Source organism: Sarcophilus harrisii, chromosome 3, assembly GCF_902635505.1.
Source record: "Sarcophilus harrisii chromosome 3, mSarHar1.11, whole genome shotgun sequence".
In the NCBI taxonomy this organism is placed as follows: Eukaryota; Metazoa; Chordata; class Mammalia; order Dasyuromorphia; family Dasyuridae; genus Sarcophilus; species Sarcophilus harrisii.
In genome coordinates, this window is record NC_045428.1 from 374,853,010 (window position 1) to 374,997,188 (window position 144,179).

The 144,179-nt window shown below is 32.0% G+C and overlaps 2 pseudogenes; both read right to left on the bottom strand.

Annotated features, from left to right (window-relative positions):
- Positions 1–39,446: 39,446 nt before the first annotated feature.
- On the bottom strand, positions 39,447–40,498 carry LOC100915161 (annotated as a pseudogene).
- A 220-nt stretch (positions 40,499–40,718) lies between these two features.
- LOC111720170 lies at positions 40,719–116,007 on the bottom strand (annotated as a pseudogene).
- Positions 116,008–144,179: the final 28,172 nt, after the last annotated feature.

Here is a 144,179-nt window from a genome sequence, read left to right on the forward strand (position 1 = left end):
TCACTCTCCCAAAAGGAAATAGAAACTTGTACTATCTATTCCTAGTCCCAATATAGGAAGAAGTCTGTGAGACAGATCATTATAAAAAAATTCATTAATGTTTCTACGGATTAAAAAACTTTTAGGAGACATACAGAAGCTAACATTCCTATTGAAACACAAGAATGAGATTCTGGCTACATCCAAACCCAGTTAACAGATTACAAAAGGTTTGACATTATTTAATATAGTTTTCCAAATTAAACATCATATTCACTCAGTTTTTTGGTCTTGCTTCTATTCACCATTTAGAATCTGGAAAGAGTTAACACAATAATTTGCAATATATAGAGCTATATTTCTCTCATACCTTTTACCAACATTATTTTTTTTAAATTAGATTTTACACTATTAATATACATTTAAAAGAAATCGCTGAAAGCCTGAAGTGTTTGCATTTAAGGCTATAATATAAAAGCCCTGATCAAAGTCTCCTAAAAGATAAAAAAAGCCTTATTTTTACAGTTTTAAATGCATTGTCCTGATGTCAGTCAGTTATATGGAGAATGCCCCCTGCAGGGAAATAAAAGATAGTTCTTTAAGTTTAATTTAAATATTCCAAAGTGTCTTTAAATAGCTCAGTCTAAACCTTATTTAGGAAGATAGACTTGCCCCTAAGAATCAGTCCATAAGCCCCTTGGTAAAAACTGCATTTTTTACTTCAAGTAAGCTTTCTGAGGGAAACCCTCTCCCTAATTACACAGTAATTCTAAGTACACAGACTCTATTACACAGTATACCCAATGTTAGGATTCTTACAAAGTGATGTCAGTTGTTTTAGAATCATGCTTAGCAGTTCACACACCTTTCACACTTTTAAGAGTTCACACATTAGCGTTCGAGATTCACAAGTCACGATGAGGAGATTCACAAGTCACAGCTCCCACAATCCCACTCTTGGAGGAGGAGTCAACCTTTGAATTCACACCTTTAAGAGATCATATATAAGAAGCTCTTGGAGCCTCAGCCAGGAGTCAGTTGAGGAAACTGAAAAGCCAGAGACTGCGGTTGGGCAGAATTGGGGACTCAGAAGAAGAGAGGCTGAAGCTGGAAGAGGCAAAGGACTAGCAACAAGAGCTCTTGGAACCAAGGAGAGAGATAGGACTCAAAGAAAGCTAACCAGGCTATTTTGAAGGAGACAATAAAGGATTGAACTTTTAACAGCTGGCTGCATTTGAGGTGATTATTGATTTTAACTGAAACTAAGCCTACCTCCAGAAGCTCCCCAAGAAACCTGCTCCCAGAGAATAATTAGAGAACATCGCAATCCAGGCCCTGCCTCTCTCTCCTCCCACCCCCCATCATAGTTCTCCAAAACCTCTGTGCAAGAAATGGTAATATGTCTCCATTCCTCTGCCAAAAAGATGACCCCTTACTCCCTTACTATTGAGAATAAAATATTCAGAAAATCTCTTAGACTCTTAGAACACACACACACACACACACACACACACACACATTTATCCAGAGAAGATCAAAGGTTAGAACTTTTAAATAGAAAAAGAGTCAAAATCTCAATTTAAGACTTTCTCAGGAAAGGCCATAAGTGAAGAAATCTTATCTTGAGGACTAAAACAAGAATGCCTTTCAAGCCACACTGATTTCTTCTCCTCTAAAATCTCTTCATCTGGTCACCAAAAATGTAATGATTAGGTTGTCCAGAGTTTCTGGTTAATTTAATCATTTTATTAATAAGGTCTGCTAGTTATTTATAAACATCTGGTTATTTGACCTTTGCTATTAGACCACAGACAATTATGACAACAGAGATCACAGTTATAGATCATTGTCAATAATGAGCTGAGGTCCCTCACTTATCCTCATGGCACCATGGGATTGAGAAAATAGATCTATGATACTCCACTCTCAATTTTGGCTTATCTGACAAAAAGATCTGTCTCAACCCAAGCTTTAGTAGAACGCAATGTGTATCCCTACGTTAGATAACTTTTCTTTTAGGCTTGTGTGAGGATAGTGAGATCATCTCGCACTATCAAAAATGTTTTTCAAGAAAACTGACTTTTTTCAAAATTTATATCAATTCATGTAAATCTTTCCAGGCTGTTCTAAAAATCAGCTTATTCATCATTTTTTATAGAACAATAATATTCCATTACTTTCATATACCACAACTTATTCAGCCATTCCCCAATTGATGGGCATTTACTCATTTTCCAATTCTTTGCTACCCCCAAAAGAGTTAGTACAAACATTTTTGCAAATGTCGGTCCTTTTCTTTCCTTTCTGATTTCCTTAGTATACAGATCCATTAGTGGCACATCTGGGTCAAAGGGTATGCACAGTTTTGTAGCCCTTTGGGCATAATTCCAAATTGCTCTCTTGAATGGTTGGATCATTTCACTACTTCACCAACAATGCATTAGTATCCCACTTTTCTGACATCCCCTCCAAAATCTATCATCAACTTGTCCTGTCATCTTAGCCAATCTGAAAGCTGTAAGGTGGTTGTTTTAATTTGCATTGCTATAATAAATAGTAATTTAGAGGACTTTTTCAAGTGACTATAGATTGCTTTAATTTCATCATCTGGAAATTGTTTATTTCCTTTGACCATTTATTAATTGGCCAATGACTTGTATTCTTACACATTTGAAACAGTATTTTTTAATCTATATTTTAGAAGTAAGATCTTTATCAGAAATATGGATTTAAAAAAAAAAATTTTTCCCCCAGATTTCTACTTCCCTTTTATTCTTGCCTTCCTTTTCCAAGCTATTGAATCTCTTCCATATCTCTCATTTCTTTTCTTATTTTTCCTTCTATTTTTCTTACTTGCTTTGTAAAGTCACTTATGAGCACTTCCAAGAAGCCTCTTTGGGCTTGAGATCAATTCATATCACTCTTAAGATTTCTTTTGTGGACATTTTGTCCTTGTCTTAGTTGGGTGTTTTGTTCTTCCCTGTCACCATAGTAACTTTCTGTAGTTAAAATTCTGTTTTGTTTCTTGTTCATTTTCTTTCTTTCTTTCTTTCTTTTTTTTTTTTTTTAAACTTTTATGGTCAAGATTTGTTCCTGAGGTAAAGAGGGTGCTGTTCCAACACTGCTGCGATGCTCTGAGCTTAATTTTGAGCACAGGAGTCCCTTGCGTTTGCAGGGTGTAGTTGTGTAGTTGTATTTACTCTTTCCCATAAATAATCTAGTTTACAAGAATTTGCCTTCTGAGTTGAAATTGGAGACTGCTCCAGTAGTCTACTCCTGTATTGAGCGAGGACTGAGGGTCTCAGTCGCTCTTCTGCTGTGATTAATGTGATTAAGATTCTCTCCCTGGCTTTCCTGAACTCTGAGCTGGACTGAACACCATTTTTGCCCCAGTGAGACTGGCCTTTCTTGAAGTTTTTTCCAGTCTATCTTGAGCTGGAGAGTGGTTTCATTCTTTCAGACTCTGTTCAGAGGCTGGGTTTGATATGGTTATTAAAGGAAATTGGGAGAGCTCAAGTAGTTTCCTGGTTTCACTCCATCATCTTTGCTCCACTCTAGGAAGTTTCCTTGAAAAATTGACTTTTAAAAAGAGAAATTTAGTAAAAATGGAGACCTTTGAACATGCCCAAGATATCTATTATCAAAAACTATTTCTCTCAATACCTTGGCCTCTCAGCACAATGAAGAAATTTTGGTTTTCTTCACATACAAAAGAAAACAACCAACTTAGAGCAGTGCTTGGAACATGACCAATACCTAATAAATCCTTTTTATTAATTCTTCATGAAGAAATATGTTAAAAATCATAGGTCAGTGTTCTTCATGTATCTCTTTTGTACCTATTTGTGTTCATTTGGTCTTTCCCATTAAAATGTGAGCACCTCTAGAATATAAGAATATTTTCCCCTTTCCTTTGTATCTGTAGCAGTTAACATGTGCCTGGCTCATAGCTGACATTTGTATGTTTCTTGACTGAATAAATGAAAATTTATCAATCAATATTCAATATGATAGATATTATGGCATGTAGCATTTAAATCTAGTCTCTATACAACATTATTCTACATTTTGAGTGGTGATTTTTATTCATCAATTTCATTCATTGACTACACACATATATGTGTGTGCTGTTTGTGTATTAATGGATATATAGCATATTTGAGTGTCTATATCTGTATCAACTTAATGAAAATATTAGACAAACCAATACCAGGAATCTCATTTTCCCTTTCCATTTATTTTCAAAATAAAGGAATACCTTTATTTTTACTTTATAACTAAAGTGAAATTTGAATAAACATATATATTATCTAATATTGAAGTCAGGGTGAGAATTTCTTTTGCACGTACTTTATTTTTGATTTCAGCTTTTCTAGGAAAGTTGACATGCAATTTTCCAAGCATATGTTGAATGAGGAACTATTTCCCCATTTTCCTAATTTTAAAAAGAAAAAAAAATTAACAATTTGTCAAGCATTGGTCTTTTGTATATATTGTGTTGCACCCTTAAGAGTATTTCATTTCTATGTCACCAATCTTTCTCTCTATATTTATTTGCTGTTTCCAGATATTTTTATTAGAACTACTTTGTAATATTCTTAAAGACTAGGAATTTAATAGTGTCTTAACAAATTTTATTTTAATTATAATCATTAATATTATTTTTGCCAATTAATTTTATTAAAATCATATGGTTATTTTACTTTTTTGTTTGCTATTGCTTAAAAACATAAATTATCATTCCAATGTATATATTATGCTGAATGTTTTTCCAGTTATTTAGAATCCCTCTTTTCTTCAGAAATTAAAATTTACATAATTCTTCTTTATAAACTTAAGTATTCCCATAAAAATCACTCCCAAAATATTTGATGATTTTATTATTATAAGTGATATTTATTCTTTTATTTAACTGTATTAGTTATAGAAAATATAAAACATTTTTAAATTAATCTTTTATTCTGAAAATTATGATTAATTAGCTTTTCTAGTTATCCCATTTTATCATTTGAAAAAGTGATCTTGTTTTCTTTTAAATTTATCCCAATGTTAATAACATTGATATTATATTTCATATTTTATTGTAATTTTTTTAGAATTTCCAATACCATGTAAAATAGGAATCAGCCATTTTGGTTTTTATCTGTTTTAAAAGGGATATTTCTGATCCTTCTTTATTGCATATTATGTGGGGTCTTGATGTATTTTTTTTTTTAATGATCAGCATGTTCCCTCTGTACTTGTTTTTAGCATTATTATTTAGAATAAATCTTTTACCAGAAACTTTTTGTACATCTATCGATATTTTTCAATTGTTTCTTTGCCTTAAATGGTTTATAATGATAGTGATTCTATTGACCTAGATTAAATCATTTCTACAAATTACTAATGTAAAAACTTCATGATTATAATCATTTTTTAAAAGATTTTAGGGCTAATAGTTTGTAATGCTGGAGAAACTGAGCAAGATAGAGATTAGAGAGTATTTAATAATTTATTAAATGGGAGAGATTTATTGGGACCAATGGATCCATGGTTTGGTCCTAGGGCTGAATAAGATCTTCTCCAAGAATCCAGCAGTGAATGTCGGATACAAGATTCTTTTATAGGGTTACAAGAATGATGACATAATGGGGGAGGTACCTAGATGGGGATGACCTAATGGGGGGAGAAACTTAGAATGAGGATGACATAATGGAGATAGGTACCTAGGATGGCATAATGGAGGGAGGTACTGTGCTCCTGATATTCTAATGATGTCTAAAATGGATAAAGACCTTTATCCCATCAAACATTAAGAGGGAATGATTATAGCCTAAAGTCTTAAGATATAAGAACTTTATCCTAACATTAAGAGGGAATGGTTATAACTTGAGGCAGGGTAACTGAATAGGACAATTAGGGAAACTGGGTCAGGACATTAAAAGGGAACTGTGACACAACAATTTTAAGATTAACGCATCTATATATTGCAACAAATTTGTATGAAAATTTTATTTTTCCGTGTTATCTTTATATGACTTAAAAATCAACATATTGCCTCAAAACATTTTGTAGATAACATCTATTCTTTATATTTTGTGATTTTTCTTTTCCATGTACATTTTTGCATTTTATCTCTTCTTGTTTAATTAAAATTTTCAATGCTTGTCAAAATATTCATCTTAAAAGCAGTAATAACAACATGCAAACAATGTCATGCTGAAAGTTTTCTGGGCTGAAGGTGATGAAAAGAATTTCAAAAATATAATCTGAGTTACAACTAATGTTACAATCCATAGCCTTCCTGGAGGAGTAGTTAAGGATGAGAGGCAATCAAGTGTTTTGTATAATCTGATGGGACAGGAATTAATATGTCTTTCTTTGTCTCTGCTTGCTTTTTCATCAGTGGGAAAAACAGGTATTTTTTTGCAACTTGGAGGAAGTTCAGAATAAGTGATGAGTTACAGTGTATCCTTAAGATTTGAAGTTTCAGCCCAGAACAACCTGAATCACAGTGAGAGCAGCCTTTGGAATAGATGGGTTTTACTCTTTTTTTTTTTTTTTTTGTTTGTTTGTTTGTTTGTTTGTTTCTCCTTTCTGGGTCAGCTGTGATTCAGTAGGAGTGAATTTGGAGTCAGCTCTAACCTGCTCAATAGAGCTGATAGTTTGATTTTCTGTGTGAACATTGGGGTCCTCAAACTATGGCCCGCGTGACTGATGCAGCAGCTGAGGACAATTATCCCCCAGACCCAGGGCTATGAAGTTTCTTTATTTAAAGGCCCACAAAACAAAGTTTTTGTTTTTACTATAGTCTGGCCCTCCAACAGTCTGAGGGACAGTGAACTGGCCCCCTATTTAAAAAGTCTGAGGACTCCTGAAATTAAAACACCTCAAATAACAGCTTGAACCATTGTTTTGTTGTTGTCTAGACTGAAGAAACAGATTTTTAAAATGTTAATTACAGGAATAAAACTTAAAAGTGTCTTCTGCTTGCATGTTCTCGATTATCTTTAAATACTGACAAGCATATTCTTGCTTGAAGGTTATGATCCTGAACTACCTTAAGATTCCCTGAGATCAAGATAAGAGACAGAGGCAAGTCTGTCTGGGAAAAAAATAGGAGACTTGATTTTCAGCCATTTTTTAGAAAGCTGCTTTAAAATATGGCAGGGTTTCTATAGTTTGGTCAGGGCTGATAGATCTCAGTTTTGAAGGGAGTAGGCTGTGTGCAAGAGGTAAAGCAAATGAGGAATTCTCCTGGATTTTCATTAATTAGGGGTGAAGGACATGAAATGTCCTTCTGTTTTAATGAATTAATCAATGGCATCCACAAAGAGGTAGGGATCACAGAAAAATAGGAAATAATGGGGTACGAGGGTGCTGCAACCTAAAAATAAATATTGGGGTTTCAGGATTCTTTTTCTAAAGAGCCACCAAATGTTGAGAAAAGTAAGTTGGAGTTTTAGGCAGTGTCACAAGGTATCTCAAAAAGATTTGTAGGTTTAGACTATTTCCAAATCAAGAAGTAAATATTTTATTATTAGACTGATTACTGGTAAGCTATGTTCCAAAAGGGAGTTTAGTGATTAACAAAGAAAAAGTGGTGGGATAATTTCCTAGCAAAGCTCTCCATTAACAAAGAGGAAAGATGCCATAAATTAGGAGTGAAGATCCTAATGAGCTAGCTCCTAAAAGGAGTTAGCCTCAGTGTTGAAGGCTAACCCTAAAAAGCGTTAATGTTCTAAAAAGAATAAGTGAGGAATTGGAGTAGCTGTAGATTCTTTTATAAAAGAAAAAATAATCTCAGAGGTTGCTATCATATAACTTGACTATCAGATTGTATATAGTAACTTTAGGGTTATGATAAGTTTGTCAAAGTAAGTAATTGGAATTGGACAAGGATTTCAACAAGGGCCTACTGTAATAAAGGTCCACTTAATGATAACAAAAGGCCTCCTTACTGACAAGATATAATTCTTAAGAGTGTTAATCCAATCAATGCTCCTCCCTGCTTGCCTCAAGAAATAGCTTAGACAGTAATTCATGCTCTCTCAAGTTAATGATCCTTTCTATGAGCTGTGCAGCTACCAAGGATCAAGTCCCCTATCAGAAACAGACATTCCAGGTCAGCAGAACTGAAAAAGTTATGGGTTATCAGCAACCTGGACAGGGGGGTTGAACAACATGTCTAAATTAATAACTAGTTTGGGGCAAAGCTGGCTTCCTTATCTTCTTCTGCTCATATCTTATAAGAGGCAGTGATATTTTAGTAGTGAATTAACTTTATAAAATATTAAAATCAGCTCTGCAGAAAATCTATAAGCTCAGGAATACTAAACCTTGTTGTCAGAAAAGGAAGTACAGATTGCTGTCTGAGAATTTTCTAGTGAATTTCAGCTCTCTATTTATTCTGCATTTGCCAATCTCCCAGTGGGAAATCAAAGCCTTACTTTAAACCAACTGCGAATATCTGACAACAGAATGTGAAGTCTCATATCCTATTATACTCTACTTTTTAGTATACTATATATTTGCCTTTATGGGAAAGTGTAAGTCATTCATGTTGAGATGCATCCCACTGGCAGAACTCTCATAAATTCAGGAAATATCAATCTATGCCTTCAATAAATTATTGTACAAAGGAAGGATTTTTTATTTAATCAAAAAAGAGTTAACTTTTAAACATTTTCAGCTGTGTAGTTTATTGCTATATAATCTGACTTCCAAGAACTGTAGGTTTTTACATTTAGGAAATCAAAGCTTTAGAGAGGAAAGAGATTTAAAAAAAAAAAAAAAAAAGAAAGAAAAAGAAGAAGCCTACCTATTTAGCAAATTCTTATTTTAAGCTTTGATATGTAGAGAACCCTCAGTTTAAAGTGGTTCCAAACACTTAAAGGAATATAGCTTATTTTTTGGGAAAGATTTATCACAATCATTTGAAAAATCTAAAGGACCTTTATATATATGTTCATGTCAATAATCAAGATCCATAAAGACATATAGATAAAAAAAAAAATTCCTTTCATTTTTAAAAAACTTTTTCCCACACTGAAAAAGAAAATTCAGACTTTGCAAGGGACTGCCTGGAAACAAGAAGAAATATTCAAAGTAAGTTTGAAATTGCTACAAGGGAAGGAAAAGTAATGAAACCCAACGACTTGGGAATCAGTTTTCCAATAAAAATATATATTCAAATGTTTTAAAATTCTGAAACTTTGGGACAATTATAGTTTGATGATCTTTGTTCTTCTATCATTTGTTATTTTGATGAATGTATATAGTTTTTAATTACTTTCTAATTACTTTCTAAATATACCTATTAGAATAGGAATAAGAATCAATTTCCATTATCAGATCAATTTTCTAATACCTTTTTTCCTAATACCCTCAGAAAAAAGTTTGTTTTTTTTTAATGCTATAACTAAAGATTTCTAATAGAGATCTTCCGTAAACATTTCTAGCAAGCTGAAACAAGGAAAAAAAGGATTGAAAGAATACATATTAGCAAGCAAATACTATATTTAACTCACCATAATAAATAATAGCAAATTGAAATTGGAATATAGGATAGTCAGTTGTTTGCAGACTGAAATTATAGTCAGCTGTAAACTTGAACAGATTGAATTTCTTATGTGAAAATCAAATTTTTGTGGGAAAACATGAAAATAACCTTTCCAGTGTATTACTTTTTATGATAAACTAGAATCCAGATATTCCATCCTCTATAGTTCATAGAACTACCTCAAAGAAATCATTCTTTTTGAAGCTTTTATTGATTGGCCATAGCATGTGTTTATGGTCCATAGAAAGCATAAGTTAATGCTATTAGATAGAAGAGATGGACCAAATGACAAGTAAATGAGTGATGGCAGAAACATTAATTCCCTGCCACATTAATTAGTTGATTTTTAAAATAGGTAAATACCATTATGAGAATTTGCATTTTTCTCTCTTAATTCTTTAAAGATATTTTAATTGCATGAAGACACATTGGCCATGTGTGCCTTAACTTCCACTTAGGAATTTGATATAGTGTTAAGAGAGTTGGAGATGGCATTATAAAGATATGTATTAAACTCTTACCTCTCAATACCTTGCTATTCTCAATTCTTAGAATTCTTTTCATTGTTTGCAGAGTCCTTTTCCTATTTGAAGAGACTCCACCAAGTAGATTTTAGGACATGGTCACTATGAGATGCTACTATATAATACTGGGCATGTGACTAAAGTAAAGTCACTTAAACTCCCTGGACTCTTTTCTTCATCTGTAAAGTAGAGATAATAATAACTGAACTTCATAGATCTACTATAAGGCTTATGTAGAAAAAGTCATAGAAATTATATTTTAGTCTAAATTACCACATAACTACTGGCTATTTGTTTTTCTCTTCATTAAATTTTTTAATACTTTTTTTTTTTTTTTCATGAATCATGTTGGGAGAGAACAATCAGAACAAAAGTGAAAAACCAAGGAAGAAAAAAAAAGGTAGCAAAAAGAAGTAAACAAGGCATGTGCTGAATTTCATTCAATCTCCATTTTTGTTTGTTTGTTTTTCTAGATGGCGATGGCATTTTCTATCTGAAGTTTATTGGGTTTGCCTTAGATCACTGATCAGAGAAGAAATAAGTCTTTCATAGCTAATCATCACACATTCTTGTTGTTACTGTGTACAATATATTCCTGGTTCTTGTTTCACTCAACATTAGCTCATGTAAATTTTCCCAGGCCTTTTTAAAATGATCTTGTTCATCATTTTTTTATAGAACAATAATATTCCATTCCTTTCATATACCACAGCTTATTCAGACATTCCTGATTGATGGGCATCTACTCATTTTCCAATTCTTTGCTACCACAAAAAGAGCTGCTGCAAACATTTTGGCACATGTGGGTCCTTTTCCCTCCTTTATCATTTCCTTGGGATACAGACCCAGTAAGTGGTACTGAGGAGTCAAAGGGTATCCACATTTCATAACCTTTTAGGCACAGTTCCAAATTGTTCTCCAGAATGGTTGGATCATTTCACAACTCAATCAGTAACACATTAGTGTCCCAGTTTCCCCACATCACCTCCAACATTTATCATTATCTTTTCCTGTCATTTTAGCTATTCTAAGAGGTGGCACTTATAGTCTTGATGTTAGAAAAAACAAAAAATTCTAACATAAAATTGTTGAAAATTGTATAGATTCCCTCACATTCCACTTTTTATTTATTTATTTTTTAAATAGCCTTTTATTTACAGATTATATGTATGGGTAACTTTACAGCATTGACAATTGCCAAACCTCTTGTTCCAATTTTTCCCGTCCTTTCCCTTACCCCCTCCCCCAGATGGTAGGATGACCAATAGATGTTAAATATACTAAAATATAAATTAAATACACAATAAGTATACATGACCAAACCATTATTTTGCTGTACAAAAAGAATCGGGCTCTGATTGGTCATCATATAGTATTGTTGTTGAAGTATATAATGATCTCTTGGCTCTGCTCATTTCACTCAGCATCAGTTCGTGTAAGTCTCTCCTGGCCTTTCTGAAATCATCCTGTTGGTCATTTCTTACAGAACAATAATATTCCATAATATTCATATACCACAATTTATTCAGCCATTCTCCAATTGATGGGCCTCCACTCAGTTTCCAGTTTCTGGCCACTACAAAGAGGGCTGCCACAAACATTTGTGCACATACAGGTCCCTTTCCCTTTTTTATGATCTCTTTGGGATATAAGCCCAGTAGTAACACTGCTGGATCAAAGGGTATGCACAGTTTGATAACTTTTTGAGCATAGTTCCAAATTGCTCTCCAGAATGATTGGATGTATTCACAGTTCCACCAACAATGTATCAGTGTCCCTGTTTTTGCACATCCCTTCCAACATTCCTCATTATCTTTCCCTGTCATTCTAGAAATTCCACTTTTTAAAGAAAACATCAGGTAGAGATCAGATGTTTACATTTCAAACGTGATTATAAGGAATACTTTCATGTATGACGATCTAGATGGTTGTAATGTTTTCTAATTTTCAAATTCTGTCAATCATTTCATTGTTAGTGAGAGAAAAGAAAAATTTTAAAAAGTAATATGAGTCACTCAAGGTCACTCCAGTAATAATTATCATATCTGAGGTTTAAAACTCTCTTGATTTTTTTTAACTGCCAAAATCCTTTTTAAGGTAATTCTTAAGAGGGAGGATAATAATTTTAATACTTTATCAAGATACAATATTACAGAAGTATCCAAATGTCTCTCACTTTTAATGAATAATAAAATCTTATTTTAAAATGTAAAATAAATAAATAAATAACCCCACAACATGTCTTTATGCTATCATACAAAAACGGACAGCAAATTGAATTTTACCCATGGGTTGTAATTTGTCAGTCTCTGTCATAGATTATAAGTCTCACACTCTTTCAACTATATCAAAGATAGTCTACTGAATTGGAAACTCCTAGAGAAAAAGAAATATGCCTTATTAATGATTTTATGTCTTTGGTGCCTAATACAGTGCCTTGAACATAACAAATGCTAAATAAAAAACTTGTTGACTGGATAATTCTAATATCAAGATATTTTAATGATTTAGTATCTTCAATTATCATTATGCTCAGGTAACATGAAATTGCTAACCAAAAGAGATTTCCAAAGGGTAGAATGAGGTAACACTTCCCCACATTGAATACATCAACTTGAAAAAAAATTTAAAAATAGCCAGTACTTTACAAATATCAATATATCATACCTGCAAGGTAAATGTAGAAGGCAGATACTATTATTATTCCCATTTTATACGTGAGGGAACTGAATTAGGCTGACTTCCTGTGACTTTCCTAAAGTCATGCAGCTAATAAGTTCCTGCATCTGAATTGGAACATTAGTCTTCCTGACTACAGGTTATCTGTCTCAAAAGCATCTTCTAGGGAAAGGGACTCAGATGTGCAAAAATGTTTGTGGCAGCCCTTTTCATGGTGGCTAGAAACTGGAAATTGAATGGATGCCCTTCAATTGGAGAATGGTTGAACAAATTATGGTATATGAATGTTACAGAATATTATTGTTCTATAAAAAATGACCAGAAGGATGATTTCAGAGAGGCCTGAAGAGACTTACATGAATTGATGCTAAGTGAAATGAGAAGAATCAGGATGTCATTATACACTTCAACAATAATACTATATGATGATCAATACTTACAGTCATGGCTCTCTTCAACAATGAGATGAACCAAAGCAGTTCCAATTGTTCAGTAATGAAGAGAACCATCTACACCCAGTGAAAAAACTATGGGTAATGAGTGTGGATCATACATAACATTTCCACTCCTGTTATTGTTCGCTTGCATTTTTGTTTTCCTTCTAAGGTTATTTTTACTTTATTTCTATATCCATTTTTTCTTGTTCAGCAAGATAACTACATAAAGATATGTACATATATTGCATTTAACATATACTTTAACATATTTAACATGCAATGGACTACCTAACATCTAGGGGAGGAGATGGGGAGAAGGAGGGGAAAAGTTGGAACAGAAGGTTTTGCAAGAGTCAATGCTGCAAAATTACCTATGCATATAACTTGTAAATAAAAAACTATAATAAAAAAAATAAAAAAAGCACCTTCTAATAAGAAGAAATATAGTATGAAGACAATAAGGTAATTTATTGACAAAAAACAAACAAACACATAAAAACAACAGTTCTGTTTGCTAAAGGTTATGTAATATAGTGAAAAGATCACTGACATTTAAATAAGACCTGCTATTAAATTTGACCTAGGGCTTCTACTATCATTATGACCTTGGTCAAATTGATTAACTTTTATGGGTCCCAATAACTCCATCCATGAGAGTTAGACTAGGCCTCCATGAGGTATTATATTGTAGCTCTTGATCTAGATGTAATTACTAGTTTAACCATTTGGACTGATTTGAAAAGTCATTTAATTAAATTTTATTTCTACATTTTTTGAGGAAAGTATTGAGCCATTTTTATATATAACAACTTATATATTTTAGAGTTCCTTTATCAATAGTCAAAATTCCCACAGAACTTTTTCCCCTTTCTCTAAGAGGATTGTGGATTTATAAATCCACATTTTCATGGAGAAATTTTTTTTTTCCAAAGGAAATTAATGTTAATTAATGTGATGATGTTTGTAAATTCCTTCTTTTTAAAATTTGTAGAATTTGTAGTCAAAATGCATGATATATAAATGAAAGTAATTCACATAATTCTATTCAGTGGAGAATTATCCTTGTAATTGAAAGAGTATGAGAGTTATAGTTTAGAGCAGGAACTCACAAATTACAGCTCACAAGCCAAATTCAATTTGCTGTCCATTTTTGCATGATTTAACATCAAATCGTGTTGTGTGTATGTTTTTTAATTTTTTTTTACATTTTAAAATAAGATTTTATTTCACATTAAAATATTTTTTAAATTCTTTGTAAAACAATAGGAAAAAAAACAACAAGTGGTGAAATTTGACTCTTGGGAAATATTTTGCCAATTTCAAAGTTTAAAGTTTTGAATTCAAATCCTTACTAAAACTTTCTATTATCCTGAACAAGTTATTTATTATACAAGACTTAGTTTCCTCAAATGTGAAACTGAAATTATGTCAACATTATTTACCTTAAAAGGATTATAAAGAAAACACTCTGAAAATCTTAAATCATTACATATGTTGAAATTATTATGAATATAATACATAGTGATGATCTTGGTATCAGATGAAGACTCCACAGGAAGTGAAAAAATGCTAAATTGGCTTACAGTGATAATAAGACATATCCAGTTTACCCTTGTATAAAATGTATTAGAACAGAACTTTATAAACATTACATTTTCCATTTTGAGTTCAGAAGGGTTGCAGAAAACATTTAGAATAATTTCAAGGGGAGCATCTGCTTAGAAATCCATCATATTAATATGAAACATTCTCACAGTGAAATGAGTACAAATTAGCAAACTGTCAAGCCTATTTTATGCTTATTCTTCAGGGGGTGGAATGAGGGGCAGAAAAAAAAAAGATTGTTTTTCTGTTTCTTCAAGCCATTAAATGATAAAGTAAAAAGAGAAAAGAAATTCTTAGAAGTCAAATATTCATTAAATCAGTGTTAAAGTGCAGAGGAAAATATCAAAACACATATATAACCCACATGAATACTAAATTAATTCACTCAGATTAGCAATTTTATCATGAATATCAAATGTATTAATGATGATGGGACACATACTTCATTTGCAAAAAAAAAAAAAAAACAACAGTAGGATATAGAAAATCCCATATAGGATATATAGTATATATAATAATTTTTATTTTTCCAGTTGTACATATAAGAATTGGTTCTCAGACACATCTACACATATGCACACACACTCACACATAAGTACATACATAAAAATCCATGGATTATTTTAAAAAATTAAAATTACCTTTCATTGGAACTCAATCTGAAATAGCTTCTAGAACCACAAAGAGCAGAGAAAAACCTTCCTTTGCCATTCTTATTGATACCTTGCACAGGAAAATGATTGATGGGGTCAAGTAGAACTTACTTTCTACATATTCACAATAAAAGTGTAGGATTTTCTATAAATAGGAATTACAGAAATCAGGATAAATTGAGCTAAAAGGGGTTGGAAAGATTCCTAAGGTGAAACTTTTTCTGGGTAGAGTGAAAGTATACAAGAAATTGTTGTCATAGGCACTGGAAAGTTAAAAGGTCAAATTTTTTTTAAAGAAGTTGGGATAGAGGAGACTATGAATATTATATACTGAACTTAAGAGGAACAAGAATGACATTAAGCTCTGGGCAATACAGCAATAACCATCACTAGACATGATTTAGTGTATTTTAAAGGATTAGAGATTACTGAGTGAAAAACAAAAAGCCAGAATGACAGTGGCAGTGGAATGCCTTTAGGAGAATTGGGTTTGAGGGGTATAGTTAAGAAAAGGAATCATCAGTCTTGCAAATTATTCTAAGGGATGATCCAATCTTCAGGTATATTGTGAGGATTATTAAGTACCAAAATATGGAGAGAGAAAAATCTACACTGAAGGTTAGTTTGTTAATAATTATTAAAAGTATCAGAGATTACAATAGAAATAAGGAAGAATGGAAGAGGGTAGGAGTGATGAGTGATGAATTTGTTATACATTTTAGGGAAGAATGTATTGAAGGGTAGTATGTGTTCTACATGTTCCCCTGATATCATTCATGTCACATTCATGATCTTAAGCCCCAAAAGGCATAAATCCTCAGGATATCTGGAACATTGGGGACAAACAATCAAAATGGAAATTGGACTCCCAAAAATCTTTTTGGATCTGGTAACCTAAAGTTAGGAATATATAGAAAGGGAGAAACAAGCCCAAGTCTTTGTATGCTAGCATTTTGAATCAATTCCCCATCGTCCAATTCTATTTCTTGTTCTTGTATCGGTTATTGTATTTGGCTCTTCTACTCAGAGGAGAATATGATGAGTATAGTCTATCTTTGTAGTAAGCCATTAAATCTATTTGTGAATCACTCCAAGAAAATCTCTGATAGTCACATTGAAACTTACACATTTATAAAATTATTCTTGATTTAGAAAATGATTTCATAATGTAGTTCCTTCAAATACTGACTTCCACTAGTAGGTGTTCAATGATTCAATTTATTAAAAGAAAAACCAACTATACACAAATTTTAAAAGATCCATCTATTAAAGTATATGCTTATCTATTGTTTCCTTTTAAATTTGAAAATCTCTTTGTTTAATAAGTTTATGCTACCTAGCCTTTCTTTATTAATTTAGAATATCAGTATTTAAAGTACAGTTTTAGCTGGACACATGTTCAAATAAAAATCATTATTATATTGATCAGGATAGCTAAACTAATTTTTTCATACCTGATGACCCTTACAATATTGCTGTAACTGTGTACAATGTTCTGCTTTTTGCTTCAATTTGGCACAAGATTTCCCATGTTTCTCTGAAACAATCCTACTCATCTTTTCTTACAGCATTATGTCATTTTGTCACAATTATACAGTAATTTATTCAGTCATTTCCAGGTTGCTAGTCACCCCTGATTTCCAGTTATTTGTCACCACTACCAAAAAAAGAGTTACTATGTATTTTTTTAATAGAAATAGATGAGTTTTCCCCCCTTTTTATGTTTTTGGGATACTGAATCAATAATTATTTATTTATAGTTATTTATAAACTTATTCATAAAGACAGTTCCAACTTGTGGAGCAATATTGATTGTATCTGATGTTTTGGCACATCTTTTATTTTTAGATTGTATTAATTACATCACACAATAATCAATGATTCAGTTTCCTGGAATGTATCTCATATATTGTCCAAGTTTCACAGGCATAAACCACAAGGTCAGAAATAGCTCTGTAGATCTTCATTTTGGTAGGCAGATTAATATCTCTTCTCCATCCATTCTTTCAGATCCTCCCCAAAACATACTAGACCTGGCATTATACTCATCAGCTTTCTTATCTATGTGTACATCCCTGGAAAGCATACTTCTAAGGTCAGTAAACTAGGACACAGCATTCAGAATTTCTCTATTTGCTATAACTGATGATTCCACATATGGATGGTATAATTCTGGCTAGTAAAGAACTTGTTTTCTTAGTGTTGATAATGAGGCCAAAATGAGCAAAAATGGCAAAAAAAATTTAGACTTATACTGTTATATCTCCAGCTTGAGAGATTACATTGAGTGGACAATCATAAAGGAATAAAAAATTGTGCACCGACTCTCCCTCTATCTTTATCTAAGGTTATAGACTTTTCAAGTTAAGTAATTTACTATCGGTGCAATAGCTGAACTTGATACTATTTTCATCTTCATTGAAAGCACCTGAAAAAAATCATTGAAAACACACATTGTTGCTTCACTCCACTGGTTACTGGGAAAGCATGAAAGCATTTTCCATTATCCAGAACTCATGCAAAAATAATATCATGCAATTGGCATATAACAGTGATATACTATCCTGAGCAAACAAATTTTGCCAGTTTTTTTTTTGTTTGTTTGTTTTTATATGTCCTCATGACTGAAAGCATCAAAAACATTGGTCAACAAATGAACAGAGTTCTATTCTGATCCTAACATTTTCTTCAGAGACTTCAGGGAGTAAAAACCATATTAAATTGCTCCTTTTCCTTTTTTAAAGCCACATTGACTTTTAGGTAGATAATCATCTACCAGATAAAGCATAATTATATTAAAGTAGTGTATGGTAAGTAACAAGTAATATCTTGCCAGTAATAAATAAGGGACAGGGAGAGAATCCCCTGTGATTGTAAAAGGACAACTTATTTCCTTTTTCTTTAGCTAGATGGACAATGAAGTTATCACTGAACTTCTGAAGGATAATCTCATTTTTCCATATAACCCAGAAAATTTAATTTATCTTTTGTGCAGGCATTAGACTCCTTGCATTATAAATATCAGCTAGATTGATGCATTGTTGGTGGACCGAATCCAACCATTCTGGAGAGTAGTTTGGAACTATGCTCAAAAAGTTATCAAACTGTGCATACCCTTTGATCCAGCATTGTTACTACTGGGATTATATCCCAAAGAGATTATAAAGAAGGGAAAGGGACCTTTATGTGCACGAATATTTGTGGCAGCCCTTTTTGTAGTGGCTAGAAACTGGAAACTGAGTGGATGCCCATCAGTTGGAGAATGGCTGAATAAATTGTGGTATATGAATATTATGGAATATTACTCTTTTGTAAGAAATGACCAACAGGATGATTTCAGAAAGGCCTGGAGAGACTTACACGAACTGATGCTGAGTGAAATGAGCAGGACCAGGAGATCATTATATACTTCAACAACAATACTATATGATGACCAGTTCTGATGGACCTGGCCATCCTCAGCAACGAGATCAACCAAATCATTTCTAATGGAGCAGTAATGAACTGAATCAGCTATGCCCAGAGAAAGAACTCTGGGAGATGACTAAAAACCATTACATTGAATTCCCAATCCCTATATTTATGCACACCTGCATTTTTGATTTCCTTCACAAGCTAATTGTACAATAATTCAGAGTCTGATTCTTTTTGTACAGCAAAATAATGTTTTGGTCATGTATACTTATTGTGTATCTAAGTTATATTTTAATATATTTAACATCTACTGGTCATCCTGCCATCTAGGGGAGGGGGTGGGGGTAAGAGGTGAAAAATTGGAACAAGAGGTTTGGCAATTGTTAATGCTGTAAAGTTACCCATGCATATATCCTGTAAATAAAAGGCTATTAAATAAAAAAAATAAAAATAAAAATAAAAAAAAATAAATAAATAAATATCAGCTAGAACATAATAAGCACTAGATGCTTTGTCACAAGAAAGGAACCTATGACATTTAAAACCTTCAGTTGAAAGTTTGATTAGAGAGGGATTGACTTCAACATGAGCTTTGCAATAAATGTCTCTAGCATTAGTTGATGACAATCTTTTGAAAACACTATGAAAGTGCTGTCTATATCCCCAGGGTCATGTCCATATCACTAAACTGCACTGCATAGTTGAGATACACAGGACTTTGATCCACATATAGCCTTCAGAGTATTAAAAGCAATTTGGATTGTTGCTATCAGCTTTAAACTAACTTCATCTGCTTTATTACTGAGTCAATAATCCTACATTTCTCTAAGTTTCACTTATACAGTTGACCAGGGTGTAACCCCTGGCATGCTACTTTTCATGCCACATGCATGGCATGTGGCTTCTTTGGAGTCACTGATAACAGTCAGGTGAATCAGGTTGAATACCAAAAAGTGGAAAGCAACTCTAAAAAGGCTATCCTCACACTAGAAGTGTTAGTCATTCCTGAGCACAGCCTTCAACTTCACTGAACAATAGTAGTGATACTGGCCATTTTTGCTTCGCTCTTAATCTTATTGAAAAGCTTTCAAGTTTATCGTTATTACAGATCATGTTTGTTCTTGATTTTAGATAAATACTACTTATCATTTAAAGAAACTTCATTAATTCCTAGGATTTCTAATGTTTTTAATAGGAATGAATAGTTTTCTTGTCAAAGCCTATCTTTCTGTATTTGTTAATACAGTCATATTTTTTTTTGTGCTTTTATTTTTAGGTATTAATATAGTCAGTTCTGCTAGTAGTTTTTCTCATATTGACCCATCCCTGCAAATCTGATAAAAATCCTATTGGGTCAAAAAAATTATCTTTGTGTTATATCATTGTATTCATATTGCTAGTATTTTATTTAAAAAATTTTGCATTATATCCATTAAGAATATTTGTCTATCTTTTTCATTAATTGGGTTTGCTCTCCCTGGATTAAGTATCAAAATAAGATTAATATCAAAATGAATTTGGTTGGATTCTTTCTTTACCTATTTTTTTTTTTGGAAGAGTTTCTGTGGTATTTGCATTATTTGTTTTTAGATTCACTTGTTATAATTCACTTCTGAATACATGTGGTTCTAGAAATAAATTTTAAGAAATTTTAGATATGATAGAACTCTGAAGAAAGCTAAATGAGAGTAGAAAGGAAAATCTTTTCCTCAGCTATATATAGTAAAAATTAAGACTTTATAATATCTTTGACATCTTATTTATTTTATTGTTAGATTGTTCAAGCTTTGAGAGGGAAAGGTTGAGGTAACTCCCAGTATAATTTTACTGTCCATTTCATCTTATAACTAATTTAGTTTTTTGTTTTTTTAATTGCATGTTTTGTCATTTGGTACACATATTTAGTATTGATATTACTTTCTTATGGCTCATTTAGCAAGATATAGTTTTCTTGTTTATTCTTTCTATTTAGGTTCTTTTTCTTCATGCATTGTCTGAAATGATGATTGCTACCTACCCCTTCCTCTGTAACTTCAGATAACTCATAGTAGATTATGTAGAGTCCTCTGTTTTTGGAACTCTTTACACTTTCTGTATTTCAAGTGTGTTTTTTGAAAACTACATATTCTTGGATTTTATTTACTAATATATTCTACTATTTGCTTTCATTTTATGAGTTAATTTCTTCCATTTACATTCACAGTTATGTTTGCCAACTATACATTTCCCTCCATCCAGTTGTATTCTGTTTATCCTTCTCTTTTTAGAAAATTTCACATTGAGATTCAAGAGAAGAATGAAATATAAATAAAAGTTTTCTTTGTCTACCCCTTTCTTTCGAGATAATTTTCTTTTTCTTTCTTTCCCTTCTCCATTTTCAAAGAGCATTCCTCTTTGTCATCTATCTAAACTGATTCACTCCTGAAGTTCCTTTATTTCTAAATTTCTTGTAACCCTAAAAATGATAATATTTTTCAAAGATATGAGTATAATTCTTATATAGAAAGGAACACACTTTAATATTTTTCATTCCCTTATAATTTCTATCTCATATTTATATTTTATTCTTCTCTTGAGTCTTCTATTCATATGTAAAATTTTCTATTTAGGTCTTGCCTTCTTGTTAGGAATGGTTGAAAATCTTCATTTTTCCTTTGAAGGATTATAATTAGTTTTGCTGGGCAGTTTATTCTTGATTGTAATCCCAGTTGTTTTGTCCATGAGAATGTCATATTCCAAGCCATTTACTCTTTTACAATGGTATGGTAGCTATCGAATATTGTGTGGTTATGACTATGTTTCACAGCAATTGGATGGCTTTGTTATTGCATCTTGAAATATTTTATTTTTAAGGTGGAAGCTTTGCAAATTGGTTATAATAGTGTTGGTAGGCTTTTTAAAAATACAACTCAGGTTATTATTAATGAATTCTTTCAATTACTTCTTGTTTGAGGATATTGGGACAAGTATTGTTTTTAGTTCTGAAATATTCTACCTAGGCTCTTTTTTCAATTCTGGCTTTCAAATAATTAAATGATTCTTAGGTTATCTCTTCTGGATCTAATTCTTTCTTTTTCCTTTTTCTTTTCTGAGGCAATTGAGGTTAAGTGACTTGCCCAGGGTCACACAGATAGGAAGTATTAAGTGTCTAAGGTTAAATTTGAACTCAGATCCTCCTGACTACTGGGTTTGTACTCTATCCACTGAACCACCTACCTGCCCCTGGATCTATTTCCAAAATCATTTATTTTTCCAATGAGATATTTCAAATTTTCTTCTATTTTTCACTCTTTTTAAACTTTATTTTTTTAAATTATCTCATGAAATTATTGGTTTCCACTTGTCCAAATATAATTTTTAAGATATTATTTTCTTTTGTGTTTGCTGGTCTCTTTTTCCCCCTATTTGGCCAATTTTACCTTTTAAAATATTATTTTCCCCCTATATTTTTATGCCTCTTTTAGCAAGATGCTAATTGACTATAATTTTTTTTCTTTACTTTCATTTTTAACTTGATTATTTCTTAACAACTTTTTAAAAACTATTTTTTTAAACTTGTATTAATATTCTTGTTGGCTTGTATCCAATTCACATCTTTCCTTTGAGGCTTTGCTTGTTTTTTTTTTTTTTTTTTTTTTGTTTTGTTTTGTTTTGTTTTTTTACACCTTATTGTTTTTTCTATCATCATAGTAGATTTTTATTGTCAAGTTTTAATTTATTTGCTAATTTTTCTATTCTAATTCTTGATTTGGATTTGATTTTATGCTGTACTTTGTTTCCAGATTAGGACATGGAAGAATAGCACTTTCTCCAGCTTCAGGGTTTTTCATACTGCTTTTTCAGTGCTTCGTTCGGGGTTTGGGAAGTTTTCAGTTCTTTCAAGGTGATAGGATTCATGGGGAGATGTTGTTACTGCTTTCTTGGTCTGTAGTGTGGTCCCTACTTAGGAAGTGTCAGTGAATTATTTGGGTTTGAAATACATAATTGTCCTCTTACCTCTCCTTCCTTGTGACCAGAAATGGTACTGTTGCTCAGGGTTCCTGACTCCTCTTTGCTGTAATTCCCCCTTCACCCTTCAACTATAATCCAGAAGTGGTTCTCGACAGGCCAATTTCAAAACAGTCGATCATCAGAGTTCCATTCCCCCTTAACTGAAAGTACTTCTCTCTGTTCTTGAACTGTGACTCAGAAGTTGATATAGTCAATGAAACTACCAAACAGCATCTAGTCCTATGTCCAATATTAGTTTAGGGTTACCCAGTAATCTTTCTGATCAGTTGCCAGATCCTCTTATTCTCTTTGATCAGAGAGCACTTAAAGCTACTGTTTGCTTCTGTCTGCCACCTTGTTCTACCACTAAGGTTTTAGAATTGAAGCTAGTCTCCTCCCCAAGTCACAGATCTCTCTTTCTGACCTGCTCTATTGTCTTAGAGTGAATGAACATGTCACGCTGACCTTTTCTTGCCTCAACTTATCCACAGTTAGATTTGAAGTGTAATTTTATTGTTGCTTAGAAGGAAATATTAGGAGAACTCTTTTGAGTGCTTCTTTACTCTGTCACCTTCCCAATATGTCTTAATAAATTATGATTCTATTAAACATATCAGTGCAAACAGAAATGAAAGTAATAATAAGGGTATAAATGTAACGATAATTTGTTTACTAGGATATCTTCCTACTCAAGGGATTAATATAACTTATGCTTCTAACCATGATACACATATACCTTATGCACATTCATAGAAATTAAATGTGCATTTTATTTTTCCTTTGCACTTCAAAATATATGTATAGTATATCTATATCTAGATATCAACATGGACACAATATACATATCTATCTATATATTTACACTTGAATATGTGCATTTATGTTATGTATATTCCATAAAATATATTTTCTTTTTAACATATACATGGATGTTTATACATATGCATATGTATATAGGCATCTATTCATCTATATGTGTATATATATATATATATATAAGTGAATGCACACACACATATATGTGTGTGTATATATATATATATATATATATAATAAGTTCAAAAAACACATGATAACTAAAAAATAAACATTTTGCTCAAATGCTTTAGGATTTAAAAATAATTCAAATTGCTCTCCAAAACTAGAAATTTATGAAGTTAAAAAAAAAAAAACACTTTTAAATGTAAGATAAAGGGAATGAACCATAGTCCAAAGAGGTAAGTAATCTTTTCTTTAAGTTGATTAAATTATTTCTGTTGAATTACAAGCTAGGAAAACCAGTATTGATTGCTTGATGACTCATAAGTGTAGGCATCTACTTTTGCATTAATCCTAAGAGGCAGAAGCCACTGGAATTTTTAACTATTTTTCTTTGTTCTTCACTTCTACATGTACAATTTATGTTGTTTCCAATTTTTAAAAAATGAAAAATGCATTTAAGAGTGATTAGTTTTCTTGTATCTGCATTGATACACATCATCATTATCTTTTCCAGTTATGAATAAACTACTGTCATTGTGATCATTCTTTTTTGTGGATATGATTTTAAAAAAAGTTTCAATATTTTGCAACAGAAATATCCAGAAAAATCCTTTTATTTTCTATAATTGAGAAATTTCAAATCTAGTCTCCTTGTTTTCATTTTGGTGCCCCCTTTTAAAGATCTACTTTTAACAGTTGATGCTTTTCAGTCTCAAAGATTAACTTTTCAATAATCAAGTTTATGAGAGATATGAATTTCTCAGGATAATAAAAAGCAACAGGATAGATTCAGAAAATCCAAACTAACTTTTTAAAAAATCCTATTTTATGTTTTATGCCATTTCCATTCCTCAAAAACAAAAAACAAACAAACAAACAAAAAACATATGCTTTCAGGTTAAATGTATCATATTTTAATGAAGCCTTCAATTTATTTTCCTTATTTTTTTTTTATAGTTGTGCAGGTCAATATTTACAGAATCTACAATTTCTCACATTTTTCCTGCTCCATTTCACACAGTGAGTAAGCTTTCTAGCATGGGAGTTGACAGTTTGTTTCTGATATCAGTTTTTATTAAGTTCACTGCTGAAAATAGAGAAGAGGATATCACAGTAAGGGGAAAAATTGAGAATATCTTGCCATTTTTACTGACATAAATTTTTTTATGGTTTTTACTGACAGGCAATTTTTGCTAGGTATTTTTTACTGACAGTCCATAAATTCATGAATGGTTGGTAACACAGTCTTGAACCACATCTCTTAATACTCACTTTTCCTGAATTGCTGCTAAGGGAGTTGTGGCTGCAGTCATCCCTCTTTAGTGATATGGAATTCTGACCTTCCTCATAGCAAAGATGGATATTACATCATAACTGCTGCCCTTTATGGGTGGTCTTCTTCAATAGACTGTTCCTCTACAACTGACAAAAACAAGGCTTGAATCTTGTAACGTCAGCTTTGTAAGAGATATAGAAAATAAGCATTTATTAAATGCCTACTATTTGCCAAAACTGTACAAATAACTTTATAAATATTATTTTATTTGACCCAACAATTATCTTAGGAGGTTAGTGCTATTATTTCCATTTTAAAATTGAGGAAACTGAGGAAAACAAAGTTTAATTGAAACCTCAAAGTCATTTAGTAAATAAATGTCTGTGAATGAAATTGCTTTAGAGTACTTAAAATAACTAGATAGTATAAGATTAGAATATTATTGTGGTATGGGAAAAGATGGGTTGGTAGATTTAGAAAAATATGGAAAGACTAAAACTTAAGAAGGACGATGTTATCCACCTTCAGAGAAACAGAGGACAAGCAAGTATTTTATAACCTTATACAAATGTATATGAATGTACATGTGGATATATACGTATGATTATAGATACTTATGTATATGTGTTTATATATGTATATACAATATATCCACACTTGTAGTCTACTTAGGAACATTGGTGGAAGTAAGAGGGAAAAAAGAAAATAAAAATTGTTCAGCAGAGAACAAAAGAAAACTACAAGGAAGCAAAGAAAAGATAGATAGCTTTGGACACAATGTTTAGAATTTATTATGTAGGCTTTCTTGAAATGGAAATTTATTATCTCATCTTGAATCTTCTCATCTGTGCACAATGCAAAGGTTTTTTTTCCTTCTCTCTTTTCTGTTTCTGATTTTTTCCCCCTTTTTGTTAGTATTTCTATTTTGAAATAAAATTTAAAAGTAAAATAAGAGAGATCATTCAGAATAATATTAATTCTAATTCTAACACCCCCAATCAAAACAAAAAAAATCAGATCATTCCAATAAGAAGAAAATATTTTTAAAAAGTAGTAAAAATTATGAATAAAGTGGTTCAATCATTCTCAAGATTCTTTATCTCTTGACTTATTTCCAACATTTTATAAAGGTAACTGTAATATCTCTCCTTTCCATTAAAATAAATAGCAAATATTTATGTGGGAGATATAGACACCAGATGATAGTAGGCACCAGAAGTTGGAGGTTAATCATGTGAAGAATTCACAGTGGCTGTTCTTTTTGGCAACAAGTAGATTCATTTAGGGGGAAAGATTACAGGGGAAAAAAAGGAATAGGAAAGTATGGAAAGGGGTTGTAATAATTAATAATGGAAAAGCAAATTGCCCTTTACCAGGAAAGAGGACACACCCTATGAGGTTGGGACATGCCCTTATTTGGATCACTAAATCTTGAAAGGGACTTTGCATCCCAAAAGAGTTAGCTAGCTATAAGGAGAAGAAGTAGTGTTGAGAAGCATAGTGGTCTTAGGAGAGATAACTGTGGCAGGGAGAAGGGGTAAGGAGAAGTTCTCTCTCCCAAATACACCTATCATTCAGGTCTTCATCAAATATCCAGACTAAAGAAAAACCCACTGTTTGATTGGAAAGTAAGAGACACTTTGAAGCTTAATGAGATTTTTAAAATAAAGACTAATGTATTGTTGCTGCTACTATTATCTATTCTTTATTATTTGAAGAAAACCAATGACATCATGAGTGTGATGACTAGGGCTTGAATAGTTTTCAGTTAAACTAGAGCTGCACAAAAAAGTTAATTCAACTCTCTCCTCCAGAGTAATCAAAGTCCAGTGGCAAGATGAATAGCAGTGGTCCAGGATTCAGGTAGTAATCCTGGTCTTTCTAATTTAAAGTCTTTCCCAGGTTTTAATTTTTCTGAAGCAATGCTCATTCTGAGGGCTAGGTAAGAATTGAGACAAAAGATCATCTATTTTATCATCCAAAAAAAATTAATCTGAAAAAATAATACTCTCAGTTTCTGACTAGAAAAGAAAACAATAGATATTTACACTCATTTCAAGTTGTCAAAACCTAATCAATGAGCCAGCTAGGCTTGGACTGGGAGCTAATATTGGCCATTCCCCAGAATGCTTTGGATATAAAGGCATAATCAAAAAAATGGATTTGAAATACAGAGGTCTTTTTAAAGCATGTTTTATTTCAGAACTCTATTCCAAGAAATCATAAATGAAAATTGCACAAGATCTATCTGTGTATATCCATCTATTTAGTAGTCTTAGCTTTTTGAAATAAAATTTCATAAATAAATAAAAATAAAATTCTCTCAAATTTTGGCTTCCAAATTTTATTATACTTTCCTTCCTCCCTGATCTTTTAGAAGGCAGTAGATCTCATACTGATTATATATTTAAAATCATGTAAAATATTTCTATATTATTCCTATTGCATAAAGAGAACAAAAATATATTTAGAAGGTTTTTAAAAGTATGTTTCAATCTACATTTAGATTTATCAATTCTTTTTCTGGAGGTGATTAGCAATTTTTTTTGGAATGGTTTTAGATCATTGTTTTAAGCAAAGTAGTGATTATCCTTACAATATTCATGTTACTGTATACAATGTTCTATTGCTTTTGCTCACTTCATTTGGCATCAAGTAATATAAAGCTTTCCAGGTTTCTCTGAAACAATATTACTACTAATTTTTTTAATATATCATAAACAATTATATATCACAACTTGTTCAGCCCTTTCTACTGATAGCCATTCCCAGAATTTTCAATTCTTTGTCCTTGTGAAAAGAATTGCTATAAAATATGTTGTATAAATAAGACATTTTTCCATCTCTTTGATCTCTCTGGTATACTGACCTAAGAGTGGCATTCCTAAGTTAAAGTAAATTCACAATTTTATAGTCCTTTGTTTGTAATTACAAACTGTTGTCCAGAATTGTTGGAGTAGTTTATAATTCCACACATTGTTCATTAGTACGCCATTTCTTCCATTTCCTCTCTGGCATTTGTTATTTTCCTTTTCTGTCATGTTGGTCCATATTACAGGTATAAAGTGGTATCTTTGATTTGTTTCAATTTGCATTACTCTACACAGCATTTTTATGTGATTATATAACAGCTTTAATCTCTCTTTCAGAAATTGCCTGTTTAAATACTTTTACCATTTGTCAACTGGGAAATCTCTCTTATTTTTATGAATTTGGCTCAGTTCCTGACATATTAGATAAATTAGATCTTTATCAGAGAAACTTGATGTAACATTTCCCTCCCTGATTTTCTATTTTCTTTCTAACTTTGGCTAACAATAGTTTGGTTTGTACAAAGAAATAGAATTTAATATAATCAAATCAAAATTCTCCATTTCATTTTGTCATTCAATTCCTTTCTTTCCTTTCTTTTCTTTCTTTCTTTTTTTTTTTTTTGTTTTTGTTTTTGGCAATAAACTTTTCACTAACACATAAATCTGCATTTTTTTTCATTCTCATCTAATTTGAATATGATATGCTTTTTAGTTTTCTTGTTTAATTTGCCAAGTGGAAAATTATGCTGTAAATTTTGATTTTTGATAATTAAAGACTAGATTACTCTAGTCATTTATGCCTGTGTATTATGTACCTAATCTATTCTCCTAACCCACTTTTTTTAGTCTAAACCTGAAAGTGAGTTCACTTTTCTTCTTTTTTTTTTCTTGATTCGCCTAATATTCTTATATTTTTGTTCTTCTACATGAATTTCATCATTATTTTTAGAGCTTTATAAAAAATTCTATGGTAGTTTGATTGATATGGCATTAAGCGAGCAAACTAACTTTAATAGATTATTTTTATTGTATTGACTCAGCTTACTCATGAAAAATTAACATTTTTCCACATCATTTTATTTTTGTTGAAAGTGTTTTGTGATTGTGTTCATATAATCCCTAGGTTTGTCTTGGTAGGTAGACTCAAAGTATTTTGTATCCTTTATTATTATTCTAAAAGGCATATCTTTTTCTGTCTGTTCTTTGTGAGTTTTATTGGAAGTATATAAAAAAACTAATGATCCATGTAGTATTTTTATGTCTTGCAAACTTGCTATAGTTAGTTATTTCAACTACTGCTTTAGTTGATTCTCTAGGATTCTTCAAACATACCATCTGCAAAAAGTTATATTTTATTTTCTTAATTCCTATTTTTATTTCTTTGATTTTATTCCTTGACTTTTTGCCATAATTAGCCTTTTAATAGAATATTGTATAATAGTGGTAATTTGGATATCCTTGCTTTATTTCTGAACTTAGTAGGAGGTTTCAAATTAATCTCCATTATAGATAATCCCTGTTCTTAGTTTTAGATAACTATTAATTTTCATTTTTAGAAATGCTCCACGGATTCATATGTTTCCTGGTATTTTTAATGTAACAGACATTTTGTTTTGTCAAAAGTTTTTTTCCCCCATCTATTGAAATAATCATAAGAATTTTGTAATTACAGCTATTAATTTGGTCATTATGTTGATAGTATTCCTAATATTGAACCAGCTCTACATTCCTAGCATAAATCCTCCCTAAACTATGATCTTTGTAATATATTGCTCTATTCTCAATACTAACATTTTATTTAATTGCTTTTGCATAATTATTAATTGGGAAAATTGGTCTGCAGTTTTCTTTTTCCCCCCTCTGTATGATTTGTATATTAAAATCAAATTTGCATTATTAAAAATTGAAAGAATTCTTTGTTTCCCTGTTTTTTCAAACAGTTTATATAGTATTGAGATTTTTAAAAATGTTCCTTAAATGTTTGGTAGAATTCACTTACAAATCCATCTGGTACTGGTGATTTTTTTCATAGGAATTTCATTGATGGCTTATTCAATTCAATTTTTCCTAAATTGCAGTTATTCATAGATTTGATTTCCTCTTCTGTTAATATAGATTCTTTGTATTATAGGAAATATTTATCCATTTTACTTAGATTTCTAGTTTTCCTAGCATATAATTGGGCAAAATAATTCCTAATTTTTGCTTTAACTTTTTCTTCATTGGTGGTGTATACACTTATATCATTTGGAAGAGCACTTTCTCAAGCTTCAGACTTTTATACACTTCTGTTTTTAAAAGAAATTTCTGGTGAATTGAAAGTTTTTGATAGTTCCAAGTTGGTTTGATCTTTGAAGATTTGTGGAGACCTCTTTGTCCATACTCTTGTTCCTACCTAGAAAGCCAGAAAGGGCTCCTACTTGAGACTGTAAGTGATACAGTTTTTCAGAGTCCATTAAACCTTGCAATGAAGAGTGATATTTCTCCTCAGGGTTTTCCCTTTTTTCAAGCAAATATGCCTCTCTCTCTGCCTTTGAACTATATCCCAGAAATGGATATAGGCAATACATTTAATAAAAGTTTCTGGTCTGGTATGAAATTCTAGGATGAGAATCCTGGATATATTTTTTTTTGGTCAGTTGCTATTTTCCTTCATTGTCTCTTGCTTAAGAGCTTTCGATGTTGCTGATGCTTTTCTTGCCACCATCTAGTTCCTTCGTTGTAATTTCATCTATTTGAACTGCTACTACTACTCCTCCCCCAGTCAAAAATCTCTCCCACCTTCTAAGTTGTCTTAGTCTGAGGGTAAAAAAATTCATTTTCAGCTGGTATTAATTTTGATACAAATACAGAATTGTTTTTGTACTATTATTTTTAGCTTATTTGGAAGGGAATATTGAAAAAATCTGGCTTAATGTTCTGTTATCTTGGTTCCATCTTCTACAATATAACTTCTTGATTTTGATCTTCTCTATCAGCTATCACAGTTGTTGGAAAAAGGATTAATATCAGTACAAAGTTAAAAGATATATAAAACAAGTTTTATAATTATAAAAGACTATCATAACTTGTTATTTTTAAATCTTGAGGGGAAAAACTCAGGTGTGGAAAGCTAAGAAGGAAAAAAAAATAACTTAATATAGAAATCTATTTAATGTAAATCAACAGACATATAAAAACTATTAAATTTTATGATTAATCAGTTTTGAATATAAAGGAATTTATATAAACCATAGAGAAAAATAATGAAAGAGCATAAGCTGTATTGGCTCAGAAAATACATAAATATAAAAGATCAATGCAATTTACATAAATTTGAAAAAGACAATTAGATATAATTATATATCATGTAATTACAGTAGAGAATAAAAGTAGAACAGCACAGAGAGAATAAAGATATCAAAAAAAATTCTAAATCATTTTACCAGCAAAGATAGTGTCACCATACATAGAATCTAGCATCAGAGTTCAGAAAGAGAACAGAAATAGGAAAAGAAAGTAGAATAGACCAATCTTATGTGAGATTCATTATGGATATGATAGACTTGTGAATCAGCTCTCTGAAAAATTAAGAATGAGTTATTAATCCAAAGGAGATGATTGGGGGAAGAGTAGTTTGAACAAGTTACAAGACATAATAAAATTGAATAAAAGACACAAGAAAAGAAATGTATAATTGAAAAAGTATATAAAATGTATAATTGACTAGTTGTATGGCAAGACTGAAAATTTTGTTGTTTACTGATCAAGGTCCTTCACTAGTATCTTTATGAAGTGAAAAGAAAGTGAAGAAAACTTACAGTGTGTTAGGTGTGTACTATTTGGGAAACTTGAGGGAGTACATGAAGGAAATTAACAAAGTATGAGGAGTCATGGATGGGTTGCAATGTAAATAACTGGAGGGAACACCTGAATCTTTGTGATGAAAGTTCATGTTTTTATTTGTAAGTAGTGTAATATAGCTCCAATTTTAGCTTTTTTAAAATTAATAAAAATGGAAAACTATCTAATGATAACCATAGAATATAAATGAATTAAGATTATAGTATTTACTGCTCATCTTTTTAATAGGTAACGTCTATTCTGAAACAGTATGAGATTTCTGCTTTTGGCTTTGAATCATTACTTCTAAATCTATGGGATTAGAAATTAATAATTCAGAGCAGTGAAAAACATTCATCCTTTACTGACAACTTAATTTTGAGTATAAATTGAGATTAAAACTGTTTTATTACATGAGATGGTCACATTCAAAACAGAGCAGGAAAATAAATTGATAAAAAATTAATAAAATAAATTTATGAAATATATTAAAAAAGCCCTTAAACAATGCTTATTTATGCTTTTATATTTTCTGTGTTAGTTGCTTTTCCTGTGGTTAATTTTATTACCTTTCTACATTTGAATGACCTCAAACATGATAAATATTTGTTTTCTGGTTTTCTTCTTATAATGCACTTCCATTATGTCTTAGGTCATAAAGAAACTAAAAATCATTTTATCCTAAATTGTGCCTCTTGGAGAATAAATCAAAACTTTCGACTTAATCTGACCTTAATAGAGACAGGTTTCACATTATTTTTAGTACTTGCTAAATATTTATTTATATGTACCTACCAACTTGCCCAACCACCAGGCAGCATATCTTCATTATGTATAATAATAGAAGATATAGATATCTTCCTTTATTATAAAGAAGACTAAATAAAGAATCAAGTGTTTTACTGGGCCCCTTTGTTTACCTCTACAGACAAGTTACTGTATAAATTGTTGTCTCTATTTCTGTCCTAGAAGAGATGATGTGGTAAAGCCATAGAGTGTAAAAAACACTTGATTTGGAGACAGAAAACTTAAATTCAAACCCCAGTTCTATTATTTATTATCAGTGTGACCTTAGAAAAGTCAGTAAAACTCTCCGAGCACTATTTTTCACATCTGTAAAATTATCAGATTGAATCAAGTTGTGTTCAAGGTCCATTCTAGTTTTCAATTTATGATAAAGTACCTCCACCCTTCCTTGGCCTTGCTTTATGAAAACTCCCTAGACTTTCAAACTTTTGTATCAATACCTCTATATCTATTTAATTTATCTATCTGTCTATCTATTTATCTATCTCCCTTTCTACCTATCTAATTGGGCATCCATTCCATTAGACCATATGTGTATGTATATTTAACTATATGCAAATATGTGTGTATATGTACATAGGTATATATATATATATATATATATATATATATATATATACACACACATATATATATTCATATATGTAATTATCTAGACTATAATGGAATGGATGCTCAATTCATGAAATTTTAAGAAGCAAGAATAATTTACCAAAAATGAAATCCATTTTTTCACTTTTTAAAAAAAAGATCTTTATACAAATGTGATATTTTCTAAAAATTAAGGGGGAAATGGAAAATGTACACACATCTGAGCCTAATATTCATATCATACTGTAAAAAATGTTGCTCTGGTATTACCACTCCGTGACCTTGGTTTTGAAATATGTGCTGTTGCCTACTAAAATTAATTTTGGTTTGAAGTATTTTTTCTATTCTGTTTAGATTTCTGACACAAAATTGAATTACTTATATCAAATAGGGCTTATTGAGTCATTCAATTTCTTGAAAACTTTCCCAAACAAGAGTTAAAAGCTTAATTGAATGCTGTTGCAGGGAGGTTAGTTAATTTTGTCAGATAACATATTGAGCAACAATACAAAAACTAAAAGTGAATCATTGCACTTGTTGATCAAAAATATCTTCTGGGAATTTTGGGACAACAGTTTATATTGATCAATTAGAACAAAAACTAAATTCTAGAGATATAACAAAGAGTTGAAAGGTGAGAAAGTGGAGGATAACTAAAGAGATCATTCTATTGAAAAGCTTGCAGGTGTAAACATGGAAACAAAAGTAATATCTTGATTGGGCAGTAGTGATAAAAGGAATTAAAAAAAAATTACAGATGGTAAAGGCCTGAGAACATTATGAATAAAAGAAAGAGAAATTAAAGTTTAGGAGTGGGAAGGGATAATTTTATAGAAGATGCAAAGCAGGATTGTAAAAAAATTAAAATGATAGGAAAGTTCCTAATTCACTAATCATTTGCTACATGATTGCGAAAAGGTTACTTAACCTTTCTAAATTTCACCATCCTCATCTCTAAAATTAGTCTAATAATATTCTACTTTCTCTTTTGCTGATATTATGGAAAACAAGTATTGTTAACTGTTTAATTCTATGGAATTTACCTTTATAATTGTTAGGGCAATTAGAGCAATTGTTAGGAAAAAGATTAAAGATGGGATAAAATATATAAAATTTTGATGTACTAATGATAAAAAGATCAGTGTGTTTAGAAGGTGACAGGATCAACAATTTGAAATCCTAACCTATACTCATATGAAAAGAAATACGAATCTTCTAGGAATAAGGAAAATCTGATACATGCATCCAAATATGTTATTTCATATTTCTTACAATTATGAAAGTGAATGTATTATTCTGAGTGTTTTAAATATTTATTTCTATTTTAAACAGTCCCAGACAATATCTGAAGTTTACTATAAAAGGAAGGAATGGAAGTAAAGGCAAAAGGTCTCATATCAAAGTAATGTATTATTGTTTACATCAAATTCCTAAAAAGCAATATGTATCTTTTTCATGCCAGAATTCTTGCATTTTTGTCATGCATTCAAAACAATTTCAGAATGAAGAAAAATGAGAATGGAATATTTTCTCTTTCAATTTAAAATAAGTTAATATTACAATTTCAGAGATATATTATACTGAAGTTCTATGTCTTCTCAGAGTCAGTTTTGAAAGTTTTCCAAAGAGGTATGTTATGATAGATGATTCATTTCTTAATGTAAGAAACTCCATTGTGATTTTACAATGCCATTGAGGGTGTATTTGCTTAAGAATTTCATGAAATCAATTCATTGATTCAAAATTTTCATGTAAAGGGTGAAAGACTAAACCACAAAGACTTAGTTGAATTGAAATTGGATTTTATTATGTGCACACATTTAAAATGTTGAAGTCAGTATATTTGTGTAATGTAAGGTATGATTAAATGCTTTGGGTGACTCTTACTATATTGTGACAAATTAAATTTTGTGTGCAGCTAAAGAGTTTTTATGTAGCATTGGGAGAGTGCCAGCCATAAACCAACACTGCCAAATACCTGTCCCAGATATCATTCAGGGAGTAGAGCTTATAAATAAAATCAAATATCTTCTATTAAAATATACCTTCATTCCACTTATCCCCAACTGGGGAATATGAAAGTATATTAAGAAAGCAAGACTCAGAGGATTCTGGGAAGATGGCTGAGTAGGGTCAGAAAATTCAAAACTCTCCAGATTTTCCCCCAAATAAGACAAAATAGCATCTCAGGGCAAAAATAGAGCAGTAAAAATAAATAAGTTGGAGAAAAACAGTGATTTCCTCTGAAATAATCAGAGAAGAACCAAAGAAAAATCCCAGGACTGAGGTTTATCCTTTAATAAAATATGAAATTCTCTAGGCTAGTTCCACTGAAACAGCAAGTGGTGAGTACTAGGATTAGCCGGATTGGGAGGTGGCTTCAGATCTAGCCACAGAAAATTTCCCCTATGAACAGTGTGGAGAGTTGGACATCTGTGCAGAAGACTGAGGGAAACTCTTCTGATCCTTTATCAATGTTTTGTCAAGACACAGACTGGGTGAAAGGAACACACACCAAACCAGTGTAGTAGAAGTGGATCCAGAGAAATGCTGGTTGTAACCACTTACAGGAGAGTAAATTTCTTGGTTATAATTTCAGAGGAGAACTCTGAGAACCTGAGGTCAGAAGCTTCATCTCCCAGACCTCAGAAGTGGAGATAATTACAATAACACGCTGTTATAAATTAAAAAAAAAAAAGAGTAGGCAAGGAGAAAGAATCCAACAGTAGGCTATTGAAGCAAAATTTGTCTCTCCTACTCCATCAATTTATTTCTTGTCCAAAAAAAAATTCATAGAACTTAAAAAAAAAAAAAAAAACTTTTAAATCAAATGAGAGAGATTGAGGAAAAACTTAAAAAAAAAAAACAACACTTCATGAAAAATTAAATTTTTGAAAGGGAAGTTAACCAAATGGAAAAGAAGAGGGAAAATATTAACGAAGAAAATGACTCTTTGAAAATTAGAATTGGGCAAGGGAAAGCCAGTGAAGTTATAAGAGACTAAGAAATAATAAAACAAAATATAAAGAGTGAAAAAGTAGAAGATAATGTGGAGCAACTCATAAGAAAAACAAGTGATCTGGAGAGCACATCAAGAATAGAAAACATAAAAATAATCAAAATGCTTGAAAACTACAACAAAAAGTCTTGATACAATATAATAAATGATTAAAGAAAATTGTTCTAAAGTGGTAGAACATAAGAAGAAAGTACAAATAGGAAAAAAAATCTATATGATTGCTTCAAGAAAAGCAGAGTTCTCAAGGGAATGTTTCATACAAAAATGGACATAATAATTTAAAAAAAAACATAAATAAGTATTTAACAGAAGCAAAAGAAAATAAGAAGGGGGGAAGCAGAACAAAAAAGGTATACAAGAAAAATCTTAAACTTACTGATAACTACAATGTTGTGGTTACTGATCTAGAGCCCTGTATCCTGAAAAATGAAGTCAAGTGGCTCTTACAAAGCATTAGTAACAAGAGTAATAAAGATGATGGAATTTCTGCTGAGCTATGTAAAACTTCTAAAGATGATGCTATAAAAATTTTATATTGAATATTCCACAAAATTTGGAAAATTCAACAGTGATTACTGGATTATAAAAGATCCACTTATATCATGATCTTAAAAATGTGCAATGCCATGGAATGTTGAAATTAGTGAACAATTCTGCTCCTTTCAGATGCAGGTAAGGTAATATTTATCAATTCTGAAAATTAGACTTTGGCAAATATGAATGGAGAATTACCCAATGAGTGGGCTGGTTTTCAAAGAAACAGGAATTAAAGACAAAATTACCAACATTTTCTGGATTGTGGAGAAACTGTGTGAGTTACAAAAAAACAAAACAAAACAAAACAAAAAAAAACAAATCCATTTTTGCTTTAGGGACTACAATAAAGCCTTTGATTATGTGGATCACAACAAAATATGGCAAGTCCTCATTTTTTGATGGCAATAACAGATAATTTTCCTTATTTCCTAAGGAAATGATATACAGGTCCAGAAACAACAGTCATAAATGAACATGAAATTACTGATTGTTTTAAAACTGGAGAAGAAGTATGGTAAGGATTTAGATTGTCACCTTATTTTTATCAGAATACATCATATAAAATGCTAGTTTTCATGAATCAAAAACAAGAATTAAGGTTGTTAAGAGAAATTTTTACAATCTAAGATAGGCAGATGATACCACTTAGATGTGAGATAGCAAAAAAACATTCTCTTGCTGAGGGTGAAAGGGAATTTAAAAAAAGGATTTGAAGCTTAATAAGCAAGTAAACAAACAACAACAACAAAACCTTGATGATCATTTTCATAAAAAATAGCAAATAAAGGGAAATAAATGGAAGCAGTATCATATTTTATATTTGTGGGATCAAAAAACACTGAAAATAGTGACTGCAACCATGAAATTGAAAGACAATTGCTCCTTGAAAGACAAGTTATAGAAAAATCTGTATTGCGCATTAAAAAACTGAGACATCCCCTTTCCCCAAAGGTCTATATATTTAAAACTATGGTTTTTTCCAGTGGTAATACATGTTTTTGAGAGTTGGAATATAAGGAAAACTGAAAACTACAGAATTAAAGCTTTCAAATAATCATGCTGGAGAAGATTTTTGAGTGTCCTTTAGATAGAAAGGAGATCAAAAAACTCAATACCAAAAAAGAAATTAATCCAAGCTATTCACTGGAAGGTCAAATGCTGAAACTGAAACTTAAATACTCTTAGCACATAATGAGAAGACAGGACTTATTGGAAAAGTTTATGATATTTGAAAATATTGAAGACAAAAGGATGAGATGTAAGAGTAGGAAATGGATAGATTGTGTCATAGAAACAAAGATGAGCTGACTCAAAAGAAAGCAGATAATAGGAGGGCTTGATGCGTTTTGGTGCACGGAAATCATAGAGTCAGAAATGACTGAATAACTTAACAGCAACAAGAAAATGTAGATTTTTTTTTTTTAAGATTAGTGTACCTTTAAAAAAAGTAACAGTTTTATGTCAAAGGTTCTTCCAAAAAATAATAATTTCAAAATGGAAACCATACCATAGATCCCAGCCCAGACCACTTTCAGTGGTCAAACAACCTCTGTTTGATTTTCTCCAGATACTCATTTGTATTCTGATTTGTCATATTAGATGGGCAGATATACAGTTTGACATTTGGTCCAAAGTATTTAAAGTAATCATTATAGGGAAGTTCATTAGAGAGCTCTGTCAAACCCAGTCAACAATGGTGAGTCCCTGGCCAGGGTGAAGAGGGGACTTTTTGATGGTATCAGTGAAAAAGCAGCCAAAAGCCCTTAGCCTAGAAGTCTGCCGAGTTATGAGAGCACAAAGTGCTCCCTGGCAAACAAGGTAGATGAAGCAGCAAGAAGGCATATCCTTGTCACATGCCTCTGTGGGAACCAGGCATAGCACCTTTGAGCAGTTACTAACTTACAGGACAGGGAAAAGTAGTGGTTGACTAAGTGCCTAAAGTTTCAGAGGAACCATCAGAGGAAGCTGGACAGACACACATCATCTGTCATCCTTGAAAAAACTTCACTGAGTTTCAAATTCAATTTGGAAAAAGAAAAAGAAAAAAAAAAGTTCATAAAGGGAGAAAAGGGGACTGTGGAGGCTACCCAACCTAGACATCCAGAGCATTACATTCTATGCCATCTTAAAATAATTCATCCAGGAAAAAATGTACCCAGGCCCTAAACAGTCAGGCAAGAGGTTGTGTTTACAACAACAAAGGAGAAAAGAAAGGGATTCCCTTGCCTGAGACTGGAATGTGCAAGGCAACAAAGGCACTGAATTGGGCAGCCAATAGCAAAATTCCTAGTTCCTGTGTTCTGGGAACAGTTCTATTTCATATATTTACATATAAAGGGAAAGACAGAAAATATAAGCTCTGAGGGTATAGGGGTAAGAAAGGAAGTGTGGGTAGCAAGCCCCAAGGAAAGCTGGAGAGCTCAGGGGACTTAGTTTCCTCCTTTATCCCTCTGGTCTCAGGTTTCTTTTCCTTTGTATTCTCCTCCTCCTTTGCTTTTTTCTCCTCTGGCTCTCAATCTTTTTCCTCTTCCATTTTGACCTTCTTGCCTTTCTTTTCCAACCACCCTCATCTTCCTCATCTGAGTCTGAAAACTCCTCCTCTCATACAATTCTCTTGTCTAAAGAAGATATTGAAATGCACTTGTCAGGATCTTCCTCTTCTTCATTTCTATTGTCTTCCTGTGTCTCATCTTCAGAAATTGGTTGCATATGTACATCAGGGCATGAGGCAACATACAAAAGGTTCTTAAACAACTTCTGTTTGATTTTCTCCAGCTAATCATTTGTATTCTGATTTGTCATATTAGATAGGCAGATATACAGTTTGAAATTTGGTCCAAAGTATTCAAAGTATTCATTATAAATTCATTAGGGAGCTTTGAATCCAAAGCCATAGGTGTCTCATATGTCCAGCACCTGGATACATTGTAGTCATCCCCTCCCAGCATCAGCATGGGTAAATTGAATCCCTTGACAAATTCCGCACACTTGGCACGACCTTTAATGGTAAGGTTGAAATAACCTAATCAGTCTCCAGACAGGGAATCAGAACCACACTGCAGGATGATTGCACTGTGCTGAAATACTTCAATCACCTTGGACATAAGTGGTTTGAAAATTGCCTAATAAGACTCATCATTGATCCCATCTCGAAGCAGGTAATTGACTGCACAGTATTTGCCTTTGCCAGCTCCAAGGCCCCTGGGTCACCCATTCCCAGGAAGTGCTTAGGACATTATCATGACCTGATCTGTGGTATAGAAAGCTTCTTCCCCACCATCACCACGGTGAATGTCATTGTCAATATACAGCACCCTCTGGTGATACTTCAACAGCTCCAGGATGGCCAGCACAATATTGTTGACATAACAAAAGCTAGAAGCTTCAGACTTCTTAGCATGGTGTAGGCCCCCAGCCCAGTTCACAGCAATGTCCATCTGCTGTTTATTAAGCTTCACCACACTTGCTACTGATCTGCTGGTGGATAACTGGCAAAACTCAAATAGGCCCTCAGACACTGAGCAGTCTTTACCAATATTAAATCTCTGCATCTGCTTGCTGTACTCTGACATATTATCTGGACAGATATAGTGCAAAAACTTAATGTAGTCACCATTGTGGTACTTGCTCATCCAATCCACATGGGCTTTGTGGGGCCAGTATATTTTCTTCTTCTGGTAGAATGTGTAGTTACATAGCAAGTTGTGAGTCATTCGGATGTGATGAGGTTTCACCGGGTGGCCCTGCCCATAGTACTTATTTCCAACCTCACCAGCATAATAGTAACAGACCACTTCATACCCTGAGTCAGTGCCATCTTTCCTCATACCCTTCTGCCAATTAGTGCACTGTTTAATATTTTTTAGGGCAGAGCCAGGATTGTGGAGAAAAGGCAGAGACTCACTTAAACATTCCCAAATTCCTCTCCAAAGAACTTTGATTAATATTTCAAAATGAATTCTGATGTGACAGAACCAAATGAAACTTTTCTTTTTTTTTTTTTTTTTCAGTTTAGTACAATGTATAATGTCAGCAGGAAAGTTCCATTTAAGAATGAAATATAGTCCAGTGCAGGCTGTCCCCCAGCAACAAGAAACAGGCCTTGGGAGTTACTGGATCAGCAGCTGCAGCATCAGCTTCCAGAGTCCTTAAATCACAGACAGTAAACCTGTTAGACAATTGTTTAGAGAAAGGTTACAGAGATCCCTTTGCTGATACTGAGTTCAAGGCTCTGTTGCATAGCCCATATGCAAATCTGGGTTGAAGAATGAAAACATACAAATGCATGGAATTAATTGTGCAGGGAACAGCACAAAATAGCTGAAACTTTAGACAGTCCCCCCTATACCCTAAAAACAGAGCCCAACTTTAGTAGGAAGATCAACATCAGATAGGCAGAGAAAATGAACAAAAATCAAACAAATAATGACCCCAAAAATAAATATGCTATAGGGAAGATCAAAACACAAACAAAACATGACAGAGTCACAAGAAATACATTCAAAGATTCAAGCAAATGGGAATTGGTCTCAGATCCAAAAAACGATTACTGAAAGAACTCAATGGATTTTTGAAGTGATAATGGAAAAAAAATGTGAAAAGAAATGAAAGTAATGCAAGAAAATCATGGCAAAAAAAGAGTAAATATTTAGGTAAAAGAGGCAAAAACATTTCTGAAACAAATAAAACCTTTCAAAAGAGACCAAATGATAAAAGAAGGATAAAAATTAAATGACTATAGCTCCTTACAATATAGAATTGGTCAAATATAAGATGAAAAATGCAAAAAAAAATGTCACTGAAGAGGATTCCATAAAAAGTAGAATTGGAGAAATAGAAAAGGAGGTAAAAAAGTTCATAGAAGAAAGTAATGTCTTAAAATTAAAATTGTATAAGTGGATGCTAGTGACTCAATGAAAAATCAAGAAACAAAAAAAATCAAAAGAATGAAAAAAAATGAAAGAAAATGTGAAATAATTCACTGAATAAACAACTGACCTGAGAAATAGATTCAGGAAAGATAGCTTAAGAATTGTTGGACTGTCTGAAAGCCATCCCCAAAAAAAGATCTAGACATCATCTTTCAAGAAATTACCAAGTAAAAGTGCTTTTATTACCTTGAAGGTAAAATAGAAATTAAAAAAAAAAAATCAGTGATGACTCCTGAAAGAGATTTCAAAAAGAAAAAAATTCAAGAATATTATAGTCAAATCCCAGAGCTCTCAGATCCAGGAAAAAAATATTTCAAGTAACCAGAAAAAAAAAATTAAAAATTGTGTTACCAATTATTAGAATAATACAACATTTATCGTCATTTACATGAAAAGATCAGATGGTTTGGCATTGAATATTTCACAGGGCAAAAAAGTTAGGATTACAACCAAGAATAACTTACCCAGAAAAAATGAGCTTAATCTTTTATGAGGGAAAAATGGATATTTTATAAAAGAGAAGACTTTCAAGGGTGCATCATGAACAGACAAGTGCTGAATAGAAAATTTTGCTTTCAAATACAGGATTCAAAGAAACACAAAAAAGGTAAACAGGGCATGTATATCATAAGTGATAAAATAAGATTAGACCTTATATTACATCCTTACATGGGAAGATAATACTTGTATCTTCTAAGAATTTTCTCATTATAGTAGTTAAGATAACCCATAGACAGAAGGCATGGGGTGTGAGTTGAATATGATGGAATAATACTTAAAAATTAAAATTAGGGAATGGGTAACATATGCATTGGGGGAAGGAGAAAGAAAAAAGGTAGAATAGAATGAATTTTCTCAATAAAAAAATGGGAAAGAGGTTTTACAGTGGAGGAGGAAATGGATGAGTTGAGGGAAAGTAGTGCTGGAACGTAGCTTTCATTGTAGTTGGCTCAAAGAGACAATAATACACACACACCCAATAAATAATTTATTTAAATCTACAGGAAAGTAGGAGAAGAAATGGATAAGAAATAAGGTGGGGGAGTCTATAATAGAAAGGAGGGAACATTAAGAAGCAAAATAATTTGAGGATGAACAGGGTGAAAGTGCACAAAATTTTGGATAAATAAAAAGGAAAATAATATGAAGGGACATACAATCAACTATGAAAAAAATTTACATTTTTTAAATATATAGAGAATTGAATGACATTTTTTTTAATAAAAGAGAGCCATTTCCCCATTAAAACATGATCAAATGATGTGAATCCATTTTTAAAGGAAGTAAAAAAATCTATCTATAGTCATTAAATTCCCCCTCTAAATCACTATTGATTAGAGAAATGCAAATTAAAATAACTGATACGCCACTCCATACTCATCACATCTACTAATATAACCAAAAAGAAAATGAGGAGATGAGTATAGGGAAATTAGGACACTACTGCACTGTTGGTAAAGTTATGAACTGATTCATTCATTCTGAAGGACAATTCAGAACTATTCCCAAAAGAATAGGTTATAATAAGTTATAAAAGGTTATAAAAGGATTAATACCTTATGATCCCTTGTAATCCGACAATCACTATAAGGTCTATATCCCAAAAAGATTTTTAAAGAAGGAAAACAATCTATTATTGTCTGTGTGCATACATGCATACATATATGTATATGTGTATCTATATCTATATGATATGTTGCGGATCCTGTACTCTTTTTTTTTCTCATAACTGCAGATTCTTTATGACTTCTTTTTTTACATTAAAGCCATTATGAATAATACAAATATTCAATTTTAGTCTAATGAGGTACACTATAATTCTTCATTTCTACAGACTGGATTCCTTTTCTAATATAAACTTTTTAAAAAGATTTTTTTTTTCAAACCATACACACATATATAAAGACACAGATATGTGCTCTTTTTTTGTAGTGACAAAGAGTTAAAAATTGAGGGGGTGCCCATAAAAAGATGAATGACTGAACAAGTTGAAATATATAGTTGTGATGGAATGCTACTTTTCTTTTTTCTTTTCTTTTCTTTTTCTTTTTTTCTTTTTTGGCAAAGTATTTGGGGTTTAGTAACTTGCTCAGTATCACAGAACTAGTAAGTGTTGTATCTAAAGCTGAATTTGAATTCAAGTCCTTCTGACTTCTGCGCCAGTGTTTTACCTACTATACCATCTAGTTTCTCTAGAATGCTACTTTTCTAAAAAATCATTTATAATTGAAATGTTTTCAAAAAAATTAGTATGACCTATATGAAGTGATGCAAAGTGAAATGAACAGCAAAAGCACACTGGATACAATAATACCAATGTTGTAAGATGATTAACCATAAATGACAGTAATTATCAGCAATGCAATAATCCAAGACAGTTTTGAAGGAACTTCTGAAGAAAAATGCTATACCTCTCAAGAGAAAAAATTGTTGGTATTTAAATACAAATTGAAGCACCCTTTAACACACACACACACACACACACACACGCACGCACATACACACACACACGATGACCCCAGACACCTCAGAATCAGCCGGAGTCAGGAAAAGCAAAAGTCCTTAGTCTTTATTCTTGGTCTTTAGGGATAGAAGTGAAGGGGATGGAAGAGAATCTCCACAACCACCTTCTTCCTTGTCTACCGCAAAAAGTGACTCTGGCTAGTCTTATTCCACCCCCTAGTCCCTCCCACAATCCTCTGTATACACCAATCATTGAGCCAGCACAGATAGTGGGAAGGACCATTTTCCAAGCATATACCCATAGAGTATTGTCCAATCAGGAATTAGCCCTACATGCTTGAACCAACCTCAGTGCAATGACTCAAGAGTTTCAAACCTCTACACACACACACACACACACACACACACACACATATGTATATATATATATATATATATATATATATATATATATATATATTTGCATTTTATTGATATGGGGATGTCTGTGTTTTCTTTCACAACACGACTAATATAATTTTATTTATTTATTTATTGCAAAGAATGGACAAGTATAACCTAAATCAGATTCTTGTCATCTCAAAGAAGGAAGAAAGAGAATTTAGAACTCACAATTCAAGAAATGAGTGTCAATCTCCCCCCCACATACACACACATACACATAATTGGGAAAAATAAAATATTAAAGAAAAGAAAACTGCCTTTGCTAATTTTTTGTTCTTAAATATTTATCCTTTTTTCTTGAAAACACTTGAAAATGAATCCAATTCAAATGTTTGAAAATTAGAAGACATATAAAGAAAATGAGAAGAGTGGTATTACCTCTCATCGCAGATGAATTAATCAATAAACTAAACAGACAGTGATAGTTAATTTCCTAGCCTTAGGATATTTTCTAATTAGTCTCTTCTAAAAAAAAAAAAAAAAATGAAGCACTCAATCTTAAGTGAGGAATCCTTTAGGATTTGGGAAAATCCCACAACTCTATAAATATGTAAAAAAAATATTGCTTATAGTTTGTGTTAGAGATGTGATTAAATTGAGGTGGAAACTCACTAAGGGTTTATTTTTATTGACTCCTTGTATAATGTATTATGCTTTATTTTATGCTTTATTTAAAATTTTAGAAATACTCTATGTAACAATAAAAAGCAATTCAGTGATTCAATCAATAGATTGCCAGCCATAGAATTAGAAAGACCTGAGTTCAAATCTCATCTTAAATAGTTATATGCTGTAAGACCCTGGGCAAATCATTTAACTCTTTTTGCTTCAGTTTCCTCATCTGTAAAATAAACCAGAGAAGGAAACAACAAACCATATCTTTGTCAAATAGGATCACAAAGAGTCAGAAATGACTGAATAACAACAAAAAACACAGTGAAATTTGAAAGATTTGAAATCATTCAGTTCAGCGAAAAGTCACTGAAGAAATTTAATAAGGACTATGTTTTTTGATATTAAATATTTTGTAAGTCAAGTCAGTTATATAATTCATAAACCACATGAGATTTGACTACAGTATTTGTAAAACCAGCTTTGGCAGTAAAGTTGCAGAGTGACTGGATTTCATAAATGACTTGGAAGTTTATGTAGAAAAAGAAATTTTATCTTAAAAATTATCACTTTAAATTCTAGAGATTAGAATTATTTATCATATTATTATTTTTCTCTTTCCCTCAATTTTTTCAACAGTTGTAAATTTCTCTGTTCTTTTGGTGCTTTACTCCCTATCAACATATAAAAATCACATATATAAATGATTATCCCTTTGAATATATAATTATAAACAAAATATAATTCTTCTCTACTGCTAAATCACAACTGACCTTTGCATGAAAGCATTTGAAATTATTTTTCTCATACTATGAAAAGCCTTTTAATTTAATCTTATTAAATTGTAATAGGTACTCTTTAATTAGCTTCCTGGGATAAAGTCTAACATAGAACCTATTTACTGTACAATTTAACCTATTTAATGATTGATCATTATAAAAGTCTTTTATTAGACACATTTATTTGTAGTTTTTAATGAGTTGTTATAATATTATAAGGGGAAATGTCAGTAAGTGCTCTTAGAAATGATCAGTATTAGAAATAAATGTAGATAGCAACATGTAATCTATCTTTCAATACTGAAATGAAAAATTCAAACAAGACTATACTTTAAATGGAGCCTCCATGATATGTACTCTTTTCCTCATTGTTGCAGGTTCTTTATGACTCCTTTACATTAATACCATTATGAATAATATAGCACATTCCATTCAACTCTAATGTGATAAAATAGGATAGCAGAAATCATTCTAAATTTCTACAGACTGGATTCATTTCATAATGTTAACATACCCCTCTCCCCCATGTTTCTCAGTTCACACTACCAAGTTTTAAGATAAAAGAATCAAGTATTTCTTTTCCCTTTTTAAAATAATATTGATTTTATACTTCCTTCATCTTAATGCAAATGAATAGGACATTCTGGAAATATGTTCTTTATATATAAAGGATTATTCATTTCAGTTCTAATGCCAAAAAATAGTAGAATACAGAACAGTAAGAAAACCAAAAGATGCCTCCAAGGAAACAATCTCTTTAGATAAGAATGGAGAACTTTCTTCATTCAATGGGACTATCATACTTCAAATTCTGAAGGATAATAAAAAAAAAAATAGAACACTGCACAATGGCTTTGTTTACAACCATTTTCACATATTAAAAGAAATAAAACATAAATTCACAATTTGGTTTGGTATTATCACTTAGAAACTTGACCCTAAATATTTTAATGTTATTTTGATCCAGGCAGACAATTTATTACTATGGAAAGAACACTAGATTTATGATCAAAGTACAGTGATTTTAATTGTAGGTTTGCAATTTTTCCACTTGTCTGACCACTAGGAGCTTATTTAACCTCTCCAGTTCTTTCTTCTAATTTTACAGTATACAGTTTTGGAGATGGTCTCTTACTTAAATCTCTCAAACTAATAGTATAGCACAATAAAATAAATTTTAAAAAATGGGTACCATGACCTTTTTATATAAAGATAATCTTTAGATAAAATAATTTATTCTTTAAAGCTCAAACTTTCGATTAGGCTCAATGATTTAGAGAGATATTACTCTCTATTTCTTCAGAATAGTTGGTTCTAAGCCTTGGGCCAAATTATGATATTAGTTTAATTGCTTTCATTGCCATCATTTCAGGCAAAGCAATTGTATTTTACTATTGAATAGAATAATGGTCATTAATAATAAAATCCAGAAATATGAGTAAAATAAATCTGGAAAATGAAATCATGTAAGGAATATCTTTTGTCTTTAATCACCCTAATAGAAAAGTTTTTCATTTGTTAGCTTTGCTGTTGTATTCATTCTTATTAAATAGAAAGATTATTTTCTGGCTTGAGAAGAATCTGTCATATCAAATTTGCATGGCACATTTCTTTTAAAAATAAAAATCTAGCTAATCCCTAAATAAGTATACTTATCAGTAGACATTCTCCAGTATTAAAAAAAAAAAAAGAAAAAGAAAAGAAAAAAAGAAACATCAGAGATAGTAGTTCATTCCTTATAGTCCCTCTTAGGGAGGAATCTAGGGAGATTGAGGCTTATGCCTCATTGAAGTACAGAAATACTGAATTTAATTGGGCTAAAATTAATCACTATTTAGTCTGCATTATTTGTAGACTAATTCTGTACTGCTTAGAAAGGGTGAGGGAAACTACACTGCTAATAAGTAATAAAGAAGCCCAGCTCATAAATGTAGCAGATCAAAATTTTCATACAAATCAGTTTTGGAGTCAGTGAATGAGTAGCTATTGCACTTCCAACTTGAGAGAGAGAATACCTATTTGCAAAAAAAAAAAAAAAAAAAAAAAAAAAAAAGGCAAAAGCAATATGGAAACTAATGATTTTTAAAAATATATAGATCCTATAGAGCTTAATAAATTGGTAGATTTAAAAAGGGAAAGATGTAAAAGTACTTTCCCCTCCAATAACTGGCTAATGGCAAAGAATTCTTGAAACAGCATGCTGAATTGGAAAGATTTTTAGACTCAGAGTCAAGAAAACTTGGTTTTAATTTTTTCCCTATTGCATGATTTTATTATTATGTTTTAATTTAGTATTTTATTGTTCACCAATGTTGTGATACAGAAGCCATCTGCCAGTGGCTGCTGGAAGTGTAACTCAGACATGTAGAATGGATTTCTTCATGTGAGAGGATAATACAAGGAGACTGAGAGGCAGTTGCTGTTCTCTGACTTCTCCATTGAGAGGCAGTTGCATTGCCTGACTCTCTCTTCTTCCCTCTGCTTCCAATTTATTTCATTCCCAGTCTACAAACAACACTGGTGTTAATAAAGGCTGCTTTGCAACTCCTTCAAGTGTTATGATCTACAGCTGTGGAGGCTCTTGGAGAACTGACCTACCCCTTCATTTAGGCATGATCCTTAACAACCAGTTACATGTAAAAATAATTTTTACTATTTATTTTTAAAACTCTGAGTCTTAGATTTTTTCTCTTCTACACTCCTCCCAATTGAGAATGCAAGCAATTCAATACAGATTTTACATGTGTAGACATGTGAAACCTTTCCATAATAGTCACATTATGAAAGAAAACATAGACAAACCAAACTTCAAGAAAAATAAAGTAAAAAATAAAGCTTGCTACAATCTTCATTCCAATACCATCAGTTTTTTCTCTGGGGATGAATAGCATTATTCACCATAAGTCCATCAGAGTTGTCTTGCATCATTGTATTGCTTAGAATAGTCATGTCATTAAGAGCTAATCATGTGACACTATTTCTGCTACTTTGTACACAGTACATTTCACTTTGCATTAGCTTGTGGGACACTTGCCAGGTTTTTCTGAGAACATCTTGCTCATCATTTCTTATGACACAAGAGTATGCTATCCTAATTATACACAATAATTTTCTGCCATTCCCCAATTGATGAGCATCAGCCATTGCCCAATTGATGTGCATTGAAAATCTGGTTTTATATTTGGTTTCTGGCACTATTTCTATCATCATATACATTCAGCAAAGCTCTTTAAATGGTTTTTCTTCTTCTATAAAATGAGAATAATAAGGCCTAACTCACAAGAATATTGTTGGAAAAAAAGTACTATATGAATTTCTTTGAAAACTACAAAACTATATTAAAAAGGTCATTTAAACTTATGGGACATTCAAATTCCAGGGTCATGTTTACAAAAAGGAGAGGGAAAGAGAAGGCTTATCTATGTATTGAATTATTCAAACCTTTAAACTCTCCTATATATATATGTGTGTGTAATATATTTCCATTCTTTTAATCAACACAAGGTAACCACTACTGAACCTTGTCTTTTTCTCTATTAAGATACTCCTTCTCAACCAGTATCTGAGTTCTTACACATTCTCTTCACAAATATCCATATTCTTTTTTTTTGCCATATCTTAGCACTTTTCTTCCCATAACATCATTTGTGTCATGCCATTCACTCCAATCATGTGACCACCATCTGGAGTTGTGGAAAAAATTTTGGCAAGGACAGGGAATTTGGAAGGGAAAATCATATCTTAGCATTACTGTAATGATGTATTGTGGTAGTAAAATATATTTTATTTTATTCATTCAAAATATTATTGTAAGAAAGGAGTCATATAACTCAACAGATTGACAAAGGTATCTGTGGCATGGGAAAATGTGAATTCTTTATTTAGATAATCCACACCCTGATTATTGCAGTTGCCTCCTAATTGTTCTTTCTGGTTACATCATATTCCTGTTCCAAAAAAAAAAAAAAAAAAGAAAGAAAGAAAAAATTTTGTTATTACCTATTGATATTGAAACAAAACACTGACTCTTCTTTGTCATTTAAAACTTTAGAATCTGGCTCCAATCTGTTGTTAGAGGCTTATTTATTTATTTTTGTTTTTATATACACTATGTTTTGTCTTTATTGCCTTAATTGATACCCCATTATTGTAATTATATCCTGCCTGAATTTTTATATATGTTGGCCATTGTAACCAAAGTACTCTCCATGCTGATTTATACCTTGGAATACCTCACTCCACAACTTTCAAAAGTGGGATTAGGTGTTACTCCTAATGTGAAGCCTTACCTGATCCTTCCAATTGATAATGATTCCCACTTACATTTTAAAATTTTGTTTTATGTGTATTTTATATTTATATTTTTCTTTACATGATACTCTCTAATATGTTTCATTTTTGCACCATCCAAATAATGTAGTACCTGGCAAGTACCTAGTAGACATTTTTCAATACTCATTCAATTGAACAAATTTAAATATGCTGGAGGAAAATAAATTTCCATTGGCATTCCCTGTAAGGAATCAGCTGGCAAATGCTGTTGACAATCAGTATATGGTCATTTGAGTCATCTCTGATAATAGATACAAATCAGAATATTATCATGAGGGATAAATCAAACAAATCCTTTATCACTCACAGTCTCAGTATCATTTTCACAGGTTTTACAAATTGTTAAATTTATAAACTCCAGATGTGTCCCATCAATATATGTATCTATAACTCCATGATTTCATTAATTTTTTGATCCTCTCCAATGCCCCAGATGAGAACCCATCAACATTTTTTAAGCCTGTGAGGTTCTCACCTGTATTATCTTTTAAGCCTTCAAAAAATAGTCTACTTAATAAATTAAGTCTACTTAATTCTCTGGATCATTTGTCATTATATTGATCCCATTATATCATTTGATCATAATTTGGTTTATCCTATTTTCTTACTACATATGCAATTCATCTCTTTTGATTATACTTTTTGGAAATGTATGTTACATTACTTTTTTCATTAAATACCTCATCTATTTTATATTTTAGCCTATTTTGTGTGTGTGTGTGTGTGTGTGTGTGTGTGTACCATACATATTACCACCACTCTTTCCCTCATTTGAAATGTTGCCTTACTTTGGAAGAGATTGTTATTTTCTAACTCTCACTGTGACTTAGCCTCATTGAAAGCATACTGGTGTTAAAAACGAGTTTAACTTCCCTAGATCAAGTTTATGTTGTTGTAAATGCTGTTTGGACTCCATTTTGAAATTTCTAGAATTTGTAGATATTTTATTTTGCTGTTTGAAGAGTTCTTTTTCTTTCCTTATACAAAGTAAAGATTATGGAGTTGATGTTTGGGGTTTCTATTTAATTTAAGTAAACTATAATCCCAGCTTTTAAAACTTGAGTTATGTCCCCATATGGAATCTTATAACAGAATCTGGAGGTCATGAAATTGTGATTTTTATCAGTAAATATTTGTATAACTGATTTATATACCTATATACCTGGGATCATGTAAAAATTTTTCAAGCAAAAGGGAATAGTGAACAAAAAAATTTTAAGAGTCTCTGGACTGTATCTCTTATTGAAACAAATCTATTATATCCTGTTTTGCTCATCTTTTTAACGACATTCAGACATCAAATTTCTACATAATAGATTGGACTAGTCTAATATTATCTTACAGGTGAGGAAACTGAAGCCAGTGAAGTAAAGCTTCACAAAGAGTAATAAATCTGTATTAAAATTCAGTTTATTTACTTTGTTGCTCTAACATATTCTGTAGAATTCTATAACATAATAATTACATTAATAATAAGAATAAAACCATATTATCAATATATTCCATAAATAATAATAATATTGTATTTTCTACTTCATTATGATGCTATTACTATTTACTACAATAATAATATAAATAATGATGATGAAAATGATAGGCATTTATATTGCAACTTAAAGTCTGTGACGCATCTTTCATGTGACATTTCATTTGAGTTTTAAGAACAATCCTATTAAGTAAGTAATACTTTCATCCTTTCTCAGTGCAAAAATATTGGAAACTGAGGGCATGCCCATCAATTGGGAAAAGGCTGAGTAAACTATGGTATGTGATTATGATGGAATATCATTGTTTTATGAGGATGTTCTCCAAAAAACCTAGAAAGTCTTCCATGAACTTAAGCAAAGTGACATGTATTATATACAAATTAACAGCAATATTTTGGGATGATCATATATGAATGACTTTGCTATTCTCAGAAATACAATGATCTGTGACTACTCTGAAAGACTTGATGAAAATTCCTATCCATACCCAGAAAAAAAACTACTTTTTTCTGAATACCTATTGAAGCATACTCTTCCTATCCCTCTCCCATAGTCCCTACTCCTTTCTCTCCCTCCCACTCCTCTCCTCTTCTCCCTCCCCTTCCACTTCGTCTCCATCTCCCTTTCTCTCTCTCTCTCTCTCTCTCTCTCTCTCTCTCTCTCTCTCTCTCTTCTCTCTCTCTCTCTCTCTCTCTCTCCCTCTCTCTCTCTTTCTCTCTCTCTCTCTTTCTCTCTTTCTATCTCTCTCTCCTCTCTTTTTCTCTCTCTCTTTCTCTCTCTCAACTTTATTTTTTTCTTGAGGGTTTTTTAAAGAGGGAATTTATGTTTCCTTTTACAACATGATTATTGTGGAAATACTTTCATATGCACTTTCTTAATGTATGTTGGGGATGAGGATAAGGGAGAGAATCTAGAACTCAAAGCTTTAAGAAAAAAAATTTAATTACTCATCATCATCCAATTTCAAATGTCCTTTCTTATCACATTATTAATAAAATTACTTAAGAAAACTCATATTTCCAATTTTTTTTGAGAAAACTGAGGATCATGGAAATTAAGTTACTTACTCATTGTCACACAGATATTAAGTGCCAGAGGTGGTATTTGACTTTTGGTCTATCTAATTCCAAATCTAGAATTCTTTCCACTATTATGTGTTTCTTTTCTTCTCTTTTTATACTTTTTGTTTTTAAAATATATGCATGGTTAGCTCTCAACATTCACCCTTGCAAAACTTTGTGCTACAAATTTTTCCTTCCCATTCCCTCCCCTAGATGGCAAATAATCCAATATATGTTAAATATGTGCAATTCTTCTATATATATTTCCACAATTATCATGCTGAGTAAGAAAAATCATTTCAAAAAGGAAAAGAAAACAAAATGCAAGCAAAGAATAGCAAAATGTGATCCACACTCAATTCTCACAATCCTTTCTCTGGGTACAGATGGCTCTCTTCATCACAAGACCATTGGAATTGGACTGAATCATCTCATTGTTGAAACTATCCATCAAAATCAATCATCGTGTCATCTTGATGTTGCCATGTACAAGGTTTTGCTCACTTCATTTAGCATCAGTTCATGTAAGTCTCTCCAGGCCTCTGAAATTATTCTGCTGATCGTTTTTTATAGAACAGTAATATTCAATAACATTCATATAGCATAACTTATTCAGCCATTCTACAACTGATGGGCATCTACTCAGTTTCCAGCTTCTTGCCACTACAAAAAGGCCTACCACAAACATTTTTGGACATGTGGGTCCCTTTTTTTTCTTTTATGATCTCTTTGGGATACAAGCCCTGTAAAAACATTTCTGGATCAAAGGGTATGAACAATTTGATAGATCTTTGAGCATAGTTCCAAATTGGTCTCTAAAATGGTCTCTAAAATGGTTGAATCAGTTTACAATTCCACCAACAATGTATTAGTTTCCCAGTTTTCCCACATTCTCTTCCAATGTTCCTCTGATTTAGAGCACCTTTGCACATGACTAGAAATGATTTCAATTTCTTTATCAGAAAATTGTCCTTTGACCATTTTCTAAATCTGAGTCAATTCTGTATATATTTTAGAAATATGGCCTTTATCAGAATCCTCAAGTGTATTTTTTTTCCTAGTTTATTGCTTCCTTTCTATCTTGTCTGCATTGGTTATGTGTTTCTTTTCAAGTGTCATAACAAATTTGGGAATGATAATTTGTATTTGAGTGTTATTTATATATTTTATGTATGATTTGTTATTAAAGAAAATGAGCAATGAAATACCCTAAGGACTCACATTGTCTTTTCTTTGAATTAGAAATGCTCAAGAAATGTATCCTAGAGATTAAAGCAAAGTCAGGAAGACATTTTGTGATGCATCTAAATTAAGTATAATTTTGGATATGCAAATAAAGAGTACCAAACCCAATGTCTCATAATATATCATTAAAATGATATATGGATATAAAATCTTTACTACTTCACTTGGCAATGTTATCAGTTTTCATAGATTTAATTACCATCACTATACTGATGACTGTTAAATCTACCTATTCTGCCTCCAAACTCTTACTAACCTCTAATCTAGCAACTTGAATTTCCTATCAGGCATTTTGGACTAGATGTCCAGTATATATCTTAAACTTAACATGTCTAAAATGGAGCTCATTATCTTTCTTTAAACTTTCCCCCACTGTTACTTTCCCTTTCACTACCAAGGGCGGAAACATCCTCCCAGTTGTTCAAGTTAACAACTGGAGAGTCATCCTGGATTTTTGACTCTTTCATCCCTCGTATCCAATATGTTACCAAGGCTTGTTGATTTCACCTTTGCAACCTTTCTCAAAATTGAAACCTTTTCTCTTCTGATATTGGCACGATTTTTATTCAAGTCCTCATTATTTCTTGTCTGGACTATTGCAATAGTTTACGAATGGTTGTATCAACTTCAATTCTCTCCTCACTCCAATACTCCATTCAGACATTAAAGTTATATTCTAAAGTGCATATCTGGTCCTGTCACTTCCCTCCATACCCCAAAACCATTGCACTCAGAGACTATTACCTCCAAAATCAAACACAAAATGTTCTGTTTGATATTCAAAGCTCACTATAACTTAGATTGCTCTACTTTTCTAGATTTCTTATACAGTATTCCCCACCCTGTTATCTTTAATTTTATAATGTTGTCCTAGTTAATTCACAAACAAGATATTATATCTTCTAGATTGGGGCATTTTCTCTGGCTGTTACCTATGGCTGTCATATTCCTCTTCTTTCACTTTCCCTACTAACACACTAGTTTCCTTAAAGTCTCAATCAAAGCTTCATCTTTTATAGGAAATCTTTCCTAAACTCACTTAATTCTAATTCCTTCCCTTTGCTGGCAAGTTTTTTTTTTTTTTTCCTCTCATCCACATAGACACACACTGACCAAAAAAAATCTTGATTGTTTATTTTATTGAGAAGGTTATGATTATTATTGAATAACACTCCATGTCCTTGTTTCAATATTTTCTCCATATTATCTGATTCACCTGCCTATCATTTTCTCTTCATTACCTATTTCCCTTCCAATAAAAGTCAAAACCAAACTAAAACAAACAAAATAGCCCTTCTTTTCACTTTCTCTAAATATTGTACCATATCTGTCCAACACAGTGTAGCAGAAAGAGTAGCATTGCACTGAATTCAATTTCTGCTACTTAATACTTTTTTATTTAAGACAAAGCTTCTTAAACATATAGGGTCATGTAACTTAATGTGGGAGTAATGAAAAATTAAACAGCAGTAAAAGATAGCAAATATTCTGCTGAGATTTAATTCTTTATGTAAAAATAAACAAGTACATACATTTTATTAATATGCAGATTTGCTTCCATATTTAATTAATGGTAAAATTATATCTATACCAAATAATTGTTTTAAAATAAATTTCTTTAAGATTATTATCTGTAAATATTTGATTCATATACATATTTTATATTTTTATATACATAGGGTAGCATTAACATTTCTTGGGTGAAAAGGATTTGTGAGCGGAAAAAATTTAAGAAGTAGTGATGTAAAATTTGTTTGTCTTTGGGACCTCACTTTTCAGACCTATAAAATGATATTAAATGAAATGTTTCCGTTGTTGAAAATAGCATCTTAGAAGCCTATCCTTCTCTACTAAGCTTTCAGAATCATTAAACAATACTCAGAAATTCCATTTCCTCATCATCCACTAGCAACATGTCTTCCTAAACCATCCCAATATATATTCCACCTGAATTACACTATAGAAATATTCCAAAGTCAACAAAAATCTCATTAGGAAATATAAAAATGCTATTTTTTCTTCATCTTTATTGAATTCCCTGTGCAACATGACACTGTTGACTTGTCATTTTTGGTTCCCACATCTCCTTTGGCTTCTGTGACTATATATTTCCAATTATTTTTATCCTAAATCTCTGAAACTATCCATCAAAATTAATCATCGTGTCTACTTTGTTAGCTCCTCATTTTTTCTCTTTCATCTTAAATGTATCTACCAAATTTCTGTCAACAGCAATAACAATAAATAAATAATTATAGCTGAAATTTTCATAAAGTTCAATATTTCTAAAGTGCTTCAATCCTTACCATTTTGTGTTTCCTCATTTGTACAATATTTCACTTGAGAAATTAATCTCTCATATCTTATAGCAGTATTTTTAGGAGAATACCTAAATATGTGTTATAATCTCTTCCCAGAGACTTAAATTTAAATTTCTAGATATAATTATCTGAAAGGCCCAACATTTCCAAAAGGAAAATTGACTTCCATGTCAAATTGTCCTTCTTAAAAATTGTTTATGCCCCTTTTTTCTTCATAAAAATAATTTCCATGCAAAGCAAAACAGAAAAATCAATAAATATAAAACAAATTTCTGTATCATACAGCTTCTGATCACTCAAAAGATTTTATGGGCTTTTGTGTTTATATTTTTTCTTCAATCCTGGTCATTTCAACAAACATTCTTAAAGCCCTAAATTGTGTTAAACATTTATTTTTTTAAATTTTCTATGTATAATTAAACTAAGCTATTCTTAGTAATAAGATATGATAATGTATATGTATATTTCTTTTGCAATGGTGTATTGAAAGATCTGTGTTTTTTGTAAGAAGCTGTCAGGACTGGTATGATCTTGATTCTGGTTCCTTGGTACTTAAACTATTTTTCTGGGTTTGGAAATTCTTTTTCTGAAAATAAAATGTCATTCCTTTTCTAGAAATTAGATCTCTCAGCTGCCTTTCAACTTTAAATACTAGGACTCAAAGTCTCTAAATATCGAACATTAAGGCATACATATCCTCATATACTAACTCAGAATTTTGGTAACTTGATTACTCTCTCTGTGCCTCAGTATTTTAATAGGTAAAATAGGAATAATAATAGCATCCATCTCCCAGGTTGCTATGAACTTTAAATTAATTAATATAATCCAAGCTATTCATAAACTCTTAAGTCATGATAGCAATGCTAATTTTTATTAGTGTTTAGACTTTTTGACCATTTCTTCCATAAGCTTCAAAAATTATAAAATTCCTTAAAATCCCTAAAATAAAAAAATGCTTAAGTTACAATTAGTTTCTCTTTGTGTTGAAATTGTTCTCTTCCTTCAAGGTACAACTCAGGTGTACCTCTTCCATGAAGTTTTCACACATGTAATACACACATACACACAAATGCACAAACACACACATAGGTGCTAAGGATAGCACCTTCCTCATATGCATCAATTTTTCTTTACTGCATATCTCCTTTGCATGTATGTGCTCTCTGTTGTTGATCAGTTATTATTCAGTTCTACTTCTTCATGATCAAGTGGAATATTGCATGTCAGACAGTTCTACCATCTACTATCTCCTGAAGTCTATTCAAGCTCATGTTCAATTGTTTGCACTACATGATCTTATCATCTCATCCTCTGCCATTCCCTTATCTTTTCGCCTTCAATACCTCCCAAAATCAAGCTTTTTCACAATGGGCTTATCATATGTGACCAGAGTATTTCAGCTATTCTATTTCCTCTAAGGGAATCTTGCCCGCAGTAGGATATGTAATGATTATCTGTATTAAATTGACCTATGCTCATTCATTTAAGTTCATTGACATGATAAACTATGAAAGGCTTGGTTCTTCTTAGTGGTACAGTGATCCAAAGCAATCCAAATAGACTTTGAACAGAAAATGCCATCTGCATACAAAAAAAGAACTAAGAAGACTGAAGATAAATGAACAATTGGTATGTTCACTTCTTTTTCCTTTTTTTTTTTTTTTTTAATCTCTATCATGGTTTTTCCCTTTTGTTCTGATTTGCCTCTCCCAACATGATTACATGATTCATAAACAATGTGTATTAAAGACCCTTATGGGGGTCTCTTTGCTAGAACTGAAAGCAGGACTCTATTGCTTTTCCCATGCTCAGATCTGGATTCCAGTCTTGAGTCATAGCTCAAGGTAAGGAAGAATCACAAGCACACTGAAACTTGTACTCTCAGTGGAGCTGAACACTCCTCACAGTTCCAGGGCAAAAAGAGTTCTTATGGTAATTCACAGACAAGAATACAATTCAGGAGAGTAGTGAACATCTCTCCTTAGGTCATATCACCTAGGAAGAACTGAAAACTGCACATACACAGAATAATCTCGAAAAACATCTGGACAAAACCACTGAAGCTTGAGACTATGCACCCACAATTCTAGTAACAGAGCACCATTTTTGAAAGAGTGAAAAGTCAAGTAATAGACTGAGAAAATGAATAAACAACAGAAAAAGATTCTGATCATAGAAAGGTATGATGGTGACAAAGGATGTCAAAATGCCTAATCAGAAGATAACAAAATCGAATCTCCTACATCTAAAGTCTCCAAAACATGTAATTTGGTCTCAGACTACAGAAGAGCTCAAAAAAGGACTTTGAAAATCAAGAAAGAGAAGTAGAGGAAAAATTAAGAAGAAAAATAAGAATAATGTAAAAGAAAATACAAAAAGCCAATAAGCAGAAGAATACTTTAAAAAGCAAAATTGGTTAAATTGGAAAGTAGAAATGTTCCCTGAAGAAAATATTTCAATAAAAAAATTAGAATTTAGTAAATGAAAGCTGATGACTTAATGAGAAATCAAGAAAAAATAAAACAAAACAAAAAGAATAATGAAGAAGAAGAAAAAGAAGAAGAAAAGAAGATGAAGAAGATGAAGAGGAGGACAAGGAGGAGAAAGATAAGGAGGAAGAGGAGGGAAAAAATTAAAATTGGAGTTACAGAAGGAGAAAATATTGCAAGCATCCAGAAAGAAACAATTGAAGCACTATGCAATCATTATCAAGATAGCAAAAGATTTAACATCTTCTATGTTAAAGAATCAGAGTGCTTGGAATATGATATTTCAGAGGGCAAAACAGCTAGGATTGCAATCAAGAACCATTTACTTAGTAAAATAGTATAGTTCTTTGTGAAAAGATGGAAATTTAATGAAATAGAGAACTTTCAAGCATTCTTGATTAAAAAAAAAAAGACCAAATCTGACTAGAAAATTTGATTTTCAAATACAAGACTCAAAAGATTCATAAAAATACAATAAGAAAAGGGAAATAAAAAGGAACTTAAGGTTTATCTGTATAAATTTTATATGAAAAAAGGATACTTTTAACTTAAGAACTTTCTCATTATTAGGACAATTAGAAGAAGTATGTGTAGAGGGTTGAATGTGAAAAGATGTAAAAAGATAATATTAAAATAAATAAAATTTAAATAAAAGAGAGGAATGCACCATGAGAAAAGAAAAGAGAGAGGTAGAATGACATAAATAACTTGCCATAAAAAAGACATAATAAATTATTTACAGTGGAAGGGAAAAGAAAAGAGGTGAGGGGATCTCATCAGAATTAGCTCAAAGTAGTTATAAAAATATCTTACCCTGCAGGAAAAATATGAAGGTGAAAGGGTACAAGAAGTGAGGAGGATGATAGAAGAGGACAAATTGAGGGAAAAGGTAGTCAGAAGCAAAGCACTTTTGAGTAGGAACAGGGTAAAAGCATATTGTGAATAAAATAAATGGGGGAATACAGTCAGCAAAGTAATTGTGAGAAAAAAAAATTGAAGGCGGTCTCTCTGCTAAAGGCCTCATTTGTCAAGCATATAGAAACTTAAGTCAAATTAAAAAAGAGGGAAGAGAAATTTCCCAGTTTATAAATGGTCAAAACCTATGAACAATTTTCCAATGAAATAAATAATTATCTATAGCCACATTAAAAAATACTCTATTAATTATAGAAATGCAAATTAGAATAATTCTGAAGAATTACCACATATTTAGTATATTGATAATAGAAAAGAAAATGACAAATAACAGAGACTATGTGGGAAAAATGAAACATGGCTGCACTCATGGTGGTATTGTGAATAAATGCAACCATTCTATAGAGTAATTTGGAAGCATGCCTGTGAGGACCGAGTTAGCACCCCAGATACCTTAGAATCAGCCAGAGTCAGGATAAGCAAAAGTCCTTGGTCTTTATTCTTGGTCTTTAAGGGTAGAAGTGACGGGGATGGAAGCAGGATTTCTACCCCCTCTCCTCTTTTTCTCCACCACCAGAGTACCTCTGCCTGTCTTACTCCACCCCTTAGTCCTTCCTACAATTCTCTCTATACACCAAATGATTGAGCCAGCACAGAATAGTGAGAAGGGCCATTTTCCAAGCATATGCTAATAGAGCATATTGTCTAATAAGTAATTAGCCTTAAGTGCTCTGTTGTCCAAGTCCACCTACTCAGAGTTTCAGCTTTGTACACATGGCCATAGGGAGGTAAAACCATGCATACCATTTACTATGGAGATTAAAAACATGTACTTATATGTATAAAAATATTAATTGTAGCTCTTTTCTAGAAACAGAATTGGAAATTAAGAGGATGCCCATCAATTGAGGAATGACTGAATCCATTGTGGTATGTGATGATGATGGAATACTACTGTGGCATATGAAATGATGAGCACATTTCCAACCTGGTTATATGTAATTATTGTATCCTAAATATTTGGGCAAATAAGTATTTAGTCTGGTCATCTGGATATTTTGTCTGGATATTCACATTTTTTTTTATTTATTTATTATTTTTTTAAGGTTTCTACCTGATGAGAGGGCAAAAGCTTAATTGCCATTTTATCAATTGGGACTATAGCTGACAGCCATGTGTTTGCCTGCCTGTGAAGAAAACCTATTAATCTGCTGGCCAATTTATACTGGCCTCCTCACATTTTGTATCAGTCTGTTCAAACCTTTGTTTGTTAGATTTGTGTTTTTTTTTTTTTTTCCTAGATCTTGGTCAAATTACAGACATATCTGGGACCTAGATCAGCTTTGATTGTCAGTACATCCCCACCCCCTTTCCTGGACTAAACACTATGGCCCATTTCTCAGCCTGAAGCAGCTTAGATTGAGACCATTGTCCCTACTCCTGATTTAATTTGTACTGATATGGGGGACTGTTTTTTAACATTTTAATTGAATTACTGTGTGCTTAAGATTTGTTAAAGCTAGGATTTGTTAAAAAAAAAAAAAAGAAAAGAAAGAAAAGAAATGATGAGCGTGATGCTCTCAAAAAAAAAAAAAAAAGGGAAGATTTGTATACAAAATACCATCAATATTGTAAGATCATCAGCAGTAAGTAACATAATTATTCTCATCAATACAACAATCCAAAATAACTCTGAAAGAGTTTTGATGAAATATGTTATCCATACCCAGAGAAAGAACTGATGGTGTCTGAACAGAAACTGAAGCATCTTTTTTAATACTTTTTGAATTTTTCTTGAAGGTCACAGAATAGTCACAACATGACTATTATGGAAATGCTTCACATAATTGTACATGTGTAATCTATATTGATTACCTGCATTCTCTTCTCAATGGGGTGGGGGTGGAAAAGAAGGAAAGGAGAAAATCTGAAACTTAACATTTTAAAAACTAATACTAAAAATATTTTTCCATGTAACTAGGGAAAAAGAAAATGCTAAATAAGAGCTAATATTGTTAAATAAAGAAAGTATATGAGAAATTTAAAGGAGCATGATAAAAATTACATGAATGGAGTGAAATAAGAAAAGTGAATAAAATAATAATATACACAATGATGATGAGAATGTCAATGGAAACTTAAACCAGCACAAAACCATTGGGAATCTGTGGAAAATGTCCCCCTACCCCTCAAAGAAGTATTGTCTGAACAAAGAAATTAAAAAAAATGCCTCTTCCCACTACACACACACACACACACACACACACACACACACACACTGTTTCACTGTTTTCAGAGGAAGAAGACAGAAAGGTGTGGAATATATTTTCAGACTTTTCCTTTCAATATTAATTTGCTAATTGTCTCTTTTTCTTCCTTCTTCCTCCCTCCTTTGTATTTGAGTATCTTTATTTAAGAAAATATATTGAATGAAATTTACCAAGAGGAAGAATTCAGTTCAATATAAGCAAAAAAATTCTAACAATTAGGACTGTTCAAAATTGTATGGTGCTACCTCAAGCTATAGTTAGCTGTCCATGAGAGTGTTCTTTGAGAAGATATAGAGTGCAAACAAAGCTGCAATAGAGACTTTTTATCATGAATGCAGTGAAATGCATTACATATAATTTATCTTACAACACTGAAAATCTACGCCTTTATTGTTCCACTCAGAAATAATTTGTCAAAGATTTTTCCATAATCTCCATTTTACTTAGGCCAATACTTTTAAAATGAAATAGGATATGAACAGACAATTCTCAGATGAAGAAATTGAAACTATTTCTAGCCATATGAAAAGGTGCTTCAAGTCATTATTAATAAGAGAAATGCAAATTAAGACAACTCTGAGATACCACTATACACCTGTCAGATTGGCTAGAATGACAGGGAAAGATAATGTGGAATATTGGAGGGGATGTGGGAAAATTGGGACACTGATACATTGTCAGTGGAATTGTGAATACATCCAGCCATTCTGGAGATCATTTTGGAACTATGCTCAAAAAGTTATCAAACTGTGCATACCCTTTGATCCAGCAGTGTTACTATTGCACTTATATCCCAAAGAGATTTTAAAGAAGGGAAAAGGACCTGTATGTGCACAAATGTTTGTGACAGGTCTCTTTGTAGTGGCCAGAAACTGGAAACTGAGTGGATGTCCATCAATTGGAGAATGGCTGAATAAATTGTGGTATATGAATATTATGGAAAATTTTGTTCGGTAAGAAATGACCAACAGGATGATTTCAGAAAGGCCTGGAGCTTACACAAACTGATGCTGAGTGAAATGAGCAGGACCAGGAGATCATTATGTACGTCAACAACAATACTATATGATGATCAATTCTGATGGACGTGGCCCTCTTCAACAATGAGATGAACCAAATCAGCTCCAACAGAGCAATAATGAATTGAATCAGATACACCCAGCGAAAGCACTCTGGGAGATGACTATGAACCCCTACATTGAATTCCCAATCCCTCTATTTTTGTCCTCCTGCATTTTTTATTTCCTTCACAGGTTAATTGTACACTATTTCAAAGTCCAATTCTTTTTGTACAGCAAAACTGTTTGGACATGTATACGTACATTGTATTTAACTTACACTTTAACATATTTAACATTTATTGGTCAACCTGCCATCTGGGGTGGGGGGTGGGGGGAAGGAGGGGAAAAATTGGAACAAAAGGTTTTGCAGTTGTCAATGCTGAAGAATTACCCATGCATATATCTTGTAAATAAAAAGCTATAATAAAAAATGAAATTTTGCAAACTATTTTTTTCAGATGAATAGCTTTTTATTTTCAAAATATATGCAAAGATAGTTTTGAACATTTACCCTTGCAATACCTTGTGTTCCAACTTTTTCTCCTTCCCTTCCTTCACCCCTCCCTTAGATAGCAAATAATTCCATATATGTTAAACATTTGCAATTCTTCTATATATATTTCCACATTTACTATACTGCACAAGAAAAATCAGATCAAAAAAGAAAAAAATAAATAACAAAGAAAAAAGAAAACAAAAAACAACAAAAAAGATGAAAATACTATGTTGTGAACCATGTTCAATCCCCACAGTCCTTTTTCTGGATTCAGATGACTCTCTCCATCACAACACAATTGGATCTGGCCTGAATCACCTTATCATTGAAAAGAGCTATGTCCATCAGAAGTGATCATCATATAATCTTGTTGCTTTTATCTACAATGTTCTCTTGTTTCTACTCATTTCACTTAGCATCAGTTCATGTAAGTCCCACCAGGCCTCTCCAAAATCATGCTGATGATTGTTTCTTATAGAACAATAATATTAACATTCATATACCATCACTTATTCAACAATTCCTCAACTGAGGGTCATCCACTCAGTTTCTAGTTCCTTGCCACCACCAAAGGGCTGCCACAAACATTTTTGCACATGTATGTCACTTTCCCTTTTTCTCTTTTGGGATACAGATGGAAATCTTGTTTTTCTATATCAAAAGTCATTAGGTAGATGTTAGGGCAGAAGACATAATGTTGGGCCTGAAATTAAAAGAAAAAAAAAAAGCTCTGAGTTCTGCTTTTACTTCAGGTAATTACTACCTTTATGACACTGTTAAATCACTTACACTGTATTTATATTTGTATTCCCATAGGTGATATGGGTAAAAATAATACCTATATATCAGAGACCTTGTTATGATCAAAAAGGATAACATTTTAAAATGCATAGTACACTGCCCGAAATATTAAGAGAAAATTACTTAATGAATACTTTCTCCTTCTTCCATTAATGTTACTAATGTCTTTAGCATTTAGCACCATTACAGCCCAGGACAAATCCCATAATTTGAAATTTTTTAATGTATTTGATTTAATTTAAAAAAAAATATTCAAAAGCATTTTGGCTCTAGTAAGTCAGGTCTTCATCTATTCTTCAAGGGATGATGATCAAATGTATATTCTAAGTATCATGTATTCTAGTTAACAAAGATTTATGTAACAGGTGGTCCAATTCCTTTAGTAATTTAACCTCTATAATAATAGATTGTAAATAAGTTTAGTAACTTAACCTCTATAATAATAGATGAGAAGTGATAAGTAATAAATGACAAGTCACTTGAGTACTATGGAATTAACTGTATTTGAATCTATAGGATCTGTAATTTCCTTGTCAGGGATACTCAGTACACAGATGATCAATGGCAACTTTAACTTGAGTTATTAGATATGCTGTCATGGATGGGAAAAAAATCACCAGGGGCTTTGTTCATTCTATAAAGCAAAGAGGAATATGAACCTATGAAAGTGCAATCAGTTAAAGACAACTAATGAAATCAGCCATTAGATAAAACTGGAGAAAAACTATTTAATAATACTTGATCAATGGAATCAGTGGAAGTGGAATGAGGAATGGATGAAAATCAGGGTAACAGGACAATGCAAAAAGATATAGGATTGGCAAGGAAATAAAAAAAAAAATAAGATGCTGTTCGGTCAAAGAAACATAATTCAGAAAGACAAAAAGGAGTATAATATTTTCAATGAAAAGGATAAAGCAAAATAAGGGCTTTGTTACTTTGTATTAACACTTATATGAGTTACATATACATACCTATAATGTACATACATACATACATATGTATATATTCACATGAATATGTGTATTGCTTGACAAGAAATGTCAATTATAAGATCTATACATTTAATTATATGTTACAGTATTTTTTATGAGGGCCAGGTTATTTAGAAATATGGAGGTAATAAAAGTCAATTAAGAAGCTAAAAGAACTACATATTTAATTATAAATTATTGTATATTTTGTAAGGTCCAGGTTATTTAGAGATATGGGGGTAATAAAAGTCAATTCAGAAGTCAGAAGCCATACCTAGGAAAAAATGAAAATTATAGATTTCATGGGACTAAATTAATTCAGAGTTAATCAAGTCTTAAATTGGAGATAGGAGTGTACAAGTAGTTTAAAGTCAGAGAATTAGGTAGGTGAAGGAAAATGGTAATATGAAAGGAGCAAAGTGCTAGTCAATCACACAGTCTCCAACTGGGACACAAAAATGAAAAGGGATATATTAATATCCTTACTATTTAGTGGGGCAAAGTTAAAGGCAAAGAGACATTCCAAAATTCTATAATATTAGAGTAATTGAAAATCATTTTCACATAGGGGATTATGCAAATGCTATGAGAAAGAAGAATCTTGCTAGATGTTTAAAGAAAATGAAATATTCCAATGATTTTTAATTAATTTTTTTGGGGGCAGTAAATGGAGCAGTGGATAAAACCCCTGAATAACTTCAGTTCAAATACAGCCTTAGACACTTAACACTTCTTAGTTGTGTGATCTGGGGCAAGTCACTTAACCCCAATTGTCCCATCAAAAAAAAAAAAAAAATGGAATTTTTACAATGATCAGAAGTAAAGAGGAAAAATTTCTAATAATAGAAAATAGTTTGTGAGAAGGGACAGAGACAAGAAAATTATAAAAAAAAAAATCAAAGAACAGGTAGATGTTGACTGCTTTCTTGCAAGAATCTTGTTGATTCTTACATAAAAAATGTAAAGGAAAATAATGCACTTTCCCAGGGATGGAGCAATGTTGGCAGAGTAAAGGCAAAAAGCTCCTCAAGCTCTCCCAGTATTCCTTGAAAAACATATGAAACCAAGCCTCTGAACACAGTCTGATTGAATGAAACCACTTTTCAACTCAAGATAGACTGAAAAAACATCAAAAAAGGTCAGTCTCACTGGGGTAAAAAGGGTGCTCAGCACAGCTCAGACAGACTCTAGGAAAGCTGGTGAGAGGGTCTTAATCACAGCAAAACAGTAACTAAGATACTCAGGCCTGACTCAATAGAGGAGCAAATAAGTGGAGCACCTTCCAGCAGCAGCTAAAAATGCAAAATCTGGGAAACCAGACTGCTTACTGAAAAGAATAGGTAAAGCTACTATTTGAAAACACAAGGGGCTCAAAGCCAAGGCACTGGAAACTTGGCTTTTCCTAGCAGCAGAGTTCCACCTTAAAAGCAAAAAATGAAGAAATACCAAAAGAAAAGGAAAGAAAATGTGCAAAAAACAGAAAAGAACCTTGACTATAAAAAAGCTATTTTGGTGATAGGGCAGACCAAAACACAAATTTAGATGAGGATACAATGTTCACAGAAAAAGTTTCAAAGAGTGAGATAAAGTGACCTCAGACCCAAAGAGACTTCTAGCAAGTGCTCATAAAGAACTTTAAAAGACAAATAAAAGAAATAGAAAAAAAATGAGAAAAGAAATGAGAGATATGCATAAGAGAGTCAACAGCTTAGAAAGAAAAATATTATCTAAAGGAAACAATTCCTTAAACAGTAGAATAAACCAAATGGAAAAGAGATATACAAAAACAAACTAAGGAAAATCACACATCAAAAACTAGAACAAGGTACATGGGAACTGATGACTTTTTAAGACAGCAAGAATCAATCAAATAAACTAAAAAGAATGAAAACATGGAAGAAAATGTGACCTACCTCACTGACAAAACAGCCAATCTGGAAAATAGATACAGAAGAGACAATTTAAAAATTATTGGCCTACCTGAAGGCCATGAACAAAAATAGATCTTGGAGAGTATTCTCCAAGAGGAAATTAAGGAAAACTGCCCAAAATATCTAGAAAATAGAAGGGAACTACTGATTAAAAAAATCCATCTGTCACCTTCAGAAAGAGATCCTACAAGGAAAATTCCAAGTAACATTGTAAAACTCCAAAACTACAATCTCAAGGCAAAAATACTGTAAGCTGCCACACAAAAAACAACTCAAATATTAAGAAGCAACAATCAGGATTACCCAGAATCTGGCATCTTCTACAATAAAGGATTGGAGGGCCCAGAATACCATATTCTGGAAGGCAAAGGACCTAGGGTTACAATCAAGAATTAATTACCCAGTGAGATTCAGCAGTCATCTTTTAGGGGAGGAGATGGAGCTTCCATGAAATAAGAGACTTTCAGTCATTTCTATTGAAAAAAGCAGAGCTAACAGAAAATTTAATCTACAATCACAGCACTGAAGAGAAAAATATATATTATTTAAAGGTTAAACTGCTTATATCCCTAGATGGGAAAACAATATCTGTTACTCTTGAGAATATATGTCACTAGGGCAGATAGAGGGGGATATCACATGGACTGAAAGTGTGGTTGTGAATGGTCTCTAATGGATGACATCAAAGAAAAAGACATTAAGGAGTAGAAAAAAAGGTCTGTCCTGGAAAAAGAGGAAAGGGAAGGCATAATGGGAAAAGTAGTTGAAATGAAGAGGTGCAAAAGAACTATTAAAATTGAGGGAAAGAAGGGAGGGAGATGAGCATTGTTTGAAACTTGATCTCATTAATTTTGGCTCTAAGAGGGAATAACTAAATAAATTCATTGGGTATAGAAATTTATCTAACCCTATAAAGAACTAGGAGGAGAAAGAAGAAAATAAAGGGGAGGGACAGGATAGAAGAGAGGACAGAAACTCTACGGAAAAAAAAAAAAAAGTAATATAAGGGAGGAAGGCTTAATACAAGATAAGGTGATGGGTTAGGTTTTTAAAAAAAAAAAAAAAAAACAGGACTGAGAACAAGGTGGAAAGAGAGAACAAAAAACAGTCTGTCCCAGTGACAAAGAGAATAGGATAGAGGGAAATACAGAGCTGGTAATCATAACTGTGAATGTGAATGGGATGAATTATCCCATAAAACATAAGCAAATAGAGTAGATTAAACAACAATATCCTACAATATGTTGTTTACAAGAAACACATTTGACACAGGGAGATACAAAGAGTAAAGTAAAAGGCTGCAATAGAATTTATTATACTTTAGTTGAAGTAAAAAAAAGCAGGGAAGCAATCTGGATCTTAAATAAAGGAAACATGAAAATAGGTCTTATTAAGAGAGAGAAAGAAGGAAATTACATCATGATAAAGAGTATCATAAATAATGAAGTAGTAATGATACTAAATGTGTATGCACAGAGTGGTAGAGCAGGCAAATTCCAAAATAAGATTTTAAACCAGCCACAGGAATAAATAGACAGAAAAAACTCTTATTAGGGGTCTCACCTTTCCCTTCTAAGAAACAGAAAATTCTAACCAAAAAATAAATAAGAAGGAAATTAGTGAGGTTAATAGGAGACTATAAAATCTAAATTGGATAGGCCTCTGAGAAAATTGAATAGGGACAGAAAGGAATCAACCTTTTTCTTGGTAGTATATGTCACTTACAAAAAAAATTGTCCACACATTAGGGCATAAAAATCTCACAGTCAAATATGGAAAGGCAGAAACAGTAAATGCTTCCTTTTCAAACAATGCAATAAAAAGTACATTCAATAAAAGGCCAGGTAATGATAGATTAAAAGCCAATTAGAAACTAAACTATCTATTTCTAAAAAATGAGTAAGTCAAACAACAAATCACAGAAGCAATTCATAATTTCATTCAAGAGTATGACAATAATGAGAAAAAAAAAAATCCAAACCTATATGAGACAGCCAAAGTAGTTCTTAGGGCAAATTTTATATCTCTAAATAGCTACATAAATAAGGTAGAGAAAGAAGAGATCAATTAATTAGGCATGCAACTAAAAAAAGGTAGAAAAAAGACAAATTTTAAAAAACCAATTAATTATCAAATTAGAAATTCTGAAACTCAAAGAAGAGATTAATAAAAAGAAACTAAGAAAATTATTGAACTAATAAATAAAACTAAGAGTTGATTTTATGGAAAAAGAAAACAACAAAATAGATAATTTGATCAGAAAAAAAAGAAAGAAAAAACTTCAAATACATCAGCATCAAAAAATGAAAAGAGTGAATTTACTACCAAGGTAAAACAAATTAAACTAGGTAGTAAGAGGTATTTAGCCCAACTGTATGGAAGTAGGTCTGACAATCTAACCAACATGCACAAATATTTACCAAAAAATATAAATTGCCCAGGTTAACAGAAGAGGAAATAAATTACTTAAACAATCCTATTATATAAAAAGAAATTGAACAAATCATTAATGAGCACCCTAAGAAAAAATCTCCAGGGCCAGATGAATTCACAAGTGAATTCTACTTAATATTTAAAGAACAATTAATTCCAATACTCTGCAAATTATTTAGGAAAAATAGGTAAAGAAGGAGTCCTGCCAAATTCCTTCTATGATGCAAATATGGTATTTCTTTGGCAATAAGAAAAGAAAAATAAATTAAAGGGATTAGAATAGGCAATGAGGAAATAAAACTATCACACTAAAAGATCATTCAAATATCTGCTGGAAACAATTCATGGTTTTAAGAAAGTTTCAAGATATAAAATAAATACACACAAATCATTAGCATTTCTATATATTACTGACAAAACTAATCACAAAAGGATAGAAAGGGAAATTCCATTTAAAATTACTGTAGACAAAATTAGATACTTGGGGCTCTCCCTGCCAAGACAAACCTAAGAACTACATAAACACAAAACACTTCTTACACAAATAAATTAAAATCTAAACAATTGAAAAAGGATCAATTGTTCATGGCTAGTCTGAGCTAATATAATAAAAATAACAATTGCACCAAAATTGGTCTATCTGTTCAGTGCCATACCAATCAAACTGCCAAAATATTATTTTATAAAACTAGAAAAAATAATAACAAAATTCATTTAGAAGAACAGAAAGTCAAGAATTTCAAGGGAATTAATGAAAAAAAAAAATACAAAGGACGGTGGTTTAACCGTATCAAACCTAAAATTATATTATAAAGCAAACACAATAGAAACTACATGGTACTGGCTAAGAAATAGAGTTGTGGATCAGTGGAAAACTTTAAATACATATGACACAATAATTAAGGCCTATAGCACTCACATAATTGATAAACTCCCAAAGTCCAAGTTCTGGAATAAAAACTCAATATTTGACAAAAATTGCTGGGAAAACTAGAAAATAATATTGTCAGAAATTCAGCACAGACTTATCTCTCTCACCTCATTCTAAAATAAGATCAAAATGGACACATGATTTGGGAATAAAGGATGACACTTAACAAATTAGGATAACGAGATAATTTACTTGTCAGATCTTTGGAGAAGGGAGAAAGTTATGAGCAAACAAGAATTAGAGAACATTATGAAAGGTAAAATAGACAACTTTGAAATAAAGTAAAAAGTTTTAGTACAAGTAACACCAACAGAAATAAGATTAAAAGAGAAATACAAAGCTGGTTGGGAAAAATCTTTACAGCCAGTATTTCTGATAAAGATCTTATTTCTAAAATATATAAAGAATTGTGTCAAATTTATAAAAATACAAATCAATCCTCAATTGATAGTCAAAGTATATGAACAGACAATTTTCAGATGATGAAATTAAAGCTATCTATGATCGTATGAAAAAAATGCTCTAAATCACTATTGATTAGAGAAATGAAAATTAAAACAACTCTGAGATACCACCTCATACCTCTCAGATTGATTAAGATTACAGGAAAAGTTAATGATAAATGTTGGAGGAAATATGGGGAAACTGGGATACTAATGCATTGTTGGTGGAGTTGTGGATTGATCCAACCATTCTGGAGAGCAATCTGAAACTATGAGCAAAGGGTTATAAAACTGTGCATACCCTTTGATCCAGTAGTGCCATTACTGGGTCTGTATCCCAAGGAAATCATAAAGGAGGGAAAGTACCCACATCTGTCAAAATGCTTATAGCAGCCCTTTTTATGGTAGCAAAATTTATGTCTACTAGTTGGGGAATGGCTAAATAAATTGTGGTGTATGAAGGTAATAAAACTTATTGTTATATATATATATATATATATATATATATATATCACTGTCCATTTAAATATATATAGATATATTTAAATGGACAGTAATGTAACAAGACCAACAAGTGTTTTATAGGTATGCGAATAATAAAAGGGTCATTAATGGTATAGAATACATAAATGTCAGATTTTGGAAAAGCTGACTTCTAATCAGGGATTTATAAGATATATGAAGCTTAATCTCTATTACCTGAACTTTTCTCATTGAATTGAGCCTAACTCTTCAACTTTTCAAACTATACTACATATCAGTAATTTTTAAAACAATTTTTTGCTAGTTTTTTCAAAACTCTTTACATAGAGATCTAAACAAGTGGAAAAACATCAATTGCTCATGGATAGGTGAACCAATATAATAAAAATACAATTCTATTTAAAAGTAATTTACTTATTTAGTGCCATACCCATCAAATAACAAAGAAAAAAACCCTATCTGATAGAGCTAAAAATAAAAAAAAAAAATTATATGGAACAGCAAGAAGTAAAGGATATAAAATAAATTAATGAAAAAAAAACTAAAGGTATTCTAGCAATTTCAAAATAAAGTAACAATCATCAAAACTATTTGCTATGGGCTAAGAAGTAGAATAGTGAATCAGTGGGCCTATCCTCAAAGGACAACAAATTCTATATAACTTTTGATCCAACAATATCAGTGCTAGGTCTATATCCAAAGACATCATAAAAAAAAAAAGAAAAAATATTCTACCTGTGCAAATTATTTATACCATCTCTTTTGGTTGGTGGCAAAATATTAGAAATTGAAGGGATGCCCCTCAATTAGGGAATGACCGAACAAGCTGTGATATATGAATGCAAAGTAATACTATTGTACAATAAGAAATGATGAACAGGGAGATTTCAGAAAAAAAAAAAAAAAAAACAGGAAAAATGTATATAAACTTGCAAAGTGAAATGATCAAAACCTATAAAACATTGTATATAGTGGTAAGTGGATTTCAAGCCACTTAATATTAGTTACATTCTCTTCACTAGTTTTTTAAAACTTCTTAGTGTTATTAACTCTTTCATTTGCCTGTGCATTGCTCTGATTACATATAGAGATATCCCTTTTCTTGTAAGTACAGAGAAACTTGAGTCAAAGATACTGAAGAATTCTTTCTTCATAAAATATAAAACAAAACATAAAACAAAGGTAGGAAATTAGGAAACAAAGGTAAAATAACTGCTGTTGTCTTCATGACTCAAACACACAGGATCAAAAAGAAAGTTAAAAACATGCTTTGTATTGCTATTCAAAGAACTTGAACACACTCAACACCTGCCCCACCCCGCTCCCCTGCCCTTTTCTATTAGAATTCTTACAAAATCCTAAATCAGTGGAATTGAGGAGACAGTGGTTAAATCTAATTTAGCATTGATTTAATCCTACAACAAATAATGGTTTCCTAGTGATGTAATGATTGGAGTATACTCAGTGTGCAGCATATAAGCAACAAGCTCTCAGGGCCAAAGAGCACTCTGAGAGATTGAGAAGTGAGGATTTAGTTGGGCAGAATGAAGGAAGATAGAGAAGAGGTAGCAGGCTGTCCTGTGGAGAAAACTGAAACCAAGATCCAGAAGGTCTCCAGAAAGCTAGTTGAGCTCCAAGTGAAGGAAAGAGAAAATAAAGGATCTACACTTTAACAGCTGGCTGTATCTGAGGCAATTATTGAACTGAACTGAAACTAAGGCTACCTCCAGAAGCCCTGAGAGAAATCTGCTCCCAGAGAAGGATTATATTTTAGAGAAGAAAACATTACACTTTTCACTATACATAAAGTGAGGTGTCACTAGCAAAAATCTAAGAACCAGGACACAAGCTTACCAAAAAAGAAAGAAAAAGGAAAAAAAAATGCATCTCTCCCCAATACCCTTAAGCTCATTTCAATATATTGTAAAGACTACTGTTAAGTGCTATTTTCTCACTCAACTACCCCTAATCAATCCTGGTTTCTAGGTTTAATCTGAGAAACTCTGGCAAATATTACAAATCTTACCTCTGCTTTGAGGTCTCCAGAACCCTCCAGCCGCTATCTCATATAGACACAGTTTGAGCACAATAGAGAACTTGAGAGTTTTGGCAGGCAAGCTTAGACTTTATTCATGTGGTTTACATCTCACTCTACGACCTCCTGCACCCTCTTAGTATCTCTCCCCAAGCCCAGCTCCAGGTGGAAGGGAGATGGAAAAGGTGGAAAAGAGATGGAAAAAGGATCAAGCCCTTCCTCCTCTGAGTTTATATAGGGTCTATGAGGTTACAGGCACAAGCCAATTGATGATGGAGATTATCCAGAACTTGACGGGACATCAGAGTAATTACGATTCCTACAGTGGCTGGAGGTCCCACCCATGAAAGAAGTCCTTATGTACTCATATCCAATCACATCTGGGACCTCAAGACCATTGGTCTACTTACTTCCCAATTGTGCTTGCCTGACCTTTCTAATGGACTCTTACAGACTACCTTTTCAGGTTTATACAATATGATTCCTCAGAATTGCATGATCATAGCCCCTCGAGTATAAAAGTTTGTGAATGGCTAAAACATGTAGCAATAATACCACAAAGCTCATGACTATCAGTTCTTGGGCAGACAAGTGAACAGAGGTACTAGGAATGGACATGAGTGTATGCTTTGTAGATGGAGGGGAGGAGACTGGGAAGTTTTGCAGTGCTTAACTAAGTCTAAAAGAAATAATACAATATCTAATTAGGCCCAGTTCTGCTCACCCAAAATCGCTTTGGGCACCATAAATTGCCCACTTTGGGAGGAAGATGAGATGCTTTAAAATACAGACCTCAAGCAAATCATTATTAAGTGGATATAGTCAGAAAGTAAATAGAGGAAAATCAGAAGGGGGAAAGGGAGAAATTGCCATAGATTTCAGGAAGAATGAGACTCTTAGAACCTTGAACATAAGAAACTCATAGGGAAAAGAGAAGCAATAGAAGAAAATATGGCTTCCAGATCTAGCAAATAAGTTCAAAAATTTATCTATGAATAAATACTGCAAATCAAAGAAAAATGATCCAACCCCCGATGATACAGAGAACCCTATAGAATTTGAGGAAAATGTGGAATCATCGCACACTGTTTCTGAGTAATTCAAAAGGAAATCAAAGAATTATGAGAGCGCAATTTATGTCCTGCACAACAACAACAAAATAATGAGCAAAATAGAACATTGGCAGCCGTGATGTCAAGTCTCAACAAATAACAAAAGAGAAGATGCAAATATATCAAAATAAAGAACAATATGAAAGAAGAGAAGTTTAAAAAAAAGAACATTAAAATAAAATATTCTCCTTATCCAAGCAAAACATAATGATCTTGAAGACAGGATGTGTACAGTATAAGGATCATGAATATCTCAAGAGAGCATAACAGAACAAAAACCATTGCTATGATTGTAAATGAGACAATAGAAAAGAACGATCCAAAACTTTTGAATAAAGGAAATAAATTCAAATTGAAGAAATTCACAGATAAGGGGAAAAAAGGGTGACTATCTATATGGATGCTCTAACCAGTGTCAGAATATTCAGTCTGATTACAGATATATTTACTTGTTTAAGAATAAAGTGTTTCAATTTTAAGCAATGACAGTGATTTTATAATAGGTGAAATCAACAAACATTTTATAAAGTGAAATCAGTGTAATCACCACTTTTTAATGCTTTATGACTTAAGTAGGGTCTATGGGTAATAAATTCCACAACTGTAATTATGAATTAACATCACTTTTCAAGCATTTTAAAGCATGTAGAAGAGCGCAATGTCTGGAAGTGTCTGAAAAAAAAAAGTTTTCTTTTTGGAAACAAAGTCTTAAATTTGAGTAAAAGAAATATTAACTTTATCAGTACAAGATGTAGTTAAAGAACAATTTGTCAGGGGGAAAAAAAAGGTGAGGTTTTTAATGACTCCCAAATCAATGTGGGTCAATTGTGATAATAGTAGCCAAGATCCATAATTGGATCTTAATCTACATTAAAAGACATACTAATTAGAAAGCAATAGTCCCACTATGCTCTGTTCTATAGAAAGCCCACCTACAATATGTGAACTCTTATCATCACATTTTAGAGAAGGAATTCATATGACAGGGAGTTGCCAAAGGAGAAGCACTAAGCTAGAAAAGGACATTGGACAATTGTGGTTATTTTGCCTAGAGAAGAAATTATTTTGCAGGGAGGTGGGAGGAAGATGGGAAAAATGACTATAACTGTTAAAAAAAATTTCTTTTGTGTAAATAATTATATTTCTTCTTTTTGATCCAATAGGAAAGAAGTTAGATTATTTAGAATTATCATACTAAAAAAAAAAAAAAAAAAAAGAATTATCATACTTATACATTGACTTGCAATGTACTGAAGCACTGAGATTTCCCTTCTTTCTACTATTAGGACTCATGAGAGAGAACAGAGGAAATCTTTCTTCTTTGGTAAATAGTTTTACACCTTTCCATTAACAAAGTATTTTTGTGTTTACTTTTCTTGATATTTTTAATTTATTTAATTTTTGACAGTTGAATTCCCAAGACCTCTAAAAATTAACATTTATTTTTTTCTGTGTGCAACCCCTTACTCCATTGCACTAATACAATACCTAAATTTATACAAGGGCCTCACACTACAGCTCACGGGCCAGATGCAGCAGCTGAGGACATTTATCCCCCTCACCCAGGGCTATGAAGTTTCTTTATTTAAAGGCCCACAAAACAAAGTTTTTGTTTTTACTATAGTCCGGCCCTCCAACAGTCTGAGGAACAGTGAACTGCCCCCCTATTTAAAGTTTGAGGACCCTTGCAGTATTTTATAGATTTAAATAAATATCAAGTGAATTAGGTTAAAGTTAAAACAGGATATGTATGTGTGTTTAATACTTAGATAATGAACTCTCAATTATCCAAGTCAATGAAGGAAAACAATGATAATTGAAAACCACTGATAATTTGCCTAACTAGGCTGGTGGAGGTTTTAGTACTAGCAAATAATGTAACCAGTGATGTTCATTAAAACAAAAGTTTCTAGAATAAAGAAATACTTAATGAGCTATATTAAGGAATGGGAGGGAAGGAAATCCGATGTTTGTAATTATTCTTATTTTTTTTCCTTTTTCTGTAGATTTCAAATAAAAAAAGGATATTTTGAAAGTCTTTTATTCAGTATAGTTTGGGGTGTCTATGTATTCATTTCTGCAAACAATTTTTATTCTGTGTAATGAATTATTAATTTTATCTTCTTTTTCTCTGTCATGTAATTTTCTTCTGTCTATATTCCTAAGGGGTTACTTTTTTTCAATGTTTTTTTATTTTTTTTAAATGACATGACATTTTATATCTGGGTCATATATCAATTTGATTTCCTTGATAAAAGTGTGAGATGTTGGTCTAATTTAATTTTTCCTATATTACTTCTTAATTTTTTTTAGAATTGTGGGTTTTTTTTATTGTTTTTGTTCTTATTTATTGTTAAATAGAGACTCCTTATGTCAGTACATGGGATGTATGTTTATTAAATACTAAGTACAAAATTACTAGTATATCCATTCAGTTTCTAATTTCTTGTGATTATAAAAAGGACTACAATAAACATTTTAGCACATGTAAAACTTTTGTTTGATCTTCTCTTTCTCTCTTTTATATAAATAAGCATCTAGATATATAAAATTTCCCTAAAAACTGATTTGGCTGCATCCCATAAATTTTGGTAACTTATTTCATTATTGTCATTCCCTTGTATGAAATTATCAGTTATTTCTATGATTTGCTATTTTACCCACTTTAGGATTAGATTATTTAGTTTCCAATTAATTTTTGGTCTATTTTTTTGAACCCTTTATTACATGTAATTTTTGTTGCATCATGATTTGTAAAAAGATGCATTTACTATTTCTGCCTTTCTGCATTTGATTTTGAGGTTTTTATGCCCTAATACATGGTCATTTTTTGTGAAAGTTTCATGTACTGAAAAGAAAAATGTATATTCCTGTCTGTTCTCATTCAATTTTTTTTCCAGAGGCCTAACTTTTCTAAAATTCTTATTACTTGCTTAATTTTTTTCTAGTTTATTTTGTGGTTTGTTTTACCTCATTCAGTTGCAATGAGATTGCTATCCTCCATTAGTATTGTTTTGCTATCTATTTCTTCTTGCAGCTCTCAACTTCTCTAATAGCTTGGTGCAAATATGTTTAGTACTGATATTATTTAATTATCTGTGGTACTCTTTAGCAAAATATAGTTTCCTTTATTAGTTAGATTTATTTTTGGTTTTGATTTATCTGAGATCAGAATCGATATCCGTGTTTTATTTACTTCTGCTGAAGCATAATAGATGCTGCTCCAGTCTTTTACTTTTTTCTTTCCTTTTTTATTTTTTTATGCTTCTTGAGTTTTATATTTAAAGGTTAAATTTTCTTTTCAGCTCTGGTCTTTTCATCAAAATAAATGAAAATCCCCTATTTCCCAAAGTTTGCTTTCTGAGCCAGGACTGGAGGCTTCCCCACTGATCTGCTCTTCTATTGCCCCAGGCCTGAAAATATCAGTTGCTGATTTGCTGTGATTAAGACCCTCTTACTCGTATTCCCAGTATCTCTCTGAGCTGGATTGAACAGCCTTGTCATCCCAGTGAAACTCACCTTTCTTGAAGTTTTTTTTTTTTTTTTTCAATCTATGATTCCATCAGACTGATCAAAGATTTAGTTTCACATGGTTTTCCAGGGAAACTATGCTGTTCATTTTTTTTTTTTTTTTAACTAAATGATTAGTGTATTCACTTGTAATCTTGTGGTGGGTTAGATAGTGCCTCTAACTTTAATTTATGATCTCCCTTCAGACCTGAAACCCCAAACCAAAATCATTGTCCTCATCCAAGTGTCTGCAGCCAGCAACATTCCTGCCTTAGTGCTTCTTCACTCACTGGATGTACAGCACAGCTAGACCTGGCATTACATTTCTGGATATGTTCCCTCAATCTTCTTGTGCTCAGAACTCTGACTTCCTAAAGTTGTGTGGGAAGGAAAAAGTCCCTTTCTTAATGAAGCTACTTCTATTGGAGCAAATATTTATGAATTTTACCAACAGCTTTCAGTTTTGAGAAGTGCAGAAATATTAGTATTTTGGTCACCACCTTGGTTTGAGGGCTTTGCTTTTTTCATTTGATGCAACTTTGATTTTCATTATCTTCAACTTCCTATGATCCTATGAATGACTAGGATATTTTCATAATTTAATGTATTATCTAATATAAATTATCCAAATGTAAAATTATCCAATTTATATTTGTAATGCTATCTCTTTTTTGGCTATAAATTCTTTCATATTCATAGATGTGACAGGAAAACTACTCTATAATTTTCTAATTTGCTGTTGTTATCACTTTATGTTTCATCCATGTACACATTTTGACCTTATCTTTGTATCTAGTGTGCGATATTGGTCTATACCTGTTTTCTGCATAACTGACTTCCAGTTTCCACAGCAATATTGTTCTATATTCCTTGTGTTTACTTTTTCCTATGTCTCCTTTCATTCAATCCTTCTTTAAAAGTGTTTTGCTTCTGACAATCACCTGCCCAAATATACCCTCACTTATATTACCTCTCTCCCTTCTTTTGTCCTCGTCATAAGATAACTTTCTACATATAATTGAGTGTTTGTTATTTCATCTTTGTGTCAGTTCTGATATAAGTAAGTTTCAAGCATTGTTATTACCCTCCTCTCTACAATAAATGTTCTTTGGCATCTCTTTTATATGAGATAATTTATCCTATTTTGCCTCTCGCTTCTTTCTTCTCACTCTTTTACTTTTATTTTTATATCATTCTTTCATTGTAAATTTACATTCATGCCTTCTATGTACACTCTTTTTAATTGTCTAATCCTGAGAAAGTTCTTTAGAAATTACAAGTATCATCTTCCCATGTATGAATGTAAGTAGTTTACCTTTATTGAATCTCATATAACTCTCTCTTGTTTAACTTTATTGAATCTCATATAACTCTCTCTTATTTACTTCTTAATGATACTTTTAATTTCTGTATTTGAAAGACATATTTTCTATTCAGAAATAGCTGTTGAATCTATTTAAAACAATTAGCAGATTAACTGCCTGGGTGAGAGGGTTTGCTTGTATTTCTGCAGATGGAGAAAGAATCAGATGGGTGCCAATGAGCCGTATTTGCTTTGTCCATCAGAGAGAAACAGAAAAAGAGAAAAACCTCAAAACAAAGGAGAAGATTTAAGAAATATCTGACACTGAAATAGCATGGCTGACAATGAGACTTTAAAAGAACTTTAAAATCTTCAGCTTTCAGTTCTTGAAAATCAGCAGGAATCATTGGATTCCTTGAGATGAAAAATTGTTGATGAGCCTATTGCAGTACTTCAAAGTTTACAGGAATTATTGGATTCCTGGCACATGAACTAATGGACAATGGATTCCTTTTGGACTATTTCTAGGACTTGTGGACATGTATAAATTCTCATGTTGATTCATGTTATTTGTTACATTACTACTAGCCTGTGTTATATTGCTATGTGCTTATGTAATCTATGTAATTATGTGTAATACCTCCCAGATTGTTGAATCTATGTATACCTGTTTTAAGAGTGAGCCCCTTCAGAAACCTGCTAATCTGATTTGATATCCTATTTCCTTTGGTGTTTTCATCTCCCTTCCTGAGATGTCAGGGAGGGCGTGACTACCTTCTTTTTATGGTGTTTTCACTTCTTTTTTGAGCAGTCAGGGAAAGAGTGATCACCTTCTTTTTTGGGGTTCTCACCTCCTTGAGAAGTCAGGGAGGTCAAAAGAAAGGGGGAGATGTTAGAATCCTTACAAAGTGATAAGTCAGTTGCCTAATTTAGCATGGTACTTAGCTGTAATGGGCTGAGGTTTGAGCTGATGCACTGAGGTCCCAAGTACATGAGGCTAGATAGTAATTGGGCTATACTCTATTAATATACATGATTGGATAAAGAATGGTCCCTGCCCACTCTCCGTGCAAGTCCTGATGTGTTGTATAGGAAATGACGATTTTGGTGGGTGGAGGCAGAGAGAGAGTGAGGAAGACAAGTGGGGGGAGATTGGGTTGGGTTCAGGACTCCGAGCTGCTGGTTGTGTGGCTGCTGGTCGAGCTAGCTTCTTGACTCAGCTGCACACATTGCTATCACCGATCCTTCTTCACTGAGAATAAAGACTGACTATTTTCCCCTAACCTGAATTCCTGTCTCGTGCTGATCTTAAAATACACGATCTTAACATTTGGCGCCCAACTGTGGGAACCAAGGACTGAAGAAGTCTCCGGTGACCAGGAACTTGGATGAGTATTGTTAATAGACAAATAAGGAACTTATTTTCTTAAAAACTAAACCAGTAATTTTTTTTTTTTTTTTTTGGCTAAAATGGGACAAATGCTAGCTAAAGACTCTTCATCCCCACCCCCAACCCCACCCAAGAGTGGTGCTATGGAAAGCATGATTAAGCTGACAGAAATACATGGGTTACTTGGGAACAGATAGTGAGATTTGTGGTATATTAAACTGCATCTCCCCTTGGATCGTAGAGGAGGAGCAGATCTCTCGAGATAACTGGTCCCGGGTTGGACAAGAGATGTTCATACATTTCAGAGAATATGGTCCTCATTCAATTTCCATGGAGGCATTTTATTTATACAATGTATTGCAGTTAGCACTAAGAATCCCTAGAAGAAAGAAAAAACCCTTGGCTCCTTCCACTCCTCCTCAAATTAGCCATGATATTAAGGAGGAAGACAATGAAGAGATTAATGACCATATCCCCACAGGGCATGGAGACTTAAGTGAGCAAGGGTGTGGTGACCTTTCCCCTCAGGAGGCACCCCACCCCCACCTCCACCAACTCCACCCTAGGGGATGGAGGGAGGAGGGGCAGTGGGGGGGGCAGTGAGGGGACCAACCTTGAGCAGGCTTCAAGAGGGCTTAATGAAGGCCAAAGAAAAGTGTAATACCTCCCATGCTGATGGGTTTGTGCATAATAAGACCCTTCAGCCCAGAAACCCGCTAGCAACCCCCATTTCCCTTTGGTGCTTTTCATCTCCCTTCCTGAGACGTCAGGTAGGGCGTGATCATCTCCTTTTTAGTGCTTTCACTGCCTTTTCTGAGAAGTCAGGGAGGCTGTGATCACCTCCTTTTCGGTGCTTTCACCTCCTTCCCTGAGAAGTTAGGAGGCTGTGATCACCTCCCTTGGGCTCTGACATCCCTGAGGAGTCAGGGATGGCATGACCACCAGTGTTCTAAAATAAAAGAAAGCGGGAAATGTAATGGGCTGAGGTTTGAGCTGATGCACTGAGGTCCCAAGTACATGAGGCTAGATACTAATTGGGCTATACTCTATTAATATACATGATTGGATAAAGAATGGTCCCTGCCCACTCTTGGTGCAAGTCCTGATGTGTTGTATAGGAAATGACGATTTTGGTGGGTGGAGGCAGAGAGAGAGTGAGGAAGACATGTGGGGGGAGATTGGGCTGGGTTCGGGACTCTGAGCTGCTAGTTGTGTGGCTGCTGGTCGAGCTAGCTTCTTGACTCAGCTGCACACATTGCTATCACTGAGTCTCTTCCACCTCTGATCCTTCTTCACTGAGAATAAAGACTGACGATTTTCCCCTAACCTGAATTCCTGTCTCGTGCTGATCTTAAAATACACGATCTTAACACTTAGCAAATCCTCTAAGCTCATTAATGTATTTAAGCACTCATTGGAGTTCACACTTTTGGGAGATTCACCAGTCAGTATTCAGTATGAGATTAACAAGCCAGAAACCCACAATCCCACTCTCTTAGAGGAGGAGTCAACCTTTGAGAGAGCATAAAAACAGCTGAGCTCAGTCAGCAGCAGTTCAGTTGAAAAGATTGAGAGGGGAGCATCAGTAAGTTCAGAAGAAGCCCACTCTCAGAGGCAGAACCAGATTTATTCACTTCATCTCACACCATCTTGGTGGCTGGCTTCCTGCACTTCCCCCACTGAGACCAAGGCTGCTCTGAAAGGCTCTTCCAGAAGCTGCCCAGCCCCAGGCAAGGAGACAAGACTCAGAAGGAGAAAATAAATGTGTGGATTTTATCAGCTGACTGTATTTGAGGTGATTATTACTCTGAATCAAAACTAAGGCTGCCTCCAGAAAACTTCCCCAGGAAATCTGCTCCCAGAGAGAATCATTATATTTTAAAGAAGAGAACACCATAAGCAGGCAATACCTGTAATGTGGATAAGCTGGAATCCTTCCCAAAATAATTAGGGGTAAACCAAGGAAGCCCATTATCAACATTACAGAGAAATGTTGCTAGAGCAAAGAGAGAAGAAATGATAATTCATAGAATTTGAATAGCAACAAGGAATCAAAATCATTACTCTCTGAAGATGACAATGGTATAGTTAAAGATTCCAAGAAAATTGACTAAAAAATCCTAATTTATATAGTTAATGACAATAGTAAAGTTGTAGTATATAAACTAAATTTACATAATTTTTAGCATTCCTATATACTATTTTAAAAGTCCTGCAGAAAGAGATAGTTATTTTAAATAATTGTAGATAATATAAAATAATTGGCAATCTACTTGCCAGGACAAACTCAGAAAGCATATTAATAAAATTACAAAGTTTTTTTCACAGAAATAAAGTCATATCTAAACATTTGGAATAATATTAAAGGCTCAGGGCAGGCTGTGTCAATGCAATAAAAATGATAATTCTACCTAAATTATTCTACTTGTGCAATGCTGTAGCAACTATACTACAAACAAGAAAAAAAAAAAAAACAGGACTAGAAAAAATAATAAAATTAGTCTGGAAGAAGAAAAGGTCAAGAATATGAAGGAAATCAATTTTATAAAAACAAAGAAGGTAGTCTACTTCTGCCAGATCTCAAAAGGTATTATTTAGCGATAATCATCAAAACAATCTCCTGTAGAGTGATGGATCAGTAGAATAAACTTATTATATAATACATTATAATAAATAGTAAATGAATATAGGAATTTAGCTTTTTATAAAGTCAAAGATTCAAGTTTTTTAAAATCCCTCATTATTTGACAAAAACTGTTTGGAAAATAGTTATATAGACCAACATCTCGTACTATATACTGATAAAATAAACACAGACACATGATTTAGGCACAGAAAATAAAGCAAATTAGGAAAGGATCTAATAATTTATCCATAAGATTTTTGGATAAGGAACTAATTTGGGATCAACCAAAAGAGAACATTATGAAATGTAAAATGAATATTTTTCATTAAATTGCAAAGGGAACTTGCACAATCAAAATCAATGCAATTAAAATTAGATGGAAGAAGAAGATGGACTTTTAAAAAATAAATTTCTATGACAAAAGCCTCGATTTTCAAATATATGGAGAACTAAGTCAAATTTATAACTATACAAATCATTCCATGATTGATAAATTATCAAAAGATATTAACAGGCAATTTTCAGAGAAATAAATAAATTCGTATTCATACAAAAATGTTCTAAATATCTATTGGTTAACAAAATGAAGATTAAAACAATTCTAAGGTACTTCTTTACATTTAACAGATTGGTGAAACTGATAGAAAAGGAAAATGATAAATGATGGAGGCCAAGTGCAATGTTTGTATGGTTGTGAACTGATCCAACCATTCTAGAGTACAAATTGGAACTATGACCAAAGTCTTACCCTTTCATCCAGTAACTGATCTGTATATCAATAACAAAACTGAGAAAAAGGATAAGTAGATGAAAAAATATTTATAGCAGCTCTTTTTCTGGCAACAAAAAATTGGAAATTGTGGGGATGCCCATCAATTTGTGAAAACAGGTTATGTGGGGGCGGAGCCAAGATGGCGGAGAAGACACACGCAACTTTCTAAGATCTTCTCTTACCCTCTTTATCAATATTATATCGAGCCTCAAAAATAGTCTTGACTGCTACAATTGTAAAAGATAAAGAAACAACTCACGGCCGAAGAAAATCTGCAGTCTCCCAAAAAGTTGGTTCCGGGGCCAGGGGAGATCGGCGCAACAGGGGAAGGGGGAAATTCAGAGGAGGTCTCAAACCGGGGTAAGGGCACAGATCTCAACCAAAGCCCCCCCCATGGGCTTCTCCTTGGGGCGTTGTGATCCCTCAAAGGAGGACCAGCCCGGGTTGCCTCAATCTATCTGGGGGCTCTGTTGGGGCCATAGACTTTCAGGGCCTTTCATCAAGGCAGGAACGCTGGCAGGGTTCGCTTCTGCGTCTGCGTCTGGTTGCAGTCGCTGCCACTCACAGTCCCAAAGGCTCCGGCCTGGGCAGTCCACCCCTTAGTCTTGGGGCATCCCTTTAAAAATCCCCCAACCCTACTAAGCAATTTGGGCCCGCCAGTCTAATCCACCCCCCTGAGAAGAAAAACTCTCACTAAAGCACTCCCATACCTCGGGCATCGTTTAATCTTTCCCTCTCCAGAAAGAACCCTTCCCCTAGAAACCACCAAAAAAAAAAAAACAAAAAATGAAAAAAACAAAAAATTCTATAAAAAAAAAAAAACACAAAACCAAAAAACCTCAAAACAAAAACCATCAAACTGTCCTCCCCACATAATCTCCAAAAAACCATTAAAAAATTCCAAAATTAAAACAAAAAAGGAAAAAAAAACCCACAAAAACACCTTCCCAAAAAAATTGAAAAAAAAAAAATTCCTAAAAAATTTAAGGAAAAAACAAAAAACAACAAAAAAGCAAAATTGAAGGGAAAGAAAAAACAAAAAAAATAAAAAGGAAAAAAAAACCCCAACAAAACACATTCAAAAAATTAAAAAAAAAAAAAAAAAAAAAAAAAACTTTAAAAAAAAAAAAAAATAAAAAAAGCCCAAAATCCATCAACAAAAACAAAAAAACAACAAAAAAAAACCAAAATTTACCACCAAAACCAAACTTGAAAAAAAAATCGAAAAATAAAAATTGGAAACCAAAAACAAGGAAAAAAAAAAACCAAACTAAACAAAAAACAAAAAAATGCCCAAATATAAATCAAAAAAAAAAGCATTAAAAAAATTCATCAACACCTTCAAAAAAAAAAAAAAAACCCAAAAAAGCCTTCAAAACTATCAAATTAAGAAAAAAAAAAGCCCAAAAAAAAAAAACAAAAATACCCCCAAAATACCCAAAATCCCCTCAAAAAAAAAAAAAACCAATTTCCAACACAAAACAAAATCACCAAAAAACACAAACACATTTTTCTTCCAAGAAAAATGACATTTTAAAACAAGAAATTCCCTTTTTTCAAAAAAAAAAAAAAAAAAAAATCTCCAAAAAAAACTCAAAATCAAAAAAAAAAAAAAAACCTTAAAAACAAAAAAAAAACCAATAAAGAATTTCAAAAACTGAAATATGAAAAATATGAGAAAAAAGTGAAAAAGAAAAAAAAACCATCCCACAAAAAAAAAAACATCAATTCAAAATAAAAGAAAAACATGGGAAATCCACCAAAATACTCAAAAAAAAAAAAAACTTTTTTAAAAAAATTCTCCACCCCTAAAAAGAGAAAGAAAAAAAAAAAAAAAAAAAAAGAAAAAACTCAAAAGAAAATTATAAAAAAAATATCATAATAAAATATAAAATTTAAAAATTTAAAAAGAAAAAAAAACACACTTTAAAAATGCAAAAACCCAAATTTAATAACTAACCAAAAATAAGAAAACTCCCACATAAAAAGAAACAAAAACAAACAAATCAAAATCAAAACCAAAAAAAAAACAATTTAAAAAAACAATAAATAAAAAAAAGAAACAAAAATCTAACCCCTAAGCAAAAAACGCCACCCCAATCTCACCCAAGCAAAAATGCAAAAAAAAAAGAAAAACCACATCCTCTAAAAAACACAAAACAACAACCCAAAACCCAACCCCACCTAAACGCACTCAACTTCCCTGAAAAAATTAAAAAAAAAACACCCAAAAACTGAAAGAAAATCCACCACTCTCAAGTAAAAAAATAAACCACAAAAACAAAAAAAAAAATAAAAAAAAAGAAAAAAAAAAAAGAGGGTCTTTAGAAAAAAAAAAAAAAAAAAACTTTCCTTTCGCATTCATAAACCTATTCAAAACCAAAACAAAAACCCAAAAATTAAAGCAAAAAGCAAAGCCCCCTTTTCAACAAAATAAAAACCATTCCCAAAAAGAAACAAAAAAGAAACACCTCAAAAGAAAACAGCAAATTAAAACAATACTTTCCCAAAAAACAAAGAGAAAACATACCCCCAAAGGGGACAGCCAAACAAAAATTTTAAAACACCAAAAAAAACAAAAAAAAAAATTAAAATTCCAACAAAAAAAACAAAAAACCAATAAAAACCCCAATAAATACTAATAAATTTAAATAAAAAGAAAAAAAAAAAATCAGAAACAATATAAAACAAAGTGGGCTATAAAAAAAAAAAAAATTATAAACGATCATTAAAAAAAAAAGAAATTCAAAAAAAAAAACCACCAAAAAAATAAAAAAAAATTCCCTCCTTTATCCCTTTGCCCAAGAAAACTACCCCAAAAAAAACTTCCCAACAACAAAAGAAAATAAATGCCCAAAACCCTTTCCAAAAAAAAAAAAACAAAAACCCATCCCTAAAAAAAAACCCCATCCAGGAACATTTTAAACCAAACAAAAAACAAGCCCCAACCCAAAAATTTTGAAAAAAAGAAATCCCCAAAATTCCTTTAACACAAAAAATAAACAAACCAAAAAACAAAAAAAATAAACCATTCCTAGAAAAATAGCCCAAAATCAAAAAAAATATCAAAAAAACCCAAAAAAAATCATCTCAAAACAAACACAAAGCCAAGGCAAAACCAAAAACACTTTTCAAAGAAAACTCCCGGAAAAAAAAAACCCATATCATCCGGCAAAAAAATCCCAACATCCTTTCCCCAAAAAAAAACCAAAAAAAAAACTTTTCCCCAAAAATCACGCATCACCATCGCCTGAAAACAAACCAACCCCCCAAAATCTAAAACAACCCCACCCACCGTACTTTTGGGAAAAACCCGCAGCCAAAAAAAAAAAATAAAAAAAAAACGAAAAGCAACCCACTCTTTCCGGAACTAAGGAAAAAGAAAATCCCAAAATTGAAAAACCACCCAAACTTTACTTTAAAAAACCCACAAATCATCCATTTCCCAAATCACTAAAAAATCCAACATCAAGTACAAAAACCCCCCATAATAAAAATATTTAAAAATTATCCCGAAAAATCCCTTTATAAAAATTACAACCACCACACTTAATCATCTAACCAAGGAAAAAAAAACCCCATGCAAAATAAAAAGTGCAAAACAAACTAATCCCCTTTTGCCAACAACAACTCCCAAAACTTTTTAACCAAAAAAAAAACAACAAATTCATATAAAAAAAAAAAATTGGGAAAAAGAAAAAAAATCAAAGATGGTCACTTCGGCAAAATTAAATAAACCATTACCAAAACTTTTAGAGCAGGAAAAAGTTGATCAGGGAAAGTTGGTTCAAAAAAACAAAAACAAATTGCACCTATCTTTGACAAACCCGTCACTTTTGGGAAAAACACAAAAGCGGGAAAAGGAAACTAATAGGCAGAAACAGGCATTGATCCATCAATGCCATACACCAAGATAAGGTCAAAATGGGTTCATGACAGGCATAAAAGAATGAAATTATTAATAAATTAGAGGAACATAGGATAGTTTCCTCTCAGACCTGTGGAAGGGAAGGTCTTTTAAAAGCAGAACTAGAGATATTACTGATACAAAATAGAAAATTTCGATTTCCAAACTGAAAAGTTTTTACAAACAAAACTAATGCAACAAATTAGAAGGAAGCAATAAACTGGGAAAATATTTTTACAGTCAAAGGTTCTGATAAAGGCCTATTTCCCAAAAATAAGAATTAACTCTAATTTATAAAAATTAAGCCATTCTCAATTGAAAAATGGTCAAAGGATATGAAAAACAATTCTCAGATGAAGAAATTGAAACTATTTCTATATATGAAAAGATGCTCAAGTCATTATTAATAGAGAAATGCAAATTAAGACAACTCAAGATCCCTAACACCTGTCAGATTGGCTAAGATGACGGAAAAAAATAATGATGATTGTTGGAGGGATGCAGGAAAACTGGGACATTGATGCATTTTGGTGGAGTTGGAAGAATCCAACCATTTTGGGAAATGTTTTGGAACTATGCTCAAAAGTTATCAAACTTCATACCCGTCCAGCATTTGTTACTACGGGTTATATCCTAAAAGTTATAAAAAGAAGGAAAGGGACCTGTATTTGCACGAATGTTTGTGGCAGTCCTTTTTAGGGTAGAAACTGGAAACTGAATGGATGTCCATCAGTTGGAGAATGGCTGAAAAAATTGTGTTATATGAAAATTATGGAATATTCTGTTCTGTAAGAAATGCCAACAGGATGATTTCAGAAGGCCTGGAGAAACTTACACGAACTGATGCTGAGTGAAATGAGCAGGACCAGAAGATCATTATATACTTCAACAACAATACTATATGATGAGCAGTTCTGTTGGATCAGGCCATCCTCAGCAATGAGATCAACCAAATCATTTCTAATGGAGCAGTAATGAACTGAACTAATATCCCAGAAAAAGAACTCTGGGAGTATAAAAACCATTACATTAAATTCCCAATCCCTATATTTAAACCCACATGCATTTTATTTCCTTCCAAACTAATTTAAATAATTGGTCTGATTCTTTTTGTACAAAAATAATGTTTGTCATTATATTATTTGTATCTAAGTTATATTTTAATATATTTTACATCAACTGGTCATCCTGCCATCTAGGGGAGGGGGTGGGGGGGGTAAGAGGTGAAAAATTGGAACAAGAGGTTTGGCAATTGTTAATGCTGTAAATATACCCATGTATATATCCTGTAAATAAAAGGCTATTAAATAAAAATTAAAAAAAAAAAAAAAGAAAACAGGTTATGTTATATGATTATAATGAAGTAGTATTGTGCCATAGGGAATGACAAGAAGAATCCTTTTTAAAATTGGATGTATATAAATTGAAAATCAAGTGTGTAGAACTAGGTAGATATTATATACAGTAACTGTATTATTGTATGACTATCAGCTATGAATAACAACTATTTTCAGCCTACAATCATCCAAGACAATCCCAAAGACCTCATAATGAAAAATGCTATCCACCTCCAGACAAATAACTGGTGGCTTCTGATACAGACTGAAGCCAATTATTTTTCCTTTTTTCCCCTTAGTTCTTTCCATCCTTTCTCCTTTGTCCCTTCTTCTCTAACTGTGTCCCTCTTTTTTTATTCTTGCTTCATTATTTCTATTTTATTTTTTATCTTTTCAAGTTTTTTCTTCCAAAAGACCAATCAGGGATTTTAAAAATATGATTGTGTATGTATAATCTATATCAATTTGCTTAATATTTCAGAGTTTGAAAAGAGGAGAGAAGAATGGATAGAATTTAGAATCCAAAACTTAAATAATAAATACTCAAAATTCAAGAAAATAAAATATTTATAAAAGAAAGTTCTCTATTTCATTTTTCCTCTGAAGGACTATAGTCAATTGTCCTGAGTAGGTGATTTTCATTTTAATCCTAACTCCTTTGTTCTTCTGAGTCTCATATTCCAAATCATTTGACCCTTTTATGTAAAAGCTATTAAGTCTTACGTTATTTTAACCAATTCCATGTTACTTTAATGCTTTCTTTCTGCTATTGTTAAAGTGTTCATATGAGTTTCCATTTGTGGATTTTAGAGAATGAACAGTGGATTCTTTCAATTTCTTATTTATCCTCTGATTCTAAAATATTAGGACAGTTTTCCTTGAAAAATTTTTGAAAGGTGATATCTAGTCTCTTTTTTTCATGACTTTTAAGTCATCCAACCATTATTAAATTATTTTAAAATCTATTTTCTAGGTAAGTTTTTTTTTTTTTTTTTTTTTTTTTTTTTTTTTTTTTTTTTTTTTTTTTTTTTTTTTTTTTTTTTTTTGCCTAATTAGATATTTAAAATTTTGTTATTGTTCTATCCTTTTGATTTTGGCTTCAGGTATCATAGAATCTTTGGCTTCCCACATTCCCAGTTTTAATTTTTACAGAATTATTTTCATCATTGAGTTTTTGTATTTCCTTTAACATATGTCCAATTATATTTTTCTTAAATGAATTTTTATAATCTTTTTTTCCAACTTTTTGCCAACTTTGTGCTTTAAGGACTTTTATTCAGTGTTTTTGTTTGTTTGTTTGTTTGTTTGTTTTTTTGTTCATAATTTTTCATTTGGCTATTTCTGATGTTAAAAAATTCATTTCTTTAGTACTTGTTGGTCTATTCTGTTATTGTTTTTAATGTTTTATTTTTGGTGTTTTTCTACCTTCTTTATCAAGCTCTTGACTTTTTTTCCCATAATTTTCTGGTATCTCACATTTCTTTTCCAAATTTTCCCAAACCTCTTTTATTTGATGATTGAAATACTTTTTGAGCTCTTCCAGGAATTCATTTATATCTGTGTGCTTGAGATCAATTCACATTTTTTTCTCTATGGCTTTGAAAATAGCTATTTTAATATATCATTGTCCTATAGTTTTGTGTTTTGGTCTTCTACATGACAGTTTTAATTTTTTAGAGTCAGCTTCATTTTCTTCTTGCATTTTTCCAATTATTTCTTTTTAAAAATTTTTCTGTGAAAGTTGGGCTCTAGGGTGGAGTAGAAACTGTTCCAATGTTCAAGTTCATCATGATGGTGTTTTCAAAGCTACCTCTGGGACGTTGTAAATTTTTAGTTCTTTGAATTTGGTATAATATAAGGAAAGTTGTGGTCATTGTTCTCTTGACTTGTATTTTGGTCTGCATGTGACCACAAGTACTCTTTATCCAACCTAGAACATTGAGCAGAATCCGTACTCTTATTAGTGTTTGGGATTACATATGAACAATGCAACATTTTTTTTTTCAGCCAGTTGCATCAATGGGTGCCATGTAATCTCATTGTTATATCCAGATTTTCATCTTTATGGATTAATAGCTCTGGAATAATCTACAACTGTTTCAATCATTCCTAAAATGTATTGTTGATAGGTGGTTCATGGCCTTCCTTAGAGTGGTGTAAGCTAGACTTCATTCTACTTGCAACCAAACACAACAGGTATTTACTTCAGTCATCTTGGACTTGAAAATTATTTCACTAATTCTTTTTGTTGTTTCTATTGGTTTAGAATTTACTTTGAGTCATTATTTCAATGTCTTTTAGGGGGAATTTGTGAAAGCTCAGGCCACATCTTCTTGTTGCCATCTTATGGGTTTATAAAAATTCTATTTTTTATTAAAGCTTTTTATTTTCAAAACAAAGGCATGATTTTCAACATTCACCCTTGCAAAATCTTCTATTCCAAACTTTCCCCCTCACTTTCCTGTACCTCCTCCCCTAGATGGCAAATAATTCAATATATGTTAATATATTCTTCTATACATATTTCCACAATTATGCTGCACAAGAAAAATCTGATCAAAAAGGAAAAAGAAATAGAAAGAAAACAAGATTCAAGCAAACAACAACAAAGAGAATGAAAATATCATGTTGTGATCCACACTCAGTTCCCACAGTCCTCTATCTGGGTGCAGATGGCTCTTCATCACAAGACTGTTGGAATCAGCCTGAATCATCTCATTATTGAAAAGAGCCACTTCCATCAGAATTGATCATGGTACAATCTTGCTATTGCCATGAACAATGATCTCCTTTTCTACTCATTTCACTTAGCATCAGTTCATTAAAGTCTCTCCAGGCCTCTTTGAAATCTTCCTGTTGGTCATTTCTTACAGAACAATAACATTAAATAACATTCATACAAAACTTATTCAGCCATTCTCCAACTGATAGACCTCCACTCATTTTCCAGTTTCTTGCCATTTCAAAAAGGGTTACCACACACATTTTTGCACATGTAGACCCTTTTTCTTCCTTTATGATCTCTTTGGGATACAAACCCAGTTGAAACATTGCTGGTTCAAAGGGTATGCACATTTTGATAGCTTTTTGGTCATAGTTCCAAATTGCTTTCCAGAATGATTGGATCAGTTCACAACTCCACCAACTATGTATTAGTGTCCCAATTTTCTCACATCCCCTTCAACATTCCTTATTATCTTTTTGTCTCATTTTAGCCAGTCTGAGAGGTGTGTAGTGGTATCTCAGAGTTGTCTTAATTTGCATTTCTCTGATCAATAATGATTTGGAGCATCAGTTATGACTAGAACTGGTTTCAATATCTTCATCTAAGAATTGTCTGTTCATATTTTTTGATCATTTATGAATTGGAGAATGGCTTGAATACTTATAAATTTGGGTCAATTCTTTGTATGTTTTAAAAATGTGGCTCTCTGTTGCTTTTGTTGTGACAGTTACCTTCAAGAACTATAGCTTGTGTTGCTACTAGACGTGATCTAGTTTGGTCCCCACCTTAGTGATACAGATTACTATTTACTCTTAAAGTGGTCTTGACCTTGAAGAAATGACTATATTTGGTTATGTTGGCCCAAAATTATATTTGTAGTGTAATTTTAAAGTTGTTTTTTTGGGGGGGAGTTGGGTGATTTTTTGGATATTTGAGTTGGATTGATGCCTCTACTTTACCATCTGAATTCTGCCCTTCCTCATTCTTTCTATTAAGTCATATACTGCTTAATTCTTGTCTATATTATTTATTATTCAGACTATATCACCTATATAAGTGTACTCACTCTTTCACTCATAAAATGAAAAGCATTTTTCTATTTTTCCCTTAAATTATAGAATTATAACATCTTTAGTCTCACAAAAAATGTATAATAAATGAAAATGTTTAATTTAACTGGATTTTCCATTGAAATCAATTTCACATAGGAATAAATGGGCTGTGAAATGAACTAAATAATAATTATACAAGAAAAATGCATAATAACTATGACTTTTCATAACATAATACAAATTTTAAACTAATTATATCATGTTCTTTAATGTCACTAAATGGGTAGCAATATTAAATACAGGTGAGAAATTCAGTTCAGGGTCTCAAAAAAAATGAATTTGAAATGTCAACACAAACACTATGAATCCATTTAAAAATTGAGACTCCCCTCACATCTTTGTCTCAAGGGTGCTTTTTCAAATTAATGTTATTTGTAAAAGTGTCTAGATAGTTTTCTGGGCATTCAGCCCAATTTGGTTAAATGTTATTCATTACTTTAATATATCAGATACTGCTATTGAAATGAGACAATTATAAATTACAAGTATAGGGTTGTTTTTAGTAACATATAATAATGTGTATAATGTTGTGATATATTAACATATATATATATATATACATATAACCATGTTTGTATACATATATGAATACATATAGACATATACATATATATTTCAAATATATTTACCATAAAGTAGCTTTTGTGATTCATAAAACATTAAATGAACATTTATTTCTTTCTTTCTGTACAACTCACTAAAATGCTCTCATTGAAATAACAATATTTATAACTAATATATGTTTTATTATTATTATTATTATTATAGCTTTTTATTTATAAAACATATGCATGCGTAGTTTTTCAACATTGACCCTTTCAAAATTTTCTGTTCCATATTTTCGCCTCCTTCCCCCCAATCCCCTCCCCTAGATGGCAAGTAGTCTAATACATGTGAAATATGTGTTAAAATATATGTCAAATCCAACTAGGCATTGATCCATACTTAACGCCTTTCACCAAGATAAGGTCAAAATGGGTTCATGACCTAGGCATAAAGAATGAAATTATTAATAAATTAGAGGAACATAGGATAGTTTACCTCTCAGACCTGTGGAAAGGGAAGGTCTTTATGACCAAAGCAGAACTAGAGATCATTACTGATCACAAAATAGAAAATTTCGATTATACCAAACTGAAAAGTTTTTGTACAAACAAAACTAATGCAGACAAGATTAGAAGGGAAGCAATAAACTGGGAAAATATTTTTACAGTCAAAGGTTCTGATAAAGGCCTCATTTCCAAAATATATAGAGAATTAACTCTAATTTATAAAAAATCAAGCCATTCTCCAATTGAAAAATGGTCAAAGGATATGAACAGACAATTCTCAGATGAAGAAATTGAAACAATTTCTAGTCATATGAAAAGATCTCCAAGTCTTTCTTAATCAGAGAAATGCAAATTAAGACAACTCTAAGATACCACTACACACCTGTCAGATTGGCTAAGATGACAGGAAAAAATAATGATGATTGTTGGAGGGGATGCGGGAAAACTGGGACATTGATGCATTGTTGGTGGAGTTGTGAACGAATCCAACCATTTTGGAGAGTAGTTAGGAACTATGCTCAAAAAGTTATCAAGCTGTGCATACCCTTTGATCCAGCAGTGTTACTACTGGGATTATATCCCAAAGAGATTATAAAAAAGGGAAAGGGACCTGTATGTGCACGAATGTTTGTGGCAGTCCTTTTTGTAGTGGCTAAAAACTGGAAACTGAATGGATGGTCATCAGTTGGAGAATGGTTGAATAAATTGTGGTATATGAAAATTATGGAATATTACTGTTCTGTAAGAAATGACCAACAGGATAATTTCAGAAAGGCCTGGAGAGACTTACATGAACTGATGCTGAGTGAAATGAGCAGGACCAGGAGATCATTATATACTTCAACAACAATACTATATGATGACCAGTTCTGATGGATCAGGCCATCCTCAGCAACGAGATCAACCAAATCATTTCTAATGGAGCAGTAATGAAGTGAACTAGCTATGCCCAGAAAAAGAACTCTGGGAGATGACTAAAACCATTACATTGAATTCCCAATCCCTATATTTATGCACACCTGCATTTTTGATTTCCTTCACAAGCTAATTGTACAATATTTCAGAGTCTGATTCTTTTTCTACAGCAAAATAACGTTTTGGTCAGGTATACTTATTGTGTTTCTAATTTATATTTTAATATATTTAACATCTACTGGTCATCCTGCCATCTAGGGGAGGGGGGGGGGGGGTAAGAGTTGAAAAATTGGAACAAGAGGTTTGGCAATTGTTAATGTTGTAAAGTTACCCATGTACATATCCTGTAAATAAAAGGCTATTAAATAAAAAAAAAATATAATAAAAAAAATATATGTCAAATCCAATATATGTATACATTATACAGTTATCTTGCTGCACAAGAAAAATCTGATCTATAAAGAAAGAAAAAAAAAACCTGAGAAGGAAAGCAAAAATACAAGCAAACCATAACAGAAAGAGTGAAAAGGTTATGTTGTGGTCCACACTTATTTCCCATCATTCTCTCTCTGGGTGTAGATGGCTCTCTTCATCACTGAACAATTGGAATTGGTTTGAATCATCTCATCGTTGAAGAGAGCCATGTCCATCAGAATTGATCTTCGTATAGTCTTATTGATGTGTATAATGATCTACTGGTTCTGCTCATTTCACTTAGATCTCTTCAGGCCTCTCTGAAATCATCCTGTTGATCATTTCTTGCACAACAATAGTATTCCACAACATTCATATGACACAATTTACTCAGCCATTCTCCAATTGATGGGCATCTACTCAGTTTCCAATTTCTAGCCACTACAAAAAGGGCTGCCACAAACATTTTTGCACATGTAGTTCCCTTCTTCAAGATCTCTTTGGGATATAATCCCAAAAGTAACACTGCTGGATCAAAGGGTATGCACAGTGTAGAGGGCTGAAACTCTGAAAAGGTGTATTTGAATAAGATAGCAGAGCACTTAAAGCTAATTACCTATTCCAAGTGAGATAATGGTTCTATATACATATATTTAGATAAGATGGTGATGTGATGGCTCTCCTCACTATTGGTGCTTGCTGAATGTGTTGTGGTGAAGTAATCATAGGCAAGGATTGGAAGGCGGAGGGAGAGGGTCAGAGTTGCTCTGTGGAAGGACCAGGAGGAGAAAGAATTCAGGCTCCAGATTCCAGAGTCCAGGATTCATCTTTGGCAAGTCATGTGGCAGCCTGCCTGCCTCCTTCACTTCTCCTCCTAAAGACCAAGAACTTTGTTCCTAACTCTGACTGATCCTGAGGCTCTCCAGAGAGCTAGCCTGGACATTATAGCACAGTTTGATAACTTGTTGAGCATAGTTCCAAATTACTCTCTAGAATAGGTGGATTTGTTCATAATTCCACCAACAATATATCATTGTCCCAGTTTTCCCACATCCTTTCCAAACTAATATATGTTTTGATAATATTTTATATTGACTTTCCTGATTAGCCCTTTTTTTCCATTTGAATAAACTGAGGAAAATAAATCCATATAGAAAATCCAAAATGAAATCACTTCTTTCTTATAATGTAAATGATCACCATCTTTGAAATATTCACATACCTGTCTGCTCTAGTACGATTTTAACAATAAAACAAATAAACAAAAAACATATTGATATATTTTGGAAATATGTATGTAGCATATAATCAATAGGGATTAATAATTAAATAGACGTTAGCCTGTGATGTGGATTAAGATGAATTCATTGCTATTTACCTTAAATAAAAAAATTAATGTTGACAAAATATATCATTTTGTTTTCTATTTTTGACATTTTATGATGTTTAAGAAATAATTTTTTCTACATTTTAAATCTTTAAAATCTAATTAAAATGTTTATATCATGATCATATATCAAGGCCTGTCATATTTTAATTATATATACTAGTCATTAGGCTTTATGGGACACTGTTTTGAATACAAATGCTAAGGAAAGGAGACAAATAAAATATTGAAGGAAGTAAGCTACAAATAGAAATGATGCCTTCAAGACAGGAAGTTTCAAAGGAGTTTTAATTTTCATTGATACACCTTTCATGTTGGTGACTTCAGCAGGTCTCATGGGTTGTTATCATCTTTATGCAACTAATTTTCAAATCTATAAATCCTAAACTCTTTCCAAAATAAAATACTGCATCATAAACTTCACTTGAACAACTATTGCAGATGTCCTTTTGTTATTTGCAAATCCATATATCCTGCACAGAACTCATTCTTGTCCAATTCTGCCATCCTGCCAAATATTTCTATTTATATTGAAAGTACTTTCATTATTCTAGGACCTCAACCTTCCTGCCATGTAGTTCTTATTTTCTCTCCTTCACTGCCATCATCACCATCATCCTTAAGATCATTGCAAATATTATCCTCATCCTCATTCTCATCCTCCTCCTCCTCCTCACCACCATCACCCACACACAGATACTTAAATCTCATCAGACCAATTTTGCTATGACTGAGAAGAAAACAACAGTGAAGTAATACAGTGCAGGTTTAGCTATATTATTATGTTTGCCTTGTAGTTGCTATATCAGCAGTGAATGTTTGCACAGATCCTGAGATTTTAAGTTATGTTACTCTAGCAATCAGAAGGGATTAAAAATATTTAAATTTCATTTTCTGCAATTACATATGGAAACAATTTTAACATTCATTTTAAAATTTTCAAGTTCCAAATTATCTCCCTTCCTCCTCCCCCAAACTCCAATGGAGAAGGCAAGCAATTCTCATTAATAGACACACCTTATTTATTAATCTAAACACCCTTCTGTGCCTCATTTTATCTTATACCATCATTTTTTCCCTTCTTTATCTCTTTTCCACCTTGTTCCACTACCAAAGTTATACATATCTTTCCATATCTGATCTTATCCCATTTCCTTTCCACATTATTCTTTTATAGATTTTTGGAGGGTTATATATCCTTCATATTTGTATGTGTGTAACCCATTCCTGATGTGAGAAGGTTTTCAGAACTGCCAGCCCTCCTTCCCCATTTAATGCCTCTGTATTTTTTCTTTCTTTGCACCTAATTGACATTGTATGATTACTATTTTTACCTTTTCCTAGATAGTTTTTGCTTTTTAGATTCAAATCATACTCAGCTCTCCTCCAATCTTTCTTTTGAGGTACTCTATTACTGATGTGAATCTTAAAAATATAAGATACATATTTTCATGTAAAAAAAACCACAGACAAAAGATTTTTCTTGTTGAATCCCTTGAAAGTAATCCTTGATGTTGGCTCTTATATGTTAAATTTTCTATTGTTTGAGATAAAATCCTGAAAATCTGCAAGTTCATTAAATGTCCTTTTTATCATTCAGTATTTGAGTTATATTTGTTGGATACAGTTCTAGTTCTTTAGATTATATATATATATATATATATATATATATATGTGTGTGTGTGTGTGTGTGCGCGTGTGCGTGCATGTGTGTGTGCGTGTGTATGTACATATATATTTATGTGCTTATTTATATATCATTTGTAGTCTTTTGCAGTCTTTTGTTGTAGCTGCTGATAAATCCTGTACATTTCTGAATTGCAAGCCCCAGCATATTTCAATTGCTTTTTGTTTGTTTCTTTTAGAATTTTCTCTTTGATCCAAGGTTTTTGAAATTTAGTAATACAATCCCTATGATTTTTTCTTATAGGATTTCTTTGAGATGGTGATCAGTGGATTTTTTTTCATTTATACTTTCTGCTCATGCTCTATCAACTCTAGATAATTTTCTTTGATTATTTCTTGCATTATTGTGTCAAAGTTGTTGTTTATTTGTTTTATTTTTTTGATCACAGATTTCAGCTAGTTCAGTTCTTGTTTTCTCTTTTTGATATATTCTCCAGATCTCTTGTTCTTATAAAATATTTCACATTTTATTCTATTGTTTTTATTCTTTATATTTTGGTATTTCTTGTTTTCTTAGCTTTACTGGATCATTCTTGCCCAATTATAATTTTCAAAGTATAATTTTCTTATTTAAGATTCTGTAATTCTTCTCTTTGGTTAATTTCCCCCCCCTTCCTCCCATAATAGTCTTGTTTTTTCTAGATGGTTCCTTTTTTCTTTCTTTTTAAAAATTTTCCCTCTATCTCTCACTTGATTTTTAAAATCTTTTTTTGAACTCTTCTATAAATTCTTTCTGGGCAGATAGCCATTTAATGTTATTCTTTGGGGATAGAAGATGCATTTTTACTTCATTGCCTTCTCTGAAGTTGAACCCTGGCTTTCCTTTTTTCCAATAATAAGTATTTGTGATTGGGTTCTTTCTTTTTTCCCTATTTTTTTTAATTAGAACTATTAATATAACCATCTCTAACCCTGGGTTGAGGTTGGTGGTGCCTCTGGCTTTTCTTCAGCTTTTCTCTCTGATCTGGAATCCTAAACCAAAAGCACTCTCCTACAAGTACCTGCAGCCGACAGGTCCCTGCTCAAATCCTTCTGCAACTCACTGGGTATATTGATTTCTTTACTCCTAGCGTCCTGTCTCTGCAGCATAGCTGGCCTGGTGTTCTCAATCAGTAGAGTTTCCCCCAGTCTTTCTGGACTAACACCAGGTGAAAAGTTCTATGGTTGTGCATGAGGCTACCTCAAAACTCAGCTAACCACAAGACTTATAATTTCAACTAATTTAGCTTGGAAGTGATTGCAATTCACATTGATTAAATCCTAGTCTTTGAGTCTTTTCCCCATCTTCTCAAGTTATCTCAGGAAGACCCCTATAATGCCCCAACTCTTTTTTATTTTTTCACTGTACTATGTTAGCTCTAAGGAAGAACTTTTTTTTTTTTTTTTTTGGTGAAGGAAATGTAGGAACCTGAAATTTTGTGACCTATTTCACCATACTTTCAGAATCTTCCTAGTCTAGCACATTTTATTGTACCCTGAAGATACTTGGTATGATTTCAAATAGCTTGAAAAACTTTATACGCTTTTCCTGATATATGTAGTTTGAAATTTGATTCGTTTTTCTGTGTAAGGTTATTTGGAAGAAAATTCACCCAAAGTGAGGCCAACTGAATGACTGATAATGGGTTTAAATTTCAAAAATCATGATTGTTTATAAAAAAGACTTTGTTATTAATTTTTGGCAGAATCTTATCTTTCTATGGGGGAATTAATTACACCCAGAATAAACATTGGTTTCTAATGTTCCTATGTGTATATGAGTTTCATTCACATACACACATGCACAAAGAGAGAGAGAAAGAGAGGTGGGGAAAGAGAATTAAATATAACCTATCAACATGACATGACAATTGGGGCAATTTAAAATTTTAAATTCCCTGTCTAACAGATTCTGAATTTCATTTTCTTGGAATACACCTATGGTTTGAGTTAACTTTCATTATTTATTTTTGTTTTTGGTGATAGATAAGTTGTATAGGAAATTTTTAGTGGAGAAGACAATTTTTATAAGTCAACTGACCTATAGAACTGCACTGAGACCACACTTAAAGCACAGAATGGCATCAAATGTTTGCAGAGGAAGAGATGGAGGCAGATTTATGAATTTTATTTTGCTGCTGGCTTTTTTTTTCCGCTTTGCACATTTTACATGTAAAGTCTATATATCAAAGAGCACTACCCCCTTTTATTTTGTCAAAGAGCCATTCGTCTTTCCCTTATCATTATCATAGTTCTCTCCCTTCATAAGTTCCATAGTTAGAAACTCTTGGGGTACTGTTTGTCATATAGGTTAATGATTCATTGAGAAGGTATTACCTTCAAATATGTGAATGAGAGAAATGATTGTTAATAATCAATTTCTTGAGAAGATTTAGAGCTCCCCATATTCTTCCAAAGTTTTGATTTTATGTTCAGTTGTTTTTGAAGTACATTACTGATAATGATATAACATTGGCTCCCTTAATGCTAGTCAGACCCCATGTAAACTTACAAAGGATTTAATCTAAATTAGGGAAGTCCATTTTATTCTGCTGAAGGTTTGGTGTCAGATACTTTTGTATAAATAAACATAAAGCTAGAAGCAGTCTAATATAAATATCTCCTCAGTCCAATGTTGATATAATGATGTGTGATCTTAGTCCATCAATGGCAAGGGTACATAAACAGTGAGCTCTGCTGCCATGATTGTCTTTGGTCTAAGAGATGGCCAAATGAACAACCTTTTATTAATAAATGGCTAGTCTTATTAATAAAATGATTAAATTACCCCAAATGATGTCTCTTGAACCTTTTTAAATATCACATTTTATATCTATATCTATCTATAGTATACACATATACATTTGTGTATACATACGCACACATACATATAAATTTGTATGTTTGTGTGTTATAGCTGATGAATTCAAATTACTTTGCCTTTAATTTGATCTTGATACTTTGTTTTCCTCCAAAGCTATAGATTAAGAATTCAAAATTCTCTCCAAGTTCATGTTCACAAATTCAATATTAGTTTATACAACCAAGACATCACTTACACTCTTCAGAAATTCACATGGACACATCCTTATCTTATACCTATTCCACAAATCATATATCTTGCACTTTTCAGATTCATCAATAATGCCTTAAATTATTGTACCTAATAATTTACATTTTCATAGGTTTATTTTTTAAGAGCCTAATTTTATGAAATTAAAATAGAATATACAGTGTTCACATTGGCAAATTATTTTATCTCAATAATGTACACAAAACTCCCAAACTTTGGCAAAAGATCAATTTATTGTTCAATCAGATAATCTATGATATAAACTTGTAAAAATAATTTTCTCACAGTAAATTGAATACAAATGATATTCCTGATCTGAGATCAAGTGCGACTTTAGATATAATGTCCTCAATATATGGGCTCAGCAGAGAAAACATCTCAGTTGTTAAAAAAAAAAAAAAAAAGAAAAATGAGCTAAAGTTATGAATGAATTTCCATGTAATAAAAAAGGTAAAGAGAGTAGAGCATTGGGAAATTTCTTACCCCACAATGTCTCTACTCTTACACTGCAATCATAATTGAGGAGAGAAGACAAAGCAGAAACCTAAGAAAAGATGGAAAGATGGAATAAGAAAGAGAGACAGAGGCAGAGAGGAACAGAAAAAACAGAGAAAGAAATTTATAAAGGCACACAAAGAGAGAGATAGATAAACAGAGTCAGAAGAGTCAGAAATATAAGGGATGAATGAAAAAAAAGAAAGAAAGAGAATTAGAAAAAAAAGAAATGGGAACATCTATTTTAAGTGTTTGAAAAGAGTATTAGGATACAGTCATTAAAGAGATAGGGAAAAAAAAACATATTTTTAAAGTAAAGGAAAGATCAAGAAGAATAAGGTATCTCAGATATGAAAGGGTGACAATTGAGTAATCCATGGTGAAAAACACGGCAGAAATGGTCATGAGGATAAAAACTGGAAACTTATATTTGTTGAGTTATTAAAAGTTCATTTGTGTCTTTTAAGCATATAGCTTCAGGAAATTAGTAATTTCAAAATAATTTTTAAGTTTTTCAGGAGAAAATGGATAGCATGAAATTTAGGATTTAGATATAGGGAATCCTTAACCATGAAAGAAAGAGTAGTGATACAGTCATATGTAGTTTCAAAATGAAAAGAAAGAACTTTCTTAAGACTGGAAGATAGCAAGAAGTGAGGAAGAACAACTAGAGCAGAAGAAAGTGGATATGAGTAAGATATAGAAGTAAGTTAGAGGGAATATAATTATGGGGATAGATAAAATAATTAGCTCTAATGAGAAATAAGGATGCTTCTTTGTAAGAAGAGAGAGAAAAACAAAAATGATATACTTTGCTTTGATAGAAGGAGAAAGTTGAAAAAAAACTATCAAATCTCAACTCTTTTGCTAACTAAAATATAAAATTATCTGCACTAAATATTGAAGAGAGTGGTCTATTTCATATCCAAAATAAAGAGAAATGTTTGGAAGAGTCTCAATGGGAGATGAAAGTTTAAAAATAATAAAATTAAATACCATTAATCTGCAATTAATGAAAGTAGCTCTTTATTGAGCTATGATCAAAACTCAGCAGCAAGAATTATTCTATTCTTTTTGGAATTTTTGGAAGTTCTTTCTGAGTGGGGATTAGGAAATTTGAAATACCAGAAGGTCTAGGGAATAATGTATACTATGTGATGACTAATGAATCATTAGAGGAGTCAAGATTGGATATAAAAACAATTGAAATCATGGGATTATAACATCAACTATTTCAATCTGGAAATACCTCAGAAGTCACCTATGCTCATCTCACCATTTTACAAACGATAGAACTGATTTTCAGAAAGGTTTGTGAATTTATTTAAGTTCACAAAGGTAGGAAATATCAGAAAAAGAAATTTAGCCTGGTCCTATTATTGCAGAGTTTGTAACAAAGAGCCAACTTGAGGAGCTGTACTAGGAAGATCAGAAGTGTGAAATGGCCTGAGGTCATGAACAAAGAATAAGCTTGGTTCCAGTGAGCAAATGAGAAATATAGAAGAAAAAAAATTAGAAACTAATTAAAATTTTACTTTGGATCTTGAAGTTGGTACAATGCTGTAAAGTGTTTAAATCTTCCTGGTAATTGAAGTGAAGTAGAAATGGAGGCCATTAGAAGGGAGGTAACTGAATAATTGAAAATGGTCAGGGAATTAGATGAATATTCAACTTGACTCCTAAAACCTATCAGTGTGATAATAGAGAAGGAGTTGAAAGATGGTTATCCAGCTGATAATATTACTAAGAAAATTGTGTGAATTATCTAAAATTGAGTAAATAATAGCAAAAAGAATTTCATAGATTTAAGGGGAAATAATTTGATTTATAGTAGAATTACGTTTTCAATGATATGCATTTTTTCATCATCCCATTGGAAATTTTATTAATGAAGAAATTGCATTGGTTTGCTATTTCCCTCTTTAGCTCTTTTGGCAGGTAAAGAAGCAGACAAACAGACTAAGTGACTTGCCCAGGTTCACAAGCAAGCTTAAGTTGGACTTAAACTCATGAAGATAAGACTTCCTCACTCCTGGCACAACACTCAATACACTACCACTTAGCTGGCCTGACAAAGACTAAGTTATATATGAGAGCTTGGAGTGAGGAGAATGTGAAGACCGTGTATTTTAAAATCAGCCGGAGTCAGGAATTCAGGTTAGGGGAAAATCGTCAATCTTTATTCTCAGTGAAGAAAGATCAGAGGTGGAAGAGAATGGGCGATAGCAATGTGTCAGCTGAGTCAAGAAGCTAGCTAGACCAGCAGCCACATCACCAGCAGCTATGAGCATGGATCCCAGGCTCAATCTCTCCCAGCCTCTCTTCCTGTCTCTCTGCCTCCACCCACCAAAATCGTCATTTCCTATACAACACATCAGGACTTGCACAGAGAGTGGGAGAGGGCCATTCTTTATCCAAGCATGTATATTAATAGAGTATAGTCCAATTACTATTTAGCCTCACATGCTTGGGACCTCAGTGCATCAACTCAAGCTTCAGCCCATTTCAGAGAATACCATGCCCTCTTTTTGTTTCAGAAAGTTAAAATGTGTAATTCCTCTACTAATGATGACCTTAACTGTTCTGCTTCTTGATAGATAGCTTCATGAGGTAGACAGGAAGAGAATGAAATCATTATCTAATACCCTATCTATCTATATGAAAAAAAAATTAAAGATTAGGTATGATAATTATTACTCATCAACAGAAGATTACATGGCATTATAGAACAGGAGTTGGAAGGAACTCTAATCTAATTATCTCATGTTATAGTTGAGAAAATCAAGCCTAGAAAGATGTTGTTGCATTTGAACCCAGATCTGCACACTCCAGAACTAATATGCTTTCCATTTCTGAATATATTCTATCATTAAACTGAACTCAAAGTTTTTCCATATAAGCAAATTCTACCAGCATTCATAATTTCTATAACTTTTAAGACTTTAAGATCATCTTCATGCCACTATGAGAATCAAAATAAATTTCCTTTTCAATGACCTTCCATCTGAATCATGAATGAAATTAAGCATTTTAAGAGGCATGAGAGAAGTGATGACCAGTGTTAAATTAAGAACTGAGAAATGAAGCGCTATATAGTATAGTAAAACTACATAGACAGGAATGAAGTTATGAGAGTAATATATTGTTATATTGCTACAAGAAGAAGTTGGTATTGTGAAGAGCTTTTAATTACTGGCAGTTGAACAAGTAGGCCAGTGACACACTTATGCTCTTACTTTAGGAAACAGATTTTCTTCTTTTGGGAGATTAGAAAAAAGTAAAAGACAAGCAAATATGTCAACTAAAAGATTTTGAATAGTCAAACTGGGGATAATGAGAATATATAATACTTTTCTTCATGTGAATAAAGACAAATATATTTGAGAGATTTTGAGAAAATTAAGCTGACAAACTTTTTAGTATATTGGATATTGAGTTAAAGGAGAGTAATGTTGAGGATAATGATGACTATATTAACCTGAAAGGATGGTATTATTCTACTTAAAGAGAAATTCAGAAGAAAAATTCATTTAACAAGAGAAATTATTAGTTGTTTTGAATTTGCTGAGATTGAAGTGTTCATAGGATATTCAGTTCAAAATGTCTAGTAGGTCAATGCTACTTAGCAGGGAGGTTAGTGCTAGAAAATATAAATATTTTGTGTAACAGAAAAGGGTAAGTGCTTTTTTACAAAAAAAAAAAAAAAGACAAAGAAAGGTGTAACTTTTAAACTTCTTATTACTTCCTAGTCCTCTAATGAACAATTGGGGGATTTTTTTTTAATTCCAAAAAAAATCACATGGTCTGTAATTTTTAGTGTTGAAAAATTAAGTTTGCTGTAATCAGTTTGAGGCATGTTGAGCATGAAATTAACTTGATGTGGTAACAGTATTTTTACAGTATTTGACAAATGACTGTAACTAAGCTTGTTGCCAAAGGAACTGCTCCTTAAAAACATTTTCTCTTCTCAGAGGTTTTTGGTGAACTTCAGATTTTAGCTAAAACAACAAAAAAAAAGCTTTCCTTTATTTTAAATTTTGGTGTAGATTTTTTTTTTTTTGACAGCTCAAACTTATGCTTGCAGAGATAGTTTTACAATGTTTCATTCTCTCTCTGAATGTGTAATAATAGTTGATGATATATGCCATAGTATCGTTATCCATTAACATTATTCAAAAGCCTAAAAATATATGACATGGATCATCACCATCCTTTTCTGCACATGTTGCATGAGAGATAAACATAAATATAAATTATTAAGGAGTACATTCAATTTCTTATTTTCTTTGAGGACTGGCATTATTTTATTCTAGTCTGGCAAATATTATTTTTTATTAAAGCATTTTATATTCAAGACATATAAATGGATAATCTTTCTTTTCTTTTCTTTTTTTTTTTTAATGTAATAGCCTTTTATTTACAGGTTATATGCATGGGTAACTTTACAGCATTAACAATTGCCAAACCTCTTGTTCCAATTTTTCACCTCTTACCCCCCACCCCCTACCCCAGATGGCAGGATGACCAGTAGATGTTAAATATATTAAAATATAAATTAGATACACAATAAGTATACATGACCAAACCATTATTTTGCTGAAATATTGTACAATTATCTTGTGAAGGAAATCAAAAATGCAGGTGGCCATAAATATAGGGATTGGGAGTTCAATATAATGGTTTTTAGTCATCACCCAGAGTTCTTTCTCTGGGCGTAGCTGGTTCAGTTCATTACTGCTCCATTGGAAATGATTTGGTTGATCTCGTTGCTGAGGATGGCCAGGTCCATCAGAACTGGTCATCATACAGTATTGTTGTTGAAGTATATAATGATCTTCTGGTCCTGCTCATTTCACTCAGCATCAGTTCATGTAAATCTCTCCAGGCCTTTCTGAAATCATCATGTTGGTCATTTCTTACAGAACAATAATATTCCATAATATTCATATACCACAATTTATTCAGCCATTCTCCAACTGATGGGTATCCATTCAGTTTCCAGTTTCTAGCCACTACAAAAAGGGCTGCCACAAACATTCGTGCACATACAGGTCCCTTTCCCTTCGTTAGTATCTCTTCGGGATATAAGCCCAGTAGTAACACTGATGGATCAAAGGGTATGCACAGTTTGATAACTTTTTGAGCATAGTTCCAAACTATTCTCCAGAATGGTTGGATTTGTTCACAACTCCAGCAACAATGCATCAATGTCCCAGTTTTCCCGCATCCCCTCCAACAATCATCATTATTTTTTCCTGTCATTTTAGCCAATCTGACAGGTGTGTAGTGGTATCTTAGAGTTATCTTAATTTGCATTTCTCTGATTAAGAAAGACTTGGAGATCTTTTCATATGACTAGAAATAGTTTCAATTTCTTCATCTGAGAATTGTCTGTTCATATCCTTTGACCAATTTTCAATTGGAGAATGGCTTGATTTTTTATAAATTAGAGTTAATTCTCTATATATTTTGGAAATGAGTCCTTTATCAGAACCTTTGACTGTAAAAATATTTTCCCAGTTTATTGCTTCCCTTCTAACCTTGTCTGCATTAATTTTGTTTGTACAAAAACTTTTCAGTTTGATATAATCAAAATTTTCTATTTTGTGATCAGTAATGATCTCTAGTTCTTCATTGGTCATAAAGTCCTTCCCCTTCCACAGGTCTGAGAGGTAAACTATCCTGTGTTCCTCTCATTTATTAATAGTTTCATTCTTTATGCCTAGGTCATGAACCCATTTTGACCTTATCTTGGTGTACGGCGTTAAGTGTGGATCAATGCCTAGTTTCTGCCATATTAGTTTCCAATTTTCCCAGAAATTTTTATCAAACAGTAAGTTCTTATCCCAAAAGCTGGAGTCTTTGGGTTTGTCAAAGTCTAGGTTGCTATATTTGTTAACTGTTTTATCCCTTGAACCTAACCTATTTCACTGATCAACTAGTCTATTCCTTAGCCAATACCAAATAGTTTTGGTAACTGCTGCTCTATAATATAATTTTAGATCTGGTACAGCTAAGCCACCATCATTTGATTTTTTTTTCATTAATTCCCTTGAAATTCTTGACCTTTTGTTTTTCCATATGAACTTTGTTGTTATTTTTTCTAGGTCATTAAAATAGTTTTTTGGGAGTCTGATTGGTATAGCGCTAAATAAATAGATTAGTTTAGGTAATATTGTCATCTTTATTATATTTGCTCGCCCTATCCAAGAGCATTTAATATTTTTCCAATTGGTTAGATCAGACTTAATTTGTGTGAAAAGTGGTCTGTAATTTTGCTCATAAAGTTTCTGATTTTCGCTTGGCAGATAGATTCCTAAATATTTTATATTATCAGTAGTTACTTTAAATGGAATTTCTCTTTGTAACTCTGACTGTTGGATTTTGTTGGTGATATATAAGAATGCTGATGACTTATGTAGGTTTATTTTATAACCAGCAACTTTGCTAAAGTTGTGGATTATTTCTAATAACTTTTTAGTAGAATCTCTGGGGTTCTCTAAGTATACCATAATATCATCAGCAAAGAGTGATAATCTGGTTTCCTCATTGCCTGTTCTTACTAAATAGATAATTTTTCAACACTGACCCTTGAAAAATCTTGTATTCCAATTTTCTCCCTCTTCCCACCACTCCTATAACTAGATGACATAATCCAATATATGTTAAACATGGTAAAATATATGTTAAATTTAATATATGCATACATATTTAAACAATAATCTTGCTGCGCAAGAAAAATCAGATTAGAAAGGAAAAAAAATTGAGAAAGAAAAGAAAATGCAATGCAAGCAAATGACAACAGAAGGAATGAAAATGCTATATTAGAATCAATGTTCCAGTTTTGTCACATCCCCTCCAACATTCTTCATTATCTTTTCCTCAGTTCCTATAGTCCTCTCTCTGGTTGAAGATGGCTCTCTTCACCATGAGACCATTGGAACTGGTCTGAATCTTCTTGTTAAAAAGAGTCATGTCCATCAGAATTGATCATTGTATAATCTTATTGTTGCCATGAACAACGATCTTCTGATTCTGCTCATTTCATTTATCATCAGTTCATGTAAGTCTCTCCAGGCCTCTCTGAAATCACCGTGCTGGTCATTTCTTTTTTTATGTTAAAGTATATGTTAAATACGATATATTTATACATATCCATACAGTTATTTTGATATACAGGAAGTCAGACTTTGAAATAATGTAAAATTAAGCTGAGAAGTAAATAAAAAATGCAAGCAGACAAAAACAGAGGGATTGGAAATACTATGTAGTGGTTCATACTCATTTTCCAGAGTTCTTTCACTGGGTATAGCTGGTTCTATTCATTATTGAACAAATGGAACTGATTTGGTTCATCTCATTGTTGAAGACAGCCACAGTATTGTTGTTGAAGTATATAATGATCTCCTGGTCCTGCTCATTTCATTCAGCATCAGTTCATGTAAGAATCTCCAGGCTTTTCTGAAATCATCCTGCTGGTCATTTCTTACAGAACAATAATTTCCATAACATTCATATACCACAATTTATTCAGCCATTCTCCAAATGATGGGCAGACACTCTGGTTCCAGTTTCTTGCCAGTACAAAAAGGCTGTCACAAACATGTCTGCATATTTGGGTCCTTTTCCCTCTTTTAAGAACTCTTTGGGATATAATCCCAGTAGAAACACTGCTGGATCAAAGGATATGCACAGTTTGATAAACATTTGGGCATAGTTCTAAATTGCTCTCTAGAATGGTTGTTTCCATTCACAATTCCACCAACAATGTATCAATGTTCCAGTTTTGTCACATCCCCTCCAACATTCTTCATTATTTTTTCCTGTAATCTTAGCCCATCTGAGAGGTAAGTATTGCTACTTCAAAGTTGTCTTAACTTGCATTTCTCTGATGAATATTGATTTAGAGCACCTTTTCCTATGACTAGAAGTTCAATTTCTTCATCTAAAAATTGGAGAATGGCTTGAATTCCTAAAAATTTGAATCATTTCCCAATTTTCCAAGTGGTTCCATTGCTTCCATTCTAATCTTGTCTGCATTGTTTTGTTTCTACAAAAAAAAATTTAATTTAATATAATTAAAATTATCTATTTTGTGTTCAGTAATGAACTCCAATTATTCTTTGGCCACATATTCCTTCCTTCTCCACAGATCTGAGAGGTAAACTACCCTATATTTGTCTAACTGGCTTATAATATCACTTTTTATTTCTAAATCATGAACCCATTTCGACCTTATCTTGGTCTATTGTGCTAGATGTGTGTCAATGAATATTTTCTGCCTTTCTAGTTTCCAATTTTCTCATCAGTTTTTGTCAAATAGTGAGTTTTTATCCCCAAAACTGGGGTCTTTGGCTTTTTCAAACATTAGAATTCTAGTCATTGACAATTTTGTTCTGTGAATCTTATCTAAACTTATCAGCTAAACAGATCAACTACTCTATTTCTTAGCCAGTACCAAATAGTTTTGGTGATCTCTCTTTTAAAATACAGTTTTAGATCTGGCACAGTTGGCCAACTTCATTTGTATTTTTTTTTCATTAATTCCCTTGAAATTCTTGATCTTTTGTTCTCCCAGATGAACTTTTTTTATTATTTTTTTTCTAGAAGTGGAAAATAATTTTTTGGGAGTTTCATTGGTATGGCCCTAAATAAACAGATTTATTTAGGTAGTATTGTCACTTTTATTATATTAGTTCGACCTATACATGAGTGCTTTATATTTTACCAATTGATTGGATTCGACATTATTTGTGTAGAAAATGTTTTGTAGTTGTGTTCATATGGTTGCTGACTTTGCCTTGGCAGACAGACTTTCAAATGTTTTATATTATCGACAGTTTTTTTAAATGGAATTTCTCTTTGTATCCCTTACTCTTGGGCTTTGTTGGTAATATACAAAAATGCTGATGATTTAATTTATTTTGTGTCATGCAACTTTGCTAAAGTTATGAATTATTTCTAGAAGTTTTTAGTTGATTCTCTAGGGTTCTCAAAATATACTATCATTTATCATCTGCAAAGAGTGATACTTTCGTGTCCTCATTACCTACTCTAATTCCTTTCATCTTTTTTTTTCCTTCTTTTATTGCCATAACTAATATCTCTAATATTCAATAATAATGGTGATAGTAGGCAACCTTGTTTCATCTCTTATCTTATTGGGAATGGTTCCAGTGTGTCCCCATTATATATGATGCTAAGAAAACAAATGTTTAAGAACTATAAGGGAGATAAGTAAATGTGGTTTCACCATAGCATCCAGCAAAATCCTAATGGAACAATAAGTTTCACATGCAGATGTGAATATGAACATACATAAACATACAAAACATAAACTGCTATATAATCTATTTTGATATTTGTGAGCTGTGTCAAAAGAGCAGGAGGGATTATTGATCCTTAAAACACCAATGGCAATATAATAAGAGAGATGTCTGCTAAATTATAATAAATGCTAATAATAATAAATATTTTTATAGCATCTATTATGTTCCCGACAGCATCTATTATGTTCCTGACACTATGTTAGTACATCTTATTTGTTCCTTACATCCCTGAGAGATATATGCTATTGTTTTTTTTTTTTTTTTATTTTACATTTGAGGAAAGTAAAGAAAACAAAGGTGACATAGAACTTAGCCAATGTATTAAAGTAGCTTGTAAGTGTTTGAGATCAAATTTGAATTCAGGTGTTTTTGACTCTAGCTCTCCCGGAATGTCCATCTCCAATACCATGGTCACAAATCATGAAAAAAGCATGTTATGCCTAAATCAATGGTTATTTAGTTATAAAACTACTTTAACTATTAAGTTATTTTCCTTAATTCAATTTCTACTTATGCAGAATAAAACTAAAGTAACAGATTTTGAGGGGTTGTTGTTAAATTACTTGACACAGGCTTAAGTTTCTAAAAACAGTATTGATTGTTAATTATTGTATTTATATGGCACCTTTCTTCCAGAAACTCAAACTGTTTTAATTATGCAATATTTCCATAAAATCTAATTAATTTTCACAGCCCTATGATAAAATTGGAGCAGATGTTATTGTTTTCATTTTAAGTATGAAAGTAGGGAACATACATGCCTTATACAGAGAGATATGGAAAATAATCTTACTCCATTAAATTTGTGCTTATGCAAATCTAAATCAAATGTATTTAATAATTGCTAATTAATGATTGCTCCTATTAACATCATATTACTATGCCATTCTAAAAGGTAAAATCTATTTAGATAGACGGGAGACAAAAACTGGAATCATTTGCCACTTTTAGAAAAGTTTGTATATTGGTGAAAAATAATTGAAAATTAAATGTAGTGAAATTATTATCTTTACATATTTACATACAACAGGTGAAGAACATTTTTCTTGTCTTTAGTGTAAGAACAGAATAAGCTTAGTAATGATATATTTTTAACATTCTTGGTTTTAGTTCATGAGAATTTTTTTAATTCAATTTTATTTTCAGTTCCAAATTTTTTTTCTCTCTCCTCCAATTGAGAAAGTATGAAAAACAAAATCCAATAAAAACATGTACAGTTAAGCAGAACAAAACATTTTATAAACATGTATCATTAAGCAAAAAGAAATACATCTCAAACTGCATTCTTGAATTCATTGATTTGTTGTTTGTCATTACACTGATCCAAGCTCCTAATTCAAAATTGTTTGTCTTCACAATATTTTTGTCATCATATAAACTGGTCTTCCAGTTTTTCTCATTTCACTCTGCATCAATTCTTTTTAGACTTATTTGTAAAATCATCTCTTTCATCATTTCTTACAACAAAATAGTATCATCCCATTCATATATTACAATTGTTTTAACCATTCCCCAATTGTTGGATATCCACACAAAAAAGTGCTGCTCCATTTTTGTACATATGGGTCCTTTTCTTCTTTGATCTCTTTGGTTTATAGACCTCGTAGCAGTATTACTGGATCAAAGAGTTTGTACCAGTTTTCCTATACCCTCTCCAGCATGTCATTTTCCTTTTCCACCTCTAACTTTGTCAATCTGATGGATGTGAGGTGGAAATTTAGAGTTGCTTAACGAGTATTTCTCTAATTATTAGTGATTTAGGGCATTTTTCCACATGGTTATTAATATCTTGTATTTTTTCTCTCTCTGAAAAACAGCCTCTTCAAATAATTGACCCTCACATATCTTAATTTGAGTAGGTGAAAGGCACACATCACACTTAAGTAACATAGACATATGTACAAAACTATATGGATTTTAAGATAGATTGGGATAAAAACTTAATCCCAGGATGATCAGATACTATTTATTAAGAAAACACAGCTCAGGATAGCACCTTATTCTTTTGTTTCCTCCTCCTGATATGGATCTAGAAATCCACCACCATGATGACTTTACCCAATCATTTCTAAGAAGCAGTGTACCTTAGTGCTATCACTAGAACATTTACTTACTGATTGACTTCTTACTTGTCAAATCTTCAGCCATCCATATGTCTAGCGTAATCAGTGCAAAGTTTTCCCTGGTTGGTAGCAGAAGGGTGTTATGAATAGAAAATCTAGGATTTGTTTTGCTGTGTCCTTTTCCCAAATCAGTATCAATCCAAAGTCTAACATAATCAAATTGACCTCTTATGACCAATCTATTTGCTATAATTTACTGTCTATAACTCAAATAAATGTAAAGATCATTTTACACACTGTATGGATAGTGCAATCTTGGGGAAAACAATTATAGCTCCTCAAAACTGGCAATTTATCTCTGAGGAAAGAAAAATTTACCAAATATATAGCCATCCCAGTCTCTTAACACTAATAAGCAGGGAGGAATTCTGGGAAGATAGAATAGTAGAATAGTAGATAAGAATATTTCAAGTTCTTCAGATTTGCTCCATAAATAGAAAAAATAATTGCACCTTGAGGCAAACATAGTCCAGTGAAAAACAAAGAATTTGAGAAGAACAAAAGTGGCGAAGATTGGAAGATCCCAGGACTAGGGTTTAGTTGAAGTGTAAACTTCTCCAGGCTGGCTCTGCTGAAACAGAAAGTCAGGAGCCCTGGGGTTAGCTGGAGGTAGCCTTAGCCAGAACCAAAAGTTGTGATTTTGCCACAAGAACTCTCATTTCCCTGATAGCCTGAGACTGAGGTCTAAGTCCAGGAAGACTCAGCAAACCTCTGATGATTAGAAACACCAGGCCCCTCTGTGCTACTGTAACAACTCTGTTTGAGAAGTAATCTACATCTTGTAAGTGAAGAAACAGTGGGACAAGAAAACTACTGGATGTGGGCATTTGCAAGAGGATAGAGTTTTTGGTTTGGTATTCCAATTCAGAGAGCAGAGTTTAAGTGAAGTTAGAGGCATCTCAGCATTAGAGGTATTTTTATTAATATTTCTTATTTAAAGAAAAAAAATGATGAACAGGTAAAGAAGAACCCAAACATAGAAACTTACTATGGGAATAGGAAGGACTTGGGTTTATCTTCAGAAGAGAACAATGAATTTAAAAGAAGAAAAAAGCTTTTTATATCCCAAAGAACAATGTTAAATGACTACTTGCCCAGAAATAATTTATAGAAGAACTCAAAAATAAGACTTCAAAAGTCAAATGAGAAATACCAGAGGAAAAAAAAATAGCTATCTAAAAACAACAACAACAACAACAACAACAACAACACACCAATAAGCACCAAACTTTGTTTATACTAATCTCACAAAATTGTGCAAAGTTATTACAATGAATTTGAGAGGAAAAAAAAATTGTTTCCATGTGTGCTTTAGTTTTGTGTTCAAGTGAGAGTAGATGTAAATATTTTCAGGAATGCTTAGAAAGTTCCTGAATTTTTTTCCATCTTTACACTCTGGGATAAAACTGGTAAGCTCTGCTTTAGAATACCAAAAGAGGAATTATCATGTAATTATCACATTCAAAAATGTTGATATCTGAGATACTTCTTTAATCAGTCAAGCTTCATTTAAATTGTTTTCACAATACTATCTCTTAAACAGGATGTTACATTTTCCAAGATTTGATCATTTTCTTTCATCATCAAAATCCCAATAGGTCTTCAAATGTTTTGGGTTCATTTCTTGTTTCAGTGCCAAAAGCAGTTGAGTACTCAATGTCTTTATAAGGGAGATAGAATCTCAACTTTTATGTGAAGACATTACTACCTTTTTGTTCGTTTCTGTAGTTCAGTATATGTACTACAGAAAATTAGCTTTTCCGTATATTCTTGGATATTACTTACTTTCACATTTTCAATAGGTACATGTAACATCTTTATGATTATGTTTCTCTTCTCCTCTGCATTTCCTTTTAATAGCTCTTACATCAAAATTACAAAATGTATTTGATCATGTATTCACTAGGAACCAGGCTAATAACCATCAGGTCAATATTCCTCATCCCTTCGTATGACCTGACTGTAATTTTCTTGGGCAAGACATACCCAAGGTAAATCTGTAATATTTCCAAAGAGATAGGGATTGGGAAAGATTTTCTGTTCTTTCCCTCCAAATCCTCAATGGCAGCAAATAATCAATCTTAGTCTGTTTTTCAGGTAGAAGTTGTGAGAAGTGATTTTCATAGCAAGGTTTTTGCTTATTCCCCATGTTTTCTTACTTTTTATGGAATCCATGTAATACAAATGGTTGGGGAGGAGGATGGAAGTGAGAAGAAAGTTCAGTAATGTGATATTCCAGCAAAATAGTGAAGAATGGCTAATCTACATAAAGCATGACATGCCTCAAGTCCTTGGCCTGGCCAGCAGCATCTGCACTCCATTATTAGGCTCTCTGGCCCAGTGGCAAAGTTGGCCATGGAAACCCTCCTTTCCCCATGCAGCTGCATCTACAGCCAAAGACAGACTCTGTAACCCACACCCATAAAACCTTCACAAAGGAGGAAAATTTCTAGGCAAAAAAATTATGATAAAGACTTTCTTAAGCAATGAGATAGATAAATAAATATAGATATATTTTCTACCAAAAGGAAGTTTGTTACTAATTATATAAAAAAGACAAACTTAAGAAAAGCATGCTCTTGTTGGTGGAGTTGTGAACGAATCCAACCATTTTGGAGAGTAGTTTGGAACTATGCTCAAAAAGTTATCAAACTGTGCATACCCTTTGATCCAGCAGTGTTACTACTGGGATTATATCCCAAAGAGATTATAAAGAAGGGAAAGGGACCTGTATGTGCACGAATGTTTGTGGCAGCCCTTTCTGTAGTGGCTAAAAACTGGAAACTGAATGGATGTCCATCAGTTGGAGAATGGCTGAATAAATTGTGGTATATGAATATTATGGAATATTACTGTTCTGTAAGAAATGACCAACAGGATAATTTCAGAAAGGCCTGGAGAGACTTACATGAACTGATGCTGAGTGAAATGAGCAGGACCAGGAGATCATTATATACTTCAACAACAATACTATATGATGACCAGTTCTGATGGACCTGGCCATCCTCAGCAACGAGATCAACCAAATAATTTCTAATGGAGCAGTAATGAACTGAACCAGCTATGCCCAGAGAAAGAACTCTGGGAGATGACTAAAACCATTACATTGAATTCCCAATCCCTATATTTATGCACACCTGCATTTTTGATTTCCTTCACAAGCTAATTGTACAATATTTCAGAGTCTGATTCATTTTGTACAGCAAAATAACGTTTTGTTCATGTATACTTATTGTGTATCTAATTTATATTTTAATATATTTAACATCTACTGGTCATCCTGCCATCTATGGGAGGGGGGGGGGTAAGAGGTGAAAAATTGGAACAAGAGGTTTGGCAATTGTTAATGCTGTAAAGTTACCCATGTATATATCCTGTAAATAAAAGGCTATTAAATAAAAAAAAAAAAAAGAAAAGCATGCTCTGTGTGTGTTGTTCAATAGATAAAGATGATTTTAAGATTATATTAAAATTTTATATGACTTTTACAAAGGATTGAAAATTCCAACAAAATTATTTTCCTAAATTTGGGCATTATAAATGAATATATAAATATGTATAGGCTCTTTTTCTCTCTTCACATTGAAGCCTTTGGTGATCTCACCCACTAGCATTGATTTTACTCTTTATCTTATCTCTAAAGTTAACTTCATTCTGTATTTTTAATGAGCTTTCTCCACTTCCATGTTTTAATAATATTTCAGGATTATTTTGAGTTACAAGTGTATTCACTGTTGAAATTTGATTTGTATTTCATCCTCCATCATCATCTCCAGTAACCATATGCATATCCTTTCTTTCTTTGCACCACTATTCTCCCAGTCCACTAGGATTATAACCTGAGAGTATTTGAACACTCTAGAGCTTCCCTCTTCCTCATCCCACATATATTAAAAAATAGGCATACTTTGTCATCATCCTATTTATCCTATCTACTATTACTTTGAGTCCCTTATTGTGGTCTCCAATTCTTCTGGAATGTTGTTATAAAACTTCCAAATTGTTTTTGTTATTTTCTGGATATTCCATTGATCTCTTCTCCAAGCATCTTCCATGCAAGTCCCAATAGTCCACACTACAGTTATGTTACCATTCACTTAGAAAGTCTTCAATAATTCCCAATTGATTGAGTGATGAAGCATGAATTCTAGCATAAAAGAGTTTTGGAAATCTGGTTCCAGCTTATCCATTCAGCCTTTTTTCATATTAATCACCAATTATCTTTTTTTTTTCTTGTTGCTTTCTTCTGTGACACCAAGCATCTCATTCCTTGAATATAGAATTCTGATCACTTATTTAAATTAATTATTAGCAACATGATATGCCAAATTAGATTCTTTTTACAGATGAAGAAAAAAAATATCACAGAGAGTGTCCTATGCCCACATTAAAAAAAAAATGTTGACTATTTAAAATATACCACCAAAAATAATGTCAAGAAAAAAAATTAAAGAACAGCATTTTTAGGGAATGTTCTAATCATATCATGTTTCTTAGTTTTAAAATGCATAATCATCAATTTTAAAGAAAATTATCTCTATGGGAAAATTTACTTTAAATTTCAAACAATTTACTTACATACTCAGTCCACATAAAATATCTCTACTCAGTCCATATGTAAGTTAGTGACTTTCTATTTTACAAATTTTATTTAGATAAATGCCATTTTTTAAAATTAAAATTACAAACAAATCTAAATGAAATATGTATACAAGCTTTATTTAAAAAAACTTTTATTTAAAAATTATGGTAGTTATTACTTTCTTAGAATGTTCCAAAAGAATTCTAGGAGAACATTACTCTTCTAGCTTGTTTCTGAAAATATTAATACTGAGCTTATTATTTATTTATTAGTATTTTGCACTGCTTTTTTCCCTAAAGAATAAAAAGTAATAAAAGGGAAATAAACAAATAGCATATATTTCATTGAAGCAATGGGACAAAAAGGATAACATAGAAAATAAATTGGGAAGAAGATAAGAAAATCATTTTAAAATATTAGAATAAGTAGTTTTTAGCTTGAGATATGTAGTGAATTGTTTGTAAATACACGTTTTGGTACAAAGAAGTCAAGCTATGGAAAGATAGTGGTCCAGAGAAAATGATTAAAGATCTGTGTGTTTGATAAAGGGAGGGGATGGAAAAATTCAAATCTGCCATAACACAGAGTATGGATAGGACAAAGCAAACCAGGGAAAACTAAACACACAGGCTAAAAAATTAAGTAAAGGTAAGAGAACTTTCCACTCTTTCCAGCTCCTACCCATACTGCTTAAATACTCAGTAATAAAACACTAGGTGATTGGGCAAAAGCAAATATTTTTCTGTGCCTAAGAATAGGAGTTCAAAAGAGTTTATATTCTATTAATTTTAAACCTAGAAAAAGTATTTACTTTAGAAGAGCCTTGTAACATACCAAAACCAAGTGCCCACCCCATGTTACAGATAAAGAAAAAATGTCACTCAGAGTACCCTATGCCCAAATAAAAAAGTTACCTATTTAAAATATGGCATCAAAAATAAAGTGAACAAAAATTTTAAAGAATATCATTTTTAGGGAATATTCTAATCATATCATGTTTTTCTTAGTTTTAACCCCAGAATTATCAACTTTAAAGAGAACTAAGTATGACTTCCACAATTAGAAGAAATTAAATTAAATCATTATATTAAGGATGTAATGTAAATAGATTGCATCAATCTTTAGAACTCCATTAAAAACAAATTAAACCAATCCTTTCTGACATTGAATTTTTCTACAACTGTTTCAAAATAACATTTGAATGTAAGTGCACAATTTATTTTTGAATGGTGACAATAATAAAGGATAGGGAATTGGCAGAAGTATAAAATATTCCTGAGGAGCAAACACAGGACTTGGTAAGATTCTGAATGAAAAGTATACATCATAACTGAATCAAAATCTTTTTGCCTTGGAAGCTGGGTTATTTGTGATAAGAATGAAAAGATTTAGAGTAGCAATGAATTCATAGCAGATTGTGAGTTTCTTTTTTTACTTTATAAGTTTGGAAGTACTTGCAAATACTTCAGAGACAATGTTATAGACATGGTAATTAGAGATGAAAATGAAGAATAGATATCCTGGTGGTAGATATGAAGAATGAATGTGGAAAGTAAAAAAAAAAAACAGAGAAAAGGCAAATAGCATAGGAATTAGAATATAACCTTATGATATATACAAGGGAGAAGAGGAAGAGGAGAAACCTGATAAAGAACTAGACAAGCAGCAATCAGAGAAATGAAAAATCTGGAAACTGGAAACATTTCAGGTATTTGTCAGTAGTAATAAATTCCCTAGAAATGATGAGAATTTTGACAACTAAGAATAAGATACATCAACCAAAAACAAGGATGGTGAAGAATTTAACTATTATTTTATTTATTTTTTTCACAATTATGTGTAAAAACTGTTGTTACTATTTTAAATTTGAGACCTAAATTCTCTCCTTCCTTTCATTCCTTACTTATTCATTGAGAAAATTAGCAATTCATATGAGTTGTAAATGAGCAGTCAAACAAAACATATTTCTACATTAGTCTACATTTGTCATGTGAAAGAAAATACATGCAAAATAATCAAGAAATGTAGTTTAAAAAAAAAGTAAACTTTTACGAGGGGTGGAGCCAAGAAGGAAGAGAGGACACAAGTATCTAGCTAAGCTCTTCCTAACCCTCAGACTACTTCTTTTATGAAAGGCCTCAGAATTAGTGCTTGACTGGCAAAACCCATAAATATTGGGAGCACAACACATTATCAACAGAAGATATTCTCAAAATTTGCCAGAAAAGTTCTGGTTTTGCTTGCAGGTGGGGGTGGTTAGGCCAGGTGTAGCATCAGGCAAGTTGACAGTGCCAATAAATTCTATATGCTGAATGAAATAAATGAATATCTTCAAAAATATAGCTTGCCCAGATTAACAAAAGAAGAAGTTGATTAAACAGTCTCATTTTAGAAAAAGAAATAGAACAAGCCATTAATCACTTCCCTAAGAAAAAATCCCCAGAGGCAGATGGATTTATATGAGAATTCTACCAAAAATTTAAAGAACAATTACCCCCAATGCTATATAAACTATTTGAAAAAATAGGGATTGAATGACTCCTACCAAATTCCTTTTATGGCACAGATATGGTAATGATACCTAAACTAGATAAGTTGAAAACAGAGAAAGGAAATCATAGATCAATCTCCCTAATGAATATTGATGTTAAAATCTTAAATAAAATATTAGCAAAAAGATTACAGAAAATCATCCCTAGGATAATGCACCATAAGAAAGTAGGATTTATACCAGGAATGCAGGGCTGGTTCAATATTAGGAAAACTATTAGCATAATTGACTATATCAATAACCAAATTACCAAAAAAAACATGTGATTATCTCAATAGATGCAGAAAAAGCATTTGATAAAATCCAACACTTATTCCTATAAAAAGCGTTAGAGATTATAAGAATAAATGGACTTTTCCTTAAAATAGTCAGTAACATCTATTTAAAACTGTCAGTAAGCATCATATGTAAAGGTGATAAAACTAGAATCATCCCAATAAAATCAGGAGTGAAACAAGGTTGCCCACTATCACCATTACTATTCAGTATTATATTAGAAATGCTAGCTTTAGCAATAAGAGTTGAGAAAGAGATTAAAGGAATTAGAGTAAATAATGAGGAAGCCAAATTATCATTCCTTGTAGATGACATGATGGTATACTTAAGAGAACCCAGAGATTCTACTAGAAAGCTATTAGAAATTATTTACCATTTTAGCAAAGTTGCAGGATTCAAAATAAATCCACACAAATCCTCAGCATTTTCATACATCACCAACAAAATCCAACAGCAAGAGATACAAAGAGAAATTCCATTCAAAATAACTGTCAATAGCATAAAATATTTGGGAATCTATCTCCCAAAGCAAAGTCAGAAATTATATAAGCAAAATTACAAAATACTTTCCACACAGACAAATAAAGTCAGATTTAAATAATTGGAAAAATATTAAGTGCTTTTGGATAGCCCAAGCAAATATAATAAAGATGACAATACTACCTAAACTAATCTATTTATTTAATGCTATACCAATCAGACTCCCAAGAAACTATTTCAATGACCTAGAAAAAATAACAACAAAATTCATTTGGAGGAACAAAAGGTCAATAATTTCAAGGGAATTAATGGAAAAAAAATCAAAAGAAGGTGGCCTAGCTGTACTTGATCTAAAACTATAGTATAAAGCAGTGGTCACCAAAACCATTTTGTATTGGCTAAGAAATACACTAGTTGATCAGTGGAATAGGTAAGATTCACATGACAAAATAGTCAATAACTATAGAAATCTAGTTTTTGACAGACCCAAAGACTCCAACTTTTGTGATAAAAATGCACTATTTGACAAAAACTGCTGGGAAAATTGGAAATAAGTATGGCAGAAACTAGGCATTGACCCACACTTACTCTACAGTAAGATAAGCTCAAAATGGATTCATGATCTAGGAATACAGAATGAAACTATAAACAAATTAGAAGAACATAGGGTAGTTTACCTCTCAGACTTGTGGAGGAGGAAGGAATTTATGACCAAAGAAGAACTAGAGATCATTACTGATGACAAAATACAAAATTTTTATTATATCAAATTAAAAAGTCTTTGTACAAAGGAAACTAATGTAAACATGATTAGAAGAGAAGGAACAAACTGGGAAAACATTTTTACAGTTACAGGTCCTGATAAAAGCCTCATTTCCAAAAAAATATAGAGATAATTGACTCTAATTTATAAGAAATCAAGCCATTCTCCAATTGATAAATGGTCAAAATATATGAAAAAACAATTTTCAGGTGCTGAAATAGAAATATTTCTACTCATATGAAAAGGTGTTCCAAATCACTATTGATCTGAGAAATTCAAATGAAGACAACTCTGAGATACCACTACACACCTGTCAGATTGGCTAAGATGACAGGAAAAGATAATGAGGAATGTTGGAGGGGATGTGGGAAAACTGGGACACTGATGCATTTTTGGTAGAGTTGTGAATGAACCATTTTGGAGAGCGACCTGTATGAATAAAAATGTTTGCGGAAGCCCTTTTCATACTGCCTAGAAACTAGAAATTGAATGGATGCTCATCAATTAAAGAATTACTGGGTAAATTGTGGTATATGATTGTTATGTGATATTATTGTTCTATAAGAAATGAGTAGCAGGATGAATACCAAGACCTTTGGAGAGACTTACATGAACTGATGCTAAGTGAAATGAGCACAACCAGGAGATCATTATACACTTAAACAACAATACTATATGAAGATCAATTCTGATGGAAGTGGATAACCTCAGCAATGAGAAGATCCAATTCAGTTCCAATTGATCAGTGATTGACCAGTGGATCAACTGATCCAGTGATCAATTGAACAAAACCAACTACACCCAGAGTAAGAACAGTGGGAAATGAATATGGGTTGTTTGCAATTTTGTTTTTCTTTTCAAGTTATTTTTATCTTTCTAAATCTGATTTTTCTTGTGCAGCAAGAGAACTGTATGATTATGTACACATATATTGTATTTAAGATAGACTTTAACATATTTACCATGTATGGGACTACCTATCATATAGGGGAGGGAGTAGAGGGGAGGAAGGGGAAAATTGGAACAGAAGTGATTGCAAGGGACAATGTTGAAAAATTACTCATGTCTGTCAAAAAAGCTATTAAAAAAAAGTAAAGTTTTATCTGCATTCAAACTCCATCAATTCTTTCTCTGGAATTGGATATATTTTTAATTCTAAGTCTTTTGGAATAGTCTTGGAAGTCAATAGAAGTTGGAGAATAGTGAAATCATGCAAATTTGATCTTTATGCAATATTGTCATGACTGAAAACAATGTGATCCTGGTTCCACTCCCACCCAACTTTGTATCAATTCATGTTACTTTTCCCAGGTTTTTTGAGAGCATCCTGTTTGTCATTTCTTATAGCACATTATTATAGTATCACAAATATATATCACAATTTGTTCAGATATTCCTCAATTGACAGGTATTCTCTTGATTTCCACTTCTTCACTATTACTAAAAGAGCTGATATATATATATAGGTTGTAGTATTGTTGGATCAAATGTTATATAATCATGGAATTTCTCTTCAGAATACTTGAATCATTTCACAACTTTACAATTAGTAACTCAAATTTCCTACATCCTTTCTAATATTTGTCATTTTCCTTTTCTGTCCCATAATCCAATCTCAAAATAATTCTAATTTGCACTTCTCTAATCAATAGTGATTTAAAACCTTTTTATGTCATTTTAGACAGTTTTCATTGTTTTACCTGAAAATTACTTGTTTATATTCTTTTATAATTTATCAGTTGGAGAATGAATTGTACTCTTATAAATTTGACACGTCTATATATATTTGAGAAAAGAGGATTATGTCAGACAAATTTGATGTATTATTTTTTCACAATTATAATTACCACCTGTATTTCATTCCATTTTTCTTTCCCTCATGTCTATCCTCCTTTCATTTTTCATTCACCCTGTTCATCCTCAAAAGTATTTTGCTTCTGATTATCACTTATTCTAATCTATTCCCCCCTTTCTCTTAACTCCTTTTCTTACGCTTTTTTATAGAGTAAAAGATTTCTGTACCTAATTGAATATGTATGTTATTTCCTTTTCAAGTTGGTTTCAATGAGAGGAAAGTTTTACTGCTCTATCCAAAAAATTCCCCATGTTTTTACGTAAAGGTTCATTCATGAATCTTTTATATGAGAGATAATTCACACTAATTTATTTTCTCTTTTTCTTTCACCCAATTCATTCTTGTCACTTCTTTATTTTATATTATTTTTTGGATATTATTTCATCATAGTCAATTCACACCAATGCCCTCTATTAAGGCTATTTTAAACTTTCTTAATTAAAAAATCTTAGGAATTATAAGTATTATATTCCATGTTGGATGCAAACAACTTAACCTTATTTAATACTGTATGATTTTTCTTTCCTGTATACCATTTTATTTTTCTTTTAAGTCTGGTTTTTGAATATCATGTTTTCTATTCATTTCTAGTCTTTTCATGAGAGGTGCTGGAAGGTCCTTTATATCATCAAATAGTAATTTCTCCCCATAAAGCACTCCATTCAGTTTTTCTGGATAGGTTATACTGGATTGCAACCCTGGCTCCTTTGCCTTCTAGAATATTATATTCCATGTCATCTAATCAAATTTTGCAAAATCAAAATCTGTGTTGTAAAGTATTGAATAATGAGACTGGTCTAACAGGAAAAGCAGAGAGAAAATTCATTACTAGAGCTGGGCAATGGCCAGAAGAGATGATTGTTACAAATGAGATTCACATAGTCATAGAGGTAATTACTAATTTTTAACCTTAATAATTATATACTCATTATTCTCCCTTTCCCATATATACTATAAAATATAAGCTTACTGGAGGCAGGCATTATTTCATTTTATCTCTTTCAGTTAGCACAATTCTTGCCATATAGAAAGCATTTAATGAATTCTTACTGATTCATTGATATTTGGATTAATTACATTACTATAGGAATTCATTTTAAATGTTTGAATATTACAAACATGATAGAGCCTGAACAATCTGAATGTCCTCTTTGCCTTCCAATTTTTAATTTGTAAATAAAGTTTATTTGTTTGTTTGCCTTTTCTCTTTTAGAGATAAGTGCAAAGTGTAATTTCTGCAGTTATTCTATGTGTCACTGATTTTATTCATATTTTAAAATATGCACTTATTTCTTGAAATGAAAAAAATCTCCTATGACTATATTTTCTTCAACTTTTATTTTTATTTGCAAAGGAAGCATAATTTAAATCCATTAGAAGTCAATCAACTCTGATTTAACAATGGATTTTTCTTAATCAGGCAATAACAGAAATAAAACAACACAAATATTCTTCTAAGTTCCAACCCTTTCTTCTATATGCTCCAAATCAATATTTGTTTATTGATTTTTTTAGGATTTTTTCTCTATCCATATTACTCAGTAAATTCAAATTCAGAGTTTATCCATAACATAAAACAGCATAGTAATCACTGAATTTTATTTTAACAATAATAAATGCATGTAGCAAGAATGACTCCAATATGACAAATCTATGTGCTTGAGATCAAATTATGTTTGACTAAGGAAATTTCACACTCTTAGGAGTTTTGTTTTTTTTTTTTTTTTCATAAATGAATTGCCCTCATCACTGAGGGAAAGATGGCATATTCGCTTTTTCTTTTCCAGTGTCCTAAAAACATGTCAAACTATTATCCAGACAAATCTCTCCCACTCCCCAAAGCAAAACCAAATAAATAAATAACTTCTTTAGGTACCTTAAAGTTTATACATCTTTCAGTAATAAGGAGATGATAGTACTATGGTCTTTTGCAACTCTGGAGTAATGAGCTCAATTCTAGATAACCTGTTCTATAAAAACACCTGAAGAAGTAGCCATTTTTTTGAGAATATACAGGGAAAAATCAGAGTGGTGAAGTCTCAAATCTTAGTCATATGAAGACTGGCTAAAAGAAGTATGGATGTTTAACTTGGAACAAGATAACAAAGAAAAGATGGGATTGCTGTCTTCAAATACTTCAAAGACTACCATGCAAAATGGAATTTAATTGATTAGGAGAGTTTAATTGATTACTCTGGAGTAATGAGCTCAATTCTAGATAACCTGTTCTATAAAAACACCTGAAGAAGTAGCCATTTTTTTGAGAATATACAGGGAAAAATCAGAGTGGTGAAGTCTCAAATCTTAGTCATATGAAGACTGGCTAAAAGAAGTATGGATGTTTAACTTGGAACAAGATAACAAAGAAAAGATGGGATTGCTGTCTTCAAATACTTCAAAGACTACCATGCAAAATGGAATTTAATTGATTAGGAGAGTTTAATTGATTAGCTAGAAAAGAGACAAGAAAAATTTCTTCTTCAAATTAATCTGTAATTGACAGACAGACCTTACTCATTTGTAGCTTGTCTTAAGTTACATTTAGTGGTTGTCCTGGGAAAATAAGATGAGATTTCATTGCACTCATTATTTTCACGATTTTTCCCTTTTCATTATAGTGACATTTATTTGTGTCAAACTTCCCATGAAAGATTAAATTCTTTTTAAAACAGGCTTTGCGTCATATTCTCATGTTACACCCTTCAAACTATTTAATTACTTGTATCCATTTGCTATAAAATCTGTATTTACTTGTATTAATTTCCCATCTGCCAATAGCATGTAAGATTTTTGGGTTGAATGAAGATTTGTTACATGTATGTTTATATTACCAGAATCTTCATGGTGTCTGGCATATGATAGATAGTTAATAAATGCTTTCTAGATTTGGTTTAATTTCCAATCCCTGAATGACTAACAAAGGATCATGAATTTAGCAAACACTTGGGAAATTTGCGAAATTGGAGAAAATGTAAAAAACAAAAACAAAAAACGTATTACTCAATGCAACTTAATGTCAATAACAAATCAGTCCATGTCAGCTTCTTGATTTTTAACAAGATTATTTGTAAAGATCTTAAATAAATATAATCAAAATGAGATGTCACAGGGGTCAATATGAAAGGTACATTCCCCTCTTAAAAAGCAAATAAACAAATAATATAATACATATTCATAATCCTTTCATTTTGCTATATGATATTAGTGAATTATTGAGATTGGTTTAATTTCAAAGTATTTATTAGTCTTTAAAGGATATAACCCCTCAAAAAAGTCTTTAATAAAAAGCCTAGCAATACTCAATGATGAAAATACAACTGATACTCCTATTGAATCTCAGTTCATTAATGTAAAAATTATTTTCTTATGTACTTTTGATGTTTAATTAGACTTTTTCTCAGGCATGTGCATATTGTCAAACATTATTTTTTATATTTTTTATTTTTTGCTGAGATAATTGGGATTAAGTGACTTGCCCAGAGTCACATAGCTAGGAAGTGTTAAGTGTTTGAGGCCAGATTTAAAATCAGGTCCTCCTGATTTAAGGACTAGTGCTCTATCAACTGCACCACCTAGCTTCCCCACATTGTAAATATTTTAGCATTTATATAATTAACAGGTAGCTTTGATACTCATTGTATTTGCATTTACAAACACAGATTGAATAAGGATTTTCCTTGACATCTCATTTCAGAGTACAAAAATCATGTTTTGTGACAAAGAATCAGTAAAACTGAAAGCCAAGTTTTAGCTTTGGAGATCACTGAGATAAAGGATTTCTAACAACATTTTGCTGTTGCTTTAACAACTCTTTTAACAAATATAAGTAAATTAATTATACTAAATAGTCTATATAAGGTAAAGCAAACTTGAAAACATATAAAATGTTTTATAAAAATATAATAAATATATAAAAATATATATTATATATATAAATATATAAAAATATAATAAATAAATAAAATGTGTAAAAATCAAGTATAATGTTTATTTTAATTTTCTTGGAAACATTTCTAATAATTTTAATGTATATTTTTCAGGCTGGATTAAAAAATTAAATATTATGGGCCAGAACTCTGTACTTAAAACAAGGATTCTTACAAGGTGTTAAGTCAGTGGAATTGATGACACAATTATTATCTAGTTTAGAATGCTGATTAATGATTCTCTAAGTTCAGTATGATTGATTTAATCTTATAACAAATAATGATCCCCTTGTGATAAAATGATTTACTTATAGTCAGTATGATGAATGGATTTAACTGTAATAGAACATATAACCTAGGACAAACTCAGCCAGGGTAAGACACAGAGACAGATACATTCCATTGTCCACCTTTGTGGTGGCTGGAGGCTGAAGCACAAACCTTTGAAATCAGAGATAGATTTACTCCATCTCACACCAGCTTGATGGCAGGCTGTCCTCCTTAGCTTCTCCACTGAAATCAAGACTCTGGAAGGCCTCTAAGAAAGTTAGCTGAGCCCCAGGCAAAGAAACTAGATTGTAAAAGAGATAATAAAGGACTTGGACTTTTACACCTGGCTATTCTTGTGTTGATTAATCTGCTGAAAGGAAGGCTGCTCCAAGGCCACCAGAAAACAAACAAGAACATTATAAATAAGGGTAAAAAACTCATAGACCAAAAAAGAGGGGAATTGGCCAGAAGTTGCTTATTTTCATTGTGACCAGCTTAATTACTTATCTTGAAATTTTACAAAGAATACAATTCAGGATACAATGAGCAATCATGCATGTATGAAAGAATGGAGATATGTAGCCAAAGACAGGACAAGTTAACTGTCTAAAGCCAAATGGGGGAAAATGTAACGTAATTAAATAAATTAATTGTATTAAAATATATAATTTCTAGTATAGTATACTTGAACTCATTGAAGAGTTATAGCCCAACATAAGAAATAGGCTGGGTCTTTGGGACAGAAAAAAAGAAAAAACCTTTTGTTTTTTCATAGACTGACTTCTAATCATTTGTCACCTTTTTTGTACAAGTAGGTTCTTATAGTGTATTGCTGGGTCAAACAGCATGTACATTTTTATATTATATTGGACATAGTTCAAATTTTTCTCTAGAATGATGGAACAAATCTAATCTACTAATAGTTATTAGGGTTTGACTTTTTCAGCAACTCCAGATTCGACTTTTTTAAGCAACTTCTCCAGGACATATTATTTTCATTTTCTAGCATGTTTACTAATCTGATGAATATGAGCTTATTAGAGTTGTTTTAATTTGTATTTCCCTAATAGGTTGTGATTTAGATTTTTTCATATTACTGATAACACTGATTTCTTCTGTTGAAAATTGTCTGTTCATATCTTTGAACCTTAATGGACTAGAGAATTATTCTTTTTAATTTTATTTGTGGAGCAATATAATTTTTTTCTTTGAGATAATTCTAGAGTTTTGCAACAATGTTCCTTGGGGTTTTCCTTATGGGATCTCTTTCTGGAGGTGATTGATGAATTCTTTCAATAAGTATTTTCCCCTTTGTTTCTAGTTTATCAAGGCAGGTTTCTTTGTTGATTTCTTGAAGAATGCTAGCCAGGCTCTTTTTTTGGCCATGACCTTCAGGTAGACCAATAATTTTTAAATTGCCTCTCCTGGAACTGTTTTTCAGGTCAGATTTTTTTTTTCCAGTGAGGAATTTTAAATTTTCTTTCATTTTTAAAATATCTTTTACTTTGTTTGAATGATCCTTGATATCTCATAGAGACATTAGCTTCTAGTTGTTCTGTTCTAGTTTTTATTGTAGTTTTCTTCAGTTAGCTTCTGTATCTTTTCCCATTCTATTTTTGAATTTTTTTTTTCTTTAGTAGATTTTTTGTTTTGTTTTGCATTAGGTCAATTGTATTTTCTAAGGAATTGACTCTCTTTTCCCAGCTATTGACTCTCTCTTACATATCTCTCATTTCTTTTCTCATTTTTTCTATCTCTCTTATTTGGCTTTAAAGTCTTTTATGGGCACTTCCAAGAAGCTTCTTTGAGTTTGAGACCAATTCATATCACTCTTTGAGATTTTCTTTGTGTATATTTTGTGCTAGTCTGAATTGGTGTTTTGGTCTTCCCAGTCACCATATTAGCTTTTTGTGTCCAGGGTGTTTTTTTTTCCTGTTTCTTGCTCATTTTCTTTCCTTTTTTTTTTTTCCTCTTTTCTTTTTATTTCTGTGGTTGAACTCTGCTTCTGGGGTAAAAGGGACACTGTTTCAAGCTTCTTGAATAGTTCTGATCTTGGTTTTGAGTACAAGGGCCCCTTTTGTATTGTGTTTTGCTCTCAACTTGGGATAGATTTATTTGCTTTTTCCAGGAAACAATCTGATTTCCCAGAATTTCCTCTGAGCTGGTGCTGGAGGTTGCCTCACTGGACTACTCTGCTACTGAGTCAGGACCAAGGGTGTCAGTTGCTGATCTGCTGTGATCCAATCTATCACTGGCTTTCCCAGACTCTGTCTCAGATGGGCTTAACAACTCTTATATTCCAGTGAGATTGACTTTTCTTGGAGTCCTTCCAATTTATCTTGAGCAGGAGAGTGTTTTTAATCCATCAGATTCTGTTCAGAAGTTTGATTTCATGTGTTTTTTATTCAAACTGGGAGCACTCAAGCAGCTTTGTAGCTTTACTCTACCATCCTAACTCTACCACCAGAAGTTCTCTAAAAAATGTTTTTTTTTAATTTCATGCAATCAAAATTATACTTTTTACTTTCTTTGTGTCTCTCTGTTTCATGTTTTGTTACAAGCTTTTTATAGAATTTACAAATACATTTTTCCTTGTTCAACTATTTTCCTTATGATATCATTCTTTACATTTACATTCTATCCATTTTGATTTTATATTGATATGCAGTGTGTGGTGTTGGTCTATGTACATTTTCTGCCAGACTGTTTTCCAATTTTCCTCAGTGATTGGTTTCAAGTAATGAACTATTACATCCAAAGTTTGCAAAGAACAAAACAAATAAATTGGTCAAAAGCAAAAGGAGAAAAACATAAATGAAGAATATAATACACTAAAAATTAGAATTGAACAACTGGAAGTGAATGACTCAATAAGGTTTCGAGAATCAATCAAACAAAAACAAAAACAAAAAAATGAAGAAAATAGAAGAAAATATGAAATACCTCCTAGGAAAAACAACTGACCTGGAAAATAGATCTAGGAAAGACAATCTAAGGATAATTGGACTTCCTGAAAGTCATGATATAAAAAAGAACTTAGACATCATCTTACAGGAAATCATAAAGGAAAACTGCCCTGATATCTTAGAATCAGGAGGTGAAATAGCCATTGAATGAATTCACTAATCACCTCCTGGAAGAGACCCCAAAATTAAATCCCCAAGGAATATCATGGCTAAATATCAGAACTATTGCTCCAAGGAAAAGATATTGCAAACAGCCAGGAAAAAATATAAATATTGAAGAGGCACAGTTAGAATTACCAATGACCTAACAGCTTCCACCTTATAGAATCAAATGGCCTGGAATCTTATATTACAAAAGGCAAAGGAATTTGAATTACAGTTGAGAATAAGCTATCCAGCCAAAATGAGCATTATCTTTCAGGGAAGAAGATGGACAATCAATGATATAGAAGAATTTCACATACTTCTAATGAAAAGACCAGAACTGAACAAAAAATTTAATCTCCAAACACAAAACTGAAGAGAAACATAAAAAGATAAAAAGGAAAGAACTCTTGAGAACTATATTTCTGTTATAAGAATACTTAGAGAGTATGGGTATAATTTGATTTTATTATGATAATATGAAAAAGAAACGAGGTGGAAAGAGGATCACATTTTAAAAAGAGCTAAAAGAAGGTAAAATAAGAGCATCTCATAAAGAGGCAAAGAAAACCTACTATAATTGAAGGAAAGAAAGGAAGGGGATTAACATTGTGGGAATCTTACTCTCATCAGATTTGGCTCAAAGAGAGAATATCAATATCAGACATATTTGTTTTCATAAAGAAACTTGTCTCACCTTATAGGGAAGGAGGAGGGAAAAGGAGAAAAGAAAGGGAAAGACTAATAAAAGGGAAAACAGAAGTATTAGGGGAAAGGTTAAAAAAGGGAGTGGCTCTAAAGGGAGAGGACTTTTTGAGGGAGGTAGTCATCAAAAGCACAATATTTATTATGCTTCAAGTGAAGTAAAAAAGCAGGAGTAGCAATTCTGATCTCAGATCAAGTAAAAGCAAAGATAGATCTAATTTAAAGAGATAAGGGAGGAAATTATATTTTACTAAAGGGTATCATAGATAATGAAGCAATATAAATACTAAACATATATGCACCAAGTGGCATAACATCCCAATTCCTAGAGGAAAAGTTAAGAGAGTTACAAGAAGAAATAGACAGCAAAACTGTACTAGTGGGGGATCTCAACCTTGTTCTCTCAGAACTACAAAAATCAAACCACAAAATAAATAAGAAAGAAGTAAAGGAGGTAAACAAAATGTTCAAAAAGGTAGGTATGATAGATCTTTGGAGAAAACTGAATGGAGACAGAAAGGAGTTTACTTTTTCTCATAAGTTCATGGAGCCTACACAAAAATTGACCATATATTAGGGCATAAAAACCTCAATATCAGAAGCAAAAAGGAAGAAATAAAATATGTATTTTTTCAAATTATGATGCAATAAAAATCACTTGCAACATAATGCCAGGAGAAAATAGACCAAAAATTAATTAGAAATTGAATAATCTAATCCTAAAGAATGAATGGGTGAAACAACAAATCATAGATACAATTAGTGACTTTCATCCAACAGAATGACAATAATGAAACAACATACCAAAATTTGTGGGATGCAGCCAAAGAGGTTATAGGGGGGAAATTTTATATCTCTAGATGCTTACTTGCATAAAATAGAGAAAGAGAAGATCAGGACTTACAATTAAAAAAGCTAGAAGAAGAACAAATGAAAAACCTTCAATTAAAGACCAAATTTGAAATTCTGAAAATAAAAGGGGAAATTAATAAAACTGAAAATAAGATAAGTATTAAATTAATAAATAAAACTAAGTTGGTTTTCTGAAAAGAAAAACAGCAAAGTAGATGAACCTTTAGTTAATTTGATTAGAAAAAGGAAAGAAGAAAATCAAATTGTTATTCTCAAAAATGAAAAGGGAGAACTTTCCACCAATAAATGAAGAAGAAATTAGAGCAATAAATAGGAGTTATTTTGCACACCCTTTGATCCAGCAGTGTTTCTATTGGGTTTATATCCCAAAGAGATCTTAAAAGAAGGAAAGGGACCCACATGTGCAAATATGTTTGTGGAAGCTCTTTTCATATTGGCAAGAAATTGGGAGCTGAATGGATGTCCATCACTTGGAGAATGGCTGAATAAGTTATGATATATGAATGTTATGGAATATTATGGTTCTATAAGAAATGATCAGGAGGATGATTTTAGAAAGGCCTGAAGATACTTACAGAAATTGATGCTAAGTGAAATGAGCAGAACCAGGAGATCATTGTATATGGCAATATCAGTATTATAAAATGTCAAATCTGATGAACATGACTCTTTCCAACAATGAGGTGATTGATGTCAGTTCCAATTATTTTGTGACTAAGAGAGACATCTATAACCAGAGAGAGGATTATGAGAACTGAATGTGGATTACAATATAGCCTTCTCACTCTTTTCATTGTCTGCTTCCATTTTGTTTTCTTACTCATTTACTTTCTTTTTTGATATCCTTTTTCTTATGCAGCAAAAGAATTGGATAAATATGTTTATACATATTGGATTTAACATATATTTTTAAACAAGTTTAACATATTGTATTGCTTGCCATCTAGGGGAGGGGGCAAGGGAAGAAGGAGACAATCTGAAACACATGACTAGGCAAGGGTCAATGTTATTAATTTATCCATGCATATGTTTTGAAAATAAAAAGCTTTAACATTTTTAAATTTAAAATAATTTTGGATGTTTGGGTTTAAAAACACTAGTCTAGTATGGACATTTCTCATTATGTATTATGAATTTAACATTCTGTTTGTCCATCATGTTATTTTTAGCCAGTACTAAATTGTTTTGGTGTTTATTGCTTTCTAATTTTAGAATCTGATACTTATGCCACAATCAATAGTATTTTTTTCTTGAGTTTCTTTCCTTCTAGATGAATTTTATTAATTTTTCTAGTTCCATAAAATAATTATTTTGTGATTTGATTGGAATGCCACTAAATAAATAAATTAAAACTTAGCTAGAATTGTGATTTTTTATTGTTATTTCAGCCTAGCCATGAGCAATTAATATTTTTCCAGCTATGTAGATTTGGTTCTATTTGTGCAGAAAATATTTTATAATTGTGTTCATATAATCCTTGGGTTTAACTTGGAAGATAGACTTTCCAGTCTTTCCAGCAATTATGTTGTCCACAGTTATATAAAATAATTTTTTTTTCCTTGCTGGATTTTGTTAGTAATACATAGAAATGATGATGTATTTAGTATATATATAGTACAACTTTACTAAAGGTAATTTTAAAAACTATTTTTAGTTTAGTTGTTTTTTTTCTAGAGGGTTCACTCAGTACATCCATTCTATCTGCTGATAAGAGTGATAATTTCTTCATCTATTTTTATTTTATCAATTGTTTTTCCTGTTTTATTGACAGACTTTACAGTATTTAAAGTAAAATTAGAATCTTAATGATCATAATGTATCCCCTTGCTTCATCTATGATTATATTGGAAAGGCTTCAAGTTCATCACTATCACAAATAATGCTTGCTCTTGGTTTTAGATAAATATTACTTGTCATTTTAACAAATCCTCCATTAATACCTATGTTTTTATTATTTTGAATAGAAATGGGTGTTGTATTTATTATTTGAATTTTGTTATAATCACATATTTTATTAAATGTAATGTTCTATATATGTATGAAATTTCATTATCATGATTTTAATTGTTTTTAATTGATATGGACAATTATGCCAAAACATATGACATACATTCATACATATATGTATAATATAAATATATTTACTTATTCATTCACTCATCTATTTACTTTTTCCTTCATTTATTTGCTTGTTTATTTATCTACCTACTTATTTCTTTATATTTATATTGAACCAGTTTTGCATTCCTGGTATAAATTCCACCTAATCTTAATGCATGATCTTTGTGTTATATCTTTATAAACTCCTTGCTATAATTTATTTATTTGTTTACTTACATTTGCACTGACATTCATTTAGGAAAGTGGTCTATACTTTCCTCTTTTGCTTTTGTTCATCCTGTTTTAGATATCAATCATATTTGTGACGAGAAGTATTTTTCATTAAAAATCCTTTAACATTTAAAAAAAAATACTTCAAATAGCATTACAATGAATTAATCTTTAATAGTTTGGTACAAGTTACTTGTAAATCTAACTGGCCCTGGATAATTGTTTTTTTTTTTTTTCCTTAGAGAGCTTACTGATAGCTTATTTAATTTATTTTCCTAAAATAAGGTTAATTAATATTCATTTTCCAATTCAATTTATCTGAGGAGTTTATCAGTAATACTATTGTTATTTGTTCTTTGTTCTCAAAGAGGAATGTGACATTAAAGGGGTGATAACATGACATGCAAGTGAATTAAGACAAAAAAATTAAGAGAGAAGACTATGCAAGATCACCTGTCTCACTTTCTTCTTGAGAGTCATTTCAGTTCATTGACCAATTATAGATTAGTTCATTGATCAGAAGTTTTTTTTTTTTTTTTTAAAGCTAAAATCTTAATGGCCTCAGTTTGATGGAGCCATATCCATTCTCCATGATTAAGACTAGATACAGCAATTGAGGGAAAGAACAACCTCTTTCATCTAGTCCAGAAAATATAAAAAATGTTGATGAATCTAAAAGGAAAAAAGCCTTACCGTTTCTGTCCAAAACAGGAATGATTGCCATTTACATTCACTTTGAGTTAATCAAGACCCAAACAATGAGCAATTGGATTTGGCCATGTTCATAAAATTCATACACATTGTCAGTTTTAGTGATCTATAATTTAGTAAAATAGTTCAAAATAATTGCTCTAATTTTGTTTATTGATAGGTATTTATCATTTTCTTTAGTTCAATGTTTGTTTTCATTTTTTATTTGTTTTCTTATTTTTACTTGTCCTTTCTTTGATTTTCAGGATTTGTATTTTGGTATTTTATTGTGGTTTTTATTTTTATTTTTCTAGTTTTTTTTCTTTTAATTCACTATTTGCTTCTGTTTTATGGGAGAGTTCATCCCATTCACATTTACAGTTATGATAATCATCTGTACATTTCCCTCCATCCTATTTTCTCCCCTATTTATATTTTTCACTCTTTTCACCATCCCTCCTTATTAGTGTTTTATTTCTAACCATCCCCTACCTCAATCTGACCTTCTTTCTACAATCTCTCTTCCCTTCTCTTACCTCTCTTCAACATTTTTTTTAACTCTCTCTTATATCTAGCCCCTTATTTTTTTTTTCTTCCCCCTTTTTCCTTCTACTTCCATATGGTGGAGATACATTTTTATATCCAGCTGGGTATATATTGTATTCTCTCTTTGAGTCAAATCTCATAAGATAAAGTTTCAGATAATTCTTATCTTCCTCTCTTCATTTCCTTGACATATTAGGAATTTTATGCTCCTTCACATGTTCTAATTTATCTTATTTTTACCTCCCTTTTCCTCTTTTCCCAACACAACCATTTTTCTACTCTTTAATGTTTCTTAAAATATAACAAAATATAACTTCTTTATTAAATATAAAATGTAATAAAATATACCTTCTTATTTGATTTTGAAAAATTTTTTGACCTCTTTTAAAAAGATTCTTTTGGCTTGAGACCAGTTCATATTTCTCTTTAAGTTTTCACATGTTGATTTTTTGTCCTCTTCCAGGTTGAAGTTTTAATCTTTCCTGACAATACAGTAACTCTCTATGGTCAAGGTTATTTTTTGTTTCTTGGTTATTTTCTTTTATCTTTTTTGGACCTCTTTCATGGTTTTTAAAGTCAAGTTTTCTTCTTGGATCACAAGGAGCACTGCCAAAGGCTTCTCATGTCATTGACTTTTAAGATGCCTTTTAAGATGCCTTGAGCTTTGGCTTTGAATTCATGGCTCTCCAATGTTTGGTGATAGAGCATTGGTTATGGCCTGACACAGTCCCTCAAAAGAATAAAAATTCCCTATTCCCCAGCTACCAAAATTGAACCTCAAAGTACCTAACATATATAATAAAAATATATATTTTTATTTTTTAAACTTGGAACCTATGTTTCTATTAGAGAGCAATAAAAACAGTTGAGACATGTAAGTTATTGTTAATAACATAGTAAGAGTGTTTGGAGTATTCATGGCAGTAAAATTATAAAAATAAAAGTCCTTGAATATATGTTAATAGAATATTTGTCCATCATCTTATATCTTGAAAATAATTTTAAAGGTTAAATCATATTTTTCTCTAGTGTCTGCTTGTATTTGCTTTATTTTTATGTCTCAAAGTTCTATTTCAGTGCTATTTAAAAAAACAATATTTTTTTAATTGAAATATCTAAGACTGTTGGCTCCTTGCTTGAGCTTCTAAAAACCAATCAGAGGGTTAATCAGAAATTAACCTGTCTCTATCTATTTAGTGATTTAAATTTTTTTCTTTTAAATATGTACAAAGGACAAAACACAAGTTATAAGTAATTCAAAGGATAAAACAAAGATATATAGTGAATACAAACAAGCTACAAAATCAGGACTAAGTCACCTACAAGCAAAAGAATTAGTTCTGAAGCCAGAAGTACTAGATTCTATGTAGAATGAAGAAACAAGTTGCTTCCTATCTAAATCTAGGCCATAGATCTAAGGTGACATAAATAAGGGGCCTATTTCTAGGCGTAGAAAGTCCAGAGTGAGTGGCAGTTACAAGACTTAGTCTACCATCAAACCAAGAGCAAGTTCAGAAATGAATAATAGCTATGTCTTTGAAACCAGGAGCAGAGAAAGGAGTCAGATGCAGCAGTTAGCCCAGTTTGAAGCCTGTAATAGGATAACCAGGTGATCCTGTGGTTTTATAACTCTAGTTGGCTAATGGTATATATCTATATCTATCTTTCTATATATCTATAGCTATCTGTGTGTGTGTTTATGTGTGTGTGTGTGTATGTGTGTATTTCTGGCCAAGCATAATTGATAGAGGATTATTTAATGGAACTAATAGATAAGGGTTTTGCAGATTGAGAAATCAAAGAATGGTTGCAATGTTTTGTTCTTGTTCTAATACACTGATGATATGGAGGCATGTGGAAATTATAGACAAATTTTATGCAAGAGAAATGATAGTCTGTGAACCAATACATTCTCAATATATTTCTCAATATTCTCAAATGTCGTTTACTCCAAACTACGACATTACTGTTTTCACAGACTATTGGTGATTTCTGGTCTTACTTCTCATAACATTGTTCATGAACTTTATTTGTTTTGACATTTCATGTCAAATTTAATTTGATTTAATGACATAAATGACAACAATGTTGCAAATTGTTTCCAACTCTAGATTTGGAGTCAAGGACACTTAGTTAATGGTAAATCCCAATTCAAAAAGTTAGAACTTACTGAGTAAACCATTCAGTCATCCTGAGCAAACCATTCAATCATCCTGAGCCTCAGCAGCAGCATCTATCACATGGTGATAAGAGTAGGACATACTTCACAGGGTTATATGTGTATGTGGGGGGGATGTCAAATAAGGTAATATATAGAAAATATATTTTAAACCACAAAAGAATGTGCATATATGGACCCATGGGCAACTATTTTTGTGATTCCTTCTCAAATTTGGACCGGAATTGCCCAAAACTTGCCTGTGCTTTTTAAAAAGTCCTCTCTAAAGATTTGGCTTTCTCATCTGTAAAAGGAAGTGATTGTACTGAATGATCTGTCGAGTCTTGCTAATTTAAACTGTACACAAAATGTATATTCCCACTTTTGCTCATTTCCCCTGAACAAAGCAATATATAACCTTCTATTCTTGCTTATGATCCATTAATAACTTCCAGATGTAGAAATACATAGCTGAAACAACAAACTTTTCAGACAATACAGCATGAAGCAAGGTAAGAGGGAGACATAATCTAAGAAACAAAATTCAACTGTCTTGATTCTTAGTCAATGAATTTTTTCAGCAGAAAGCCTTCCTTCATGGTGAGAAACTATCAGACATTTTATGAAAATGTTTTGCCTTGGCAAACCAGTTATTTGCTTCAAAATCATGCAGTAACTGGACTCCCTGAAAAAAAATGCTACAAAAAATTTTAGGCACCTTTTTTTTTTAAGAAACATACAAAATTTAAAAAGTGACTTTATAGATAATTTTCACTTAAAAATGTATTGCTGAGACTAAAACTAGATACAAGCAATAAAATTTTTGGTCAACATAATTAAATTCCATTTAAATAAATCATTCTCCAAAGTTCTCTTTTATTTATGTAATCTATTATCATTTTTAAGCTCCACTTAATATGTTCCATACATTTATGGACCTATTATTAAACAGAACTAAAACTGAAATATGTTTAATCAGATTGTCTAACAAACATGATGGTGTCCTTTTTTTTTTTTTATATATGTGATACTTTTTCTGGAGCCCTGCAGTGATCTATTTTCTTTGGAACAGAGTCTCTCTCTAATCATTCTCTAGGTAGGAATGAAATGTTGGGAGGAAGTGAAAATGTAAATGAAGAAACTCCCTTGGCTTTCCATAAAACAGCATGCCTAATCTTCCATCACCTAGACCCGGATGTGTTAAAAAATAAACTGAAACTCATAATGCACCATGTGATTCTTCTACTCTGAAGCATTCATAAAAATTTAGGGGTATTCATCATTTTACTTTTAAGAACTAATTAAGCAAATTAAAACATCTGTTCAAAGACATTTCCCTTTAAATATTAGGAAATTTAAAAGCTAGCATTTCTTAAATATCCAAGTGCTTTCACTTTGGAAACAAAAAGAGTTCTGATAGAACAATTAAATTATTCATCTGTAGGGAGCAGGGGTTTGGTGGGAGGGGTGAGGAACTGGGAATACTTTTAATTCTCCCTCCCCCCCATCCCGAAAAAAAAACATCATCAGCTGTAAAAGTTGCCATTTGTTTGGAAGGGGTTTTCTCATCCCCTAAAATCAAGTATAAAAATAGTTGGGAGACTGATATAAATACCAAATTAACAGAAAACAAATGTCAACTGGTGACTAATAACATACCACTATAGAATCATATTCTCACCTACCTACTGCATCTATAAAAGTCATTCTTCAACACTTTTTTTCAAGGAACTATGGAAAAGGTAAGAGAAATCTTGTTGAAATAAATGTAAATCAGAAACTCTGAAGTCATGCTTCAGAGAATCCAAGCAACTACTCATTGTAGATTTGAACTTGACTGACAATGAATTTGCTCCTGGCAAAATCTCAACCTATTTTGGTCACTCCCCTGACAATTTTACTACAGATTTATTCCTAATACCTAAGTATCATAAATTATTAAAAGTACCTCATTTTCATTTACTGAATTCAAATGTGGATGCATATTATATATTCTTTGGATCTCTGGGTATGTTCTTCTGATATAAAATCACAGAATCTCTGAGCTAGAAGGAACCAAAAAGGTCATCTAATCAAACTCTTGTCTAAACAGGAATTGTTCCTATTATATCCTAAATAACTAGTTACTTAAATTTTCCTTGGTTACATTCATTGAAGAAATGCCTTCCTCCTAAAGCAATTTTTGAACCATGCTGATCCAATATTAGGAAGAGTCTTTCTTATAATTAAGTAGAATCCTATTATTATGTGGCAATAAAGTGAAATTAAATTTCCATTTCCATAAATTCTACACTCTGAGGCCAAAAAGAACAAGTCTAGTTCTTCTTTCATATGAAAATCCTTCAAATACTTGGAATCTGCTGTTATGGTCCATTGCAGTTTTTAGTCTTCAAGCAAAAGGATCTGTTTTATTTAATTAAAACACCAGTTGAAGGGAGAAAATACTAGTCTATAACTCTATTAGAACTTTCACTTTTTTTTTTTTTCCAAATGTGAGTGCTGGGTACAGAAATCTAGTGAAATGTGCAAATAAAATAAAGAATAGTACGTGGACATTGATCCAAATAGGGCAGCTCCAAGGTATTATCAAAGTTGATTTCAGGGGATGAAAAAATCCCTATGTATCATGAAGCTAGATTTCCTGTTAATGATTTTGAAAAGGAGAGGGGAAATTAAATTATTCCCAGCTTCTTACCCCTCTCACCAAATTCTGCTCCCTACAAATATGAAATGTAATTGTTCTGTCACAGAACTCATTTTTGTTGTTAAAGTAAAAGCAGTTGGAAATTTGAGAAATTTTAACTAGTTTTTAAAATTCCTACTATTTAAAGGAAAAGGCCTTTGGCCAGCTGCTCTAATTGGATTAATTGCTTCATAAAATTAAAAAAAATTACTCTGTCAAATTGAATGGCCTCTAGATGTAACTTTAACTCCTTAGAGGAGTCTACCTTCCATTTAGAAACAGGGGTTTTGTTCAGATGATCAAAGTTGTCCACAACAACAACTTCAGTAGCCATGGAAGTAGTCAGAAAGATCTGGTAAGAATACTTAGAAAACAATTCTTAGAAACCTCTTTGTATCAGTCTTTGGATCTGGGTTTCTATTCAGTAACTTAGTACACATAGAGATGATAGACACAGGTCTAATTTTAAAGAATGAAATATGTTTTTCCTCCTACAGTATGTGGTAGAGGAGTAAGATGTAAGAAGACTATACAAAGATAAGATGTATGGAGAGAGTTTTAAAATGTTTTTAATTTTAATGTGCTCCCTAAAAGAAAATGTCCAAAGTCAGATAAATTTGCAAGAGAATTCTACCAAACATTAAAAGAACAATTAATTCCAATACTATATTAACTATTTAGAAAAATAAATGAAGAAGAATTTCTGTCAAATTCCTTTTATGATAAGATATGGTGCTAATACCTTAACAAAGAAAAAGTAAAAACAGAGTGAGAATTATAGACCAATTGCCCAAGTATAGACCAAAATTTTAAATAAAATATTAGGAAGGGTATTACAGTAATTTATCACATGGATAATACATATTTCCAGATGGGATTTATACCAGGAATATAGGATTAATTCAATATCAGCAAAATTATCAGAATGATTGGCCATATCATAACAAAATTGACAAAAACAATATGATTATCTCAATAGATACAACAAAAGCTTTTCACAAAATACAGCATGCATGTTTATTAATATCACAGGAGAATATAGGAATAAATTGAATCTTAAAAATGATAAATAGTGTCTATCAAAATCATTCACAAACATTACATTTAATAGAATTAAGAATCTTTTCCAATAATATCAGGGATTAAACAAGATTGCCCGTTGTTATTGCTATTGTTTAATATTGTACTAGAAATATTATCTTTAGCAATAAGCAAAGAAAAAATATTGAAGGAATTAGCAAAGACACTGAGGAAATAAAAATATCCCTCTTTGAAGATGATAGGATGGTATGCTTTTAGAATCCTAGAGAATCAACTAAAAGACTACTTGAAATCATGAACAACTTTAGCAAAGTTTCATAATATAAAATAAATCCACATAAATAATCAACATTTCTATGTGTTAGAAATACATTTTTCTAACAAATTGGCAGCAAGAGAGAGAAAAATAAATCCCATTTAAAATAACTGGAGACTATATAATTTGTGTTAGTAGAGTGATAACTCCTATTTTTATTGCACTCTAAGACTGAAAAATATCCCTTTCTTTGAAGCAACTAATTCCATAGAGATATAATTCAACCACGGTTTGTGATTTAAAAATATGCTTATCATCATGCCACTAATACATGAACATGTTTGAAATTAAAAGACAGATCTTTCTTTATTCCAGAGTTAATGCTTTCCCCATAGCATTACACTATTTCTGACTGAAACACTACAGTTTACTCTTGTGTTATTGTTCTCTGTATTACTTAGTGATTTGGACTGCAAGATTCTATAAGAGTTGGGAAAAGACAGACTGAAGAGCACATGTGACAAGAAGTCTTTAAAAAGAATAGATAACTATTGAGAGAAAATTAATTTCATAAGTATATAAATACCCTCAAGAAGACATGAAAGAAGACAGAGCTAAGATGATGGAGTAAAGGGAGGAACACACCAAACCTCGCCACTAAACTGCCCCAAATTCCCTTAAATAATGACTCTAAACAAGTGTTAGAGAATAAGAATGGCCCATTTTTGGGGGGCGGAGCCAAGATGGCAGAGAAGACACACGCGACTTTCTAAGCTCTTCTCTTACCCTCTTTATCGATATTATATCGAGCCTCAAAAATAGTCTTGACTGCTACAATTCGTAAAGATAAGAAGTAGAACAACTCACCGGCCGAAGAAAATCTGCAATCTCGCCAAAAAAGGTTGGTTCCGGGGCCAGGGGGGACATCAGCGCAGAAGGGGAGAGAAATTAGGTTCTGAGGAGAGTCTCAAACCGGAAGTGAAAGCACAGATCTCAGCACAAGCTAGTAGGCCCAACCCGCAGTACAGGGCTTTTCCTTGGGGCAGTTGTGATTTTACACAGCAGGAGGACGCAGCCCGGGTTAGCCTCCAATCTGCACAGTGGGGAGCTCAGCTTGGGGCCATAGAGCCTTTCCAGGGACGATTTGCATTGGGCAGAGACACTGGGGCAGAGTTCAGGGCGGTCTGTGGTCTGTGGTCTGCGGTCTGCGGTCTGCAGTCTGTGG